Below are 144,179 nucleotides of genomic sequence, written 5' to 3'. Positions count from 1 at the left end.
AGCATAAGTCAATCCAGGTTCGATCTTTTACTACTGTTTTTGGTATTCAACTGACAATTAAAAATAACAACAATGATGACGTCTTAAAACGTGAACGTTCGCGCCGTCGGCGAAAATCACAACATTCTCCCGGCTGAGAAAAATAGCAAAACACATATTAAGTAATATTAACTAACGACAGATAACAAAATAACAAATAAGATATCACAGCATAGTATCCAATGTCTATCGAATCACACCTATGAATTGAATTAAAAAAGATCTATAAAAAGTCGAATGTTACAATTTTCCCTTTGATTTCCTTTCCCTTCTCTTCTTTTTGTTTGTCTTGCTGTTGGGTCGTTGTAAGCGTGCTTTTGTCCTCTACGTCTTTGAGCCGTGTGTCAATTTATGAACAGGACCCGAGAGTAGGTAGCCTAGCTTGGACTTCACAGCTGTAAGACCGTTCCCGCGAATAACAGTGTCTTCAACAAAGTCCCAGTAGTGGTTTGCGCCAATTATAACTGCAATATCTAGCATTGAATCGACTGAGACTGGTCGGGTTAACTTCAACCGTCGGAGATAGGGAAATGTGGCTGCCACTGACATGAGGCTTGTGTCGATGGGTTTCGCTATTGTTGGAACAACCAGGAGGCTCAGTGAAATCATTTTGTTGTCGTCTGTTTTCACATAGATTGTACTGCAATCAACGCGTCGGACTCTCGTTGTGTTTCCACCGAATGACGCAATGGTCAACATTTCCGTACCATCAACCGGAAGTTGTAGTTGGTCTGCCAGCTGCTGCGTAATAAAAGGTTTCTGAGAGCCCTCGTCGAAGAGGATAGCTGCATCGACGGCCGTCGTCTTCTTGATACCTACAGTAGCAATTGCCGTCTCTAGAAGAACACCAGAGTGTGGGTGTTTCATTGAAGAGTGGAAAACAGCAGCGGAGCGGGCGCTTGGTGTGTGAACCGGAAGTGCGGATCGCGGCATCGTCACGACACTGATTGGAGGCTGCCCTCTTTCTCACTCCGTACCGTACGCAACGTGCAAAGTTTGATGTCGATGTACGCGTCGGTGGCCAATAATTCGTCTACAATGCCTTCTGTATTCAGCTTTGATAATATGTCCTCGTTGAGAAACGAATCTTGTGTGACTTTCTTCTCCAGAGCGTCGAGTGTGGCAATGAATTCCGTGAGCGATAGCGTATCGGCGTCTGCGGTCTCCAAATATCGCTTAATTACCCGTTTGGTGCCATCTCGGAGCGTATGTAGTTTTTGCAAAATCATTCTCGTATTCTTTTTCTCACGGCACCAATGTCAGCGATCGTATTGAAAATTCAAATGTACTTCGGTTGTGAGAAAGAAACATAAGTTAATCCAGGTTCGACCTTTTACTACTGTTTTTGGTATTCAACTGACAATTAAAAATAACAACAATTATGAAGTCTTAAAACGTGAACGTTCGCGCCGTCGGCGACGTCGTACGACGTCGCGCAAAAATCACAACAAATATAATTTGTCCTTTTTCACACTGAAACATCATGGCGGTCATCCGGTTACTTCGTTATACGGATGGTTCTTCGATAACAGAGAAAATCAAAAGCTACTCGCGAGAGGTGCGTTTGTAGTTTGCATGTTTGTTGTGTTGAATGTGGTTTCTGACACGGATCATTCTTTGGCCGATCAATGGTAAAGCACTTTGTATTTGCGTAGAAGCAACATAGCGTAAAAAGGCTTGATTTCATTAAAAAAGGAAGAAACAAATTCAACCGAAATTCGGTATGAACAGGATGATCAATACATATTTCAACTATTTAAAACTACTTAGAAATTAGCCAAAAACCTCTTTACTTTTTTATTATGTCTATAATCGTTACAACATGTTAAATTTGTAGTTAACTAACATAATCGAGGAAATGCAAATGTTAAAAAAAGCCGGATGCCACATGTGTATGGACACTTTTTAACGATCATATCGATGATGATGGCACTCCTGTTCCCAAATACCCGACAATGTTTAGCAGGTATAACAAGCTCTTTTTTAGTGATAAATACATGCAGAATTCGCCGTTGAATTATATTATATTAAGCAGGAAATACATGACAATTGCTGTACTGATGTAAAAAAATGTTATTCTTTTTTATATATTTTTCTTTTAAATTGTTCAACTCCACCATGCCCCGTGTATTCAAAACTAATGTTTAGGATATACCGGTGCATTTCAAAACAACTTAGGAACTAACCCCTCGCCCGTGACTATAGCAGAGTAATAGGTGTATGCATACTTTAAAAGAACGTACGTTTAAAATCTAAAAGGAACATTAATTTTGATGAATTGTAACTTATATGTGACGAAAATATAGACGGCCCGCACAGATGTGTGTTGTGTGTTTGTGTAATCAACAAGTACGTGTAAAGTCCATATTCCATGAAAACTCTTGTCTAGTAATTTGGGATAATTAAATATTGTCTGTATAAAATACGAGTAAAAATAAAAATGCTTCGAATAATAGAATTCATGGTCACGTACACCCGATATCTTTAGACGGCATGTGACTATATCCGATTGCCAGGAGCGTATGTACTTAAAAAGAAATTGGTTCATAGTATGAAAACTTTCGTTTGGCTCTTTTGGACACTGAAACATTGGCCCTGCACGTTAAAACAGTTTATACAATGGCTGAACTTGAATAAAAGTCACGTGCTCGTAACGAATACAGACGATACATTTTTATATAGGCGTGTTAGCTGCTTGTGTAATTTACATACACGTTTAGTTCTAAGTTCGGTAAAACTCTTGTTTTGGACATTAGGACACTAAACCGTCGGAAATTAACTTTACTTGTTTGTTACAACGCTAAAATATACTCAAAGGTTTAATCGTATAAATGATCACACGAACGTGTATAATTAAGACGGAACGTGATTATACCGGCTAGGAAGCTTCGTGCTTTCTCTAAAAGGAAGTACGGCTAGCTCCGCGTGGTGTCTGTTTTGTGTATTTGAAAAGTACGTTTTAGTCCCTTATTAAAGAACGCTCTTTTCTGGGACTTTTGAACACCGACAAATGACCGCTAAACGTTAAAATTCATAAAAATGCTAAATCATATTAATGTTAATGTGCACGCGACGAGTTGTGTCGGCACATGGCTTTATCAGTATGGAAGCTGTTTGTGATCTCTGTAAGCACTTTGCATTTGTTTTCGAACATTTGACCACTAACAACATGGTCAATGTACGAAGAAACGTTAATTAAGAAAGCTAAAATGGATCAATGGTCATAAGCAAGTGACGAATTCAGGCGGCGCGTTACTACATCATAGTCGTAGCAGATTATGTTTCATAAAAGATCGTGGTCGTCGGCAGTACGGGAAACTTTTGTTTTGCCTTTTGTTCATTGAACTATGGACACTGGACATTAAAAACATTAGTAACAGCGTATAACTGAATATATGGTCCCACACATTTGATAAATGGTCACATTCATGAGTGGCATTGACGAAACTAATCTGTATTTAAATATGCAAGTGTGTAACTGGAGCTAAATACGGTTTTTGTTATTTGGTATTGTGCATGATTTTTAACGAGAGACAGTTAGCTATTCATTTAGCGCTAAAAATCAAAGGATTAGACGTTGTCGAGTTGTTTCGCCATCCGAGTTGCGTATTTGACGGGGATAAAATATAGAGGAGAAAGAAAGCAAAGAAAGCAGTAAGTGAGTTCCTGGGCGAATCCAGAGTCATTAGACGAGAATTTTTGCTACGTAAGGAAGGATTTTCTACTTAAAAGCAGAAGAGGCAGCTATCAATTAAGAAAAGATCAGATTTGATTTATCTTTTTATTTCAATACGACTAGCAATCACATAAGTTTGACTTCAATACTAAATTTGCGGCATCGTTACCGTGTGTAAAACGTCTAAAATATCAGCATTAAATAATTGCATATGTGAGTTGACACTTAATTCATCCGCAAAGGTTTAAGTCCAACTTAAACAAGGTGAACACGAAAACGTTTCCTGGTGCAGACATCGGCAGTTACCATGACTATGTGCTGACCACCATCAAGCTGAAGTTAAAGAGCAAGCGCATCCCAAAGAACCCTCGCGTTTGATTTGACTTCTGGAAATTGAATGATCCAGTGATAGCAGAGGTATTCCAAGCACAGATATGTGTTTAATTTGCAGCCCTTAGCACCTTGAACAAAGCCATCGATATCGTTGCAATTACAACAAGGATGTGCTACCGTCATCGCCTGAAGAAGTGTTCGGAAAAGAGAAAATGAAGAACAAGCCATGGGTGACGACCGAAATAATGGGCCTATGTGACAAAAGAAGAGAGCTGAGGCATGAGAAGTACACAAGCCTGGACACTAGTGTCAATTACCAAAAATACAGATAAGGATGGAGATGATGCAAAAAATGAATAGATTTAGGAATAACGTATCCTCATCGACAAATAGATAACCACATGTAGCAGTACGAAGGCTTCAGCACAATCATGACCCTCACGAAGACCAGACAGCAAAACCCAGTGTTTATATCAGACGCTGAAGGGAATCTGCTTACCGAGAGTTCCGCAAGCCTAAACAGATGGGGGAATACTGAATGGACCTATACAACTATCGGCTCAAATCGGACTACAGTATCCTTAACAACGATCCCAGGCCAGAAGCGGACGACGAAAGTCCGCTAATACTTAAGGCAGAGGTGGAGGAGGCAGTGCGTAGTCTTAGAGCAGGAAAATTTCCGGGAGTGGATAATGCTCCTTCCAAACTGATTAAACACGGAGGAGAGGAAACGACTGCAGCACTGACGGCACTATGCCAAAAGATCTGGGAAGAGACGTTGCCCAAGAAGTGGACCCAGTCACCGGTCATACTCCTACCGAAAAAGAACAACCTCATGTTGTGCGAGAATTACCGTACCATCGGTTTAATCATCCATCCCATCAAAGTCATGCTACGCATCACCCTTAATCGATTTCAAAGTAAGGCCGAGGAACTGCTGGCCGAGGAGCAGGCTGGATTCAGAGCTAGGCGGGGCACAGTAAAACAGATCTTCAAATGCAGAATAATCATCGAGAAACACTTGCAACACAAACGTGACCTCTTCCTCAACATCACTGACTTTAAGAACACTTTCGACCGCGTGTGGCATGATTGCCTGTGGCTGTGACATGTTATGAGGGAATTACACATTGACGAAGGGTTCTTTCAAGTTATTCAATAACTATACGGAAATACCACCAGCGCAATACTCTTTAACGGACAGAAGGGGGACTTCTTCAGGAAATCAGTAGGCGTCTGTCAGGGATATCTGTGTCCCCCGTTCTGTTCAACCTTTTCCTTGAGCATAACATTCAGGAAAGTCTCTTTGACCACTATACCTCTATCTCCATCGGCGAAAGACCCATCTTCAGCTTCCGATTCGCTGATGATATTGACCTCATAGGTGGCACCAGCAGTGAACTTTAAGATCTCTCCAACAGTCTCTATAAAAGAGAGACAAGCTTCTAGTACTTTGGCTCAACGCAAAGATGAAACCAGCACCGCTGAGGTACCAATAAGAATTACCATGGCGTTGGCAACGATTTCCAGACAGCGCAGGGTGTTGACAAGCAGTTCCGTCACCTTCTCCACCTACACAAGTCATTACAAGTCCCTCTTAGTCTTCATCCAACTCTGCGTCTGCGAGACTTGGACGCTATACGCGGACACAGAACGCAGGTTACAGGCATTTGAACATAATTTTCTGCGATTATTTCTCCGCATCTCCTATACGGAGCACAATACCGATAAGTACGTCCGGAACATGACTACAACACTTGTTTGCCCACAAAAGCCAATACTTGCGACCGCCAAACGACGAATATTGGTTTGGTTTGGACACGTCAGCAGGCACGACTCTCTGTTCAAGACTGTTCTCCAGGGCACGTTAGAGGGAGGTCAACGTCGACGACGTCGAAGATGATATAAAAGAGTGGAAACCCCCTCATGGATGAATTTCTCTCAGTAGCACACAACAGACCTGACTGGAGGAGAATTTCTGTATTATCATCCCACTTTTCTCCCCAACGGCCAAACCGGTCAGGGGATTGATGATGATAATAATGCTGCTGCTGCTGTTGATGATGAATATGATTATGATGAAAAAGATGAAGAATTAGTTGGTGAATATGAATATGAAGAGGAAGAAGAAGAAGAAGAAGATGATGATGATGATGATGATGATGATGATGATGATGATGATGATGATGATGATGATGATGATGATGATGATGATGATGATGATGATGATGACGATGACGATGATGATGATGATGATGATAATGATGATGTTGATGATGTTGATGATGTTGATTATGATGATGATGATGATGATGATGATGATGATGATGATGATGATGATGATGATGATGATGATGATAATGATGATAATGATGATGATGATGATGATGATGATGATGATGATGATGATGATGATGATGATGATGATGATGATGATGATGATGATGATGATGATGATGATGATGATGATGATGATGATGATGAAATGACTTTACAGATAGCGTTTTGAAGAACTACATGCAACACATCAAATCTTCATTGAATACGTTCCGAAAATGGTACAAATATTTTGGACAAATACATGGCGAATTTCTTAAACGAAGATGACTTCAAACTTGAACACGCAGTTCAATTTGTTTGTTTAAACTTATCTAAATCCTTCTAGTTCCCTACCCGAAATAACTAGTTTTTATAATTATATCCCCACGCTTTTGTGTTTATCTCCGCCGTCTGTCCGTCCGTCCTGGACACTATCTCCACCTTCACTAGTACCAATAGAACCTTGAAACTTACACACATGGTAGCTACGTGCATATGTGCGACGATGCACTATTTGGATTTTGATCTGACCCCTTGATCGAAAGTTATGGGTAAATAAATTGATAAATGGATTAAAAAATCATTTTACTAACAACATGCGATGCACATGATAATTTCTTTTGACCCAGAGGTCAGATCAAAATTCCAAATAGTGCACCGTCGCACAAATATTCAAAGCTACCATGTGTGTAAGTTTCACGATTCTAGTGCTAACAGTGCAGAGGGACATGATGGCCGATGGGGTTGTGGTGGGGCCTAAAATTTAGTTTAAACATAACTTCTTCATTTATTCACCAATTGACTTAAAATTAATACTGAACATCTCTAATGACAACACGGTCTATCTCGACCTTCCATGTCCACATTACCCACCACAGGGCTTTTAATAAAGGTACAGACAGCTTGGTTTTCCTCTTTCAAATGTATAGAGAGTCCACAGATACTACTTCCCCGTACCCCCAAATATTTTTTCGTACCCAGAATTTTTCGTTCCCAATTTTTTTCGTATCCATTTTTCATCGTACCAGAATCTTTTTCGTACCCATTTTTTTCGTACCCCAATGTCCCCGAATCCCAAAATTGTTTTCGTACCCACAATTTTTCGTACCCTTTTTTTTCGTAACCATTTTTTTTTCGAACCCAAATTTGTTTCGTACTAATTTTGTTTCGCACCAAAATTTGACCCAACTTTTTTTCGTACACATTTTTGTACCAATTTTTTTCATACCCAACATGTTTCGTACCCAAAGTTTTTCGTACCCAATTTTTGTGTACCTAATTTTTTTTTGTACCAAATTTTTGTTTCGTACCTAAATTTTTGTTTTCGTATCCAATTTTTGTTTTGTACCCAATTAATTTTCGTACCCAAATTTTTTTGTACCCAACTTTTCTTTCGTAACCAAATTTTGTGTTGCATAGTTTTTTCGAACCCCATATTAAATTTCGTACCAAAATTATTTTCGCACCCACATACGCAATTGTGATGATGCATATAAACTTAAATTGATTCTTTTATATCCATTCTCTTCAAAAGCATCGTCACACCAGTATTGTCAGTACTTTGATTCTTATTTGTCATTGATTATCCCCACACAACAAATTGGAGCGCTGAGATTATGTGGTTTTCTCTGAAGTCTGTCCGTCCATCCATCCATCCTGGCCACTATCTCCCCCTACACTATAAGCCATAGAACCTTGAAACTTAAAGACATGGTAGCTATGAGCATATGTGCGATATTGCACTATTTGGAATTTTGATCTGACCCCTTAGTCAAAAGTTATGGGGCTTGGGATGGTTCCGGGTCAGAGATGTTAACTCACTTATTTTAGGTTATTTTAGATAAACTTCATTTCCACACCGATTCACTTCTAATTCCTACTGAACGTCTCTTATGGCAATACGGTCAATCTGAACTATGCATATCCCCATTACCAACTCTGGGGCGCCCCGCCCACATATACCACGTCCACATAACATTTTATTTTAACTTCCTCATTTATTCACCAATTGAATTATTATAAATACTTAACAACTCTTATGACATCACGGTCTATCTCGACCATCCATGTCCACATAACCCACATCGGGGCACCACCACCATAGGCCTTGCCCACCCAAAATTGCCTTTTAAAGTGATATTATGGGCGTCTAACCGTTTATAGGTGTCTATCGCAACCGTTGTTTATTTGTGGTATTTTCACATCATATACACTTGTATTTGTTAATGCAGCATCAACATACTAAAGCAATATCCTGGAGAGATCAAATAATGCATTTGAATATCAGCCGTACTTTCGTTTTGACAACTGACGACAGAAATGATTCGTTATACGATGTGAATCGAAATTTAGTTTTATGCAGATTCGTTCATACGACACAAAGACACTATTTCGTTTTACGGATCATTTCGGCTAAGAGGACTGTCCAGTCATGTAAAATTTCGAATATAATATATATTTTTTATAAACAACTAGTAGCAAGATGAGTTGCAGATAATTGTTCATTTACCACATTTTAACTAACTCTAATGACCTGTTTATTCTTTTCAGCTAAATTCAACATTGATAAATGCCCATAATATTACTTAAATATAACATCCATGCGGCGTGAGGCCTCTGCCGCGCCATTTCTAGTTATTTCTGTCTTGCCGACCCAAAAAAGATTTATTGACTTGTTTGAGCTATTTTTTCTAACGCCATTCATACAAAAGCTGAAACAAGCTTTGAGGGGGTATCAATTTCGATAAATTGGATTTTTGTCGGCGTTTTCAGATTGCACAGTTATTATGTGACAATGAGATGTGCACCTGGGAATAAACCAAGTGCGTATTAACATTCATGAAATATTTTCCACCCAAGCGCTCACGTTCGCAATTAAAAGTCAGGCGATGTTCAAAATAGACAAACGCATATTGTCAGTGCATTTAGTGCCAAATGTTACCGTCAATATATACTAGAATGCAAGCTTTTTCTGGAACGTTTACTGGTATTTGTAAAACATATATAATACTATTTACCTTAATACGTTATTATTCATTTTACCAACTATTTTGTGGGCGAAAATGCAAAAGGTTATTAAAACATCCGGTGAACCAGTTATTTTAACCGGTATATAAACGGGTTAACTGAAAAAAATCAAAATGATTAAGGATAGTTTCAAACATGTAATTGTGCACATGCATGAACTCTTTAAAAAATTATTTACGATCGTAAACACGGTTTACACAAGCGACTGTAGCCTACTCGTAATATTTTTTTTGCTCTAATTTTTATCGCGATTTAAATAAAACGGTCGATTACCCCCTACTCCATCCCCCACTACGATTTTATAGACGGTTCGCTCATTGGCATACTTATATTTCGTCTTTCACAATGTGTTTAATTATGAACAATGTAGACCAGTATACATAAATTAAGATTTTATTTTGACCAATTATATGATGCGGGATTTCCCGATGGAGATACATGTACGAGCGAATTTTTATGAAACAATATAATGAGTGTTAATATTAAACGTAGAAGTACCCTGCCTTTACACATAACTCACGACGAAACTGAAGACGCTCTATACAGAGCTAAATTCTATTTCTTATCAACTACTTTTTAATAGAACATTGACTATAAACATAACATGATCAAATCTGAAAATCGATTCAGAACGGTCAAATCAATCCTTAGCTATCAGTCCCTTTAATATTTATTATTTATCAGTACAACTTAAATCTGACCCAAAATAAAGAACTCAAATATCAAACGTAACTTAAAATATCACAATGTCAAATCCGTGGGAGATATTTTGAAACGCTCAGTTGATATAACAATGCTTATGGTTCACCGACATTCCAGATGCAATGACCATATGCTAATGCTTCGTGCAATGTGCAAATTCTATTGATATGAATTATTTTCTTATCAAAGGCAAATTTACAGTTACTGAGTACTTTGCAATTAACTTTATCCGCGTAAGGTCACTTTGATATCATACAGATTATCTAACATTTAGGAAGTTTGATGAGACAGCACAAATATTTAGTCTTTATACAATAAAGCAAGACAATATGGCGTTTATATCACAAAGCCCTAATGAAAACATTAGTGATTGAGTTACGAGATATTAACATATAATTGCGGTTGGACAATAATCAAGGAATAAACAAATTTTGAACATGATAAAAGCTGTTATTGCGGTTGTAAATGAACAGGATTGCCGCGTGCAGTCATGTATGGGATACTAAAGGGGTCGAAACTTTAACTTCTGCTCGAGCAGAAAAAATGCTGCTCGAGCAGAAAAATCTTGCTCCACCAGCATTTATTTTTAGATTATGGCATTAGCCAATCAGAACTCTTGTTATATTTGCCATTTGCTGCGAAACTGGTTTGTTTAGAAAAAATGGATGCCGCCATGATGGTGCCTTTTTCACATCTTCTGCAAGATTATGTGACGACCTGTTTAAAGTTTAACATTGACACGCGGTAAGTGCTTTATCTTTTGGCTGCAAACTAGTCGATCAAAAAATTGTTGCCATTCGTTAAATAAGAGAATCGATCATAAATGTCTAACGGCTGTTAAAACTTTTGCGAAAATCACGACGATGACTGATAAGAATGGCTCAATGGGTGCGCAAGTGTAGGTTCTCTGTTTCTATCGATTTACTTACTTAATGATTCTTAATAATTGCTTCCGACACAGGTGCCGATTGTCTGTGATTGTGCCTTTCTGGTTAACATTGTTTACGTTTCTCGTTCTCTCCATACATGTATATCTGCTGTCCTAACGTTTACAATTATCCAAAATATCATGTCTGTTAACCAGTTCTCAGTGCCCCAGATAAGCTGCGTATCTGCGTCTTTCACCCTATTAAAATGCTTAAAAATGCAAAGAAATACAATATCATGCGTATTGAAAACGCAACCAATTTGACTTTTACGCAAATTCGTCAAATTAACGATACAAAAGCTTCGATCAAAAATGCTTTGCTCATTTTAGGTATTTTCGCTTTGGAATTATTATCGTATCGCGGTGACGCTTACATTCAGCAAGCTCAGCAAACGGTCATAGTTATTCAAACGCTATGCGTTTTCAATCTGACTTAATTCGTCGCTCATTGTGCATGTATTTGTAAAGCGTCTGTACTTTCAGTTTCTATTACGATGCGAAATAAAAATGAAAGTGACTACATGTACGGATCCGTACCTCTAGAATCTCGTTCTAGGGGTACGGATCTGTGCTTCTAGCCAAAACCAATAGGGTTTTGCTACAGGTACGGACCTCCCGTTTTCATATATTATATGCCCTTTTTCATAGTTCAATTGTTCCACACGTATGTTAGATCAATAACAATAAAGTATTACCTTCATTTTAAATCAAATGCATTTTATCCGCTCGGCAGGACTCGTTTGTTTACATTGTTCAGGTCAGCAATAATAACCGAGGAACACCGGTTATGGTATAATCTATAACTGCTTCTGTACATAGTGAAAGCGTTGTCGTCTCGCGGATGGGAGCATTTTAATTTAATAATTATTTAAAAAAATAAATAATCTTATGATACGACAAAATATAGCACCTTTCTGTATTTCAATACTGAATGTATTATACTTGTTAAATAAAATGCTCTGCCTCGAAATTTATCATTTCAAATTCCATTGAAGTATTTGGAAAATGCTGATTTAAAGAACTTTCATATTATAACTTTAATTATTTGTATTAATTGCTGATTCGATAGAACTTCAAGATATTAAAATAAACAAAGGCAAACTTTACACGCGGTAAGGCTTTACAACTTCGGTAGTTTGCACGTGCGTGTACTCAGCGTGTCAAACTGTGAAACATCTACCGAACTGAAACAATGTCTGTTTTCCACGTGTAAGTAATTGCCTTTATGGAAGTTACTTTCTGCAAACAATTTAAGCTAAGTGTGAACATTTTAATTGTCTTCAATAGGTCCGACAATGTCGTTAATGTGCTTTCTGGCGTGCGTTAGCGCTTTTTTGGAAATGGTTATTACCTTTAATTACAAATTGAGTGCAATATGAGCACATACCAGCATACAGTATTTAACTCCCAGACAATGCGTACACGTTGTCATTTGAGAGTTTTAAAATTTAATTATGGCGGCCGTCTCTTTTCGAGTCGGTGAACAATTTCCCTCTTTTCTAAGTCTGCAAAGTAAAATAGAACAATATCAAAGTGCTAACAAAATTCAAATGTACAGACGCAGTTCGCGTAGTCTTGCAGCTGCTAAAAGTAAGTGTCCAAATAGAGTGTTCAAGGAAGAAATAAAATATTGGGAATTAACATACAGTTGCATAAATGGCGGGAAGCAGTTTAAAGCACGCGGAACCGGTGCTCGCAACCAAAGGTTAGTGTCAAGTGGTATATATATACTGGCATGACATGTGATATGATATGATATATATATATATATATATATATATATATATATATATATATATATATATATATATATATATATATATATATATATATATATCATATAATATCACATGTCATGCCAGTATATATATATACCACTTGACGTGCGACGTGACAAAATCCACCTTATGGTAAAATATTTCGATTTTGAGCTTCATACTTTTTCGAGTAGTTCAATGATTTCTGATTACAACGGTATGTCTATTGACATTATTAATATCTATTGATATTATGTAAACTTATATAAAATACGTTGTTAACGTTTTTGCAAAGCGACGTCGCAAAATTACTGACGTTATTCATAAAATATTTTAAAATATCAACCGACAGGCATGACCGACGCGTTTCTACAAGATCTGAATTATATACTTGTGTTCAATAACTGCAGGTTGGCCTTCCTATACAACACGGGATCATGGGTCATCATGTGAAATAACATCGTCTTTTTGTAAAAAATTTTCGCACAAATATCTACCTTTAAACTAACGCGCTGCCAGCCTGGAGGTACGCCGACGTCAAGTGTTTGAACGTTAACGTTATGTAGCGTCAACCTAATCACACGTTGAATGTAAGATTCGTTGTATTTTCCGCAGGCTAATCATGGGCCAAACTTTCCGCTTTTATGATATATTTCGTTTAAAGAAAGTCTCTTCTTATCAAAAATCCAGTTTAGGCGGAAGAGTCGTCCCTGATGCGGACTTCACGGTCTAATCTGGGAAGACACTTTAAGCCCTTTTAACAGAGCAAGGCTCATATCATAGATGTTTTATAGTTCAGACACGGCATGACTCTGTGCAGAGTAAGAATGTATCATTTACTTGAGATTTTCAATAACAATGTAAGATGCATATTAATAATATATAGTTTTCGTTCAATCGTAGTACACATACATATAATTGAATTTTGTTTAATAACAGAGGTTTGTGATATTAAAAATAGTACGACGTCGTGTCAAAAATAAAAGTATTGACGGTTGAGTGTTGATTTTCCATTAAAATGTAATCAAACTTATGAGTGTTATCATACCGTCACAGTATAATATATAAATAAATGTGATATAAAAATACATATTCGCTCGTGTATTTATTAACTTTGAAGCAAACACACCCAGTGTGCTAATGTTTCTATCCCTACCGAGATGCATGCAAAATGCAAGTTCAAATAAGCCAAGCTTTAAAAAAAGGTTGTAGCTTTTAATTACAACTTCGCTGAAATGGTATATGAAAGAAATGCTTACCTTTAAAATCTGCGCGTATAGACATCAGCCTTAGCTGTATTTATCCACGAAAGTTGGTTAGTCAGTTCGTAAAAACCACTACTATACTATAACAGTTCGTCAAAACCACTACTATACTTTAACACTGTAGATAGCGTCATTTATATAATTATCGCGTAAGTGTCACTAATTGTCCGTCAATAAAGTTTATTATGTATAGAGAAACAATAACAAAGAAACAAGATTTATGCGTTCAGAAAAGAGCCGATGTTTCATTATCTGAAAGATATTTAAGTTGTGTGGCCAATACTAGTCTTATATACACGCATATTGATTGACAGAGCTAGCAAGGCGTAACGATTAATAGGAAATTAAAGAAACATTATCACGAACATTAAGAATAACAAAAGTTTATATATTTCTACCACAAAATGCCAACTGCAATATTTAATAAATCGTTATAATGCAAAAATAGTATTACTAAATACTAGAACATCGTTTTTCTATTTTGTCCTCGATGTTCAAACTGATGTTTTTCATGCGAAATGTCATTGAATCAACTACTTTAAATTAGACGTGCTCTGAGAAAAGGGGGTTTAATGCATGTGCGTCAAGTGTCGTCCCAGGGACGACACTTCCCGCTTGCATTGTATTTTGTTAAAAAGAAGTCTCTTCTTAGTAAAATTCTGGTTTATAAGGAAATTGTCGTCCCTGATAAGCATGTGCGGAATACACAGGCTAATATGGGGTGACATTTTACGCACATGCATTAAACCCCCTTTTCACAGAGCGGGGGTCAAATTAAAAAAGCATAACACTGTAAACTTTTGTATTAAAATGTCACAAACCTAGCGGGAAATATTTGTCTCGTGGGGAAAGTGACGTCATCCCAGGTTGAGAAAATTATATTCATATAAGAAACAAATATATCTGATAAAATTATTATTATTATTATCTGATAAACTTTAATTAAGGTTTTAATGATATGTTATGATGATATGAGGATGATATGTTATGATGGTATGAGGATGATTTCCATGGACAAGAGCGCGTCCACGTGGTGTGGGCTGGATGTAGTCTGACATAAGTGCAATTATTCATTTAACAAATTTACTTGGAATAATTATTATGTTGCACCTCATATGGTCACTATGTCAGACTATAACGCTCTTCATCCGCGAGACGACAACGCTTTCACTATGTACAGAAGCAGTTATAGATTATACCATAACCGATATTCCTCGGTTATTATTGCTGACCTGAACAATGTAAACAAACGAGTCCTGCCGAGCGGATAAATTGCATTTGATTTAAAATTAAGGTAAATACTTTGTTGTTATTAATCTAACATACGTGTGGAACAATTTAACTATGAAAAAGGGCATATAATATGTGAAAACGGGAGGTCCGTACCTGTAGCAAAACCCTAGTGGTGTTGGCTAGAAGTACGGATCCGTACCCCTAGAACGAGAATCTAGAGGTACGGATCCGTACCTGTAGTCACTTCCAATAAAAATAGCTAAGAGAGGTCGAAAGACGTCCGAGATTGTTGCGCCAAAATATCAGCCGATCACAAACTTTTTTCGAATAAAGAAAGCAAGAGCCAGTGCCAAATCATTCGTGTTATCGATTTTGTTAGAAACTGTGTATACAGCAGTTGAGTTGACATCCAAAAATGGAAAGTCTGTGACTGAACAAACCTGTCAAAAGTATAAAAAGGCATGTCCTTGGTTAGAAATTGTCGACATTTTTTTAAGTTTATATCATGGACAGTTTCAAGGATTAAAGATATTACGAAACATCAGTTTATTAAAATTTATGATGATAGTTGAAAGTTCTATTGAATCAATACAAGTGTGCAGCGTCAACAGAAGTAAATCAGCAATTATTTTAAGGTATGCATTTTTATTACTCATTTCACTCTATTTGAAGAATGGAGTCATCCTATTTTTCAAAATCAATGGGTGAAAACCCTATTTCCCAAATAATTATCTGGGGCACTGAGTTCTCGAGGACTTTTCTCAATTTCAATGTAAATTATTGTTCACAGAGGCCAACAGGTAAAATGTGAGTTGTGTCTGAATTACAAATTGTTAATTTTTTTCATAATTGAAATGTTTACAATTTACCATTTATCGAATAACTTGGCAGTGCATAATTAAGTTCTGGGATGTTATTTTCAGCTCTGAACTGCGAAAAAATTGCATAATAATTACACTGGTGGCACTATAATGAGTTACCTTTCATCTGTCCTTCCATTTAAATGTCCCTAAAGCAGACTTCCCCAAACTTTGCAGAAAGAGTTTAGGCATTGTATTACACAATCATTTTAACCATGGCATGCTATTGTACAACATGTCTTGTCGGAAATAATCTTAGATAAAAAATATTTGCAGGAAATAATTTTTTCATTGAAAATTCGTATCTTTTTATCTTTATTCTGAAATGCCCCTCTTAAGAATAATGTCATGTATAGCTGGTTTAGAATTAAGGATGATGATATGTCCTAACAGCATTTGCCATGTCATTTACTGTACTTCTTAACCTACATGTATTTGAATATTCAGTCCCCATATAACTACGCCCATATGTTGTGGACATTTTTATACAAGAATACAAACAGGAATAAGTATTGGAGTTTGCTGTTTAAATTGACAGTCAATCGGAGGGTAACAGGTTTGTTTTTAACCAGATGTGAGGAACTAAACGCAATTTACAGGGGAAAAAATATATCCCTTTATACCACTTAAGTATATTTGCATCACAGGAGCTCTGGTGTCGTGAGGTTGAGGAAACTAGTGTTGAATCTAAAACATTAAGCATCATGGACTCAAAAGTGAGAAGCCAAGTCAGACACCGCTAAATGTAAAATAATCTGTCAGATGTTTGGTCTGACAGGCTAGGAAATTCTGTCAGACGGATAATTTCTGGATTCCACTTATTAGCATACCTGATAATAGCATATTTCTGTTATTAGCATATAGAATGTCAAAGCACAGATTAATTCCTTTAAATTTTAATGTATTTTTCTTCTATTAATAGCATAATTTTTAACCCCAATATTCAGAATTCACTTAAAGTCTTTATAGCATAGTAAATTCTCAGAATGCCAAAAAAATATGCTTTAAATCTGCTAAAATATGCTCAAATGCAAATGCAAATACCTTAGAATACAATTCCATTTGATAAATAGTGATCTTAAACATCAATCATTTACAATGTTGCATTTAAATTTCACTTTGACTATCAATTATTAACAGATTTGACTTATTGTATGCCCCCAGTTGCTATATTTATGCTAAAATGTGTGTTTCTGTTAATAGCATATTCCTGTTATTAGCATAATTTTTGCTGACTTGGTATGCTAAGAACAGGAATCCACTGTAGCAACATATTAATCAGGAATTATGGTTTGAATCCGTGAACTATTATTTTTAATGGTGAAAGAAAATCTCCATGGCGCGTTTTCAAAAATTCCTAATCAAGCTCGGTCAAAGAGCACTCAGAATAGCAAATTTATTACAGCGCCAATTTCCGGGTAAAAAATGATTGATTTTTTTATATTCCGTAAAGACTAATGCCGCATCATATCATATGGGTGATTTAGAAAATAATGAAGCCTAAATAAAACATGCATTTATTTTCTTACCATTAAGCATGTTTGAGTTTTGTTTCTATCTTACAGAAGTTTTTCAATGTGATTAACTTAAATGTGAAAGTTCTTCTCAATAACTTGCTTCATTAACAAAATATATTGAAAAATATCCTTAAAATTGCCCCAAGTGTACTGGTTTTGCGTGACATTTTATGTAAAAGGAAAATTTCAATTCTATACTTAAATAAAACTTTCAGAAATATAAGGTATTGCCAGATTTGTTTGTTTTGGATTAAGCTTCCACACCTTATTTCGGAGGCATTTTTTCTGTATTATATATGACTAAGTTACACAAAGTTAAAGCAGGTTTTCATCCGGGGACTCGAGAAAATATCATAACACATTCTATTTCAAAGGTCGATTCTAATTAGTTTGTATTATACATCAGCGGCTTGACTAGAGCCAATCAAAAGACTTGCTGGAGTCTTCGAGCCTCATTCGGTTAAACTCAGCGTTCATTGCAACACTTTTGACTCGTACACAAGATGGTTCGTGCTTATCGTGATTCGCGTATGCGGTAATGGATACAGTTCAGCAATGCGTCCAAGTGGATGCACATATTTCAAAACGATGCGTCTATTTCGATATTTGGGCGTCATAGACGCGGGACGCACATGTAGATTATACCCTGGAAAAACTAAATCAACAAAAGGTTACCAGACAACAACTTTTGAATGACCCACGTACATTTGTTCCCTTTTAAAACACATTAAAATAAAATTTAATATTTATTATAATGTGATACATTGTAATGGTTTAATTATACTCTTAGCATTGAAGTGCAATTTTATGCCTGGGACTTCCAAAATTTAATGCTGACAAATGGCTAACATGAGGAGGCTGAACTCAAAGGTCAAGGTCGCATTTACAGGTCAATAGTCAAATATGGCTTTTAACAGGTTGTGTTTGACATAAGCGTAGTTTTGAGACAAAAGTGAAATGTGGGGGCAACTGTGCCTTATGAACACGTCTTTTTTTTAGGTCTATCATATTTTTCTTTTTCTAAGTTCATGACTTCTATCAGGTAAATTTGTGTCCGTGAACTCATATGAGCTCTTAAGGGCCATCATGGCCCGCTTGTTATGTTAAATAGCTACTTTATTTCAAAAAATCTGTAAAATTGATATTTTATATGTATGAAAACAACACAGACTTCAATTGGTATTAGTCTAATTAAGTCTACAACAAACATTTGACATTTTGCAATACATGTACATGTATAGCAAAACCATAATTTATATTTAATGAAATTTTATGTAATACAGTTTAGAAAATGTCAATATGTGTGTCACACAAATAATAGAACATACATTATGCAACAGTGGATGATTGGTGTTTGAGACGCAGTTCGTAGTTCGGAAGTCGCGCAAAAGCAACTCACAAAGTGTTGATTATTTTAGTGTTTATTTTCATAAAGTACTCAATTAACAGCAATAATAACAATTATCTTTAGATAACACAGTTCTGACACACAGTATTAATTGTTTAGTTAAATTAATGTTTGTTTAGAAGAAATTTTTTCTCGTTACGTTTAATGCAATTTATATCACAGAATAACACAAAGTCAAGTAAACAAGGACTTGACACATTTTTATCCCCCGCCAAAGGCGGAGGGATATAGTTTTGGTGTTGTCCGTCAGTCTGTCAGTCTGTCGTCTGTTAGTCTGTCCATCACAAACTTTTCAGGTCTATATCTCAGAAATTATAATTATAAGATTGCATCATGAAACTTAATGAATTTATAGATATCAATGAGGAGAAGTGCCGTGCAGAAGAACCATAACCCTACACTTTCTTAAATAAGGGTTATTGCTCTTTGTTGTTTTTGTATGATGTAACTTTTCAGGGCTATATCTCAGATACGATACAAGATTTCAACATGAAACTTAATGGATGTAAAGGTATTAATGAAGAGAAGTGCCATTCACAAGAACCATAACCCTTTACTTTCTTAAATGAGAGTTATTGCAATTTGTTGTTTTTGTATGATGTAACTTTTCAGGGCTATATCTCAGATATGATACAAGATTTCAACATGAAACTTCATGGGCGTATAGATATTAATAAGGAGAAGCTCCATGCACAAGAACCATACCCCTACACTTTCTTAAATAAGAGATATTCACCTTTGTTTTTTGTATGATGTAACTCCAAAATAAGTAAGAAAAGGCACAACCCTACAAATAAGCTTTCTTTTAGTTATTCACCCATAAATAAACACAATTTATTTGGTGGGGGATTTCAAATAAACGAATTTTCTTGTTGTTTTATTACAATAGTGAGGACTTCATATAAAATTTATTTATCAAAATGAAGACTTGTCCTAAATTAGTTGTTTGCAAAAAAGAATTTCTCCCAAAAATCTTTATATAATTTAAAGTGAGGACTTAAGACACACAATGCATTTGATGAAAATAAAGACTTGTCCTACAATCATTTTTTTTGAAAATAATAATTTTCTCAAATAAATGTGAGAATTTGATACACAATTCATTTGATCAAAATAATACTTTTCCTTCAATTACAATGTAGTTTTTTTTAAATAAGATTTTTCTCAAAAACATTCTAATCAATCAAAATGAGGACTTTACACAGAACTTATTTTATTATAAAAGTGAGGACTTGACACACAGATTGATTTATCATAAAAGTTAGGACTTAATACACACTTCATTTTATCAAAATGATGATTTTCCCTTTAATTAGTTTTTTTCAAAATAAGATCTTTCTTAAAAAAATTATTTGCAATCACAATGAGGACTTTACACAAAACTTATTTCATTATAAAAGTGAGGACTTGACACACATATTGATTTATCATAAAAGTGAGGACTTAATGCACACTTCTTTTTTATCAAAATGATTACTTGCCCTTCAATTAGGTTTTCTGAAAATAAGAACTTTCTCAAAAAATTATTTGCAATCAAAATGAGGACTTTACACAAAACTTATTTTATTATAAAAGTGAGGACTTGACATACAATTGATTTATCATAAAGTGAGGACTTGATACACACTTCATTTTATCAAAATGATGACTCCAGTTTTTTAAAATAAGATTTTTCTCAAAAACATTCTAATCAATCAAAATGAGGACTTTACACAGAACTTATTTTATTATAAAAGTGAGGACTTGACACACAGATTGATTTATCATAAAAGTTAGGACTTAATACACACTTCATTTTATCAAAATGATGATTTTCCCTTTAATTAGTTTTTTTCAAAATAAGATCTTTCTTAAAAAAATTATTTGCAATCACAATGAGGACTTTACACAAAACTTATTTCATTATAAAAGTGAGGACTTGACACACATATTGATTTATCATAAAAGTGAGGACTTAATGCACACTTCTTTTTATCAAAATGATTACTTGCCCTTCAATTAGGTTTTTTGAAAATAAGAACTTTCTCAAAAAATTATTTGCAATCAAAATGAGGACTTTACACAAAACTTATTTTATTATAAAGTGAGGACTTGACATACAATTGATTTATCATAAAGTGAGGACTTGATACACACTTCATTTTATCCAAATGATTACTCCAGTTTTTTAAAATAAGAATTTTCTCAAAAAAATTCTTATCAATCAAAATGAGGACTTTACACAAAACTTATTTTATTATAAAAGTGAGGACTTGATATACAATTGATTTATCATAAAAGTGAGGACTTGATACACAATTCATTTTATCAATATGATGACTTGCCCTTCAATTAGGTTTTTTGAAAATAAGAATTAACCTCGAAAAACACTTTACTTCATCAAATTTAGGACTTAACATACAATTCTTGGCAAGCATGTCTTATGCATCATTTCCTGAATACAATAATTAGATGGACACTGGACAGTTATGTAGATTGATGTTGTGATTAAACATGGCTTTCGATTTTGTGATGCAGGAGAAGATGCCAATGATTCACCATTAGAAGACATGACGGTAACAGTGGTCCAGAACTTGGCTCAACCAGAGTTCCACCAACATTCCGACATGCACACAACCAGCAAAACATACCAAGGTACTTGGGAGAGAAAATATTTGGTGCTCATATTCAACCATTCTTGTAAAACATTCTGGTAAGGCTGGTGATGCCCCAGATGCACTAGAAGACATTAATTTTTAGCTTGACTATTGTATATGAAATATATATAGTGGAGCTATCCTACTCACCCCGGGATCGGCTTCCCGTAAGCGTTAGCGTGCAAATGTTAAAGTTTGCGTACTACCCCAAATATTTCCTATGTCCCTTGACAAATTTCTTAAATATTTTGCATACTTCTTTACCAACATTACCCCAACTTACAAACAAGAGCAGACAACTGTATCAAGCATTTTGTGAGAATAATGGTCTTTTTTCCACTAAGAATATGCATATTATTAATAACTCTATGTTAAAGTTTGCGTACCACCCCAAATATGTCCTATGTACCTTGACATATTGCTTTAATATTGTGCATACTTCGTTACCAACATGACTCAAATTTGACCCTGCCTTGGAGGTCAAAAAATTAACAATTTGCTTATAACAGTATCCAGATTAAGTTTGCAAATCCAGATTATTTGCAAACTTATTTTTTTTATTTATTGAACAATTGTTATGAAATTTTGCATATTTGTAGGGGACAATGAGTACATACATATATTTGAAAAAAAAGAGTTAAAATGTTTTTGGAAAAAAGAGTTATTTGATGATAAAGTTGCCATCCCCCGTGGAATTTCAACGGGGTTTTGGCTCCCCCGTTAAGAATTGCAATTCTCCCACGGATGATTTTTCCAGACGGGAGAATTTTACCTATATTTTACCAAAAAAATAATTTAAATATAATGCTTTGTTTTCTGGTCCAATGTTTACAAATACACATGCTCAAGTCATAATTGTAAGAAATATGTACTTAAATTAGAAAATAAAGTGTTTGTAGATTTTCTTCCCCCGTGGGTTTTTACGGAAGCTCCCGCCAAACTCCCATTTCCATTAAACTCCAGTGGGAGGTTAGACGGGTCCCCCGTGGGAGGTTTGACGGGGGACCCAGTCAAACTCCCATTTTCAATGAACCCCAATGGGGGTTTTACGGGGCTCCCCGCCCATTAACAAAGAACCTCCCGTGGGTGTTTAATGGGGCTTTCCATATAACTTTAATACAAAAAAACACCTCTTTGAGTAATCATATATGTATGTTAAATTCAAAATACAGTAAACATCAGTGTAATCAATCAAATACAATATCAATTTTAGACATTCTCCAGCTTCCTTTATTCAAGATTTTACTGTCTAGCGCTACTGTGTGTAAGTTATTAAGTTCGCCTATTACATTGTATATTTTTTCAAATAATTGATTTTCAATAATAATTTCTATATAATATACAATATTATGTATATTGACTCATATCATGGCCGTCAAATCTGAAATAAAACAAAAATTTGTCCATATAGAATTACATTGTTGTTCAACAATACTTTTGAGCTAATGCTATATGGTAGCCATATGCCTTCTGTAATTAACAGTAACAAGCTTATGTTAAAATATGTTTATCTAGGGAAATCATAAGCTTGCAATATATTGAATATTTTAAGGACACGAAAATAGTTGACAACCAGATTGATTTTTAACAAGATCGTTTCACCACCCTCATGCAACTACCAATAAGTACAGAACAGAACAGAACAGAACAGAAGTTTATTACGACTTGTACATAGTACATCGTCAGTCTTAACCTTGTAATTATACATACATCAACAGGTGATGTGAATAGGAAGTGATCATACAGTTATAAGTAATATACATTCAATCTAACGTAATGCATGCAAGTAGTTTGAGGAAAAAGAAAATAGCATTTTTGCAAACTATTTATGTGGCAGGGTGGCTATCTAGTTATCAACATTTACGGAAATATACTAAATTGGAATTTGATTATCTTGCGCATAAAATGTGTATTATTATGTTAATAATAATAGTAAGACATAACACACATATTTTGCATATATTACATAGTTTCCATAAGGCAGCAAATTAAACAATCAGACACGTCTGTTTTACATCTGTATGTAAAAAAAGAAAGAAAAAAGTAATACTTTTTTGTATTGAACAAATGTTGGGCATGTAACATATAACATATGATTCAGTATGCTCACAGTAATACTATTAAGTAACGAATAGCTATCTGATTGATAGGATAACATACATACACATACATACACAAAAAACAAACAATCACATAAACAATCAAAGAAGCGAACCCGCGGAACAGAAAAAAAATAAAATCAGCTGGTCGTATTATGTACAACATTCAATAAGGACTTTCTGGTAAAAAGAGCTTCTTTCACAAAAACGGATGACTTAATAACGTCTTTTTTAGAACATGTTCTCATAAGGCTTAGGAATTTATATACTGATGGTCGCTGGTAATAATATGATTTTATATATTTTTTCCTGATATCGTTATAACAAGGGCAGATTAACATAAAGTGGTATTCATCTTCTATATCACGTGAGTTACAACAACTGCAATACCTTTCTTCCCTTGCTATGCGATTATTAATGTACCGACCCGTTTGAATTCTTAATGGATGGCATGACATTCTTAATCTACAGAAATAAAATCTGAGGCTTTTAGGTAAGACATCTAAATATTTTTCATACTCGAACGATAATTTAAATTCTTTGTACAATATTAAAACTGGACTGTCAAGTGTTTGAAGCCAGTGTTGTTTAAAGCAATCTATGACTCTACATTTAAATTCAGTTAGAAATGTGTTTGTGTTAACATAGTGACCATTTTCAAACACGTAAGCGAACCCGTAATCGTTGAGCAGCTTTTTCACATTTGATACCCAATTTTTCTTGCCATTAATGCAATCTTTAAGAGCCTCATTATAAACAACACTTAGTATAATATTATCACTGTCTTTAATTTTAAACCAATATTTAATTATTCTAATGTATCTGTGTATATATAGAGGATATCTGCCCAGTTCACCATATACTGCAGCAGAACACGAATTGCTTTTTACTCTTAGTAATCTTTTACAAAATTTAAGGTGAATCCGTTCTAGTTCCTTAGATTTAGTGTGACCCCAAACTTCGCACGAATAGTTAAGTATTGGTGTTACAAATGCATCAAATAGTTGACAAAGGGTTTTTGGCGAAAGATCAAAGTCGTCGCATTTGCAAAATAGAACATTTAAAGCTTTCAAGGCCTTTCCATTGAGATGTTCAATGTTTTTACAGAAGTTTCCTGTGTAATTCAAAACAGTACCAAGGTAGTTAAAATCATCGACTACTTCTATTGGTTGGCTATTATAGGTCCATTTTTCGTTTGCTAATAACGCCCCACGTTTTCGGAAAACCATTATTTTAGTTTTTGATGTATTTACAGTAAGACCCCATGTGTTACAATATGAAAACAAAAGATCTAAATGTCGCTGGGTTTCCTCAGGAGTTTTACCTATAATAGCCATATCATCAGCAAACAACAACAAAATCAAAGTTAAATCATCAATACTTAAGCCGGCATCAATGTCGCACTGCAAATATAACTCTAGATCTTCAACAAATAGTGAAAACAAAAGAGGTGACATCACCTCGCCTTGTCGTAAGCCAACAGCATAATTGAAATATTCAGAATAAGAAGAGCATACCTTAACACACGATTTAACTTTTTGGTACATATCTTTAACAATTCTAAGTAATTTTCCATCAATACCAGTTTTAAACATTTTTAACCACAGTGCATTTCTATAAATGGAATCAAAACACTTCATCATGTCAACGTAAATGACATAGAGCCTCTTATTTTCATTGAGGTATTTCTGAACAAGAGAATGTAAAATAAAAATTGGATCTACTGTGGAACGCCCTTTACGAAATCCGAACTGCGCATCCGAAATACTGTTATTGTCCGTACAAAACTTTTCAATGCGTTTATTTAGGACTGTAGTAAATAGTTTTGACAAACAGCTTAAAAGTGTAATACCACGATAATTATTAACCTCGCTTTTGTCGCCTTTTTTATGTAATGGTATTACTAAGTGCTGCTCTGACAAATGTTTGTCCAAGATTCATGTTAAAATTCACCATGTGTGTGGACGAACATGTTGTCATAGTTCATAAATATCCACACATAACACTGACAATTACACTGTAAATTACAGGAAACAGTTTGGATTGAATGGCAATAATCCACTTGTATAATCGATTTTTTTTTGTATTTTATGTATGTACTAAAATAAACATTTTGTTGGTCAAATGTTAAAAAAAATAATCCATTAATTGAACGATCATGAAATTATTCACATACTTAAGTGCAATTCAGTGTCGTTACAGTATTGTAGATCTAGTCACAGGCAGCAGTATCATAAATTTGCTCTGCCACCCCCCGGACCCTACACCCCCCTCGAGCTTACCCCGGGGGTTCCAGATTTTTAAATGTACACGTTTTGTGTCTGGTTTGACTTTTCAACAATGAATATTGACAAAAAACACAATTTGAAAAAAATACGTCCCGTATAGGCATTATATATACACTATATTATACATATACGAGGGGTATTTTTGTCAGTATTTGTTGTTGAAAAGTCAAACCAGACACAATACGTTTACTTTTAACAATCTGGAACCCCTGGGGTAAGTGCTGGGGGGCAAATTTATGATACTGCTGCCTGTGGATCTATTCTGGGGCAATTGCACTTTACCGGCACAAAAAAAGAACGGAAAAGCGAACCATAACCTGCAAAACCTAACTAATAATCCTAAAACCTAATAATCCTTTTTATCCTATACATTTCCTAAATATCGGGGGCTACCGCGCGTTCATATCGTATGCGTTTTTCAACGATATATATATATTGTATGCGTTTTACCCTATGCGTTTTAGGAACCGCCGTAAACACAACTGCGTACCGGTAAAGTGCAATCTAGCCCTAGTCTGTGTGGTAAATCAAGTGTACTGAAGATTATTTTTAATTTCTTGAACATCAATTTTTCACAACAGGTTTACTTCTGCTGCATTTTTAGGGTTGAAAAGCCACAGGTTGTGAACAATTGTGTACATGTATTATATTTCTTAGTTCCTTCCTCACCTGAATAATTTGACAGTGTGTGATGATGAATATGCATTATCGTGCATATCACAATGTGTGGACCTGGAGCTCCTGCAGTTTAGACTCAAAAGGTGGGAGAATTATTATTATTAAGAGCTTAATTCTATGCGTTAATCTCTGACTCACTGAAAAACATATTTTAAAGTTAACATGGTCTTGTGCCATGTGGGTCAACCAGAGTACCTTTTAAGCCCCACCTATAATATCACCACAAAAAACAATTAGATCTATCGTTAAAGTACCTATTCTCGAACGTCACCTTTTTTTCGAACCCTTCATTTGTTTACATTTCATACACATGCGCGCACACGCACTTTGTCACCTTTTTTATGTATCGTCAAGTTACCATTACTGGATCATTACCCATAGCGGATCACTTTGATGTTCAAGTCTACATAAAGAGATAAATAGTTGACATTTTTAGAAGATTATTTGCACACAGCATCTTCAAGGCTTGTTCTTAAAAACGCATTGACTGAATCGTTATCTGAGCTACTCTTTGTCAAACATTTCGGTATGTTTTGCTGACATGTATATACAACTTAGTTGACTTCCGTCTCATTTCCAAATCGAGGTTGAACATTTTTTGCGACCACATGCTATAACTCTGTTGGAAAGTAAGAAGTTTACGCATTAATTTATAAACCATTGAATAGTCTTTGTGCTTGCAAAAGTCCATTTCAGTTTTGATTCGTGTTTAAAATTTTGCAACACCTTAGATAAAATGAAGAATTAAGGCAATAACGGATCAAGCGTGATAATATGCGTATTGATAATATATTATATTAAAATATATGCAAATCTTGTTGATTCTTTCAATAAATGATCTCAATCTGAATGTTTCATTTATGCTCCATGTTCAATATCGATGAATAGATATGATTCAAACAATTTACATATTTAGAATTTTCAACAAATAATTCACACGTCATGCCTAAAGTGTAGATACAAGATAACATATAGAAAACAATTAATAACAAAAACAATGAATATAATTTATAACTGGCAATGATAGGAGGTCATTGTAAACGACACAGTTCATGTTTCAACAGTTCAAATAGGGTGTTAGGTGCCCTCCTGAATGGTTTCAATTGCGTGATCTGTTATGGCTACAACTGATCCGGTAATGCATGAATTCTGACGCGAAAAAAGGTATCACAAATACATTTTGTCTGCGCTTAGAAATAAGACTATGTGCTAAAACAGTTAACCAAGGTCATATTTAATCTTACTGCACCCGATTGTATAAACAGTTATATCGGCGGTTAACCACATACCGGCGGTTAAAAGTCGGTACCATGTTGGTTACTGGTCGGTAAGCGTTTGTATAAAATTTCGTGAGTTATACCGATCGGTTAAAACCCCGTTAAAACATACACTGCTTCCCTAGGTGGGTAATTACAAGTTACCGAGAGGTAACTTACACAAAATGGCCGCGGCGTGCGACATTATAAAAGCTAACCATCAACGACCTTCACAATTTCGAAGAGTAAACAACAAATTGCAGCGACTGACACTTTATCTGACTTAATTTACAGGGCAATACGATTTCCGGACGACAAATTTAAGGACGCACTTAACGTGTTTCTTATATTCTGTTATGGGTATGCCGTGTGTGATCCGATGCATCAAATAATCAATTTAATTGTGGAAATGTTTTGGTTAAAGTTACCGGTGGTTAAATTCCACTATGCGCGGTTAGGTTACTTTGCGGTTAATATCGTGTTTATACAATGGAGTTACCTTGAAGGTTACTTTACCTGAATAACCGCAAACTTACCATGGTTTGAATGTAACCGAGCGGTTACTTTAACCAGCGTTTATACAATCGGGTGCTGGTGTAAAAGAAGTCTCAAACCATTTATTGCTTTTCACCAGAACAACTGTATTACTCTACTGATCAGGTAATGGTAACTTGACTGTATATGTAATTTGTTTATGCCGACTTGCACCTAGCGGCATACCATTGAAAATGCATAAAAAATATGTCGAATTTATAGAGTAATCATAAAACACTTAAATATTGTAGTATTCCTTAATGCTTTTTACATATGTTATGATTTTCATTATAACAACTTATAAAAACATGGTCTTATTCTCGTTCTCAACTTTGCTTGACAAGTCACGTGACCATGGTCAAATCATGGGGTGAATTAATTTTTAATGATGTACACTGAAGGGTTCCAAAGCAGGTACTCGTTGTTTGGGCGGCATTGACAGTTTTACATGATATGGTGGTGCTGGAAACTTGCAAAAAATCTGTAATCAAAAGAGGATTAACATAACAATTAAAGTTGACAGCCATGTAGAGTTCTATGTCAAAAAGAGTTCCTATTAATATGTTTCACCATTTTCAATCTTAATCGTCACTATATTTGACGTGTCAAAAATTCAGAGGTTTCCTCCCCAGACAATTTCTTCCTGGAAGTTTCACTCCATGACCATTTTCCAATTAAATAGATCTAATTATAATTGTTGTTATAAGTGCCTGAAATTTTTCTTTTATTAATTGAGATCATTGAAAAATTGAGTAAAAGCACAGCTTTGATGTTCTTTGATGGTCATTTTTAAGTGAAATAGTATGTTACAAATTAAACTATTATTGTATTAATGAATTGAGTAAAAGTACACTTTTTATGTTCTTTGATGATCATTTTTATTTGGAATAATATGTAACAAAGTAAATAATTATAATTATTGAACTAATGAATTCATTTTGGTACAAACTAATTCAATTATACCTGTATATACTTAAAACATTTTACACTGATTCATTCTGTTATTAGAATTTACTGCAATACTATAATATTATACATACATATCATAGTGATAGACATTTTCGGAGTTTGTGAATTGGATATAATATTCATATTCCATTTTGATGTCTATATATCCCTTCAAACATTATTATTTTCCATCAATTTTTTTACATATTGATTCAGTCTGTCATCAAGGTTATCATACAGTATAATAAAAAGTTGGACACTTATATGTTTAGTTATGCAGAATATTTACTATTGACTATTACTATTTACAATCCCAGTTAAAAAAATAAAAAATTGATTTAATCTGTTGCCATAAAAAAGTGACAGCATTTTAATGTTTTCGCTAATATTAAAGTTACAACACACACCTTACATTATACAATGAATCAGGCACTTATGGTGCAATATACAAGCATTGATTAGATTAGCAAGTGTATTATTCAAGATAACAGCTATTGTATAACAGGTACATTTGGTGCAATATACAGGCCCTTTAATTAATCACCATTGATGAGATTAGGTGACATCTTTAAAGAGGGATAGTCATTCATAAGATTAGATTAGCAGTTTAGCACTTTATCATACAAAAACATTTTTGAATAGTTTATCACTCACTGTATTAATTATTATAAATGAATTGATTTGAATTTACTTTATTAATAGTATTATATAAGGTAGTCATAGATGCATCTGTTGTATTTAACAGGGATGGTTTCAAAAGATATGTTACACTTTCAACATCTTTTTCATTTGTTAATACAAATGGATCTTTCATATATCTTCATGACTAGAATGAAACATGTTGTCAAGTCAAAAGTCAAAATCCTCTTTTTTCACTCTCATATCATAAGATTTATAAAAATTTGTCATTTTGCTTCATTTTAAGTTTGGTATGTTCATTTTGAGATTAAATGTCAGCTTGTGTATGCTAATTATGCCCCCCTTCGAAGAAGAGGGGGTATATTGCTTTGCTCATGTCGGTCGGTATGTCGGTCTGTCGGTCCGTCCACCAGGTGGTTGTCAGACGATAACTCAAGAACGCTTGGGCCTAGGATCATGAAACTTCATAGGTACATTGATCATGACTCGCAGATGACCCCTATTGATTTTGAGGTCACTAGGTCAAAGGTCAAGGTCACGGTGACCCGAAATAGTAAAATGGTTTTTGAATGATAACTCAAGAACGCATATGCCTAGGATCATGAAACTTCATGGGTAGATTGATCATGACTCGCAGATGACCCCTATTGATTTTGAGGTCACTAGGTCAAAGGTCAATGTCACAGTGACAAAAAACGTATTCACACAATGGCTGCCACTACAATGGACAGCCCATATAGGGGGCATGCATGTTTTACAAACAGCCCTTGTTTCAAATAAAATAGTTCACAAAAATCTAGGTTTATTGATATTGTGTTCTGTAAAACTTATATATTTCATATTTTTGCATTTAAAACCATTTTTGTTAATTCGTAAAGTTATTAATTTTTATTTAAATACACAAATTCATTAAAAAAAATAATTTTTTTTTTTGCTTATAAATATTATTAATATCATTTAAATTAGTAAAATATGATTAAGTTTTGATTACATTTGGTAAATATACTATTAATAATGAAATATTGTGCTAGGAAAGTGCAATTCTGTTTTAATTAGTCTATATTAGTTATAATTACAAATTAAAATATCAGTGACATCCAATAATTTGATTATAATACATATGAATGCATGAACAAAATACAAGTTTTGACAGTAACATAGTTTATTTATTTATCATATTTAACTGTAACAAGAAAAACAGTTGTGAAATTGATATAAATGTGATCTAACCTTTTTACAATTCACCAATTTACCCTATTTAATTGGATTAAAAACAACAAACAAGTTCCACAACCCTGCACAGGTTTACTCAAACGAAATAAGGTGTTAATTGTGTATTCAAAATTGGTCTGGATTACACATTATTCCAATCTTGTTTGCATTTGTGCTCCCAAATGAGCAACATGTATAAGATACTTAGTAAGATTTTGAGAATATCTAGTACACCAACATGCACTTATTAATGATTTACGTACATTCCTTACACAGTTTAACAAATGAACCAAAAAAAAACAAAACAGGCTGCTTCATAGATAATGTTACTTTCAGCTGCACTTAAACTAAAATGGGGGGAAGGAAACTTCTTGGGGGAAACGTCTGAAAAAGGTCCCAGAATGGGAATCGAATACTGGTTGCTGGTGTGACTGCACCAAATTGACCTTTATTATCAGGCGATCAATTACTTGTTAATGGAAATCTATGGTGTAAACTTTTTCGCATTATAATTAACATATATTATTTTAATTATGTGTATTGTTTGATTGTGTGCTGAACATCATACACATAGCCAGGGGGGGGGGTGGGGGGGCATTCAAACCCAAATTTTTTAGATCAGTCACTGAGTATGGTCAATGAAAGTGAAAGTTCATATAATAATGCTCTATAGCTCCAGTCTCTTTTAAAAGACAGATACAAAGGCACCAGAATGCAGGATTTTAAGTATCATTGTTTAGGGGTGGACCTTCAACCCCCCCCCCCCCCCCCCCCCCCCCCCCTCCCGAATGCAAGATGTGGCAGCCTCTCCCGCACCTATCCTCTTCGCCACTTTGTTGCTCAATTAACTATCATTAATGGGAAAATACGCATCCCTCTTTTCAAAACCCTGGCTATGGGCCTGATCATAATGAATTGAAACTAAAACATTATAATAATGTATTTATATTTCAGCACTTAAAAAATCTTATCAGATGAAGATCAGTACCATATATTATTGGATGGTTGTACAATACCTGTGATAAACGCTACACAGTGGTGAGTAATTTTCAAATAAAAGGGGACTTGCTCACATACTACCATTTGAACTGTGTCAAAACTAAATGTCTACTGTGCTGTTTTGGGGAATAAAAAGCAACCAAACACCAGGGCTCGCGCTAGTGGGCGACGTGAGCGACTAAGTCGCTTTCTTAAGCCAAACGTCGCTTAAAATTTAAGAAATTGTAGATAAAAAGCGACTTCCAGTCTCCCTCTTATCGAAATGTGTTTACATCCGGTTTTCTAATGTCAAGCTGGTCTGACTCAATTTTCCAATACACACTGTCGCAGCCCGGAGCGTGTCGCAATTGAGCGACAGGTAATTTGAGGTAAACCCCGCCCCGATTCTCCCAACCTCCGAACTTATCGAATTGGCGATCGATATAGACAATTCCAGATTCGATAATATGGGCGCCGCCATATTGGCTATTACGTAACCCGCGATTGAAAACGGTACTGAAGAATTTGACAGATTACAATGTTATCATAGTGTACACCCGCTTTATTCCAATAAACAGTACCGGTACTTTATGACTTCGCACATTAGGATTAAAAACAAGTGAAACATGAAACCAAGTGTTGATATGTATCACATCGTAAATCAATATAATTTGAATTAAAAATATACACGATAGATTCATAAAATATGTGTCTCTGCAACAATATTCAGTGACAACACGTACTGTTTAAAACCGAGTTGGCATTTTCAGCATACCTTTCAGCATAATGCCTTTGTATAAAATTTAATTATTTCTTTATGGAATAAAATTATTCAAGCATAATTATAAAGGTATAGAAATATCTAAAGTGTGAAGTAAACGTTGTGATTTTAGCGTAAATAGTGCCGGAGATATTAACAAAGATCTATCAATATATAAAGATTGGAAACATACATTCAGACCATATTTTTTGGATAGATCTTTGATATTAATAAGATAGATTTAAGATCGATGTAGACAATTAAATTGATATCTGCCTTTGTTTAAGCCTATATTATTTCTTATTAAATGTCGTACTTTCTATACTTTCCGGAGATATTCATTAAGAAACGTTGTAAGATTAAAGACTTAGGACGACTTCTTTAATTGAATAATACATCTCTTTGTTTGTCTAAACAGTTACCATTTCGCTATTAATATTTCCCTTGTAAGTGTCATTTTAAAGGTATTATATACAAATCTAAAGCCGAAATGAAGTTAGTGATTCTAAAATTGTTTCGTAAATCTTTGTTATCGTAACTCTGTAAGATTTTCAGGTAGAGATTTTTTTTTTATTAAAATAATGTATCTAGTTTAGTCTAAAACTAAAGTGGTTTTTAGCAATCTTTTATTTAAAAATCGCTCTCAAGCTAATTAAAAAATAACTAGCCGGAAATGAATTTTGTGATTTAAATGAACAAGTATCGGAGTTATTCGCTTGCAAAACTGTGTAAGATGTCACGATATGTCATACTTTTTTATTGAAAAGGACATATCAGCTTTTGTCTACGACTTTCTTATATTATTATTTAAATAACGTTTTACATGTTGCCTGAAATATTATTAAATTTTCTTAATAACATCTTAATTTACGATTGAAATGTTCAACATGAAAAATAATGAGCCTTAAATAAACTTAAATAGTTCCAATTGTGTTCTCTGGATTTCCTAAACGTATGTCTTTATTAAATGTTCGTAAAACGGTCTTAATTTACGCTTAAAAAATAAAAACACGCACAAAATAAGTGATTTATTTTTCTTTAATTACAGATTATAAATGACAGCAACATACATCTCTTGAAAAAAACATCAGCGATACAGACGCGAACGAATTTTCAATGGGAGGCGATGTTCCAAGTGTGGATCAAAAGCGTTTATGGGTTTGCCCGTGACACCACATGTCTGCACATGTGTTGATACCGAAATTTAGATAAGATATCACGCGTCACCTTTAAATAACATGTTAAATGACAATCAAGACCTTATTCATGCCAGGGACCTACACCTGTTTTGTGTAGGGACCTATGCAGGTTACAATACACTAAATGATCGCTTCATGTAGGCTGTACTCTCTAAAAAAAATATCATAGTTGACAGGAAGGCATGTTTTACACATTTTACCATTATTCGGGTGTTATCTTGCGGAGATAATGGTAGGGCATGAATAGGTGTTCACTACTGAATCCCTGAAATATGATACACGTGAAGACTATAGTAAACCATTGCACTAGAAAAGGTTACATTCCACTAAGAAACGGTCGAAAAAAAAAGTTGCAAAAACAGTCGATTTTGATTTGTGTCAAGTTCTTTCTTGCTTTGTACATGACATATCTTTTTTATTGCATAAATAGATTCCGCTTAGAATGGCCTTTAAGAAAAGGTATGGTTATGGGGGTCTCTTTATAATGTGCAAAATGTTGCATTTATTTTCGCTCAAAGTTGTCGCTTTTACATTGAATTATATAGGGAAACTATTTAGTGTATTATGACCTGCACACATATATAGGTCCATGTTTATTTTTTCAGTACCGTTTTGGAGGCGTGCGAGAGTATTCAGGGGCGGGTATTCCGGGAGGTATCGATTTCTGGGATTGTCTATTGGTCAAGTCAGCATTCAAGTCACATGGTAGCTGGCCAATCAACATTGAGTTTGCGCACACATAATTATGCATGCGCAGACACTGTATACTTGGAAATACACAGTTGATATTGTCGTCTGCCAACACTACATAGCGGCCGATGGCAAACGACGTATTTAAAGATAAACAAATAAAAAGGAGGCTTACAATAAAAAAAATATTTCTAAGTTGATCAAATTACATTTCTACCGACTATCGATCTGAATTAACAAAAGGATGATAATTAAATAATTAGATCTATATCGATGATGTTACACCTTTTTGCCGATTATCGTTTAAAATTAAAAGGTGATAATTAAGTTTTTTTAACCACAAACTATGCTATTGTCAAGTTATATGTCATTTAAATTGTATTTTAATTACGTATTTGCTAGGTTTCCGGTTTTCATTATTTTCCTGTCAAACGATATGCTCAATTTGTTTCATGTGCGTAACGCGTACAATTTTTCGGACTGTAGTTTTTGGATACATTATTTTTCGTCGATTATAATTTAATTTCGAAGTTCTTTAAAGAAAAAATAGAATGAAGAATACAGATGGGGTGATGCAGACGGTGTGGTTTATCATATTTCGAATTGTATTCAGATGAAATTGCGATTGGAAAGACTATTAAAAAAACAAATATTTATTAAGAAAGCATATGCTAAATGTCATTTTTCAAACATAAATATTTATCTGGTCTGACAATTTTATTAAGCTTATGTTATCTACTGCTTCATAAACATATTATCTTCGAAATACTTTAGTCCTATAATATGATATTTACATCAAAATGGATTGAATATAGAGCTAGTAAAATTTAAGCTATTTATCTGTGGTGTCTATTATTACTTGGTTAATAAGAACAGCTGGAAAAATTAAGATACACAAAAGAAATATACAGTGGTATACTTCAATAATGTGATACACATATATGTGTGTTGTAATGCCCTACATGCAAATCCTTGTGTCTGAGTCTCTCCACTACTCCCTAGAGACTCCTCACTTCTCCCTAAATCAGTGTCCAGAGTGGTCACTTCTCCCTAAAATTTGAGCCCAGAGTGAGCCCTGCTTGATACTGTATTTTGGTATGCATTATGTGGTTATGTGTTCTAGATAGTAAAATTATTGTATTTATTTCATCGTTGACCTATGATCCTTAAATGACGGGCATAATTTGATATCAGCACAGAGTGTCATAAGATTTGGTATGTGGCATCCATCAACAATGTTTATTTATTATAAATGACACTGAACTGCGAAGTATCCGTCTACGGTATGCGACAGGCTCAACAGTGCTCGACAAGCTCCGTGAATGGGCCTTAGCACCCATAGCTGCTGCAATGAAACACTGCTAACATGGGCATTGGTGCAACCAACCAAAACATTTTTAAAAAGTCGTCTGTCTTATCATCGTAATGTATACCAGTTTCACCTATTTATATCACCTGCTGGTACTCAAAAGGTTGTATAACATTAAATGATTAAAAGAAATAATATAAAAAAAGTTACGTGGGGACTGTTTTTAGCAAAAAGTTTTTAGTGGTTCGAAAAAGTTTTTTCGAAGGATTCGAGAATTTATTGAAATTTAAATTTTTTCTGCAGGGTGGGGAGTTTATGTCTGGATTAAAATGGGATTGTAAATAGATACCTTGGATGTTATGTTTGGGCGTAAAGCGAGGCGTGTAATCAGACCATCTAATATTTCTATTGAAGATGTTAAATAAGACTAGATAGTGAATTGTTGAAGAATGTCATCTTCTTTTTTGCACCTCAATTTCTTCAAGGTGTGACATTTATCATTGCTTAGTCTCATGTTCATGTGAAATTTGGTAATAAATAAAATATTTTCGTGTCTCAGTACAATTAAAGTGGAAACTATTTGACAAAAAATGTATTTTTCTAATATTTATTTGATTGACGTGCTGTAGTAATTTCCCCAAGTTATGCTTGCTATTTGGTTTTATTGTGTTTATGAAATTTACAACATGTTTATTTTTTTGCATTTATCCAAGAAACCTTTGATGAGATTGTTGAAAATTTGATGATAAAAAATATAGGTCAATATATTTAAAATGCCATAGCAACCATAAACATAATATATGGCTGTATATTTTGCAAATATGTTATGTTTAAATTATTCAGAACTTGATTTAAGATTTGTGGAATGTTTATTAGATATTTTTATATAAGGTATTACTTTATTGGTATTTTTATCACTGTTAGACTCGAGCATGACTATTTATAAACATGATACTAAGCTATTAAATTCGTTTTAATGCCCATTACACATAGTTAACATGTGGAAACACTATGAAATTAAATTGACAGTGTTTTTTTTTCATTTTTACTAATGATCCAAACATTGATAATGTTCACTAAAACAAAAAAATCATATTATGTTTACCTTAATTGATGACCCCTTTAAAAGTAGTGGGTAAACTATAAACCAATTTTAGGAAACCTTTCAAAATGGTGTTGAGATGTTTTTAATTGGAAAGTATTATGTTATTGTTTGTGACGGCAGTCTGGCGTATTAATCAATAAAACATGCTTGAAATTAAAGTATTGAATTTTAAAGCATTGTTAAACAACACTTAAAAGGGTACTTAAATATACAGAGTTAAAAGTTTATCATTGTAGAGTTAGACATCATGATCCATTAATTATAAACTTCACTGAAGAATATATGAGTTGTTTTAGCTGTGAAACTCATTTAATTATAATAAATGAACAGGTATCATGCACTCAGGTATATAACATACACAGTAGATTTGCTTGTAAACAGGCCAATATTGTATTAAGTTCAGTATTTAAGAACAAATACTTGATTATCACATTGTATTCAAAGTAAGGTTGTCTGATAATAAATGTTAAATGAAATGAAATGAAATAATACATTTTTAAATTGATTGAGGTACATTACCCTAGTTGCTCTCTGGGATGGCATGCTCAATGATGCTGAATCTTTAATAAAGTGTTTGCTTGAGTTACAATTTAGTATTGGATTGTAGGTTACAATCTAGTATTGGATTGTAGGCTTATTTGAGCATTGCTATGGGAAAACAGGGTTAAATGCATATGCTTAAGGTGTCGTCCCAGATCACCTTGTGCAATCCACACAGGCTAATCAGGGACAACACTTTCTGCTTTTATGGTATTTTTCATTTAAAGGAAGTCCCTTCTAAGCAAAAATCCAGATTTGGCAGAAAGTGTCGTCCCTGATTAGCCTATACAGACTGCACAGGCTAATCTGGGACTGCATTTAATGTACATGCATTTTATTATTAAGCCCTGTTTTCCCAGAGCACGGTTAATTTATTTGTTGAATTTGATTTGTCTCCCTTTAAACCTAACATTGAACATAATAAAGAGTTGAAGTAAGAACACGACTTTTTATGCCCCCAACGGGCGGAATATAGTTTTCGCATTGTCTGTCTGTCTGTTTGTCTGTCTGTCTGTATGTCTGTCCGCTCTCTGTTTCAAGTAGTTCTCATCCAATCTTCACTAAACAGAAGTTGAACTAGATAATGTCTAGGCCAAGTTCAAACATGGGTCGTGGCGGGCCAAAAACTAGGACACGGGGTCACTTAGTGCGTTTCAAACATTCATTATGGTATCCGCTCTCTTATTTAAGTAGTTTTCATCCAATCTTCCCCAAACTTGGTCAGAAGTTGTATCTAGGTAATGTCTATGCCAGTTCGAATATGGGCCATGCTGGGCCAAAAACTACGTCACAGGGTCACTTAGTGTGTTTTAAACATTCAGCATGGTGTACGCTCTCTAATTCAAGTAGTTTTCATCCGATCTTCACCAAACTTGGTCATAAGTTTTATCTAGATGATCTTTAGGCCAAGTTCGACATGGGCCATGCCAGGCCAAAAACTAGTAAGTATAAGAAAAAAAAAATTCTACAGTTGACAAGAAGATATGTGCATTCCTGTTATTTGCATGCAAAGAATTGGCAGAAAAAACCATCTACAAACTGCAGCAGATAACATATGTAACAAACAACAAAATTTAATTATTGAACATCTGTTATGCAGCAATTAATAGTTTAATAAAATAAAGGCGATGTATATCTCAAAAACATATACACAGTTATGCTTTTATGTAGTGACAAAGTTACAGTTGGGGCATCCGTGTCGTGGGGACACATTTTTTGTTGTTTTAATATTTTGTTAAATGGTTTTTGGTTGTATAAAATAAAGATTGTCTCTGATGATGCATTACTTGTTTGATTCATCAATATAAATCATATTATGTTAACAGCTTGGCTTTGTTAATGATTGCGAAGTAAGTAGTTAGGCCATAAAAGCTTTCTTTTAATCATCAATCTCAATAAGTGATCATTTCTTCAAAACATCATGATTGGTGTTGTCTGTTGTACAAATTATTTATTAATCACTCACATTTATACACATGTATGTGGACATTTTATTCATATATAGATACTACTCTCTTGCATCACTTTCATTCAGCTATTAATTATAATTTATTCGAGTGGAATTCATTTTATAAGGGTAACTGTAGAAGGTGCGGAATATGCATGTATTCATGGATAATAAAATTGCATATACCAATAATGAAAATTGAGAATTATGTTTTTCAATAAATAATTACAATGGTGAGGGGGGAGGGGGGTTGAAGGAGGATGACAACTTTTTTTTGTCATTGATAAATAGAACAATAAATGATAGTTACCATAATTGTGTGATTTTGTAACTTCCAAGAATACTTAAATACAAATTAAATGACCAAGAAGCAATATGATGACATCATGATCATCAACAACAATGACAATTATAATAATAATAATTGCAAAATCTCATGGTAATAGCTTGCATGTAGAAAACTAAAGAAAAAATGTTTTGTAAGTGATATGTATGTGAGGTCTAACTCTTTCAGTGCTGGAACCGAAATTTGAAGACGCCTTTGCGAACAGTTTTGATCCAGATGAGACGCCACAGAACATGGCGTCTCATCAGGATCCAACTGTTTGCTATTCTGATAGTATTCTTTGAAAAAAACTAAGAAAATGCTAGTTTTAGAAATTCAGCAGACGGCATTTTAGCAGACGACAAGTTTCCCAGCATGCAAAGGGCTAAAGTAATAGAGGACAGAAATAATTTCATGTTGAATTGCAGCTTTGCAAAAATTGGTCCCTGCAAATGTCACAGATTACTATTATCTGGGGACTCACATTTCAATCTGCCCATTAACAATCCTGTGTATGAAGTTTCCGATGTCACGCCAGGCGGGTTTCCCCCTATGGCCCACGGCTTGAATATTAATTATTTGTAAACTGTTGCAACAAGGGTCAATATTTTGAGAAAAATAAACTTACTGGAAATCGTTCAATGTAATCCTGATCCGGCGACATATGTTTCAATTATTGTTGTTAATGCTTTTGACACCAAATGAACTTGATATTGGAAAGGGTTTTACATGAAATAAGTATCATACCTTGCTTGCTAAACAGTTGGTTATGATAATTTTCAAGTGTAAGATTTCTTAATCAATTAGAGAACTCTAAAAAAAATTTGCGTTGATATTTGGGACAATTAAGTGTCATTAATCTTAGTAAAAAATTTGTCATTAATGATGAAAGTAACAAAATGGATGTACATGTATGATGATCCAGTTAATTAAACTCAAATGTCAATACTATAGATCTCAGCAAAAACTGCTTGAAACAAGGGCTGTTTGTAAAACATGCATGCCCCCCATATGGGCTGTCCGTTGTAGTGGCAGCCATTGTGTGAATACGATTTTTGTCACTGTGACCTTGACCTTTGACCTAGTGACCTGAAAATCAATAGGGGTCATCTGCGAGTCACGATCAATGTACCTATGAAGTGTCATGATCCTAGGCAAAAGCGTTCTTGATTTATCATCTGAAAATCATTTTACTATTTCGGGTCACCGTGACCTTGACCTTTGACCTTGTGACCTCAAAATCAATAGGGGTCATCTGCGAGTCATGATCAATCTACCTATGAAGTTTCATGATCCTAGGCGTATGCGTTCTTGAGTTATCATCCTAAAACCATTTTACTATTTCGGGTCACCTTGACCTTTGACCTAGTGACCTCAAAATCAATAGGGGTCATCTGGGAGTCATGATCAATCTACCCATGAAGTTTTATGATCCTAGGCGTATGCGTTCTTGAGTTATCATCAGGAAACCATTTTACTATTTCGGGTCACCGTGACCTTGACCTTTGACCTAGTGACCTCAAAATCGATAGGGGTCATCTGCGAGTCATGATCAATCTACCCATGAAGTTTATGATCCTAGGCGTATGCATTCTTGAGTTATCATCCGGAAACCATTTTACTATTTCGGGTCACCGTGACCTTGACCTTTGACCTAGTGACCTCAAAATCAATAGGGGTCATCTGCAAGTCATGATCAATCTACCCATGAAGTTTCATGATCCTAGGCGTATGCGTTCTTGAGTTATTATCTGAAAACCATTTTACTATTTCGGGTCACCGTTACCTTGACCTTTGACCTAGTGACCTCAAAATCAATAGGGGTCATCTGCAAGTCATGATCAATGTACTTATGAAGTTTCATGATCCTAGCCCCAAGCGTTCTTGAGTTATCATCCGGAAACCACCTGGTGGACGGACCGACCAACCGACAGACCGACATGTGCAAAGCAATATACCCCCTCTTCTTCGAAGGGGGGCAGAAAAATGTATGATGGTTTGAATATTCCCCTGTCTTACTTATATAAGTATTACACAAATATACATTAATTCCACAATTCAGGGCATTCTACATGGAAGATTGATGTTAAAAACAAGGGCTGTTTGTAAAACATGCATGCCCCCCATATGGGCTCTCAGTTGTAGTGACAGCCATTTTGTAAATATGTTTTTTGTCACTGTGACCTTGACCTTTGACCTAGTGACCTGAAAATTAATAGGGGTCATCTGCGAGTCATGATCAATGTACCTATGAAGTTTCATGATCCTAGCCATAAGCTTTCTTGAGTTATCATCGGGAAACCATTTTACTATTTCGGGTCACTGTGACCTTGACCTTTGACCTAGTGACCTGAAAATCAATAGGGGTCATCTGTCAGTCATGATCAATGTACCTATCAAGTTTCATGATCCTAGGCATAAGTGTTCTAGAGTTATTATCCGGAAACCATTTTACTATTTCTGGTCACCGTGACCTTTGACCTAGTGACCTGAAAATCAATAGGGGTCATCTGCTAGTCATGAACAATCTACCCTTCAAATTTCATGATCCTAGGCATAAGCGTTCTTGAATTATCATCCGGAAACCATTTTACTATTTCAGGTCACAGTGACCTTGACCTTTGACCTAGTGACCTCAAAATCAATAGGGGTCATCTGCGAGTCATGATCAATGTACCTATGAAGTTTCATGATCCTAGACCTAAGCGTTCTTGAGTTATCATCCGGAAACCACCTGGTGGACCGACCGACAGACCGACATGTGCAAAGCAATATACCCCCTCTTCTTCGAAGGGGGGCATAATAAGCCTAAAGTATTTGGCTACTGTAACGTATTTGACTACAATATATTCACTCTTACAATGAAAAGAGTTTATCTTGATCAACATTTAATGAACAATACTGAAATCTTACGCTGGTGGATGTAACAATATACGCTTAGGTCCATTAAACATTTCCCATCATTTGAATAGGAGAAATTCATTACCCCTAGGGCATTTTGAGTTACGTGCTTTCTTCTCAAATAACGGTAATGAATAATGGAATGTATAACACAAGTTGGCTGTTTTTTTACGCCCATGGTGATGTCAAAATGGTGTGGTTTATCATATTTCGAATTGTATTCACATGAAATTGCAATTGGAAAGACTATAATAACAAATAATGATTAAGAAAGCATATGCTAAATGTCATATTTCAAACATAAATATATATCTGATCTGACAGTTTTATTAAGCTTATATTACCTACTGCTTCATAAACATATTATCTAGAAATACTTTAGTCTATATAATATGATATTTACATCAAAATGGATTGAATATAGAGCTAGTAAAATTTTAGTTATTTATCTGTGGTGTATATTATTACTTGGTTAATTAGAACTGCTGGAAAAATTAAATTAATTATGTGTACTACAGTGGTATACTTCAGTAATGTGATACACATATATTTGTGTTGTAATGCCCTGCATGCAAACCCATGTGTCCGAGTTTCTCCACTTCTCCCTAGAGTCTCCTCACTTCTCCCTAAATCAGTATCCAGGGAGAAGTCACTTCTCCTAAAAATTTGAGCCCAGCGTGAGCCCTGAACACACGCGTATTTTCAGTTTGGTTTGCAATAATTTATTGGATTAATTGACAAAAGTATATAGCCTGTTTATAAAAATTAGTGTGAACCCATAAAAAGAGTTTTTTTGTTTTTAAAATAAGCAATATAAAAAGCATTAGTTATGTTTAGTATAGAACACTGCAAGATAAGAACAATTAACTATTGCTTTTAATAAATTGTATTAACTGAAAGATTTAGCTATGTCTAAGAGTTTAATATCATATAATAACGAGTAAGAGTGTACATTAATGACAACAAAAACCTATTTATACACCACAGTGGGAAATCTTTGCCTTGCTTTGGGGAAAACTCCAAAAACTCTAAAAGTTGGGGAATGTGGCTGAATATCTCCTAATATTTTGCTAAAAAAAACTTCAGGTGATGTGTTCCACAATATCTTATTTATTTTCTAAAACAGTTAAGAAACTAAGAAGGACTATGGTTTAAATGTATAGACTTAAAAATCTAAAATCACTGTTTATTAAATCATTACATTATTACTGTTTAGATGGAGTATATTTTCTGGGGAAGGTATTTTGAGAAATTCATTTTGTAAATTGAGTTTTGTTTGTTAAGTCCTTATCTTTATTTAATTTTGTTCTTATTGTTACAGCTGACTTCAAAATTATGTGAATGCAGTCTTCGAAATTAGCTTTGAAAAGTCACATGCCAGTCGGGCCAGTTACTTAAGAATTTTTACATGCCCAACATATTTTTTACATGCCCAAACTTTTTTAACCAAAATTATAACAAATCACAACATTTTAACACTTACATGCTACACATAGTAAAGCAGAACATTTGTTTCAATAGTAGTGAATACAACTACATCTTATCAGTCACTAGAATTAAGACGGTCGATCGTTACACCAGTGCTCTTGAAAAGAGAGTTCTCTGGTGTCCTCGCACCATTTCTTGGCTTCCTTTTTCTCTAAATCATTGTCAATTTTCTATTTTGGAAGTGCTTTATCGGGCTTAGCCCCATCAACATACCTAAGATACTGCATAGCCTCTATGTCGACAATGACATTTGTTAACATTGACAAAAACGGAAGCGTATTACTTGATTGAAACGATCGGTTCAAAAAGCATCTTCTCGATTAATGTCAATAGAAACCGTCGATAAGGACCGAATGTGACCGAACTGCATCGGTCAAAAACAATAACGATGACGTGTGCAAGCAGGTGTGTGTTGTTAAACCAATCGAATTTCATTTCAACTTACGGCAAGGTGTTTGTTCGCAAAATTGAAAAATAGATCTGCAAATATCAAGAACCGCTTACGATATTTTTTTATAAACTGTCAATTGGCTTCAATAATTTACATGCCCGGCGGGCCACAAACGTGAATTTTTGTATGTGCCCGGCAGTAATTTTACTCGCCACGGGCGATCGGGCGTGTGCTAATTTCGAAGACTGTGAATGTTCAATGTCATGGTAATTAAGACACTTAAAATCATGTTATATCCATAATGACCTTCCAGCCATTAGTTAGGACTCAGTAACATGTTCCTTTTTTGCCAATTTCTCATTGTGTCTTGTATATTTTATGTCATTTATTGAATAATGATAAAATAACATCACATTTACTATTTATGAGATATTTTCGATTAAAAAAGTCATTTTTGTTGCCATAGTTTCAATGAGGCATGCAATAGTTTTTGGTATTTTTTATGCCCCGGATGGTTGGCATATAGTTATCACACTGTGCATCTGTCTGTCACACTTTAATAAATATGCTCATAAGTCTATGTCGCTTCAGATGTAACCTTCATTTTTGGTATGAATGTGTACATGGACAAGGCCTTTCCATACCCACACAAATTTCGACCTCATTGACCTTGACCTTGAACTTAAGGTCTGCGTAAAGGTTTAAAATCTGCATTTATGTTTCCAAAAATGCTCATAACTTCTATGTCGCTTCAGATGTAACCTTCATATTTGGTATGCATGTGTATGTGGACAAGGCCTTTCTATGAGCACACAAATTTTGATCCCTGTGGCCATGACCTTGAAGTTAGGGTCAGTATTTAGGTTTTGAAATCTGCGTTTAGGTTTCATAGTATAACCTAAATGGAAAAGACCTTTCCAGACACACACACATCTTGATTCCTATGACCATGACCTTGAAGTTAGAGTCAGCATTTAGGTTTCGAAAATTTGTTCTGTAATTTAACAGTCTAACATAACTTTCAACTATCAAAGCGTTTTTTGGGGGTATATGTCATTCTATGGAGACAGCGCTTGTTTTTAATTCAGTTACATGTAAGTTGTGTCGATACCATAAGTGAATTCGTAGAAATATTGGATATTACATAACAAAATGCATTCATGGTGTGAACATCACAATTTCAGCAAGAAAAGATTTTTTGGTTACCAAATAGACAATTTTATGTGTTAAGTTTCTCTTTAAAAATGTTGTTTTTTTAGGAACAAAATTATTTCATTATTATTGAATGCCCACAATCTCTGAGCTGTTAGTTAGTTAAAAATAGAGAACATTCTTGCACTTGTTTCCATTTTTATACGCCCGTCTATGACGGGACGTATTATGGTATACCCCACGTCTGTCCGTCCGTCCGTCTGTCCGTCCGTCCGTCTGTCCGTCCGTCCGTCTGTTAATGTCGTACGCTACGTCAAATATCCTTTGACAGATTTTCTTCAAATTTTAACACAATCTTAATATTGATAAACCCTGATCCCCTTTCGTTTTTGACGGAATTCTGAATTGTCGTTCCAGAGTTATGGGACTTTGTTCGTCAAAACTTCGTGATTTCATTGAATGTCCTACTGTAGCTCAAATATCCTTCGATGGATTTTTTTCAAATTTCAACACAATCTTAATATTGATAAACCCTGATCCCCTTTCGTTTTTGACGGAATTCTGAATTGTCGTTCCAGAGTTATGGGACTTTGTTCGTCAAAATTTCGTGATTTCATTGAATGTCCTACCGTAGCCGTCCGTCCGTCCGTCTGTTAATGTCGTACGCTACGTCAAATATCCTTTGACAGATTTTCTTCAAATTTTAACACAATCTTAATATTGATAAACCCTGATCCCCTTTCGTTTTTGACGGAATTCTGAATTGTCGTTCCAGAGTTATGGGACTTTGTTCGTCAAAATTTCGTGATTTCATTGAATGTCCTACTGTAGCTCAAATATCCTTCGATGGTTTTTTTTTTTTTTTTTTTAGTATCCCTGAAAAATTGAACAAGGTGAGCTTTTTTCTATTCCGATTGTACACTACCACTTACCCATCTACATTTCTCTTTTATTATTGGTCAAAATATCTATAACAGGTTTACTTCAACTCCATATCCTCTAAAGAAATGCATACATATACTCAAAAAAAGATATGGTATGAATGTCAAGGAGACGGCGCTCCATGCTCATGTACTTATAAAATAAACCATGTATTCAAATACAAATAAACTGAAGTAAAAAAATGATTCAAAGGGTTATTTATTACCTTACTACTTCATTGGCGAACGACGGGCGTATCATGCGCTCATGGCGCAGCTCCTCAGTTATTTAATGCCATTTATAAATAAATGCCTTGTGCCCTCTTAAATACATGCATCCAGTCTTATCTGATTGTGTCACCTTAGACCCCTATAGAGCACAGTCATCCAAGGTTTGTTATATGGGATACCAAAGGGGTCGAAACTTTAACTTCTGCTTGAGCAGAAAAAATGCTGCTCGAGCAGCATTTAAATGCTGCTCGACCAGCAAAATGCTGCTTGAGCAGCAAATTTACTGCTCGACCAGCATTTTTTCTGCTCGTGCAGAAAAATCCTGCTCGACCCGCATTTATTTTAAGATTATGGCATTTGCCAATCAGAACTCTTGTTATATTTGCCTTTTGGTGCGAAACTGGTTTGTTTGGAAAAAATGGCTGCTGCCATGATGGTGCCTTTTTCACATCTTCTGCAAGTTTATGTGACGACCTGTTTAAAGTTTAACATTGACACGCGGTAAGTGCTTTATATTTTGGCTGCAAACTAGTCGATCAAAAAATTGTTGCCATTCGCTTAATAAGAAAATCGATCATAAATGTCTAACGGCTGTTAAAACTTTTGCGAAAATCACGACGATGACTGATAAGAATTGCTCAATGGGTGCGCAAGTGTAGGTTCTCTGTTTCTATCGATTTATTTTCTTAATGATTCTTAATAATTGCTTCCGTCACAGGTGCCGATTGCCTGTGATTGTGCCTTTCTGGTTAACATTGTTTACGTTTCTCGTTCTCCCCATACATGTCCTAACTTTTACAATTATCCAAATATGATGTCTGTTAACCAGTTCTCAGTGCCCCAGATAAGCTGCGTATCTGCGTCTTTCACCCTATTAAAATGTTTAAAAATGCAAAGAAATACAATATCATGAGTATTGAAAACGCAACAAATTTGACTTATACGCAAATTCGTCAAATTAACGATACAAAACTTCGATTAAAAATGATTTGCTCATTTTAGGTATTTTCTCTTTGGAATTATTATCGTAACGCGGTGACGCTTACATTCAGCAAGCTCAGCAAACGGTCATAGTTATTCAAACGCTATGCGTTTTCAATCTGACCTAATTCGTCGCCCATTGTGCATGTATTTGTAAAGCGTCTGTACTTTCAGTTTCTATTACAATGCGAAATAAAAATAGCTAAGAGAGGTCGAAAGACGTCTGAGAATGTTGCGCCAAAATATCAGCCGATCGCAAACTTTTTTGAATCAAGAAAGCAAGAGCCAATAAGTGCCGAATCATTCGTGTTATCGATTTTGTTAGAAACTGTGTATACAGCAGTTGAGTTGACATCCAAAAAACATGATGGAAAGTCTGTGACTTAACAAACATGTCAAAAGTATAAAAAGGCATGTCATTGGTTAGAAATTGTCGACATTTTTTAAAGTTTATATCATGGACAGTTTCAAGGATTAAAGATATTAGGAAACATCAGTTTATTAAAATTTATGATGATAGTTTACAGTTCTATTGAATCAATACAAGTGTGCAGAGTCAACGGAAGTAAATCAGCAATTATTTTAAGGTATGCATTTTTATTACTCATTTCTCTCTATATGAAGAATGAAATCACCCTATTTTTCAAAATCAATGGTTGAAAACCCTATTTCCCAAATAATTATCTGGGGCACTGAGTTCTCGAGGACTTTTCTCAATTTCAATGTAAATTATTTTTCACCGAGGCCAATTAGCTTGTTCAAAGCTAACAACAGGTAAAATGTGAGTTGTGTCTGAATTACAAGTTGTTTAATTTTTCATAATTGAAATGTTTACAATTTACTATTTATTGAATAACTTGGCAGTGGATAATTAAGTTCTGGGATGTTATTTTCAGCTCTGAACTGCGAAAAAAATGCATAATAATAACATTGGTGGCACTATAATGAGTTACCTTTCATCTGTCCTTCCATTTAAATGTCCCTAAAGCAGACTTCCCAAACTTTGCAGAAAGAGTTTAGGCATTGTTTTACACACTCATTTTAACCATGGCATGCTATTGTACAACATGTCTTGACGGAAATAATTTCGATAAAAAATATTTGCAGGAAATAATTTTTCCATTGCGAATCGTTTGTATCTTTTTATCTTTATTCTGAAATGCCCCTCTTAAGAATAATGTCATGTATAGCTGGTTTAGAATTAAGGATGATGATATGTCCTAACAGCATTTTGTCATGTCATTTACTGTACTTTTTAACCTACATGTATTTGAATATTCAGTCCCCATATAACTACGCCCATATGTTGTGGACATTTTCATACAAGAATACAAACAGGAATATGTATTGGAGTTTGCTGTATAAATTGACAGTCAATCGGAGGGTAACAGGTTTATTTTTAACCAGATGTGAGGAACTAAACGCAATTTGCAGGGAAAAAAATATATCCCTTTATACCACTTAAGTATATTTGCATCACAGGAGCTCTGGTGTCGTGAGGTTGAGGAAACTAGTGTTGAATCTAAAACATTAAGCATCATGAACTCAAAAGTGAGAAGCCAAGTCAGACACCGCTAAATGTAAAAAAATCTGTCAGATGTTTGGTCTGACAGGCTAGGAAATTCTGTCAGACTGAAGGATAATTTTTGGATTCTACTTATTAGCATACCTGATAATAGCATATTTATGTTATTAGCATATAGAATGTCAAAGCACAGATTAATTCTCATATTTTAATGTATTTTTCTTCTATTAATAGCATAATTTTTAACCCCAATATTCAGAATTCACTTAAAGTCTTTATAGCATATAGAACATTCTCAGAATGCCAAGAAAATATGCTTTAAATCTGCTAAAAAATGCTCAAATGCAAATGCAAATACCTAAGAATACAATTCCATTTGATAAATAGTTATCTTAAACATCAATCATATACAATGTTGCATTTACATTTCACTTTGACGATCAATTATTAACAGATTTGACTTATTGTATGCCCCCAGTTGCTATATTTATGCTAAAATGTGTGTTCCTGTTAATAGCATATTCCTGTTATTAGCATAATTTTTGCTGACATGGTATGCTAAGAACAGGAATCCACTGTAGCAACATATTAATCAGGTATTATGGTTTGAATCCGTGAACTATTATTTTTAATGGTGAAAGAAAATCTCCATTGCGCGTTTTCAAAAATTCCTAATCAAGCTTGGTAAAAGAACACACAGAATAGCATATTTATTACACCGCCAAGTTCCGGGTAAAAATGATTGATATTTTTTATATTCCGTAAAGACTAATGCCGCATCATATCCTATGGGTGATTTAAAAAATAATGAAGCCTAAATAAAACATGCATTTATTTTCATACCATTAAGCATGTTTGAGTTCTTTTTCTATCTTACAGAAGTGTTTCCATGTGATTAACTTAAATGTGAAAATTCTTCTCAATAACTTGCTTCATTAACAAAATATATTGAACAATATCCTTAAAATTGCCCCAAGTGTACTGGTTTTGCGTGATATTTTTTGTAAAAGGCAATTTTCAATTTTATACTTCAATAAAACTTTCAGAAATATAAGGTATTGCCAGATTTGTTTGTTTTGGATTAAGCTTCAACACCTTGTTTCGGAGGCATTTTTTCTGTATTATATATGACTAAGTTACACAAAGTTAAAGCAGGTTTTCATCCGGGGATTCGAGAAAATATCATAACACATTCTATTTAAAAGGTAGATTCTAATTAGTTTGTATTATACATCAGCGGCTCGACTAGAGCCAATCAAAAGACTTGCTGGAGTCTTCAAGCCTCATTTGGTTAATTTAACTCAGCGTTCATTGCTACACTTTTGACTCATACACAAGATGGTTTGTGCTTATCGTGATTCGCGTATGCGGTAATGGATACAGTTCAGCAATGCGTCCGAGTGGACGCACATATTTCAAAACGATGCGTCTATTTCGATATTTGTGCGTCATAGACGCGAGACGCACATGTAGATTATACCCTGGAATAACTAAATCAACAAAAGGTTACCAGACAACAACTTTTGAATGACCCACGTTCATTTGTTCAAAACACATTAAATTAAAAATTTATATTTATTATAATGTGATACATTGTAATGGTTTAATTATGCTCTTAGCATTGAAGTGCAATTTTATGCCTGGGACTTCCAAAATTTAATGCTTACAAATGGCTAACATGAGAAGGCTGAACTCCAAGGTCAAAGTCGCACTTACAGGTCAATAGTCAAATATGGCTAACAGGTTGTGTTTGACATAAGCGTAGTTTTGCGACAAAAGCGGAATGTGGGGGCAACTGTGCCTTATGAACACGTCTTTTTTTTTTAGGTCTATCATATTTTTCTTTTACTAAGTTCATGCCTTCTATCAGGTAAATTTGTGTCCGTGAACTCATATGAGCTCTTAAGGGCCATCATGGCCCGCTTGTTATGTTAAATAGCTAATTTATTTCAAAAATCTGTAAAATTGATATTTTATATGTATGAAAACAACACAGACTTCAATTGGTATTAGTCTAATTAAGTCTACAACAAACATTTGACATTTTGCAATACATGTATAGCAAAACCATAATTTATATTTAATGAAATTTTATATAATACAGTTTAGAAAATGTCAATATGTGTGTCACACAAATAATAGAACATACATTATGCCACAGTGGATGATTGGTGTTTGAGACGCAGTTCGTAGTTCGGAAGACGCGCAAAAGCAACTCACAAAGTGTTGATTATTTTAGTGTTTATTTTCATAAAGTACTCAATTAACAGCAATAATAACAATTATCTTTAGATAACACAGTTCTGACACACAGTATTAATTGTTTAGTTAAATTAATGTTTGTTTAGAAGCAATGTTTTCTTGTTACGTTTAATGCAATTTATATATGTATCACAGAATAACACAAAGTCAAGTAAACAAGGACTTGACACATTTTTATCCCCCGCCAAAGGCGGAGGGATATAGTTTTGGTGTTGTCCGTCAGTCTGTCATCTGTTAGTCCGTCCATCACAAACTTTTCAGGTCTATATCTCAGAAACTATAATTATAAGAATTTGCATCATGAAACTCAATGAATTTATAGATATCAATGAGGAGAAGTGCCGTGCAGAAGAACCATAACCCTACACTTTCTTAAATAAGGGTTATTGCTCTTTGTTGTTTTTGTATGATGTAACTTTTCAGGGCTATATCTCAGACACGATACAAGATTTCAACATGAAACTTCATGGGCGTATAGATATTAATAAGGAGAAGCTCCATGCACAAGAACCATAACCCTTTACTTTCTTAAATGAGAGTTATTGCCATTTGTTGTTTTTGTATGATGTAACTTTTCAGGGCTATATCTCAGATATGATACAAGTTTTCAACATGAAACTTCATGGGCGTATAGATATTAATAAGGAGAAGCTCCATGCACAAGAACCATACCCCTACACTTTTTTAAATAAGAGATATTGCCCTTTGTTTTTTTGTATGATGTAACTACAAAAAAGTAAGAAAAGGCACAACCCTACAAATAAGCTTTAATTAAGTTATTCACCCATCAATAAACAAAATTTATTTGGTGGGGGATATCAATTAAACGAATTTTCTTGTTGTTTATATTATACAAGTGAGGACTTCATATAAAATGTATTTATCAAAATGAAGACTTGCCCTAAATTAGTTGTTTGCAAATAAGAATTTTCCCCAAAAATCTTTATATAATTTAAAGTGAGGACTTAAGACACACAATTCATTTGAAGAAAATAAAGACTTGTCCTACAATTTTTTTTTTTGGAAAATAATAATTTTCTCAAATAAATGTGAGAACTTGATACACAATTCATTTAATCAAAATAATACTTTTCCTTCAATTACAATGTAGTTTTTTTTGTTAAATAAGATTTTTCTCAAAAACATTATAATCAATCAAAATGAGGACTTTACACAGAACTTATTTTATTATAAAAGTGAGGACTTGACACACAGATTGATTTATCATAAAAGTGAGGACTTAATGCACACTTCATTTTATCAAAATGATGATTTCCCCTTTAATTAGTTTTTTTCAAAATAAGATCTTTCTTAAAAAAAGTATTTGCAATCAAAATGAGGACTTTACACAAAACTTATTTTATTATAAAAGTAAGGACTTGACACACATATTGATTTATCATAAAAGTGAGGACTTAATGCACACTTCTTTTTATCAAAATGATGACTTGCCCTTCAATTAGGTTTTTTGAAAATAAGAACTTTCTCAAAAAAATTATTTGCAATCAAAATGAGGACTTTACACAAAACTTATTTTATTATAAAAGTGAGGACTTGACATACAATTGATTTATCATAAAAGTGAGGACTTGATACACACTTCATTTTATCAAAATGATGACTCCAGTTTTTTAAAATAAGAACTTTCTCAAAAAAATTCTTATCAATCAAAATGAGGACTTTACACAAAACTTATTTTATTATAAAAGTGAGGACTTGACATACAATTGATTTATCATAAAAGTGAGGACTTGATACACAATTCATTTTATCAAAATGATGACTTGCCCTTCAATTAGGGTTTTTGAAAATAAGAATTAACCTCCAAAAACTCTTTATTTCATCAAAATGAGTTCTTAACATACAATTCTTGGCAAGCATGTCTTATGAATCATTTCCTGAATACAATAATTAGATGGACACTGGACAGTTATGTAGATTGATGTTGTGATTAAGCTTTCGATTTTGTGATGCAGGAGATGATGCCAAGGATTCACCATTAGAAGATATGACTGTAACAGTGGTCCAGAACTTGGCTCAACCAGAGTTCCACCAACATTGCAACATGCACACAACCAGCAAAACATACCAAGGTACTTGGGAGAGAAAATATTTGGTGCTCATATTCAACCATTCTTGTAAAACTTCAACGCGGACAAGTTTATGGAAGTTGTGACAAAGGATTGCTCTCTTTCTTGTGAAACAGCTGGTAAGGCTGGTGATGCCCCAGATGCACTAGAAGACATTAATTTTTAGCTTGACTATTGTATATGAAATATATATAGTGGAGCTATCCTACTCAACCCGGGATCGGCTTCCCGTAAGCGTAAGCGTGCAAATGTTAAAGTTTGCGTACTACCCCAAATATTTCCTATGTCCCTTGACAAATTTCTTAAATATTTTGCATACTTCTTTACCAACATGACCCCAACTTACAAACAAGAGCAGACAACTGTATCAATCATTTTATAAGAATAATGGCCTTTTTTCCACTTAGAATATGCATATTATTAATAACTCTATGTAAAAGTTTGCGAACCACCCCAAATATTTCCTATGTCCCTTGACATAATGCTTTAATATTGTGCATACTTCTTTACCAACATGACTCAAATTTGACCCTGCCTTGGGGGGTCAAAAAATTGAAAATTTGCTTATTATATAAGGCCTATTTTGTGAAAACTTTAAAAATCTTTACATGCATAACCATTGGGCCTAGGGCTACCAAATTTGGTATGTAGTGACATCTAATAGTCCTCTACCAAGTTTGCTCAAATTATGCCCCTGGGGTCAAATTTGACCCTGCCCTGGGGGTGTCAAAAATCGAAAATTTGCTTATATAAGGCCTATTTTGTGCAAACTTTAAAAATCTTCTTGTCCTAACCGTATGGCATAGGGCTACCAAATTTGGTATGTAATGACATCTTATGGTCCTCTACCAAGTTTGTTCAAATTAAGCCCCTGGGATCAAATTTGACCGTTCCCCAGGGGTCACAAAATTGAACATATGCTTATATTGGGCCCATTTTGTGCAAACTATAAAAATCTTCATGTCCATAACCATTGGACCTATTTCTACTAAATTCGGTAGGTAGTGACATATAATAGTTCTCTACCTAGTTTGTTCAAATTATGCCCCTGGGAACAAATTTGACCTTGCTCCAGGGGTCACAAAAATGAACATATGCTTAAATAAGGCCTATTGTGTGCAAACTTTAAAAATCTTCTTGTTCTTAATTATAGAGCCTAGGGCTACTAAATTTGGTATGTAGTGATATCTAATAGTCCTCTACCAAATTTGTTCAAATTATTTCCCTGGGCTCAAATTTGACCCGGCCCCGGGGGTCACAAAACTGAACATATGACGTTTACCAGTGGAGATTACTGCGGCCGTTTGGCTGTGACCAACAACAACATCAACATCTTATAAACATGAGATAAAACCCTGTAATTTAGTGCCATTTTAGGTCAGATGGTGACTGCTTACAAAGGCATTGAAGTAAGAACATGTGTTATGAATGTTTTTCTTACAAACTGAAAAAAGTCGCGTTTTATTTAAATATGTTGAAAGTGACCATATATCTGGATGAAAATATTTTGGATGACATGTTAATTTCATGTCTTTTTTTGTAGTGTTAAAACCAGTTTAATAATATATTATTGATTTTAAAAACACAACTTCCATGAACATAATTATTTCAAGAAAAGTCAATATATGATACTGCAAGGTAAACTCAAACTTTGTATCCAAGAGAAGGTGTTGAAATTAATGAAGTGCAATGTTCTTAACTATCCTATATGCTGCTTTTTAATAACTAATGATTCATTGTTCCATTTGTGAATCGTGACTCATGAATTGTGAATATAATTGTCAATTGCTCAACAATCCATATATATTTCTGACCATTTTATAATTTTCTTAATATAAGTTATGAATTGATCTTAGAAGTCAAATGTATTACTTAATTAAAAACATTTATAAATATAAAGAAATAATCTTTAGATTATCATAATATTCTCAGGCCTGTTGGTCTAAGGGATGTGTGGGTTGATGAGCAATTTCTCCTTTTATCACAATTATTTCTACCCTACCTGATCATTTCCTTCATATTCCATTTTAATTTAATTGACATCTGCAACCTCTTTCAAATTGGGAAAGTCCAAAATGTGTCGTTTGGTAAAGGTTTAAGGCATTTTGATTCCTATGGGTCTTGAGAATCTGTTTCAAATCAAATGCATAGATTTGATCGTCAGCGTCTAAAAATATGTGAAATAGAAAGAACGACAATATCTTTTGGAGAGATAAATGTACCTACGTTATAAGCAAAGGACCTGTGCAACAATTCCCGGGCTTTTAAGTCTGTTTAGAAATAAAAATGCTCACCCTTCCAACTTTAAATCCCCAGTGGGACGAGGGATAGAAAGAGAAAGTCAAATGCTTGAGTACATTTCAACCCATGCGCATTGCACGTTTTTTTTCGCAAAGAAAAAACAGTGGAGCGATACAGGGTTATCATGGCCCTCTTGTTTTGAATATACAGTTATTATATATGACTTATTACTTATTAAAGATCTTTGCTAAAAGAATATACAAACAAGACTTAATATCTCGGCTATCAAAACTGATTTATATAGTTATCATTATAGTATTCAGATATTACATACTGATATCCATACACAAATTCTGGCATTCATTTATTTTCCTTGTCTTGACACTTTCTTCCAACAAATAACCACTTACTGTTAGATCAGCAATATTCGGACAGGTAAACTCTATCTAAAACCATGGTAAAGTCTAACCCCATTATTGCAGTTTATGGTTTATGTATAAATATGTGAAGTACATGTATGATTATAAAATTAAGAAATTTAGAAGCACAAGATAATGTATCACTTGTGACCAACCAATAGCTTTACAATAATTTTGCAAAACAGAAATGTACATGGAGTATAAAATTTAACTTAGATTTTTTGGAATGTGAAATACATTTTTAAAACCTGAATAACAGATCTATTAACATATTTCTCTCTGACAATACTAATGGCACAAACTTGACATTGCTTATTTGATGACTTGAATTGATAACACTCTTAAATAATTATAATGGACATGCTATGCCTTAAAAATGTTCTTTGGTCCAATTATGACATTTAAAAATTATTCAGTACCCATGCTTCAATAGCTCGTATAATCAGATTACCCTACCCATTGAATACCTGAACATTGTAATATATTTATAAGATATAATCGCTCCGCAAATTTCTTTGTGTGAGTGTAGTGTCAGGCAATTTGAAAAAGATCTACAATAAATTGAATTTCTTTCATATCATACCTGCCAAATCACTCGAAGCCTTTGACTAGTAATGGCTGCAATATGAGAACCATAGCTGAAACTTTCAATCTAAAATCCACTGGTGATCAGCAATTTAACGAACTTGTTCGAACATTTGGCCATTATTGAGGAGGGCATATATTAGTCACACCTTACCTCTAATTCTGAGTTCTTGTGTGTGTATGTGTGTGAGTATTCTGTATGAAATTAGTATCATCTCTGTAATTTGTGCATTCCTAGAAGGATTTCAATGTCATTTCATATTTATGCCCCCTTTCGAAGAAGAGGAGGTATATTGCTTTGCACATGTCGGTCGGTCTGTCGGTCCGTCGGTCCGTCCACCAGGTGGTTTCCGGATGATAACTCAAGAATGCTTAGGCCTAGGATCATGAAACTTCCCTTCTCAAAAAAGTGTGTGAAATGTACGTTTTACGTACGTTTTGCGTGCGTTAAACGTGGCGGTATTGGCACTGCGTTTTTTGTGCGCTTTTTCTTACCGAGTGAGTTTTTAACAAAAACAAACAAACAAGAAAATGTGCCCTTTTTGTGGATAAATGTGCGCTTTATTTGCGTTAAACGTGTGCTTTTTATAAGTGTGTTCAATGTGCGCTTTTATGTGCGTTAAATGTGCGTTAAACATGCGCTTTTTATATAAGTGCGTTTTTGACTACCATTTATGTGTGTAAAATGTGCGCTTTTAAGTGCGTTAAATGTGTGCTTTTTGTGAGTTAAATGTGTGCTTTTTTTATTTAAAAAGCGCACATTTAACTCACAAAAAGCGCAGTTATAACCCACATAAAAGCGCACATGTGTGTTAAAGTGCGCTTTTTTGTGCGTTAAATGTGCGTTAAACGTGCGCTTTTTATAAGTGCGTTTTTGCCTGCCATTTATGTGTGTAAAATGTGCGCTTTTAAGTGCATTAAATGTGCGCTTTTTGTTAGTTAAATGTGCGCTTTTTTATTTAAAAAGCGCACATTTAACTCACGAAAAGCGCTGTTATAACCCACATAAAAGCGCACATGTGTGTTAAATGTGCGCTTTTATGTGCGTTAAATGTGCGCTTTTTAAATAAAAAAGCGCACATTTAACTCACAAAAAGCGCACATTTAACGCACGTTAAGCGCAGTTATAACCCACACAAAACGCACAATTTACGCAAATGAATGGCAGCAAAAAACGCACTCACAAAAAGCACACATGTGCGTTAAAGGTGCATCTTTTGCCTTAACAGTTGATTCAATTATATGCTGTTAAAAGTTTTTTTTAATTCAGATATGCAATAAAAACCAATAATTATATAAACATATATATTTGTGTATTTTAATAATTACAAGATAATTCAATTTTATACTTTAACGTACACCAACATTTTTTAACATACATGAGTAATTAAATATCAATGGCAATTTGATGAAATAAATATAAACATAATTTGATTATAAATAAACAAAAAATAATAGCATACTATAATAACATGTACAGTATATACACACGAACAGCTATATACATAAGAAAGATGCATATCAATCAAGGCCTTTCAGCATTTCTTTGAGGCAGCGGAGTGCAGCTCTCATCTTTCTCTCCAAGTCTGCCACTAGCCGGTCAAACTTCTTTGAAACAATTATACTGTCATGGCCTTTGCGCGATGCGTCTCGTGCATGATCTCATTTGATCAGGTCCTGAAAGATATTTTATAATGTAAGTGTTGAATATTGCTGTTATGGTAATCTTGTTGCTATAAAAATTATAAATTTAAATCAAAACTAGTTTGTTTGCTTGTTGTTTTTGGTTGTTTATTTTGCAATTTTAATCCCCTGATCACATGTGACTTAACGCTTTTCATAAATAAATACGTTTGATAGAAAATACTGTTCGAAAATGTACCAAGATACGTGGTCTCATTTTGCTGTGTGGACTGGTCGGAAGTGTGACACCTTTAAAATGCAATAACCAGTACCCTGTATAGTTTTACCTCTAAACAAATCCAGCTTTTCTTGGTCAAGGAGAGGGCGCGGTTTTCCCACTCCTGTTCTCCTCATGTCGGCCAGCTTGTGCAGAGTAAAACCTGGTATTCAAGTCCATACATCAGGTAGTCTCTTTTTTGCTCCCTTTTTTGGCAGGCGATGCGATGATGCACATTCTTTCCATGGGGTTTAACCTATAAATTTAAAAGTTCTCATTTAATATGGGGGAAAAATCTGTTCATTAATGACCAAAAATAGGTATAAATAACTTTAAGATGACATAAAATACAGCCATAATAATTCAAATGGTGTTGTTTTTCTTTAAAATTGCATTACATTTACTCATCCATTTACATTTCCCAGTGACAATACATAAATATGATAATGATCATTATTAATTCAATAAACTAAATAAAAAAGGGATGCAGAATTGAAAATACGAACCTGTTACAACAGACTGTTCTTCAGTATTCCAAAAATACAGGCAGTTGTTGAACTATACCATATCACTTTATATGTCTTTAACCACCCACTTTTAATCTCCTTTATTGTTGATTTACACATTGTAGTAAATACACATTTTTTTCATCACACAATACTTCATGCTGAAAGTATTTCAAGACATTTTACACTAAAATAATAAGTCTTAATTCTAGCTTAAAGTCAGTTGCTGATGCTGCTTGTTTTCAAAAAATAACTTCCTATCTGTGGTTCTCAAATAGATGGTGCCTGAACAAATCAAAAGTATATCAACACCCCTTAGTTAGGCTTAGATGGAGGACTGATAGGGACTGGCTATTCTCTTATCTGATACCATGCTGTGTCTAAGCCAAAAATTGCATAATTTGAGAAATACTGATAAGGCAGTCATTTCAACACCAAAATATTTATTGAATAATACACAGCACCCTTAACACATTATATTCAATTGTAAATATTTAAATATAACATGCTGAATGGTTTTAGCAAATAATATTAATAGTATAAATATTATTTTAATTGCCTTTTAAAATGTATGTTTATGGTCAATGTGGTAGACATTAATTGTATTAGGGTATAAATATCAGTATAAGAAAGTTCAAATACTTATTTATGTTGAGGAAATATAATTGATACTATCAAGGCCACATAATACTTTTGACACTTTCAATATTTTTAATTAGTTATACACAGTCTGATTTAGGTGGAAATTTTTAGAAATGTTTGAGATTAAAACGTAAGCAATAGGGTATGCATTGAAATTGTATGATAAAGTATGTAAACATTAAACAGGTTAATATGGACAACCAGTAATTATTCAAACTGCCCCTTATATTATTACAGGTTACTGAGATATATGTCTATGTTTAATCATTTGATGTAAATAAATTGTTAGAGCCTGCAACAATTTTGTTTCTTGTTCAATTTCTGTACAACATTTGCTAAACGGTTGTTAAAGACGCACTTTTTAAGAAGTGTGTTAAACATGTGTCTTTTTAGATACATCCTTTTAAAACAGATCATATGATAAAAACGCACTTATGAAATAAAAGACTAACTTATGCTTAAAAAAGACGCACATCAAAATAGAAAAACGCACTTTTGTGAGAAAAAACCCACATCTGTAAACCTTAAAACACACTTCTTAGATAAAAGACGCACTTCCTAAATAAAAGACGCACTTCTTAGATAAAAAACACACATTTTGCTCACATCTACACTCAAAAGCGCACTTACAGATGAAGAAAACTTACAAAATACGCACTTCCTAAATAAAAGACGCACTTCTTAGATAAAAAACACACATTTTGCTCACATCTACACTCAAAAGCGCACTTACAGATGAAGAAAACACACAAAAAACGCACTTTTTCACTAAAATAACGCACTTGAAAAGCAAAAACGCACAAAAAGCGCACTTAAATGCACTTTTGATCACTGAAAACGCACATATTAACAAAAAACACACAATTAACGCACTTTTAAGTGCGCTAAATGTGTGTTTTGGTAAAAAGTGCGTTTTTATTTGACAAGGGTTCATAGGTACATTGATCATGACTTGCAGATGACCCCTATTGATTTTGAGGTCACTAGGTCAAAGGTCAAGGTCACTGTGACCCGAAATAGTAAAATGGTTTCCGGATGATAATTCAAGAACGCTTATGCCTAGGATCATGAAACTTGATAGGTAGATTGATCATGACTCGCAAATGACCCCTATTGATTTTCAGGTCACTAGGTCAAAGGTCAAGGTCACAGTGTCCCGAAATAGTCAAATGATTTCCGGATGATAACTCAAGAATGCTTATGCCTAGGATTATGAAACTTGATAGGTACATTGATAGTGACTCGCAGATGACCCCTATTGATTTTGAGATCACTGGGTCAAAGGTCAAGGTCACTGTGACCCGAAATAGTAAAATGGTTTCCGGATGATAACGCAAGAACGCTTATGCCTAGGATCATAAAACTTGATAGGTAGATTGATCATGACTCGCAGATGACCCCTATTGATTTTGAGGTCACTAGGTCAAAGGTCAAGGTCACAGTGACTCGAAATAGTAAAGTGGTTTCCCAATGATCACTCAAGAAAGCTTATGGCTAGGATCATGAAACTTCATAGGTATATTGATCATGACTCGCAGATGACCCCTATTGATTTTCAGGTCACTAGGTCAAAGGTCAAGGTCAAAGTGACAAAAAACATTTTTACAAAATGGCTGTCACTACAACTGAGAGCCCATATTTTATATTTGCCTGACTACAGTACAGACACAGTGTACTTAAACAAAAAGCCCGTCAGCAGTGTTCTTTTTTCTCGATGGGTGACACTTCCCGGGGGATGGACACGCTACTTACCGCGTTGTTTGGCCGTCATTCACCTTGTTTCACGATGAAAAGGAGTCGGCAACATGGGAATTGGAAATATGCATTCCGCAAACTAGGATACATTGTAAATAACCGAAATAATAAATATTCGGCCGATGGGGAAATGGCAAAAAATGACTTCGCAAACTGACAATCTGAAATTCAAAATTCAGCAATCCGGTACAAAGATAGCGACGATCACAGCTTCATTGCTTTATTTGTCCGTTTCACCAATTTTAGATTTTTAACTGTGTAGAGGTTAAACCACTTTCGACAGCTAATTGGTGTTTATCTGTTGTGTAATGTCAATAAAGTTGTGAAAAACTAAAGAGTCAGTGTTTATTACATGTATTCCCTATCAGAGCTGTATGTGTAAGAAAAATAAATGAAATTATGAAGATGATTTATATACATGCTAACGCAGTGTAACTGTTAACAGATATTCATTTTCATTTTTACCCGTTACGGTTATCAGAAAGTCCCCAGGAAGCACATTTTTTCATAATTTGTATGACACAATAAAACATTATTTGTACATGATTGTATTGCATTTAATCTAAATAAAATTTGCTCGTCCAATGAAAGTTGTGTCCCATAATGCATTGTACTCTTTACACTTCTGATGAATGGTGTAGGCCTCAGATTTTGGCTCTTTGAGAAAAAAACTGTTGAAAACATGCCCCCGGGGTAAATTTTGGCCATGCCCCATTACCCAGGTGAGTGATAAAGGGCATTTTTTCAATCTTGTCTAAAAAAAATTCATAAATATAACAATGTTTCATTATAAATTTCTGCTTGAAAAGAGAGAATATGTATTGCTTAAATAAGGTTTATAGTAAATTAAAAACAGCGTTAATACATGTATACCCCTTTAAGCTACTGTAATCCTTTAGTTCAGAAACATTTCAAACAGCTTTATGGGGAACAAAATAATGTTCTATGGTCCAACCAGTTTGTATAATGTTTTAAAACTATTCAATATTCCCCACAGGATTTTGAATAGCTCAACAAATGAGATATTTTACACCTAAAGAAGATTCCTTTGTGTGAAATAGACATGCTCAAATATCCACAAACATTTTTTATGCTCCCCCAAAATTTATTTTGGGGGGAGCATATTGTCGCCGCTTCTTCTGTTCCTCTGTGTGTCCGTCCGTGCACAATTTTTGTCCCGGCTATTTCTCAGCAACTCATGACTGGAATTCAATGAAACTTTATGGGAAGTTTCACTACCAAGAGGAGATGTGCATATTATCAGCGGGTTCTGGTCGGATGATTTTTCACAGAGTTATGGCCCTTTGAAATTTTCCATTAACTGTACATATAGTGCAATTCTTGTCCGGGCTATTTCTCAGCAACTAATGACCGTAATTCAATGAAACTTTATGGGAAGCTTCACTACCAAGAAGAGATGTGCGTATTATTAGCGGGGTCTGGTCGGATGTATATTCACAGAGTTATCGCCCTTTGAAATTTTCTATAAAGCAATTATTGTCCCCCCAACTACTGTGCCCTCAAGACGTTTCCTTTTATCTGAATATATAGTGCAATATTGTGACAAAAAAAACCTTTGGGGAGCATTGATCACCGGTCTCCGACGGTTTCTTGTTTTATTATGTTTCCTTTAAGCTGAATAATGTTCAATATGATATTTAAGCAAATTAGCCAATGGTTTATTTAACCCATTCCAATAAGAATTGGAAACTTGTCAACATTTTATTTGTATAACTTTATGTGCAATTTGCATGTCAGATTTTTGTGAATTAGTAGCTTTGATATTGCAATTGTTTAATTACTGTAATTTAAATCATACTTACAAAACCTTTAAAATCAATGCTATTAAGTTTCTATATATGAAGAAGACGACACAGAAGAAGAGGACAAGGATGCATTCTACGACGCCTTCAAAGTGTTTCAAAGGACATCCCCCAACACGACATGCTGATGTTGCTCGGCGACTTCAATGCTAAGGTTTGCTGCGACAACAAAGACAAAAGAGGACCATGGGAAGACATGGAGGGGATGTGATCACCAACAACGGGGAGAGACTAGTCAATTCTGCCAACAGAACGACTTGGTCATAGGAGGGACCCTGTTCGGGCACAAGGAGATCCACAAACTTACATGGACATCACCAGACAGCAGGACCCAGAACCAGATCGACCACATCATCATCACCTACACAAGGTCGATATATCGTATTAAATATATCATGCGTCGCCGCGACTGTCAAGAAAAATATTGTGCGTCGCCGCGACTTTTAAGAAAAATATCGTGGGTCGCCGCGACTGTCAAGAAGGACATCCCCCAACACGACATGCTGATGTTGCTCGGCGACTTCAATGCTAAGGTTTGCTGCGACAACAAAGACAAAAAGAGGACCATGGGAAGACATGGAGTGGATGTGATCACCAACAACGGGGAGAGACTAGTCAATTCTGCCAACAGAACGACTTGGTCATAGGAGGGACCCTGTTCGCGCACAAGGAGATCCACAAACTTACATGGACATCACCAGACAGTAGGACCCAGAACCAGATCGACCACATCATCATCACCTACACAAGGTCGATATATCGAATTAAATATATCATGCGTCGCCGCGACTGTCAAGAAAAATATTGTGCGTCGCCGCGACTTTTACGAAAAATATCGTGGGTCGCCGCAACTGTCAAGAAAAATATCAAGTATCGCTTCGTGTTTCTAGTTTCGCCCTTGATGAAAGAAGTGCAAGATTATATATGGCACTATCAGGATTCCGTATGTTTTAGTATTTGCTCCTCGTTGTCCTGGGTATTGAACCCTCAGGGCAGGCAAGTCTACATGGCGTATAGTGGTTATGTTTTAGTATTTGCTTCTTTTTGTCCTGGGTTTTGAACCCCCAGTGCAATTTTTGTTTGTATGCCCCCAGTAGGGTGGAATATGGCAGTTTTACTGTTCATCCAATTGTCTGTGAAGTGAACTATTTCTAAATTTGTTAAGTGCTTGATTTAAAATATGTAATTACCACTAAATGTAGATGTAAAATGACACAATTTTCAATCGAAGTTATGTAAATGTTCCTGAATTATTTGCACATGCACTAAACCATGGCAGATTTGCAAAGCCTCTGACAAAGCAATAGAAGGTTTACGTGGGTAATGTCTTTGACATATCTTTCTTTTCTTTTTTATTTGAGACATCTTCAGAAACAACGATAATTATTTGTAAAAATGGTTGAGTGTATGAGTGCACATTTGTGTGTCTGTTATTGTATGTATGTGTGTGTTCGGGTTTGTACAGACAGTAACTACATCATTCAGTATGCAATTTTAAAATTAATAATTACAAAAGACCATCATTAGGAGGCGGTGTTTAACATGTAACACCTGTCTACCTTACTTAAAGGTCAAGGGCACACTTACAGGTCGAAGGTAAAATTTGTCCAAACTGTTACTTTGTCATTAATGGAGCAATAACTGACAACAAATGTTCACCAGTTTGTGTTAAGACCCATGTTCCCGGCTCAAAGTCAGACTAAAAGGTCAATGGTCAATCCAAACTGATACTTCAATAGTAATTATGCACTTCTTAAATAACTTGCCAAATGTGTTTAACAGTTACATGTAGAAACCTCTTTCATGTTCCCTTAAAGGTTAAGGTAACACTTAGATGTCAGTTGTCATATTTGAGCATTATACAGCTTGGCGAAACTTAAAAATGGTCACGCATAAGGCATGTCTCCCTAATAATAATTACGGCGTATTATTTTCAGGTTTGCAGAAATGATATATTTTGATGTCAGATAGATCATGTGTTATTGCTAATTTAAACAAATTCATTTCAACATGCAATTTCAGCTAAGTAACCAGTTTATGTGATTTGCATAATAATAGCGTGTTCATGTCAACTTGTCAGTGTTATAGTTTATTGTCCACCAAAAATGGACTTAATACAATTTTACATTTATGCTAACTTAATGGCAGTAATAAAAAGCTTGATGGGACAGTCAAGGTCACAAAGATGGCTTGGGACAGCTCTGGTTTGTTTACAACCCTTTTCAGTGTTTACATCCTGTATGCCAAGTAATAATTACTCTACCTTATTAGTGCACATAGCTTTTTAAAGGGGTTTATGGAAAGGGGTTTTATCCTCTGTATAACATTTGCTTTTTTCTTAATATTTTGTTATGTATTTCATTTTCATTTTATGTGATTCAATTGAAAGATGGAATTAACAAATTCCAAAGCAGGGTATTTATCATACAAAGAAACATGATATTCCCGTGGTAACTAAATTTACATTTATAATGATATGAAAATTTAACATTTCGTAACCATATCAGCTATAATCTCTTTTCAGTTGAATAAAACTGTACTGCCATGTCATGTGGTGAATTAAAAAATAACATTTTTTTGGTGTTAATATGATACCATTAACAACTCTGTCATATAATTTTGATATCACATACCACATCAATTATGTTAATTCGTTTAGGATAGGTGGATTTATTTCAGTTGGATAGCATATATTCAGGTGTTCAGTAGCCTGGTAGGCGCCTTGTATATCATTAAAAGCGGGATAGCATCTTAAAATGTCACATTCAAATGAAATATCACTTTTCACATAGTTTATAGTCACAATGAAACATGTTTGTCTATATTTGTGTATTTGGTATTGCAGGGTATGTTTGTATCACCTGTAGTGATAGCTCTATTCTGTTTACCCTCTGTATACAAAAAACGATCTTGATGAGAAAAGACAGAAACAAACATGTACCGGTATTATTTCTGTAATGCCTTTCTATAATGGACAAAGAAATCTTGATATAATACTCTTAATTTTCTTTTTTGTTTGTATTCAGTGTACTTATTGCAAATGCTAAACCAGGAAATATGAATAAAAGTATGTTTTCATATAACCTTGAAACCTGTGTTGAAAAAGCGAATGTTTTTTTTTAATTTAGGACAATTTTTTGGTCTGTGTAGCCCTTATTTCACTAAAATGGACATGTTTTATTTTCTATAATCAGATTTTTCTTGTGATCAGATGGCATCGAAGAGTCGAAAAATTGTTAATAGGTCAAACTAAGGATATCTGAGCTGAGATTCAATTTGTTAACTTATAATATGATTTGAAAAAATCTCAACAAGATGCTATGCAAACTATGTGTAATTTACTGATATTTTAGTCATAAAGCACAGTGTATTAGAATTTATCATACCACCACATTGATATCTGCCTGATAAAACGTTGCATGATATATTTTTAGCTCACTTGAGACTAGACGCACATGAGGACGCTCCAACCCAACCCTCAAACCATAATCTGGGACAAGACTATACGCACATGAGGACGCTCCAACCCAACCCTCAAACCATAATCTGGGACAAGACTAGACGCACATGAGGACGCTCCAACCCAACCCTCAAACCATAATCTGGGACAAGACTATACTCACATGAGGACGCTCCAACCCGACCCTCAAACCATAATCTGGGACAAGACTAGACACACATGAGAACGCTCCAACCCGACCCTCAAACCATAATCTGGGACAAGACTATACTCACATGAGGACGCTCCAACCCAACCCTCAAACCATAATCTGGGACAAGACTATATGCACATGAGGACGCTCCAACCCAACCCTCAAACCATAATCTGGGACAAGACTATACGCACATGAGGACGCTCCAACCCAACACTCAAACCATAATCTGGGACAAGACTATATGCACATGAGGACGCTCCAACCCAACCCTCAAACCATAATCTGGGACAAGACTATACGCACATGAGGAGGCTCCAACCCAACCCTCAAACCATAATCTGGGACAAGACTATACGCACATGCTCTGGGACAAGACTATATGCACATGCTCAAAGCCCAGTTTTCCCAAAACGCAACTCAAATTTTAATGCTTCTCTTACTACATAGAAACCATACAGTGTGAACTTCATTTCAATTTGTAACCCTGATATAGTGATCAGTTATCTCAGCAGTCTCAAACATCTCACTTTTCATTATTCCCCTCAAAATCAGCATTCATATTGGCCGTAAAGAATGTCATAGTGGTATAAAATTGCATAAGCTAAAATTCACCAATCCATACAACTCCATCATCAGACATTCAGTTGTAACCATCCGTTATATATATGAAATTTATTCAACTTTTAATTTATTCAACGTTTTCAAATAAATGAAATTCTTAACATATCATATCTTATTATCCATTCATTTGTAGCCGACCGTCAAATATATATCATACATCAAAACATGATACAAGATATATCAAATTTAAAACGCATTTCTACCGAACAAATGTTAAAACATATTCTAGGTCAATCACACTAAATTAAATATATACCCTACAAACACATAACTTTTGTTTATTATAATTTCTCAAATATCAAACATATTTTTTATAGGTCAATGACACAAAATTTTAACCCATTTATGCCTAGCGTCCTGAAAAAAAGGATATGCAAACAGCGTAGACCCAGATGAGACGCCGCATGATGCGGCATCTCATCTGGGTCTGCGCTGTTTGCTTTAAGGAATGCCTGTAAGAAATATTCTAAATATAGAAATAAATATACTAGACATCCCTAATTTTGGAAATAAATTGATCCAATCTAGAAGGATGGGAGAGTCCACTTGGCAAAAATGGGTTAATGATTGAGAACATTACATCAACAAATAGCCTTCATCAGCTAACCAAACTGATGCGCTACCCTGTCTAATTGGGGATTAGCATGTGAGAGCATCATATGTCAGCACTAATTAGATAATTAATCTATTTCCAACCGTAATTAATTTATGTATGAAAGGTCTTGTATTAGCAAGGTGTCCCATCAAGCAAATGACACACTTAAGATCAACCCTTTGCATGCTGGGAAATTTGTCGTCTGCTAAAATGTTGTCTGCTTAATTTCTTAAATTAGCATTTTCTTCGATTTTTTTTCAAAAAATACTATCAAAATAGCAAACAGTTTGGATCCTGGTGAGACGCCACATTCTGTGTCGTCTCATCTGGATCCAAACTGTTTGCAAAGGCCTTCAAAATTTGGTTCCAGCACTGAAAGAGTCAAACAAACCATCAACCACCTTTTCAAAGGTGTATCATGACCCAGCAGAGGTTTGTATAACCCAGCTATGCAGGTTTATGACAATAATACAATGACCCTGTCACAATTTCCATTGAAGTATTGCATTATTGACTCTATCATTACTTTGTATAATGATGGGGTTATGATAGTATAGGTATTGATGTTTGTGTTAATTTGTATGGTATGCCGGTAGTGTAAATGTTGTAGTTTACATTAATCCTTTGCCAGTTTGTTTTCTGTTTTCTTTGGTTGGATTCTTATTGAATGACACTTAATTGTGTGTATTCTTTTACTTGATTTCTCATTATTTGGCAAGATTGTATTTCTTATTCTGTGACTGGATTCTTTATTCTTTGACTTGATTTCTCATACAATTTAGCAATTTTGACTGTATTCTGTATTTCATATTCTGTGACTCCTAGCTGGTTTTATTATTCTTTGACTTGATTTCTTATTAAGTGGATTCATGGATTGGATTCCCTATTCTTTCAATGGAATCTAAAATCCGTCCTTTTTGTCTGAATTCCCATATTATTTGACTGGATTATGTATTATTATATGTTTTTTTACTGTCTTACTGAATTTCTTGTTTATGCTATATTCTTTATTAATGTACATAGCCGGATTCCTCATTTGTTTTCTTAAATCTGTAAGCTTAGTAGTCTTTGGCTTCATTTCTTATCCTTTGGGTTAATTCTTAGATCATTTTGCTAATTTTATTCTTTGGATTAATTACAATTTGTTTGTCTGGATTCTGTGTTGGCTTCATTTATCTATCACCTTCCATTCTTTGACTTGATAGGTTTCTATGTCTATACTGCACTCTTGGGATGTATTGATATGGCTTGGTTATGTCATCAGCAAACTTAAGATTTGTTTGAACTGGGGTAACATAAACATTTAGTGCCTGTTGATGTTAAAGAAGGATGTCTAATGCTTTATCCTGGCAACTATCAACCAACCACATGCTGTTGTTTCAATCGCTTACTTTCATTTTATGAAAGTCCAATGTTTACTTCATGCATTTACTTCATGTGTGTTGTAAAGTACATTTTTAAAGTACATTTCTTTTAGGATGGAGATAAATTATTTTACCGTTTCCCACTCAGAAGCAAAGTGAAAATGGCTGTGTGCAAACAGCATAAACCAGAACAGCTTGCGAGTAACTCGAGTCACTTGCGGACTGTTCAGGTTTTATGCTGTTTGCTGCTCATCAGTATCTAAGGGATGGAAATGAAGCCTTTAAAACATGAATTCAAAGGTAAAAAATGGCCATAAATGAGCTTGTCCGGGCCATAACTATGTTGTTCATTGTGAGATTTTAAAATCATTTGGCACATTTGTTCACCATTATTGGACGGTGTGTCGCGCGAAAGAATTACGTCGATATCTGCAACGTCAAGTTCACACTGTGAGTTCAAAGGTCAAAAATGGCCATAAATGATCTTGTCCGGGCCATTACTATATCATTTATTGTGAGATTTTAAAAAAACCTGGTACATTTGTTCACAGTCATTGGACGATGTGTCATGCGAAAGAATTATGTCGATAACTCCAAGGTCTAGGTCACACTTGGAGTTCACAAGTAAAAAAATGGCCATAAATTTGGACGGCATGTCATGCGAAAGAATTCAAGATTTCAAAAGTCGAAATGGCCATAAATGATAATGGAATTATAATTCTAAAAAATCGCCATAAATTTAATTCTCTTGTTTTGTAAAGACAGCATGCAAAATAGTCTGTGTCAATGCGGCACGTGGGGGTATACATCACGTCTGTGACAAAGCTCTAGTTTGCTTAGTAAAGATCTTCATTAACTTTTATTCAACAAAATAATGGGAGAATGTAGAATATAATCATTGTACCTTTCTGTTGGTGCATTGGTTTTTAGAGCCTTGCATTTTCCTTTAATTTATAAAGGTCATGATATTTCAAACTGTGTTATAGAGTCCCACTTTTGTCAAATAACCCTGAAAATTAGGTTAAACAAGAAGCTAACTCATATTTTAATTTATTAATGTGTCATATAATGAAATACAGCATTCTCTTTGCTCCATTATATTATTTTGTATAAAAAGTTGTTTTTTTGTGTCTTAATGTGATTGTATATTTATGATGCATAAAACATGAATACTTTTCACTGTCAAACTATCGTTCTTGCAATTTTATTTTCAGAAATAGTATTTTTTGTGAACACTTAATCTAGTGAATATAATGCTTTTCTTATTGCAAACAAATGTTGTTGTTTTTTACGTTATGTATGAATGACTTTTACTTTATTTCCAGACTGCCGAATGTTTGGTCAGGAAAAAGCATCCCACAATGTTGCGACAGGCCCATGTTTCAGTTTATCGAGACTAGTCGTGAAACACAGACTTCTGATTCATGGAGTGCGGCAAACATATCTGTGCAACTTGTTCACTCCACTGTAAAGACCCGCACGGCATTAAAATGGATATCATCCGACGTTTGCAAACGATGGCTGCATGAGGTCTGCGTCTCACAACCTACATCCCAAGATAGCTTTGTGTGTGATGTTTGTATTGCACAATATAGTTGATGTATTGAAACCAGGCTTTAAAAATAAATCAAGGTCAACTACAATTTAAAATTAAAACTAGAAATGGCGCTGCAGAGGCCGACGAGTATCCCCACGCCGCATGTTTGACCCAGGGGCGCCCTAGGTTTGGTAATGGGGCCATGCATAGTCGAAGCTTTGTTGATTCTGGTGGCGGTGAAAATGTTAAAATCGAAGTCCTTAATACAAGAGTAAAATTCACTTGGATTTAGGTCCTCATCCTGCTCTCCTAACAAATCTAATACTGAATCAACTTCACTGACGTCCATTATGTACATATCATCCTCATTGGAATGAGATGGCTGAACTTGCTCTGTTATAGCCAATCTTCATGCTTCTGCTTTGGAAAAGTTATGTTTTGAGGTTAAATGGTTGACTAAATAGTAGTGTCTCAGAAATTTTATATCGCAATCTTGTACACAACAATGAAAATGTTAAATTTCATGTCTGTCATTGATGTGCCTGTTCAAGAGTCCTTTTTGCTTTAAATTGTTTGTCACATTTTTCACACTTGAACATTTTGAAAGATTTTCATAATGAGTCTAAAAGTGTGATTGAACAAATTGAAAGTTTCAGCCCTTTTATAGATTCTTGAGGCGCTATTCCATGAGTTTCTCATGCTTTTTATGCTTGACTGCATTCTATCTCTTCTCTAAAATACAGGTGTCCCTTTGCACCAATATTTTATAATCCCTTGTATACACATTAGATGGATGAGCTAAACCATTTCACAGATGAATAAACACAAATAATTGACTACTAAATACATCTCTGCGCCACTACTGTGTAACTCTATATATGTTTTCAATACACAAGCTTCATTGTTGAATAATTCCTTTGTCTGATGAAAATGCTTGAACTTCTTCTGATTGGGTAGATAACCACTTAATAGATTTCGAAATTTAAACGCGGACCTTAAGTTCAAGGTCAAGGTCACAGGGGTCAAAACTTTTTAATGCGCATGGAAAGGTCTTGTCCAGATACACATGCATACCAAATATGAAAGCAATATCTGAAGGTACACAGTAGGTATGAGCCTTTTTCGAATCGTGTTTGCAGATTTCGAAACCTAAACGCTGGCCTAAAGTTCAAGGTCAAGGTCACAGGGGTCAAAAATTGTATGCGCATGGTAAGGTGTTGTTCAGATACACATGCATACCAAATATTATACCAATATCTGAAGGGACACAGTAGTTATGAGCCTTTTTCGAATCGCGGTCGCAGATTCAGAAACCTGAATGCTGACCTCAAGTTCAAGGTCAAGGTAGCATGTACAAAATTGTATGCGCATGAAAAGATGTTGTCTAGATACACATACATACCAAATATGACAGCAATATCTGAAGGGACACAGTAGTTATGAGCCTTTTTCGAATCGCGGTCACAGATTTCAAAACCTTAAAACTGGCCCAAAGTTCAAAGTCAAGGTCACAGGGATAAAAAAAATTTCATGCGCATGGAAAGGTGTTGTCCAGATACACATGCATACCAAATATAAAAGCAATATCTGAAGGGACACAGTAGTTATGAGCCTTTTTCTTAATCGCGGTCGCAGATTTCGAAACCTGAAAACTGACCCCAAGTTCAAGGTCATAGGGGTAAAAAAATTGTGTGCGCATGGATAGGTGTTGTCTAGATATACATGCATACCAAATATGAAAGCAATATCTGAAGGGACACAGTAGTTATGAGCCTTTTTCGAATCGCGGTCACAGATTTCGAAACCTTAAAACTGACCCAAAGTTGAAGGTCAAGGGTAAAAAATTGTATGCGAATGGATAGGTGGTGTCTAGATACACATGCATACCAAATATGAAAGCAATATCTGAAGGGACACAGTAGTTATGAGCCTTTTTCGAATCGGGGTCGCAGGAAAATCACTGACCCGGCCCCACCCTGACCCCAATAACTTTTGGCCAAGGGGTCAGATCAAAATTCCGTCGCTGTCACCGTCGTATATATGCTCATAGCTACCATGTGTGTAAGTTTCAAGGTTCTAGTGCTAATAGTGTATGTAGGAGATAATAGTGTCCAGGACGGACAGATAGACAGACGGCGGAGCTAAACACAATATTCCCACGCTTTTAAAAAAACATGGGGATAAAAAAAAGACTAATAATAAGCAAATTCGTTAAATTAATATCCCCCGCCTAATAAATTTTGATTATTGATGGGTGCAGAACTAACAGAAAAGTTTATTTGAAGGGTTGTACCCTTATCCCACTTATTTAAAAGTTACAGCATAAAAAAAAACAATTGGCAATAACTCTTATTTAAGACAGTGTAGGGTTATAGATTTTGTGCATGACACCTCTCCTTATGATATCTTAACATCCAGTTAATTTCATCTTAAAATTGTGTATAGTATCTGTGATATAGTCCTGAAAAGTAACGTCAGACTGTTCATGTCACTTATTCTCATTGACAATTATACACCCATGAAATTTCATGTTGAAATCTTGTATTAATAGTTTCTGGGATATAGCCCTGAAAAGTTACATCATACAAAAACAACAAAGGGCAATAACTCTTATTTAAGAAAGTGAAGGGTTATGGTTCTTATGCATGGTTCTATAAATGAGATATAGCCCTGAAAAGTTACATCATAAAAAAAACAATAACAAGAAAAGGTAGTAACCGTTATGTAAGAAAGTATACGGTTATGGTTCTTGTGCATTGATAATTATACACCCATGAAGTTTCATGTTAAAATCTTGTATAGTATCTGAGATATAGCACTAGTTACATCATACAAAAACAACAAAGTGCAATAACTCTTATTTCAGAAAGCGACGGGTTAGGGTTCTTGTGCATGGTACCTCTCTTCAGCTATATTTATACACCCATAAAGTTTCATGTTGAAAACTTATATTGAGTTTCTGAGATAAAGCCCTGAAAAGTTTGTGAGTGACTGCACTGACAGACACACCGACGGAACGTTTAAGTATATTTAGCGTACCAGGGGTACATTAAAGTATACTTAAGAGTACACGGGGTACTTTAAAGCATTACCCGAGCCGAACCGACAATTACCAATCAAGCTTATTGACAAATAAATAAATGATGATAGTGGTAATTATGATTGTGTGAAATATAATACAATAGTTTTCCTGAATTGAGTGTACATGTGAATTAGCTAAAATAATGATAAAAACACTGATTGGGATTATACATTTCTGGAATATATATATATAATCTGAAAATATTTTCTTAAATCAATGTTATATCTTTGTATTAAAACACTTAAACACTCATGACTGTAAATTAGGCATTACCATATTTCTTTACAACGTAATGCATGTACATCATCGATATATATAACATTTAAAACGAAAATCGTTTTAAAATTCAAATGTTTGCAAAACTACTGTTTTGATATCTTTGTTGTGAACAACGTGTTTAGGTTCAACGTCCGAAAAAAAGATGTCCGAAAATAACTGCAAGCTGTTAAAACGCGAAATTAAGTTGAATTGAAACAACGTTGCGTTAAATATTATTTTTCATCAATCTGACATTTTTCACTGCGACTGACCGGAGCAATCTCACGGGGTACTGTGAAAATCGTCAGATTTCCGATTTATGTGACAGATCTCACGATCAAACAATATTCACGCTACACCGGTCTATTTCATTTCCGTAGAGATGGCTTATGTCGTCCGTTTGAAAGCTTAAATTTGATTGGCTGACGGGTTCAATGGCTTATTCTAAAAATAAATGCTTCTCGAGCAGCATATTGCTGCTCGAGCAGGGATTTTGCTGCTCGAGCAGCATTTAAATGCTGCTCGACCAGTAAATTGCTGCTCGAGCAGCAATATGCTGCTCGAGCAGCATTAAATGCTGCTCGAGCAGCATTTTTTTCTGCTCGAGCAGAAGTTAAAGTTTCGACCCCTTTGGTGCGCCATATTGTTAGATAACAATCAGTAACACAGCAACTGATAAGCTGAAAGACAAACTCTGCACAAATATCTTATTATCTCCAGGTTATATTCAGATTTGAGTTTTTTTTATTAATTTTAAATGAATACAAAATAAAGAAAAAAAGTTTTATAATCATTGTTTAAAACAATGTGTTGGCATGGTAAATCTATCAGTTGTAATTGATTTAGTTATTGAGAATGATGGGCTTATACATCTGCAGATTAATTTCACAAAGACAATATTATCAGTTTCAGATACATAGTTTTATTTGTGTGTAATACTACTGGCAATCTCCTAAGGTTTTGTTTTTTTTACAAATCCTTACTTATTATTTATACAAGTATTATATTTTTGTTATGAGTTTACCCAAGAGTTAAAATATTTGTGCATATGGGGTGTCAATGGGCCAATTGTTATACTGCTCATGTTACACTTTCCAGTAAAACTTGTTTTCAATGTCATATGTTGGCTGTCATTTAGTCTAGCCCAAAAAAGGGACCTTTTACACAATTCAATATTCAGACTCGTAATTTAAGATTCAATGTGACAGACTTACAATTGTTATAAGGGCTTCAAAATGCTCATGTGTGCTCACGTAATAGATGATAAACAGTCTCTGGAAAAACCACAATAAGATTTCAATCTGGCAACATTCATTTTAATTTGTTCCCATTATTTCATAAGCCCTTTTTATATATATCATTACATTTTTCATCATCACCCATAAATATTTTAGCATTTTAAATGTATTTACATTTTCTTTTGAACATTCACTAAAAATGCTGTGTGACACTATTTCCAATATGACACTATTTCCAATATTCTATCAGAAAATAAATTGTTTTTGTTTTGTCTCTTTTTAATTCACCCTAGGGTGTAATGAAAATACAAAAAATAATTATGTTAAGGGAAGCTCTGCTTTTCTCATTAAAATTTAAGATAAGAGAGTTGTACATTTCCATTGCCCAGATAATTATTTGGGAAATATAGTTTTTACCCATTGATTTTGAAAATCAAAGTGCTGATGGCACTGAATTTGTTTGCTGTTGTATAATCTTAGACATAACTCAGTTTTTAAAATTATGTTATAGCTTTTTATATCGCAAGTTTGAAATGATCACAACCCATTCAAATTTATAAAGAGTGTGTCTTAACACACAGGTCGAGATGTGTGTTTCTTCCAAATCATTGATACAGCTAATCAGTGTGCACGGGCTAATCTTATTTGACATTCATTAAGCCCTGTTTTTTCATGAAAGCAGCCAATATGTACAGATTTCAATTATAAACTCTAGACTGGCCAACCTTGTCTTGCCACAAGGTGTTAAATACACTCTATGTACTGTGCCAGTGAGAATAGGTAGATGCGGATATTAAAGCAGAAGCATTATCGTCTGCTAAAGTTTACTGGAGTTATCCACACAGGCAGCCACAGGTTACGATTGCTGCCGTACCTAAGCCCATACTGATCCAAACTGATCTGCAAAATTGTGTCTGCATTATTTGTGAGCTTTGCTCACAAATAAATAGGGTGATTTCATTCTTGAAATAGGGTAAATTGAGTTATAAAAATACATACATTAAAATCATTCTGTTTTACTTCTGTTGCTGCACACTTGTATTGATTCAATAAAACTGTAAACTATCATTATTAACTTTAAAAACTTATGTTTCATAACATCTTTAATCCTTGAAACTGTCCATAATATAAACTTTAAACTTAAAAAAAAACTGACGTTAACTGACATCTTTGTAACTGTCAAACATATCGACTGATTTTTTGGGGCAACAATTGCGGACGTCTTTCTACCTCTCTTTGACATTTTTATTTTGCATCGTAATAGAAACTGAAAGTTCAGACGCTTTACAAATGCATGCTTAATGAGCGACAAATTAAGTCAGATTGAAAAAGCATGAATGTCGTCATAAATAATTTGGTCAAACGCTATAATTAAATATGAAATCTAGTTCACAGAACATTTGAGTAGCTTTGACTGTTGACCTGCTCCATCATCCAGGCGCTTGCTGAATGAAACCGTCGCCACGTTACAATAATAATTATAAAGAGAAAATACCGAAAATGAGCAAAGGTTGAAGCTATTTATCATACACATTAAATTTGATGAATTTGTGTAAAAGTTAAGTTGGTTGCGTTTTCAATACGCATAATATTGTATTTCTTAACGTTTTTATACGCCCGTCTATGACGGGACGTATTATGGTATACCCCGCGTCTGTCCGTCCGTCCGTCCGTCTGTCCGTCCGTCCGTCTGTCCGTCTGTCCGTCCGTCTGTTAATGTCGTACGCTACGTCAAATATCCTTTGACAGATTTTCTTCAAATTTTAACACAATCTTAATATTGATAAACCCTGATCCCCTTTCGTTTTTGACGGAATTCTGAATTGTCGTTCCAGAGTTATGGGACTTTGTTCGTCAAAATTTTGTGATTTCATTGAATGTCCTACTGTAGCTCAAATATCCTTCGATGGATTTTTTTTCAAATTTCAACACAATCTTAATATTGATAAACCCTGATCCCCTTTCGTTTTTGACGGAATTCTGAATTGTCGTTCCAGAGTTATGGGACTTTGTTCGTCAAAATTTCGTGATTTCATTGAATGTCCTACCGTAGCCGTCCGTCCGTCCGTCTGTTAATGTCGTACGCTACGTCAAATATCCTTTGACAGATTTTCTTCAAATTTTAACACAATCTTAATATTGATAAACCCTGATCCCCTTTCGTTTTTGACGGAATTCTGAATTGTCGTTCCAGAGTTATGGGACTTTGTTCGTCAAAATTTCGTGATTTCATTGAATGTCCTACTGTAGCTCAAATATCCTTCGATGGATTTTTTTTTTTTTTTTTTAGTATCCCTGAAAAATTGAACAAGGTGAGCTTTTTTCTATTCCGATTGTACACTACCACTTACCCATCTACATTTCTCTTTTATTATTGGTCAAAATATCTATAACAGGTTTACTTCAACTCCATATCCTCTAAAGAAATGCATACATATACTCAAAAAAAGATATGGTATGAATGTCAAGGAGACGGCGCTCCATGCTCATGTACTTATAAAATAAACCATGTATTCAAATACAAATAAACTGAAGTAAAAAAATGATTCAAAGGGTTATTTATTACCTTACTACTTCATTGGCGAACGACGGGCGTATCATGCGCTCATGGCGCAGCTCCTCAGTTAAACAATGTATTAGGGTGAAAGACGCAGATACGCAGCTTATGTGGGGCACTGCATTTCATGCAAAATATGATTCAAAACATTAAGGGTATTGCACATGCTTTCAGATAATATTATCTTTGTGTCTCACATCACTGAAGCACAAGTTGCCATCTATTGTAGTGCAAATGTTAAATTTTAAATCTAACTTTCATTTTTACCTGAAGTATTTAGTACAAATAACATTTCATAATTATTTGATAAGTTGTTAACACTTTTTACCTGAGAAATGGGGTTATATTTTCAATAAGTTGCTAAGTTGCAAGTTGCAGACATGGGGTAATCACAATTGTTAATCTGTTATCATCATGCTTATTAATTGATTCCTTTTTCCATTAATCATGGATTGATCATTAATTATAGCTTTTGTATAACTTAAATAATAATAATATAGATTACTGCATGCTATGTGCAAGAGGTCATAACTCATTATTATTTTATGATTACTATTATGATTACTTTTGACCAAAAAGCAAATTCAATTTCAGTTCATGAAGACACATGACACATTTCAATCAACATCAGATAACTTGCCAACTTATCATGTACTCTCTTTCAGTGCTGGAACCGAATTTTGAAGGCCTTTGCAAATAGTTTGGATCCAGATGAGATGCGACAGAATGAGGCATCTCATCAGGATCCAAACTGTTGCTATTCTGATAGTATTCTTTGAAAAATAAAACCAAGAATATGGTAATTTTAGAAATTCAGCAGACAACATTTTAGCAGACAACAAATTTCCCAGCATGCAAAGGGTTAATTACTCAAGTGGTGTAGATCTCTAATTGCCCTTCGCCCTAGGGTTATTTCAAGGGATTAAGTCTGAACAATAGTTATTATTCCGAACTTGCCTACAACTGGTTTTCCACTAATTTACATGAGGTACAAATAAAATTGACCTAGATCCACGGGGTTGTGTATTGTTCTTCCCTCCTACTGGTGAAACTGGAGGGGACTTAGGGTTTTTGCTCTGTCTGTCTGTCAGTCGGTCATTCTGTAACACTTTTCTGGATCCTGCGATAACTAAAAGTTCTTCATATTTTTGCATGAAACTTGAAACATGGATAGATGGCAAAAGGGAGTTTATGCACGTCATTTCATTTTGTTCCTACGTCAAGAATTATGGTTGCTATAGCAACAAATAGACTAGAAATATTGCTGAAAATAGTGGATCCTGCGATAACTTTAAAAGTTCTACATATTTTTTCATGGAACTTGAAACATGGATAGATGGCAATATGGAGATTATGCACGTCATTTCATTTTGTTCCAACAACAAGAATTCTGATTGCTATGGCAACAAATAGGCTAGAAATATTGCTGAAAATGGTGGACTTTTACCGGTAGGGGACTTATATTGCATGGCAATAGTTTTGTTAAAACTCAGTAACAGTGTAATAATTTTTTTTTTTTAGTCATCATTTTTGTATAATTTAATTTCAATCATCTTCAGATATATTTGACTATTCGAGTGCTTGACAGACTATAACGTAAGCCATCATGGAGATGGGGGAATTGGGGGGGTATAACGTGGCTGTGTGATCATTAAATAGATGATCTTTCAAAAATAAGAAAAGTGGGGGGTGGAGCATGGGGCGGGGGGGGGGGGGGGGACTTCTGGGGTGGGGCGTGGGGGATGGTTTTGGCATTGTGGTTTGTCAAGTAAGTGTTGTTTTGTCAAACTTTAACATAGATTTATCAATAATATGCATATTCTAAGAATGAAAGGGGCCATAATTCTGTCAAAATGCTTGATACAGTTGTCTGCTCTTTTTATAGATTGGGGTCATGTTGGTTAAGAAGTATGCACAATATGAAAGCAATATGTCAAGGGACATAGGAAATATTTGGGGTAGTACGCAAACTTTAACATAGATTTATCAATAATATGCATATTCTTAGTATAAAAGGGGCCATAATTCGTCAAAATGCTTGAAACAGTTGTCTGTCTTGTTCATAGGTTGGGGTCATGTTGGTAAAGAAGTATGCAAAATATGAAAGCAATATGTCAAGGGACATAGGAAATATTTGGGGTAGTACGCAAACTTTAACATTTGCACGCTAACGCCAACGCAAACGCCGACGCTGAGGTGAGTAAAATAGCTCCACTTTATATATTTGATATTTAATAGTTGAGCTAAAAAATCAAGTTTATCACATTCTTTCAGTTATGATTGCCATTTGCCCTTATTCATGCACCTGCAAATTAAGATAAAAAGTCTGTAGTACATTTCTTATGTTATATAGGAATTTCACTAAGCAAATGTGAGCAAAATAAAACAAAATTCGCACATTAGAGAAAAAAGTTATGATGATTCAAGCACCATTTGTATGGCTTTAATCAGTCAAAATTTGGAAGTTTTTTTCGAAAGAAAAAATGGCTGATAGCAAGTATGTGAAAAATGTGGTAAATAAAATCTTGTATAATTTGATGGTTTCAAGGAACATCATAATGAAAATATGGGAAAACCATAAACTCAATCAGCACATCAAATCATCCATGGTATATGTTTTCATTTTTAGTCGCTACAACAATGAGGAGTTTGATTAAAAACAAACCAATCAACAGAACAACCAACAGACAGGGCAAAAACAATATGTCCCCCACTATAGTGGTGGGGGACATAAAAAGATATACGGCGTTTATTGTGGTTGGAGTTGCTGAAAAGTAAAGAGTTCAATGAATGAGATCAAAGATAGGGAATGTCTTTTTCGGTGCAGTTCTTAGCTATATCACATGCGGTACAAGATGTTACGCGGAGTTTTTGCGGCTTATTTAACAGTATTACATATTGCTGGTCATAAATCTATAATACAAAACAGGAGCCAAAAGAAGAATGGAAGTGAAATTAAAACATATAAGTCAACCAGCCACATCCGAAGTATCCGTACATATTTAAAATATTAATACGCGTGTTCTTCGAACAAACCCGTTTTAGCGGTTTGTTGGGCATTTCTATTTGATTTGATTATTTACAGTATCGTGAATCGTCGTGCACATGCATAAGTCAATATGGTGGAATAATTCTTGTTAAATTTATCAAAAATAATATTTATCATGGTATTGTTGGAAACACAATAAGATTCTTTTATTGACATACCATAATTACATCGCTCAAATCAGCCAATGGAATTAATAAGGTGTCTATTGGTGTCTAGCCGCGGGATATTTTTTATTTGAATTATATTGATTTTTTCCAAAGCTCACTGCAAAGCTCACGTATGGTGAAAAGCTGGCTTAAAAAGCTTCACAGCAAAAGTACAATTGAAACATATAACTGTTAAGCGGGTGCTTATTATAGCACAAAACCAAACCTGCATATTTAATTGGCTTTGGAGATAATCTGTGTACTGGGGCAGGTGTTGTCCCCCAATAGCTTATCTTATCAGTTTTTTTATAACTGCAGTGTGATTGCTCTATAAAGAATGAAGTGAAGCAAAATGTCAATATCACAAAACAGTGTTACTCTCAGTTGCAACTGGGCAGACATGTGGTCAATTACTCGAAAAAGTAATAAATTAAATTAATGTTTTTAACTTATTTTTCAAACATGATTAATGGTTTTTGTTCATTTAACAATTATTAATTGGTAATCTGAACTAAAGTGATCAAATTGTTTATTAATGAATCTATTCATGCATTTAATAATATTTGGGCTTCTATACACTTTATCAAACACTGTTTATCTAAAAAAATATATATCCTATTCTTATCCTATTAATTTGCACACAATAAAAGAAAGATGTAGCATAGCATACTGCATGATAATTGCATTTGATGTTTATGGGCATTTGAAAAGTGTGGTCACTCATAAGACTTCTATCAGGATGGATAGAAAATGCCAGAGTCTCTCCACTGGTGCAGAAGTTGCATCAATTGCTTTTTCACAAAGTAACTTTTATACCTAGCTCCAACACTTATTTTTTGCATAAATGCAGATCATCAATGCATTAGACTGTATTCAGAACTTCGCTAATCGTTAGGTACAATCAACTTTTTACCGTTATGACCCTAGTGTCACATGAATATTCTGGGCTCAAGCTGGCAATACAAGGAGGGAGATTATGGGAGATTACAGTTGACAAGGGTTATGGCTAGTATTTCAATGGAATTAAAGCTCAAATTCAACCTGTGCATGTTAATTACAGTAAAGTAATTTTAAGTATAATATGATACTGGTTCATAAGTATTGATTTCTTAAACAATGAACAATTGAGCATTTCTCAATATCTGGATTCAATTTAAACGCACACAGAGATGGATTTTCTTTCCTCCTTTTTTAACTTTTATAAATATCCATAAAAACCACCCAACTAAAGATGTCAACTTGATGCCAGTTACTAATGTTGTGTAATATTTCATACAGAAATGCCAATTAATTTTGTCATCTAGTCAATGGCTATATGGGTGATGAAAAGTAATATCAGTTGATATATCTGATTCTCAAATTTATTATTGCAGACACAGTATGATACCAGATTTCGGTAGCTCTCCCCAATTAAATCAACTTTTTATAATAATCTTAACATTTATTATTTGACTTTATCCTCATTCACAATCTTACTTTGTGTAAATTAGACTAAATTATGGTTTGTTTATTTTGTTCAGTTAAAACCATCAATAATGTGCTTGATTAAAAAGTGCTTCAGTTTTATAAGTTAAGGAAGTTTTTAATAAATTGAGCATTTAATATATGATTTAATTTATAAATTTAGTTTTGATACAATAGTCATTTAATAATTAATATAAGAATTTAATTAATAATTTAGATTTAATCCATTAATCAAGGAATATTAAATCTTAAGAATTTAATTTAAAACAGGTGCTTGTTGATCAATTTATAATATAGGAAGGAAATTTAATAAGGTGTCTTAGCTCAGGTAATATTTAATACCACACAATACCTGGAAATAAAATTTTGTCTTATTACCAGGTATTGTGTGGTGTAAATGGTGGATTGGTTGTTTATTGTCTTTCGGTGTTCATTTGCTGAAATATAACAATGAATTTATAAAAATGAAGCTCATTCTATTACAAGAAAAGGAATTTTGTATTATGGAAGTGTTTTTAAGTTACAATGTAATATAATTTCATGTAACACACATAAATCCCTATTTTAAAGGTAACTGGCTTTTGGGGACGTCAACTGCAGAAGTCTGTTATATCTTATAGAGAAATTGCCATTATTGTCCCCTACCGTTTTTGCTCTGTCTGTCTGTCAGTCAGTCACACTTTTCTGGATCCTGCAATAACTTTAAAAGTTCTTCATATGTTGTCATGAAACTTGAAACATGGATAGATGGCTATATGGACATAATGCAAGTCATTTCTTTTGTTCCTACGTCAAAACTTCTGGTTGATATACCAACAGTAAAAAAAATATTCCGACAATGGTTGCATTTTTGACAATGGTGGAGCCGGTTTGGGACATTTATTGCTTGGCAATAGTCTTGTTACAATATGCAGTAACAAGTCAACTGAACAGCCTGAATGTTGTCAGGCTAAAATGCTGATAGAAAGAAAAAATAATTCACCTATGAAACATTATAACTTGCAAACTTATATGCCTTCTTTATAAATTCCATGAGGCCTTTATATTTTTTATCTAAATTTAGAATAATATATAATACATATCATATGATTTGGTGTTCATCTGATATGCTCATTTGTATTTTCAGTTTGGCCATGCTCAGGAGGGAGTGACTGAGTTATGGGGTGCAGAAGAAGCACAAGCCATCTTGACATGATGAGTCATCCCCAACAGCGCTTGACGATGGTTTCCTTCTCGATGAGGATGAATCCATAACTGAGCACTGAGGATGATACTTCTCTCAACACTGCATTGTATGAAGACAAAGCAATGCAGTGTGGTTAGTCATCGTCAACAACAGAACCAGACTCAGCTGACGTTGGAGACTGTCAAGTTGAGATCACTGTGCCTATCAGGGTTGAGTGTTACATACTGAACGAAGTGATTCAAAGAAATTTATTGTCAATATGCACGCTAAAGACCTTGGCATTCTCTGTTTACATTCAGATCAAAGCAATGGCAAGACATATTTAAGAATGAAAGTATGTTTTAATGAAGCAGGACACACTACTGTGTATGTTCATGTAAAGGAAGTTGCACAGGAACATTTTTTGTGGAAACAAATTTCTAGTGATTATCTGTTTGCTCTTAAGCTCACCTGAGCACAATGTTCTAATGGTCCGTCATGCGATATGTGTTGTGGGGCGTAAACATTTACCTAGTAAACAATCTAGAGGCCACATTAACTGTCCATACATCATGGAATTTGGTCAGAACAATTTTCCCAATGATATCTTGGACAAGTTCAAAAATTGTTCCGGTGTACTGTCCATCATCATGAAACTTGGTCAGATGATTTGTCCCAATGATATCTTGGGCAAGTTCAAAAATGGTTCCGGTTGGTTCAAAAACATGGGCACGAGGGGGCGGGGCATTTTTCCGTATAAGTCTATATACATAGCTATCAAAAAAACCTTTTTAACACTCTAGAGGCCACATTTATTGTCCGGTCTTCATGAAACTTGGTCATACAATGTGTCACAATGATATCATGGTTTAAAAACATGGCCTCCAGGGGGGGCAAAGCTTTTTCCTTACATGGCTATGGTAAAAACATGTTAACACTCTAAGTCACATGTGAGAATGATTTTTCTTCAGCAACATTAATACCCTGCCTTATACGATAATGGCTCTTATGCTTAAATGTTTGTTGCCTGCATAACTGCAGAATATTAGCTGTTTTCTTCCAATATGTTATTTGTAATATCAACAACTTGCTTAATATGTGTAATGTTTGATAAATTGCTTATTTTTTTAAGCCAGGTGTATTGATATTTGTTCATGAATTATGAAGTTTAGATGAAATATCATTAAACTGTAAAAACTGTGTTCATGCATTCTTTTATGCACATACTAAAATTGTTACTACAGAGGTTTATTAAGAGACTGTATCACATAAATGGTTGCATAGGTTCCTCTGTAGAAGCCGGGACACATTTCATTTAGTTATTGTTTTGGCGTTGTCCGTCCGTCCGTCCGGCTGTCCGTCCGTCCGGCACTTTTGTATCCGGAGCCATATCTTGGAAGTGCTTTGGCGGATTTCATTGAAACTTCGTATGAGTATATATATGCATAAAAGGATGATGCACGCCAAATGGCATTGTACACCATCTGTTAAAAACAGAGTTATGGCCCTTTGTATCTTGAAAAAATGCTTTTTACTATAGTCACTTTTGTGTCCTGAGCCATATCTTGGAATTGCTTTGGCGGATTTCATTGAAACTTGGTATGAGTATATATATGCATGAGAGGATGATGCACCCCAAATGGCATTGTATACCATTTGTTAAAAACAGAGTTATGGCCCTTTGTATCTTGACAAAATGCTTTTTACTATAGCCACTTTTGTGTCCGGAGCCATATCTTGGAAGTGCTTTGGCGAATTTCATTGAAACTTGGTATGAGTATATATCCCTCGCCAGAGGCGGAGGGATATTGTTTTGGCGTTGTCCGGCTGTCCGTCCGTCTGTCCGTCCGTCTGTCACTTTTGTGTCTGGAGCCATATCTTGGAAGTGCTTTGGCGTATTTCATTGAAACTTCTTGTGAGTATATATATGCATAAGAGGATGATTCACGCCAAATGGCATTGTACACCATCTGTTAAAACCAGAGTTATGGCCCTTTGTATCTTGAAAAAATGCTTTTTGCTATCTGCACTTTTGTGTCGGGAGCCATATCTTGGAAGTGCTTTGGCGGATTTAATTGAAACTTGGTATGAGTATATATCCCCCGCCAGAGGCGGAGGGATATTGTTTTGGCGTTGTCCTGCTGTCCGTCCGTCACTTTTGTGTCCAGAGCCATATCTTGGAAGTGCTTTGGCGGATTTCATTGAATCTTGGTATGAGTATATATATATGGATATGAGGATGATGCACGCCAAATGGAATTGTACACCATCTGGAAATAACGGAGTTATGGCCCTTGGTTATATCCGTCCGATTTGCACCCATCCTCGAACAAAGCATATGTTGCAGGGATATCAATTCTACGAATTCGCTTGTTTATCATTATGTACATAAGGGGACATACTTACCAATTTTGGATTATGCTTTTTATACGCCCGTTTTTTAAAACGGGACGTATTATAATTTCACCCTTTGCGGTCGGGCGGCGTCCACAGCAGTTTCCGCTGTCTATTTCAAATAGTTTTTATCCGATCTTCACCAATCTTGGTCAGAAGTTGTGTCTAGACAATATCTAGGTCAAGTTTGAATATGGGTCATGCCTGGTCTAAAACTAGGTCACGGGGTCACTTAGTGCATTTCAAGGATAAAGCACGGTGTCCGCCCTCTAATTGAAGTAGTTTTCACCCGATCTTTCCAAATTTGGTCAGAAGTTGTGTCTAGATGATATGTAGGTCAAGTTCAAATATGGGTCATACTGGGTAAATAACTTGGTCTGGAGGTCACTTAGTGCATTGCAAGCATTGAGCATGGTGTCAAAAACCTTCGAACGGGGGTGTCTTGTGACAGTTTGGCACTCTTGTTAACAATAAATAGAATCCATATATTCTTTTCATTAACTTTTTGCATTCTGGGCACTCATACACAACTGACTGATTAATTTGCTGAACAAATTCACTATCACAGTGCTCATCATCATCGGTATACCTAGAAGTAAATCCAGATTTAAATCCTCGTCATCCTATGACACAAAATCCGTCGAAGACATAGTGAAGAAACACAGAAAAGTGACTAAATAACTTGATCGATATGGTAAATATCGGAGAATGGCACAGTATACGGGTCTGACGATTTCTAGATGGTAATGTTATTTATAATTGGTAAAATTGTGCATTGAATTTAGTGGTAATTAAAGAGAACAAAGACCATATACAGCCGATTATATACAGATCATATACAGACCGAGAATAGATTCTCTCCATAAGAAAAAAAAAATTCAGAGCTTTATTCAAATTATACTACAGGTTAATGGCATTCAGATTGATCAAATTTAAACACTGCAATAAAAATGAAAAACAAAAATCTAATTAAAACAACCTATAATTAGTTGTTTGTTGTAAGATTCTGATCGCTCCTTTATCTTATTACAAAGGCCAACTTTAAATACCGGAAATAAAACAATGCGGCATGTGATGACTTGTCCCCTACCAGTGAAACCGGAGGGGACTTTTGGTTTGCGCTCTGTCCGTCAGTCAGTCTGTCAGTCCGTCACACTTTTTTGGATCATGCGATAACTTTTAAAGTTTTGTATATTTTTACATGAAACTTGAAACATGGATAGATGGCAAAAGTGAGATTATGCACGTCATTTCATTTTGTTCCTACCTTAAGAATTGTGGTTGCTATGGCAACAAATAAAAAATGAAAATGGTGGAGTTTCACCTGTAGGGGAACATATTGCTTGGCAATCTCTTGTTTTAATTGACACATTACAATTGAGTGATAATACTACATACATTCTCATTTTAATAATAAATGATAGTATATTTGTTTCATATAAAAAATGGAATGCAAAAGCGTGTTTTAGAAATGTTGATAAGCATGTTATCTACCGTTGCAACCAACAAACAGTTGCGCTTAGACTTGTCTCGCCAAAACCATTTGACATGCGATAGCTATCCGATATTTGGCGAGCTGCCTATCTCTGTTATTTGTCTCTGATAAAACTAATTACTGCTTTTTTTTCATCCTTTCCATTTGTCTTTTATATACGTCCGTCTAATAAAGGGCATATTAAGGGGTTATCTATGTCATGCCAGGGGTCAGGCAGCTTCCAGTCTTTGTCCGGACTATAACTCGTTAACTATAACACCTATTCACATGAAACTTAATATATGGATATATCTTATTGATGAGAAGATTAGTGTAAAGAATTATAGCTATAGCCCCTGAATTACTATATTTATCTCGCTTTTGTATTGTCCGGGTCATAACGTAATTACATTAAGGCCTAATGGCATCAAACTTCGAACAAAGATAGGTTGTGGTGTATAGAAGTGCAGGGCACAACAATCGTAACTCGAGAACTCTGGCTTGCATAATTCACAATTCTACGCATTTGTTGGTTCCACCTTTTTTCTTGGTTTCCTGTTTTCTTGAAATATCAAGTTCATGATTGAAATTAAGTTTTTGTTACATTTAGAAAAGAAATCATGCTGCTGATAAGGTTATATCAAATATGTTTCAGTTTTGTGTGGTATTTTGTATTTTATACACAATAATTAAAAGTGATCAAAGTCCTTGAGGTAAAATGTTTGTTTGTTTAGAGAAAAAAAAGCACAGGCACTAACGTCTGGGATATCATACAATGTATCCTCATTAGAAACCCCACCCCAGTAAATAACTGAAACTGCATATATAATTCAAATGTATTTCAACATCATCGATTCTATTGGAGAAGTGATGCTGTGTCCCATAATTGAAACTGCTTGTATTGGTTATGTTGTAATGTACTGTAGCCAGTACAGTTTGTTGCAAGAAGACTCCCTCATTTCTCTGATAATAACGCCACCAGTGCACGGTGTTATTAATGATAAAAAACAAACAACTACAGTAACAAAACAATGAACCTAACACACTGCCATATTCAGGCATTTTGTGTAAAAACTTGTGGAATGTAACCGGTACACTAAGGTACGACATTGCTCCGAACATGGTTCCAAGCAAAGTTTCGAGCAAAAAACTTCCAAAACTTTTACACGGGAATAGACAACAAAAGAAATACAAGTCCGAATGACAATAAGTATGTTTCCAATGTTATTGTCTTTCTGAATTGTATTTATCATCACAGTAATGGATAAAAGCAACGTTTGGATTATCAAAAGGTAAATGTAATATATTTTCGAGACAAGTCACTTTCAAAATTATTGAACGTTTTAAATTTATCTTTACAGAAATATCGATATGTGGGTCTAATCTCTTACCAAAAAGACATTGTATTTAACATACATGTTGGTACTGATTTAAGAAAATTCAATCATTATAAATTGATTTTGACACCTTAAAAAGAAAACATAAATTATTTAATTAAGTTTGGTGTCTTTATACAATGGAATATATTGCAATGGGTATTAAATGTTTATTGAAGTCTGAATCACCCCCCCCCCCCCTGTCAAACTTCCACGAGGAGTTCTTTGTAAATTGGCGGGGGGCCCCGTCAAACCTCCCACGGGGACCCGTCTAACCTCCCACTGGAGTTTAATGGAAATGGGAGTTTGGCGGGAGCTCCCGTAAAAACCCACGGGGGAAGAAAATCTACAAACACTTTATTTTCTTATTTAAGTACATATTTCTTACAATTATGACTTGAGCATGTGTATTTGTAAACATTGGAACAGAAAACAAAGCATTATATTTAAATTATTTTTTTTGTAAAATATAGGTAAAATTCTCCCGTCTGGAAAAATCACCCGTGGGAGAATTGCAATTCTTAACGGGGGAGCCAAAACCCCGTTGAAATTCCACGGGGGATGGCAACTTTATCATCAAATAACTCTTTTTTCCAAAAACGTTTTAACTCTTTTTTTTCAAATATATGTATGTACTCATTGTCCCCTACAAATATGCAAAATTTCATAACAATTGTTCAATAAATAAAAAAAATAAGTTTGCAAATAATCTGTATTTGCAAACTTAATCTGTATACTGTTTTATATAAGGCCTATTTTGTGAAAACTTTAAAAATCTTTACGTCCATAACCATTGGGCCTAGAGCTACCAAATTTGGTATGTAGTGACATCTAATAGTCCTACCACGTTTGTTCAAATTATGCCCTTGGGGTCAAATTTGACCCTGCCCTCGGGGTGTCAAAAAATCGAAATTTGCTTATATAAGGCCTATTTTGTGCAAACTTAAAAAATCTTCTTGTCCTAAACCGTATGGCATAGGGCTACCAAATTTGGTATGTTATGAAATCGTATAGTCCTCTACCAAGTTTGTTCAAATTAAGTCCCTGGGATCAAATTTGACCGTTCCCCAGGGGTCACAAAATTGAACATATGCTTATATTGGGCCCATAGTGTGCAAACTATAAAAATCTTCTTGTCCATAATCATTGGGCCTATTTCTACTAAATTCGGTAGGTAGTGACATATAATAGTTCTCTACTTAGTTTGTTCAAATTATGCCCCTGGGAACAAATTTGACCTTGCCCCAGGCGTCACAAAAATGAACATATGCTTAAATAAGGCCTATTGTGTGCACACTTTAAAAATCTTCTAGTTCTTAATTATAGAGCATAGGGCTACTAAATTTGGTATGTAGTGATATCTAATAGTCCTCTACCAAATTTGTTCAAATTATTCCCCTGGGCTCAAATTTGATCCGGTCCCGGGGGTCACAAAACTGAACATATGACGTTTACCAGTGGAGATTACTGCGGCCGTTTGGCTGTGACCAACAACAACATCAACATCTTGTAAACATAAGATAAAACCCTGTCATTTAGTGCCATTTTAGGTCAGATGGTGACTGCTTACAAAGGCATTGAAGTAAGAACATGTGTTATGAATGTTTTTCTTATAAACTGAAAAAAGTCGAGTTTTATTTAAATATGTCGAAAGTGACCATATATCCGGATGAAAATAATTTGGATGACATGTTAATTTCATGTCTTTTTTGTAGTGTTTAAACCAGTTTAATAATATATTATTGATTTTAAAAACACAACTTCCATGAACATAATTATTTCAAGAAAAGTCTATATATGATACTGCACGGTAAACTCAAACTTTGTATCCAAGAGAAGGTGTTGAAATTAATGAAGTGCAATGTTCTTAACTATCGTATATGCTGCTTTTTAATAACTAATGATTCATTGTTCCATTTGTGAATCGTGACTCATGAATTGTGGATATGATTGTCAATTGCTCAACAATCCATATATATTTCTGATAATTTACCATCACGTTATAAGCAAAGGACCTGTGCAACAATTCCCGGGCTTTTAAGTCTGTTTAGTTAACACGGTAGTAACTTTTTCCATTCATAAACATGCTCACCCTTCCAACTTTAAACCCCCAGTGGGACGAGGGATAGAAAGAGAAAGTCATATGCTTGAGTACATCTCAACGCAAAAAAAAACAGTGGAGCGATACAGGACCATCATGGCCCTCTTGTTTTGAATATACAGTTATTATATATGACTTATTACTTATAAAAGATCTTTGCTAAAAGAATATACAAACAAGACTTAATATCTTGGCCATCATAACTGATTTATATAGTTATCATTATAGTTTTCAGATATTACATACTGGTATCCATATACAAATTCTGGCATTCATTTATTTTCATTGTCTTGACACTTTCTTCCAACAAATAACCACTTACTGTTAGATCAGCAATATTCAGACTGGTAAAGTCTATCTAAAACCATGGAAAAGCCTAATCCCATTATTGCAGTTTATGGTTTATGTATAAATATGTGAAGTACATGTATGATTATAAAATTAAGAAATTTAGAAGCACACGATATTGTATCACTTGTGACCAACTCAATAGCTTTACAATAATTTTGCAATAATTTTGCAAAACAGAAATGAACATGGAGTATAAAATTTAACTTAGATTTATTGGAATGTGAAATACATTTTTAAAAGCTGAATAACAGATCTTTTAACATATTTCTCTTTGACAATCTCAATGGCACAAAATTGACATTGCTTATTTGATGATTTGAATTGATAACACTCTTAAATAATTATAATGGACATGGCTCACTTCTGATAAATGGTGTAGGCCTAAGATTTTGGTCCTTGAGAAAAAAACTGTTCAAAATATGCCCCCGGGGTAAATTTTGGCCATGCCCCATTACCCTGGTGAGTGATAAAGGGCATTTTTTCAATCTTGTCTAAAAAAAATTCATAAATATAACAATTATTCTTTATAAATTTCTGCTTGAAAAGAGAGAATATGTATTGCTTAAATAAGGTTTATAGTAAATTAAAAACAGCGTTATTACATGTATACCCCTTTAAGCTACTGTAATCCTTTAGTTCAGAAACATTTCAAACAGCTTTATGGGGAACAAAATAATGTTCTATGGTCCAACCAGTTTGTATAATGTTTTAAAACTATTCAATATTCCCCACAGGATTTTGAATAGCTCAGCAAATGAGATATTTGATACCTAAAGAAGATTCCTTTGTGTGAAATAGACATGCTCAAATATCCACAAACATTTTTTATGTTTTTTGGGGGGAGCATATTGTCGCCGCTTCGTCAGTCCGTCCTTGTGCCCGTCCGTGCACAATTTTTGTCCGGGCTATTTCTCAGCTACTAATGACCGGAATTCAATGAAACTTTATGGGAAGCTTCACAACTAAGAGGAGATGTGCATATTATCAGCGGATTCTGGTCGGATGATTTTTCACAGAGTTATGGCCCATTGAAATTTTCCATTAACTGTACATATAGTGCAATTCTTGTCCGGGCTATTTCTCAGCAACTAATGACCAGAATTCAATGAAACTTTATGGGAAGCTTCACTACTAAGAAGAGATGTGCATATTATCAGCGGGTTCTGGTCCGATGATTTTTCACAGAGTTATGGCCCTTTGAAATTTTCCATTAACTGTATATATAGTGCAATTCTTGTCCGGGCTATTTCTCAGCAACTAATGACCGGAATTCAATGAAACTTTATGGGAAGCTTCACTACCAAAAGGAGATGTGCATATTATCAGCGGGTTCTGGTCCGATGATTTTTCACAGAGTTATGGCCCTTTGAAATTTTCCATTAACTTTACATATAATGCAATTCTTGTCCGGGCTATTTCTCAGCAACTAATGACCGGAATTCAATGAAACTTTATGGGAAGCTTCACTACCAAGAAGAGATGTGCTTATTATTAGCGGGTTTTTGTCGGATGACTTTTCACAGAGTTATGGCCCTTTGAAATTTTCTATAAAACAATTATTGTCCCCCCAACTACTGTGCCCTCAAGACGTTACCTTTTATCTGAATATATAGTGCAATATTGTGACAAAAAAACTTTGGGGAGCATTGATCACCGGTCTCCGACGGTTTCTTGTTTTATTATGTTTCCTTTAAGCTGAATAATGTTCAATATGATATTTAAGAAAACTAGCCAATGGTTTATTTAACCCATTCCAATAAGAATTGGAAACTTATCAACATTTTATTTGTATAACTTTATGTGCAATGTGCATGTCAGATTTGTGTGAATTAGTAGCTTTGATATTGCAATTGTTTAATTACTGTAATTTAAATCATACTTACAAAACTTTTAAAATCAATGCTATTCAGTTTCTATATATGAAGAAGACGACGCAGAAGAAGAGGACAAGGATGCATTCTACGACGCCCTTCAAAGTGTTTAAAAGGACATCCGCCAAAACGACGTGCTGATGTTGCTCGGCGACTTCAATGCTAAGGTGTGCTGCGACAACAAAGACAAAAGGAGGACCATGGGAAGACATGGAGTGGATGTGATCACCAAAAACGGGGAGAGACTAGTCAACTTCTGCCGACAGAACGACTTGGTCATAGGAGGGACCCTGTTCGCGCACAAGGAGATCCACAAACTTACATAGACATCACCAGACGGCAGGACCCAGAACCAGATCAACCACATCATCATCACCTACACAAGGTCGATATATCGTATTAAATATATCATGCGTCGCCGCGACTGTCAAGAAAAATATTGTGCGTCGCCGCGACTTTTAAGAAAAATATCGTGGGTCGCCGCGACTGTCAAGAAAAATATCAAGTATCGCTTCGTGTGTCTAGTTTCGCCCTTGATGAAAAAAGTGGAAGAATATATATGGCATTATCAGGATTCCGTATGTTTTAGTATTTGCTCCTCGTTGTCCTGGGTATTGAACCCTCAGGGCAGGCAAGTCTACATGGCGTATAGTGGTTATGTTTTAGTATTTGCTTCTTTTTGTCCTGGGTTTTGAACCCCCGGTGCAATTTTTGTTTGTATGCCCCCAGTAGGGTGGAATATGGCAGTTTTACTGTTCATCCAATTGTCTGTGAAGCGAACTATTTCTAAATTTGTTAAGTGCTTGATTTAAAATATTTAATTACCACTAAGTGTAGATGTAAAATGACACAATTTTCAATCGGAGTTATGTAAATGTTCCTGAATTATTTGCACATGCACCAAACCATGGCAGATTTGCAAAGCATCTGACAAAGCATTAGATGGTTTACGTGGGAGATGTCTTTGACATATCTTTCTTTTCTTTTTTATTTGAGAAATCTTCAGAAACAACGATAATTATTTGTAAAAATGGTTGAGAGTATGAGTGCGCATTTGTGTGTCTGTTATTGTATGTGTGTGTGTGTGTGTTCGGGTTTGTACAGACAGTAACTACAGCATTCAGCATGCAATTTTAAAATTAATAATTACAAAAGACCATCATTAGGAGGCGGTGTTTAACATGTAACACCTGTCTACCTTACTTAAAGGTCAAGGGCACACTTACAGGTCGAAGGTAAAATTTGTCCAAACTGTTACTTTGTCATTAATGGAGCAATAACTGACAACAAATGTTCACCAGTTTTTGTTAAGACCCATGTTCCCAGCTCAAAGTCAGACTAAGAGGTCAATGGTCAACCCAACTGATACTTCAATAGTAATTATGCACTTCTTAAATAACTTGCCAAATATGTTTAACAGTTACATGTAGAAACCTCTTTCATGTTCCCTTAAAGGTTAAGGTAACACTTAGATGTCAGTTGTCATATTTGAGCATTATACAGCTTGGCGAAACTTAAAAATGGTCACGCATAAGGCATGTCTCCCTAATAATAATTACAGCGTATTATTTTCAGGTTTGCAGAAATGATATATTTTGATGTCAGATAGATCATGTGTAATTGCTAATTTAAACAAAGTTATTTCAACATGCAATTTCAGCTCAGTAACCAGTTTATGTGATTTGCATAATATTAGCGTGTTCATGTCAACTTGTCAGTGTTATAGTTTATTGTACGTGTATTTCATACTCCTTTTTATTCACTTGTTTGAGAAATGGCTGAAATAAGGAAACATCAGACTCATAAAGTTGTCCACCAAAAATGGACTGAATACAATTTTACATTTATGCTTACTTGGCAGCTTGATGGGACAGTCAAGGTCACAAAGATGGCTTGGGACAGCTCTGGTTTGTTTACACCCCTTTTCAGTGTTTACATCCTGTACGCCAAGTAATAATTACTCTACCTTATTATTGCACATAGCTTTTTAAAGGAGTTTATGGAAAGGGGTTTTATCCTCTGTATAACACTTGCTTTTTTCTTAATATTTTGATATGTCTTTCATTTTCATTTTATGTGATTCAATTGATAGATGGAATTAACAAATTCCAAAGCAGGGTATTTATCATACAAAGAAACATGATATTCCAGTGGTAACTAAATTTACATTTATAATGATATAAAAATTTAACATTTCGTAACCATATCAGCTATAATCTCTTTTCAGCCGAATAAAACTTTACTGCCATGTCATGTGGTGAATAAAAAAATAACATTTTTGTGTTAATATGATACCATTAACAACTCTGTAATATAATTTTGATATCACATACCACATCAATTATGTTAATTCGTTTAGGATAGGTGGGTTTATTTCAGTTGGATAGCATATATTCAGGTGTTCAGTAGCCAGGTAGGCGCCTTGCATATTATTAAAAGCGACATAGCATCTTAAAATGTCACATACAAATGAAATATTACTTTTCACATAGTTTATAGTCACAATGAAACATGTTTGTCTATATGTGTGTATTTGGTATTGCAGGGTATGTTTGTATCACCTGTAGTGATAGCTCTATTCTGTTTACCCTCTGTATACAAGAAACGATCTTAATGAGAAAAGACAGAAACAAACATGTACCGGTATTATTTCTGTAATGCCTTTCTATAATGGACAAAGAAATCTTGATATAATACTCTTAATTTTCTTTTTTGTTTGTATTCAGTGTACTTATTGCAAATGCTAAACCAGGAAATATGAATAAAAGTATGTTTTCATATAACCTTGAAACCAGTGTTGAAAAAGCGAATTTTTTTTTTAATTTAGGACAATTTTTAAGTCTGTGAAGCCCTTATTTCACTAAAATAGACATGTTTTATTTTCAATAATCAGATTTTTCTTGTGATCAGATCGCATCAAAGAGTCAAAAAGTTGTCAAAAGGTCAAACTAAGGATATCTGAGCTGAGATTCAATTTGTTAACTTATAATACGAGTTGAAAGAATCTCAACAAGATGCTATGCAAACTATGTGTAATTTACTGATATTTTAGTCATATAGCACAGTGTATTAGAATTTATCATACCACCACATTGATATCTGCCTGATATAACATTGCCTGATATATTTTTAGCTCACCTGAGCACAACGTGCTCATGGTGAGCTATTGTGATCACCTTTTGTCCGTATTGCGTCCGTCGTCAACATTTGCCTTGTGAACACTAAAGAGGCCACATTTATTTCCGATCTTCATGAAACTTGATGAGAACATTTGTCCCAATGATACCTCGATCGAGTTCGAAACTGGGTCATGCTGGGTCAAAAACTAGGTCACTAGGTCAAAAAAAAGAAAACCCTTGTGAACACTGTAGAAGTCACATTTGATGCCCAATCTTCATGTTACTTTGTCAAAATGTTTGTCATAATGATATGTTGGTTGAGTTCAAAAATGGTTCCGGACCATTGAAAAATATGGCCGCCAGGGGGCGGGGCAGTATTCCTAATATGGCTATATAGAAACCTTGTGAACACTCTAGAAGTCACATTTTTAGCCCAATCATCATGAAACTTGGTCAAAACATTAGTTTCATTGATATCTCGAACAAGTTTGAAAATGGTCCAGATCGGTGAAAAAACATGGCCGCCAGGGGGCGGGGCAGTTTTCTCTCTATGTATATAGTGAAAACATATGAACGCTCTAGAGTCACATTTTTGGTCCAATCTTCATGAAATTTGGTCAGAACATTTATTTCTTGGATCCGACAGTTGAGTTAGAAAATAGTTAGGATCAGTAAAAAAACATGGCCGCCAGGGGGCAGGACAGTTTTGCTTATATGGCTATATATAGTTAAACCATGTTAACACTCTAGGAGTCACATAAATAGTCCAATCTTCATGAAACTTGGTCTGAACATTTCTTTTTATGATAGCTAGGCTGAGTTTGAAAATGATTTCGGTCTGTTGAAAAATATGGCCGCCAGGGGGCGGGGCAGCTTTGCTTATATGGCTATAGTGAAGCCTTGTTAACACTCTAGAAGTAACATTTATAGCCCAATCTTCATGGAACTTGGTCCGAAGATTTGTTGTATTGATAGCTTGGCTGAGTTCAAAAATGATTACGGTTTGTTGAAAAACATGGCCGCCAGGGTAGCAGCAGTTTTCATAATATGACTATATTAAAACCATGTTAACACTCTAGTTGTAATGCGGATGTTGGTGCACAATGATGATGATGATGATGATGATGATGATGATGATGATGATGATGATGATGATGATGATGATGATGATGATGATGGTGGTGGTGATTATGATGATGATGATGATGATGATGATGATGATGATGATGATGATGATGATTCTGATGATTCTGATGATGATTCTGATGATGATTCTGATGATGATTCTGATGATGATTCTGATTATGATGATACTGGTAATGGATTCAGAAACATTAATGTCAAACCCAAATATCTAATTATAATTATTGCATTACTCAAATTAATTATTGCCATTACATATGAGTGTTATCTATATCTTTACAGAAATTTTACATATTGGTAAAACCAATTAAACAACAAGAAGTGTTACATATGAATCTTATTTGACTTTTCATTCACTTATCCTAGGCTACTCTCTATAAAACTCATTTATACCTGTGCCTGCATTGTTGCCAGGTGGTAATTGTTAAACACTCCTGGAAATTGACCCACATTAACTGGTCACTTTCATCAAAGACCTTTGTGTTGATGTCAGATGGAAACCATTCATAAGATACATAAGACATTACAACTTGAAATGTTTTACCCCTACAATTTTCAGTTAGTCAGTAGTTTGTGTGTGATAATGAAATATTTTTTATTTTAGCAGGTTTTATTGTTGTTTCAATTGGAAATATCAATGCAAGGTGAGTCCTAAATTGTTCCAGTTGTTTAAAAACACTTTGTCAAAAATGTGAACAATTTGGTAATAAAAAAACAACAACTTATCACATCTTTTAAGAAGCACAAACAACTGTTTGAAGAAATGTTGATTTGCATTTGTTTTTGCAAAAATAATATATTTATGCTACAGATTTTTTTTGCATTTAAATTACAAATAGTTTGATAGTTGTTTTGATATGATACGTTTTCAAATGTCTTGTGTGTGTTTACTTCTTTATTTGCACTCTTTTATAACTATAAGAAAGATCAAGTGATGTGTTGTACTATAAAAGAAGATCAGTATTGAATTTCTAGTAGCTGTACATATTCTCATACTCATTTATTTTTTTATAACTGACTTTGATATATGAAAACAATTCAACATATTTTATTTAATTATGCAAAAACTATTTTATAAAAACACAATACATTTGTGTTCAGTATCTAAGTGTTCTTGCTAAATAAATTGTAAACAGTCATCCCCTAAAAGATGTTAAGATGCTTATCTCATGATCTCAAATTTGGACAACAATTTGTTTAAAAATGAACTTCCATTTTCTTTTGCTGATGTTCATTATTAAATAACTGTCCTCATATTACTTTAATCCAAAATAATTTAAGCTTTGTCGCAACGGGTAACAAATGTCTATTTCAAAACATTTAAACACACACACACAAAACTACTGAAAATGCATATATGTATATATCTGCCGAAACAGCAAACCTCTTCTTTTCACAAAACAACGTTAAAAACCCTTGTTTCCTGGATACGACGGTTGAGTTCAAAAACGGTTTTGATCCATCTAGTAACATGACCGACAGTGGGGGGGGGGTCATTTTCCTTATATTTATATACTGAAAGAGCCTGTGAACACTCTAAAAGTCACATGTTTTGGCCAATCATCATGAAACTTGGTCAAAACATTGGTTTTATTGATAGGTCGGATGAGTTTGAAAAGGGTCGTGATCAGTGGAAAAACATTGCCGCCAGGGGATGGGGCAGTTTTCTCTATATGTTTGTAAGAAGCATTTTCCTTATATATATATATATATATATATATATATATAATTAAATCTGGGTATTAAAAACATGGCTGCCAGGGTGGGTGGGGTAATTTTCTATATAGGCCTATTGTGAATACTATGGAACACCTAATGTTTAAAGTCAGTCTTGTCATACTAATAATTTGAAATATTTGCTGAAGAGTTTTAATCTTTGTTTCTTTCTATCTAAGTCTCTCAGGTGAGCGACCCAGGGCCCTGTGGGGCCTCTTGTTTAATATCATGGTCAACAGGAAGTTCTTATATCAGTCAAGTGTGGAGGATTGTCATATTACTAGGAATCAACTACAAAGAAATCATTTTTAGTAAACTCAAATCAGATTTAACAAAAACAACAATTTGATACCAAAATGTTATATATTTTAAACCCAAAATGCAACACAAACAGCAAAAACATTTTTTAAGAATATTAAGCGCGCGTGCTAATGATGTCATTATTAACACGTCAAACGACAAAAGTCATATTTTTTCCAGCTAAGTAAACTGCAGCTTTCTAGCGTTGTTTCATTATTTCTTTAAAATCGGTGACGTAGAGGAATGATAAACAGTAAAACAGGTCTTAAACTCTTAGCTTAATGTTCAACAGAAAAAAAGCTCTTACAGTCTTAGTGTTAGTCCAATCTCCATGAAACTTGGTCAGAACATTAATTGTGTTCTATTTATATTTCAGCTGAGTTTCAAAAAGGTTCCGGTTGATTGAAAAACATGGCCCCAGCGTACGGGGCCTTTTTCCTTATATGGCTATAGTGAAAACTATGTTAACACTCTAGAAGTCATGTTTATAGTCAAATCTTCATGAAATTTGGTCAGAACAATTGTACTTATGATATTATGGAGGATTTCAAAAATGGTTCTGGTCTGTTTAAAAACATGGCCGCCAGGGGGCGGGGCATTTTTCACTTATAGTTAAAGTTGTTCTAATGAAAACTCGGCTGAGTTAAAAAAAAATGGTTCGTCGAAAACTATGGCCGCCAGGGGGCAGGGCTTTTTTCCTTATATGGCTATAGTAAAACTTTGTTAGCACTCTTAAAGTCAAATGTTTAGTCCAATCTTCAAAATAAAAATAAACATTTTAAAGCGGCGTTCCCATGAAGCTGCACATTGTGAGTGGTGGAAGTTCAAGGTCAAGGTCATCTGTCAAGGTCATCCTTCAAGGTCAAAGGTCAAAAAAAAATTCAAAGCAGCGTCCTAATGAAGCTGCACATTGTGAGTGGTAAAAGGTCAATGTCATCCATCAAGGTCAAGGTCATCCTTCAAGGTAAAAGGTAAAAAAAATAAATTCAAAGCGGCGTTCTCATGAAGCTGCACTTTTGAGTGGTGGAAGTTCAAGGTCAAGGTCATCCTTCAATGTCAAAGGTAAAAAAAAATTTATTTCAAAGCGGCGCAATAGGGGGCATACTGAGTTTTCTGACGAACACATTTCTTGTTTATGTTGTTATCTCTAAATAAAAGAACATGTCGAGAGCTCTTGTAAATTTTTCCCTATTAATATGCATTAACAATTAACAGTAATAGATTTTTGATTATATGAGCCTTGTTCTGCGAAAACTGGGCTAAATGCATAAGCCTAAAGTGTCATCTCAGATTAGCCTGTGCAGTCCGCACAGGCTAATCAGGGACAACACTTTTCGTCAAAACTTGATTTTCGGTAAGGAGGGACTACCTTGAAACTAAACATACCAAAAAAGCGGAAAGTGTCGTCCTAGACTGCACAGGCTAATCTGGGACGACACTTTACACACATGCATTAAGCCCAGTTTTCTCAGAACAAGGCCCATATTATTGTTTATGAAGCATACAGTAGAAAATGTAAGTCTCTGTGAAACGTTGTCAAGCATACATAAATAAATGACAGTTTGTAGTTTTTGTAATTTGTTCTTGCTTTAACTTGGCTACTGTGAAAAAAATGACATGGAGTTATTAATAAACTAACCACCGTATTTTCGTGTTTATTTTTGTACTGATTGACTTTTGATACTCAGTCTCATGTACAAACTATCATACGCCAGATTGTGGCTCTGACTCAAATCACTGCTGCTTATCAATTTATTTTGAGCTTAAAAACAAAGATATTGTTAAAATGAATTACTTTTACATGATGTATTGCGAAAATAATAGGTCGAGTCGCAACAAAGGGTACCACAGCACAGTTTGCCAAAGAGCGTTAGCCTTACAAATGGCAAGCTCGGTTTTAGTGGTTACTCAATACGCAATACGGTTATGCAACAAGGATAAGCGCACCCGACTCGAAATTGCTCCCAAGTTTTGTCATTTTTGATGACGCGTGTCTTTAACATAAACGTAATTAGTTTTATGACGGGATATGAAAGCGCTTAAATTTTCAGCGTTGTGATGTTATTTTCTCATTAAATTAATTTAAAAGCGTTAACATGGTCCAATCAGTTCCTTTGAAAATACATATTTACAAACGTAGGTTCATACTGAGACAGGTTCAAGGACAGACGAGACAAGGAAACATATTCTTTCACTAGCGGCCAATATTACATGACTTCTGCCATTGGGCCTAGCACCATCACTGTTAAATCATGAGGCTGTAATGAAGCCTCATTCTCTCCACTAGCAAATTTTTGGCTCATAGCCCTATTGCGCAGCCGTAAAATAAGCCAAATACAATGCAAAAACCACCCACATCTGCAGCGTTCGGACAACACATCACGGTTCGGCTTCACCGCGCTCACGGACAGCGGTCTGCGTCGATTTCTTTGAATGTTTAAAGTGATCGCTCTGATGGACGTTAGAGGCGATAGCATGGCGCACCCACAGCGTTGCTAAAGACTACATGGCGCGCACATCGGCGTTCTGCTTTTTTGGACGCCATAGAAGCGCCCGTTCCGGTGTTACTTGGGTTTAACAAGTCACTACTTATAAATTCGTCGCACTTGACTGAAGAAACAAATCGTATCGGTTATAAGTATATGAACCAAGTGGATTCATTTCTAACATTGCTAACTGTAACTACTTATTTTTAAGTAGCCACATCAACGAAACATTTCAACGCATTTATTGAGGTACGATCAGCGCATTTTGCAATCGTTGCTTTAGTATTTAACGCAAAAGCAACAGTCGCATTTTTATATTACCAGTAAATTGCGATTTTACGCATTAAGACAATCCTTATTTCGCGTTTGCAGTTATGTAATCAAACTTAAATTTGACATATCTAATGAGGAACATTAACTATGACTGCTCACTGCAGTAATGTAAAAATATACTACATAGCGCTATTGATGAAATAGTGGATTTGAACTGGGTCGATTCTACGAAGAGTTATATCGCTGAAAATAACCATACATTACATTTTTTTCTCAATTCGTTTTCAATTTTTTCTTTGCATCGAACGTGATATCACAAAACTAGTATACGGTTTACACCTAGAGAACTCTATTTTAAGGATGTTCGATCTTAGCAACTACGTCTAGAAACGCACTTTCGGAATTACATATTTAGTGCGTAAACTTATGCATTGTACCAGAAACGGCTTCCTGGTGCAAATAGTGTGCTGCTTAGAAATTTATCAAGAGCTTAAAAATGAACAGTATTTTGATGAAAGTAACTATTTTTAATTTGTATTGCCAAACACCGGAGTCATACAAAGGGTACCACAGCTTGGTCTGCCAAAAGCGACTTGAGGGTAAGATGTTCGCTTTAAAAATGATAGTTACACTTAAATTTTCAGTTTTAAACGTTACTAAATATGGTAATGCTATAAGGATTCTTTATGTGTAGAGCTAGTATAAAAAAGAGTACCTGAGGCAAACTCGTAAAAATAATTAACAACGTAATAAACTTGGTCAGAAGATTAGTCTCAATGATATTTTTATTTAGTTCGTAAATGGTTTTGGTTGCGTTAAAAACATGGCCACCAGGGGGCGGGGCATTTTTCCTTATATGGCTTTATTATGGCTATAGTAAAATCTTGTTAACATTCTAGAGGCGACATTTATTCTCCAATCTTCATGAAATTTAGTCAGAAAATTGGTCTGAATGATATATTTGATGAGTTCGAAAATAATTATGTTTGCTTGAAAAACATGGCTTCCAGGGGGAGGGGCATTTTTCCTTATATGTCTATAGTAAAATCTTGTTAACACTCTAGAGGCCACATTTACTGTCCGATCTTCATGAAACGTGGTAAGAAGTATCATCCCGATAATATCTTGGACGATTTCAAAAATGATGCCGGTTGGTTGAAAAACATGGCTGCCAGGGGGCGGGGCATTTTTCCTAATATGGCTATAGTTAAACCTTGTTAACACTCTACAGGCCACATTTATTATCCGATCATCATGAAACTTGGTCAATAGATTTGTCCCAATAATACCTTGTTATCTCAGGTGAGCGACTTTGGGCCTTTCAGGCCCGCTTGTCTTATTTTTAGTTCGACTATTATATATAAAATATATATAGTGGAGCAATCCTACTCACCACGGCGTCGGCGTTAGTGTTCCCGTTAGCGTTAGCGTGAGCGTGCAAATGTTAAAGTTTGCGTACCACCCCAAATATATTTTCAATGTCCCTTGACATATTGCTTTCATATTATGCATACTTCTTTACCAACATGACCCCAACCTACAAACAAGAGCAGACAACTCTTTCAAGCATTTTGTAATAATTATGGCCCTTTTTCCATTTAGAATATGCATATTATTGATAAATCTATGTTAAAGTTTGCGTACCTCCCAAAATATTTTCAATGTCCCTTGACATATTGCTTTCATATTTTGCATACTTCTTTACCAACATGGACCCAACCTATAAGCAAGGGCAGATAACTGTATCAAGCATTTTGTAAGAATTATGGCCCTTTTTTCACTTAGAATATGCATATTATTGATAAATCTATGTTAAAGTTTGCGTACCATTTCAAATATGTTCAATGTCCCTTGACATATTGCTTTCATATTTTGCAAACTTCTTTACAAACATGACCCCAATCTATAAACAAGAGCAGACAACTGTATCAAGCATTTTGTAAGAATTATGGCCCTTTTTTGTCTAAGTAACTGAATATTTTTGTTAAATTTTGTGTTAAGATCCACTTGACTTCTATAGTATCAAAGCTATAGCTTTCAAACTTGAAATATTTTCTTATTATCATGAGGGTACTGTACCTGCCAAGTTCAATTTGACCTTGACCTTTGAATGACCTTGACTTTGAAGGTCAAGAGTAAATTTTTGTTTAATTGCCATAACATCTTTATTTAGGATCAGATTTTATTAATACTTTGACAAAACAACACTTACCTGAATACCGCAACGGATTCCACCCAAAAAATACCCCACGCCCCAACCCAGAATCCTTGCCCCTCCCCCCCCCCCCTCCCGCCCCCCCCCCCCAAAAAAAATGTGTTTTTTCCTTTTTTTATTTTTAAAAGATTATGTAATAAATAACCACACCCCACATTATACTCCCCTCACAACCCCCCCTTCCAATCCCCCCCCATTTGTTTTTCCTTTTTTTATTTTTGAAAGATCGTCTTATAAGTTACCCCACCCGACATTAAACCCCCCTCTCAATCCCCCCCAGACTCTTATCTTTCTCTTGATTACATGATTATAAGTGCCTGTGAGATTTGTCAGACCAACTCTCTGTGTGCAATAATGATTATGATGAAGGTGGTAGTGGCGGTTACTTGCCTTTTTCATGAATACATTGCTAATTACATCCCGTGAGATTTGTCCGACCAACTCTATGTATGCAATAATGATGATGATAAAGGTGGTGTAGGTGGTGACTTGTCTTTCTCCTGATAACATGATTATAAGTGCCTGTGAGATTTGTCAGAACAACTCTATGTGTCCAATAATTATGTTGATGAAGGTGGCAGTGGTAATGACTTGATATGTCTGTGAGATATGAATGCCAAAGTCTTCGTTTTACATAACATGAATTTTTATGTAAAAGTGGTGGTTCTTCATAAATTCTACATGTTCTTTGCAAATGATGACCTCTACAAAGTTGTTCCAGGAGTACCATATTGCCTGACAATCTTTTGTTTTATTGTTAACTTAAACTGTACTTAATTCTAGCATGCCACTATACTTCTTTGAAGTAATTTGAGCAAATTTCTCACTGTTTAGAAATGTATACATTGTTTAAGGTACATTATAATTTCACATTTTGTAGGTTGACTTCAATATGTATGATCTACTTATGCTGCCACAATGTAAAGGCAACAATCACTGGGTTTTGCTGGTTGCAAGTGTTAAGTCCAGGACTGTAACCATTTACCAGTCGTTGGGTGGTAACAACAAGGCCTTGTTCGATTTGTTCTGGTAAGGTTCAAAGCTGTAATTAATTTTTTGTCTTACCTGCTTGATATAGCAGTCACAGTAGCAGTTGGTGTATGTTTATTTTTATATGTGTCTCTGAGCTTATCGAAACTGTGATTCGATAATTGAATATGCCATTTTTAATATAGCTTACCACATATGTTCTCCATGTAGAGAAGCTGCAGCGCATGCGTTAACAAGAGATCAAAGGTCACATTTAGGTATGATTGAGCTTTTTTGGCCAGTTCAAGTTATCATTCATCAGGCAATATACCAAACAAGAAATTCAAAAAACTTTGTAAATCTTATTTGTTTTCTATATTTGGATCTTTATCTTAAATATTAACTTGTAATGACCACCAACACTTATTGTGTCCTATCTCTCACACTTATGTGTGTCAAATAATGTGTTAATAGATTCACATATTTATATGCTTTAAAACTGATTACCAAAACAATTTGCTATAGATAAAGTACCGCTTAAGTATATAGGCACATGATTTTCGTTGATTTTAACCAACAAAATATTTGATGCAGCCAGTTCATGTGTCAATGAGCGCAAATTGTGAAAGATGGCTTGGAAAAATGGGAGTTCAAAGCGTCACCTTGCAACAAACAGTGCGATGGAAACAGCTGTGGAGTGTTTGCATTGATGGTAATAAATTAGCTTTATATGATTAGTAAATATATAGGAGTCACTTTGTCTGTCCGTCGGTCTGTCCCGAAATTTCATCCGATCTTCACCAAACTTGGTCACAAGTTGTATCTTGATGATGTATAGGCCAAGTTTGAATATGGGTCATGCCGGGTCAAAAACTAGGTCACGGGGTCACTTAGTGTGTTTTAAACTGAAAGTTTGACCATAACTATTTCATTTATCGTTAGATTTGAAAATAACTTGGTACATTTGTTCACCATCATGGTACGGTGTGTCGCGTGAAAAAAGTACGTCGATATCTCTAAGGTCAAGGTCTAATTTGGAGTTCAAGGGTCAAATGCTTGTCCGGGCCATAACTTTATCATTTATTGTGAGATTTTAAAATCATTTGGCAAATTTGTTCATCATCATGGGACGGTGTGTCGAGCGAAAGAATTACTTCAATATCTCGAAGGTCAAGGTCACACTTTAAGTTCAAAGATTAAAAATGGCCATAAATGAGCTTGTCTGGGCAATAACTATGTCATTCATTGTGAGATTTTAAAATCATTCGGCACATTTGTTCACCATCATTGGACGGTGTGTCGCGCGAAAGAATAACGTCGATAACTCCAAGGTCACACTTTGAGTTCAAATGTCAAAAATGGCTATAAATGAGCTTGTCTGGGCCAAAACTATGTCATTCATTGTGAGATTTTAAAATCATTTGGCATATTTGTTCACCATCATTGGACGGTGTGTCTAGGGAGAGAATTACGTTGATAACTTCAAGGTCAATGTCACACTTTGAGTTCAAAGGTAAAAAATGGCCTTAAATGAGCTTGACCGGGCCATAACTATGTTGTTCATTGTGAGATTTAAAAATCATTTGGCACATTTGTTCACCATTATTGGACGTTGTGTTGCGCGAAAGAATTACGTCGATATATGCAACGTCAAGCTCAAACTGTCAGTTCAAAGGTCAAAAATGGCTATGTCATTTGTTGTGAGATTTTAAAAATACCTGGTACATTTGTTCACAGTCATTGGACAATGTGTCATGCGAAAGAATTATGTCGATAACAACAAGGTCTAGGTCACACTTGGAGTTCAAAAGTAAAAAAATGGCCATAAATTTGGACGGCATGTGATGCGAGAGAATTCAAGATTTCAAAGGTCGAAATGGCCGTACATGATAATGGCATTATAATTCTAAAAAATCGCCATAAATTTAATTCTCTTGTTTTGTAAAGACAGCATGCAAAATAGTGTGTGTCAATGCGGCACGTGGGGGTATACGTCACGTCTGTGACAAAGCTCTAATTTGCTTAGTAAAGATCTGCATTAACTTTTATACAACAAAATAATAGGAGAATGTAGAATATAATCATCGTACCTTTCTGTTGGTGCATTGGTTTTTAGAGCCTTGCATTTTCTTTTAATTTATAAAGATCATGATATTTCAAACTGTGTAATAGAGTCCCACTTTTGTCAAATAACCCTGAAAATTAGGTTAAACAAGAAGATTACTCATATTTTAATTTATTAATGTGTCATATAATGAAATAAAGCATTCTCTTTGCTCCATTATATTATTTTGTATGAAAAGTTGTTTTTCAGTGTCTTAATGTGATTGTATATTTATGATGCATACAACATAAATACTTTTCACTGTCAAACAATCGTTCTTGCAATTTTATTTTCAGAAATAGTATTTTTTGTGAACACTTAATCTAGTGAATATATGTTTTTTATTGCAAACAAATATTGTTGTTTTTTAAGTTATGTATGAATGGCTTTTACTTTATTTCCAGACTGTCGAATGTTTGGTCAAGAAAAAGCATCCCGAGACTAGTCGTGAGACGCAGACTTCTGATTCATGGAGTGCGGCAAACATATCTGTGCGACTCGATCACTCCACTGTAAAGACCCGCACGGCATTAAAATGGATATCATGCGACGTTTGCAAACGATGGCTGCATGAGGTCTGCGTCTCACAACTTACATCCCAAGATAGCTTTGCGTGTGATGTTTGTATTGCACAATATAGTTGATGTATTGAAACCAGGCTTTAAAAATAAAACAAGGTCAACTACAATTTAACATTAAAACTAGAAATGGCGCGGCAGAGGCCGACGAGTATCCCCACGCCGCATGTTTGACCCAGGGGCGCCCTAGGGTTGGTAATGGGGCCATGCGTAGTCGAGGCTTTGTTGATTCTGGTGGCGGTGAAAATGTTAAAATCGAAGTCTTTAATACAAGAGTAAAACTCACTTGGATTTAGGTACCCTTATTTCTCCTCCTCATCCTGCTCTCCTAACAAATCTCATACTGAATCAACTTCACTGACGTCCATTATGTACATATCATCCTCATTGGAATGAGATGGCTGAACATGCTCTGTTATTGCCAATCTTCTTGCTTCTGCTTTGGAAAAGTTATGTTTTGATGTTAAATGGTTGACTAAATAGTAGCGTCTCAGAAATTTTCTATCGCAATCTTGTACGCACCAATGAAAATGTTAAATTTCATGTCTGTCTTTGATGTGCCTGTTCAAGAGTCCTTTTTGCTTTAAATTGTTTGTCACATTTTCACACTTGAGCATTTTGAAAGATTTTCAGTAATGAGTCTAAAAGTGTGATTGAACAAATTGAAAGTTTCAGTCCGTTTATAGATTCTTGAGGCTCTATTCCATGAGTTTCTCATGCTTTTTATGCTTGACTGCATTCTATATCTTCTCTCAAATACAGGTGTCCCTTTGCACCAATATTTTATAATCCCTTGTTTAAACATTAGATGGATAAGCTAAACCATTTCACAGATGAGTAAACACATAATTGACTACTTAATACATCTCTGCGCCACTACTGTGTATCTCTATATATGTTTTCAATACACAAGCTTCATTGTTGAATCATTCCTTTGTCTGATGAAAATGCTTGCACTTCTTCTGATTGGGTAGATAACCACTTCATAGATTTCGAAATCTAAACGCGGAGCTTAAGTTCAAGGTCAAGGTCACAGGGGTCAAAACTTTTTTAAGCGCATGGAAAGGTCTTGTCTAGATACACATGCATACCAAATATGAAAGCAATATCTGAAGGGACACAGTAGGTATGAGCCTTTTTCGAATCGTGTTTGCAGATTTCGAAACCTAAACCTGGCCTAAAATTCAAGGTCAAGGTCACAGGGGTCAAAAATTGTATGCGCATGGTAAGGTGTTGTCCAGATACACATGCATACCAAATATTAAACCAATATCTGAAGGGACACAGTAGTTATGAGCCTTTTTCGAATCGCGGTCGCAGATTTAGAAACCTGAACGCTTACCTCAAGTTCAAGGTCAAGGTAGCTTGTACAAAATTGTATGCGCATGGAAAGCTGTTGTCTAGATACACATACATACCAAATATGACAGCACTATCTGAAGGGACACAGTAGTTATGAACCTTTTTCGAATCGCGGTCACAGATTTCAAAACCTGAAAACTGGCTCAAAGTTCAAGGTCAAGGTCACAGGGATAAAAAAAAGTATGCGCATGGAAAGGTGGTGTCTAGATACACATGCATACCAAATATATAAGCAATATCTGAAGGGACACAGTAGTTATGAGCCTTTTTCGAATCGCGGTCACAGACTTCGAAACCTGAAAACTGACCCCAAGTTCAAGGTCATAGGGGTAAAAAATTGTGTGCGCATGGATAGGTGTTGTCTAGATACACATACATACCAAATATGAAAGCAATATCTGAAGGGACACAGTAGTTATGAGCCTTTTTCGAATCGCGGTCACAGATTTCGAAACCTTAAAACTGACACAAAGTTCAAGGTCAAGGGGTAAAAAATTGTATGCGCATGGATAGGTGGTGTCTAGATACACATGCATACCAAATATGAAAGCAATATCTGAAGGGACACAGTAGTTATGAGCCTTTTTCGAATCGCGGTCGCAGGAAAATCTCTGACCCGGCCCCACCCTGACCCCCACAACCTTTAGCCCAGGGGTCAGATCAAACTTCCGTCGCTATCACCGTCGCATATATGCTCATAGCACAGGTACTTAAAAAAATGTGGTCCTTATATATATAATAAGAGTAAACGTACCCAACGATGATTTCACAGGTGTATTGAATAACACAATGCAACAGCATAAAAGATCAAACAATGCACACATATGTCGTTGTGGTTGCCAGCAGGAAGCGTCCATCTATGATAAAACACCTTTTATTTGATGAAAATCGTCCAAGTATCTCCAAAACAGCCAAAAGTTTCACAAATAGCACCCCAAAATCAAAGTGTGTAATTCCTGTCGCCCAGCTGTCAGTAATGAATGAAAGCGATTTTCGGTCGATTGTTCACAATTAAACATGAACATTGCTATAAAGTCCACAAATGTTTTTCATTTACTAAGTTTGTCTTCGAACTACGGCGTTCTTAAGTCCCAGTTGAACGGTAAAAAGTCGGAAATTCAGAAGAAACAACAAATTTAGTGTACTTTCACTATCACGACCATCATTTTGAGGCAGAAATCGGTGTTACGGACAGGAGACGTTTTCATTGGTTGAAAATAAAATTGGTAAACTTGTTCTATAATTTACGACTTATTCAACCAATCGATAACAAGATAATAATTTACCGCGTTCCATCAATAAAATGGATTCAGTTTGAACATAAAATATAATATTTGGTGTATTTTCTACTTTTTCTGAGTATTTTTGTTGTGCCGTTACCAAAGAACGACGTAGTTCGATGGCAAACTGAGTAAATGACAAACGCACGTGGAGTTTATAGCAAAGTTCTTGTTTAATTGTGAACAATCGACCGAAAATCGCCTTCATTCATTACTGACAGCTGGACGTCAGGAATTACACACTTTGATTTTGGGGTACTATTTGTGAAACTTTTGGCTGTTTTGGACATACTTGGACGATTTTCATCAAATAAAAGGTGTTTTATCATAGATGGACGCTTCCTGCTATCAACCACAACGACATATGTGTGCATTGTTTGATTTTTTATGCTGTTGCATTGTGTTATTCAATACACCTGTGAAATCATCGTTGGGTACCTTTACTCTTATTATATATATAAGGACCAAATTTTTTTTCAAGTACCTGTGGCTCATAGCTACCATGTGTGTAAGTTTCAAGGTTCTAGTGCTAATAGTGTAGGAGATAATAGTGTCCAGGACGGACAGATAGACAGACGGCGGAGCTAAACACAATATCCCCACGCTTTTAAAAAAAAACGTGTGGATAAAAAAAAGTAAAGATGAGCACTAAAATTGTGTTTGTACATGGTTTACCTGCATAAATAGTTTGAAATTGCATATATATTTAAATTTTAGAACAACAAAGTAAATGTTGAAAATGGTTCATGATTTTTCTATGTATATTGTTAAATTACTCATTTTTAGGGCAATTATAATTTTTTGTTTAAAAAGGCAATCTGACTCAACATCTGCGGATTTAAGGTGATACATGTATTGATACTGATTTTAAGTTGATGCCATGTTTTATACAGATAACTTGAATGTACCGATAGTTTTCAATTCATTGCTTTGTAACTGAAATAATGAATTTTTTACCACCTTCCTGTTACTTTTAATTTTGTGTTTTGTGAAAAATGAGATTTTCATGTTAAAAAGTATGCATTATTCAAGATAGATTAAATCAAAGACAACTGTTGATACCTGCACATTGATAATATTTCATTCCTTATGTGTGTAATTTCCTATTCTTGACATGCATAAGTAATCATTTAAGAAACAATTTGTTTGCAGCTGGTTGTTACTGCATGTGTAATTTCTATTGAAAATGATGGTTTTAATAACATGTGATTCAATGAGAAATGCATTTCTCAACTGTAAAATTTCTTAATTTATATATGAATCATATTTACAATATGTGCTCATGCATACATGTTGCTTATTGTTGTATTTCTTTTGACCTTGCGGTCAAGGATAACCCATGAAAGTGCAAGCACTTATTTCCAATGGGGTCCTTTGGTTTTTGCTTAAGAGACAGCAAGCAGAAGAGACAGTATTGAGATACAAGGAATCCGGGTGCGATACCCTAGCTCTTTGCGAATAGATCCCTTGGTTCTTTTACGTGCTCAGTGTATAGCACCGATACACGCGAGAATTACCTGGGTTTCATACCAGTACATCTCTAGTTGGGTGGGAAACACCTGAAGCATTTCTGAAATTTCCAGTGCCCCCGCCAGGAATTGAACCAAGGACCTCTGGAATGGTAGACCAGTGTGTTACCACTAGACCACCGCACCACCCTGTTGATGTCTTAATAAACCAAGAGTATATTATCAATATGTGTTGTTGCTCGAAAATATGTTTTGTAGCAGGAAGTGCTTTGGGCTCGATTAATCTGAGAACTCAACAAAATATTAATAAAATCATTCTGTGCCTTTTAGTTCTGAAAACAGAAGTAGCCAGTTGGTATTACACATTGCCTAAACAAGTACAGCACAATGAAACTTAAGGTTCTTTAATCCTAAATTTTTATATCCACACAAAAATATTAATGATTGTGGTGCTCAGATTGCAAAACCACCTGTTTGGCAAAAATAATGCAGATGGTTAGATTATGATAAGTGCAAGAAAAAAAGAATAACTCTGAAGATAATAATTGATATGATAATTATTGCTTGACAGAATCACAATTGACCTAGATATTTATTTATGTAGTGATGTATTTTTAAATGAGTGCCTTAAGATTCCAAAAACATATTGACTTAAAATAAATAAGCGCGATGGCGGAAATGACTTATCATTTCATGTTCATGAACCGGTTTTAAAATACTTTGTAGACTTATCTGCTAGGCGGTGAGGACTTTTAGACCACCTGATAAACTTCAACTATATTTGCCCTAGTTCAGTAACCGACTAATGATATGCTAACATAATACTGATGACTGATGAGTCTGTTGTGTCTTATATTCTCAATGCTACTTAAAATATTAAGTCCATTTTAACGTTTAAACTAATAATAAGCAAATTCGTTAAATTGATATCCCCCGCCAAATAAATTTTGATTATTGATGGGTGCAAAACTAACAGAAAAGTTTATTTGAAGGGTTGTACCCTTATCCCACTTATTTAAAAGTGACAACATAAAAAAACAACAATTGGCAATAACTCTTATTTAAGAAAGTGTAGGGTTATAGATTTTGTGCATGACACCTCTCCTCTTTGATATCTTAACATCCATTAAATTTCATCTTTAAATTGTGTATAGTATCTGTGATATAGTCCTGAAAAGTAACATCAGACTGTGCATGGCACTTATTCTCATTGACAATTATACACCCATGAAATTTCATGTTGAAATCTTGTATTTATAGTTTCTGAGATATAGCCCTGAAAAGTTACATCATACAAAAACAACAAAGGGCAATAACTCTTATTTAAGAAAGCGAAGGGTTATGGTTCTTATGCATGGTTCTATAAATGAGATATAGCCCTGAAAAGTTACATCATAAAATAACAATAACAAGAAGGGGCAATAACCGTTATGTAAGAAAGTATACGGTTATGGTTCTTGTGCATTGATAATTATACACTCATGAAGTTTCATGTTAAAATCTTGTATAGTATCTGAGATATAGCCCTAGTTACATCATACAAAAACAACAAAGCGCAATAACTCTTATTTCAGAAAGCGACGGGTTATCGTTCTTGTTCATGGCACCTCTCTTCAGCTATATTTATACACCCATAAAGTTTCATGTTGAAGACTTATATTGAGTTTCTGAGATAAAGCCTTGAAAAGTTTGTGAGTGACAACACTGACATACAGACCGACGTAGGTTTAAGTATATTTAGCGTACCCGGGGTACATTAAAGTATACTTAAGAGTACACGAGGTACTTTAAAGCATTACCCGAGCCGAACCGACAATTACCAATCGAGTTTATTGACAGATTAAATAAATGATGATAGTGGTAACTATGATTGTGTGAAATATAATACAATAGTTTTCCTGGATTGAGTGTACAATTAGCTAAAATAATGAAAAAAACGCCGATTGGGATTATACATTTCTGGAACTGAATTTGGTTAATTATCAGTTTTTAACTTTAAAATATATATATATATATAAAATATATATATATATATATATATATATATATATATATATATATATATATATATATATATATATATATATATATATATATATATATATATATTGATAGTTTTAAGTATATCAATAAATACTAAGTACCCAATACAATTTTCATTTTTACATCCGTGGGATAACTTTATATATCATGAAGGTCTCCGTTTACGGCACAGACGATCTGAACATATGACATTGACAACCTTACCAAGTATTACAATTATCTGAAGGGATAGAATATATATATATATATAATCTGAAAATATATTGATAGAATCAGCCCGCGATATAGGTACGTTTTCGGTTTACTAAACACATTAACTGTTAACTACAAAATTATACAGGTACATGTGATTGCGGTGCACGAAATTTGTGATTTGAAGGTCTTATTTAACCGACAGCTTTAGTCACATTAATCGAAAAATCAAACTTATTCTACTCGATCCCCACTATTTGAAGAAAAGCATATTTAGCGGTAATAAGAAAATGTTATTTGAATAAGATGTAGAAAAAATATACGCGGAATGTTCCAGTGACGTAACTTATGAAAAAATCGCACACTCGCATGTTTTCGTTTGTGACTATTGGAAAATACACTTTAAATATGGTTTATGTTTTGTGCATTTATTCCATATGAATACTTGAACAATTTCCGAAAAACTAATGTTTCATTTAAGCAAGACGATTTACAAATTTTCTTGCAATACAGGAGTCTTTTTATGTTGAAATACTGTAACCCTTAAAGTATCAGCAGTAGCTTTGTATTGCTCGTTATATGTGTACATGGGTCAAGTCCATAATCGACTATTATATAAAGCCATCAAAGAAGTAAAGTATTTAAATATTCCAAAGACGTCCGCCCTCTATTCAAGAAAGAAAAGTGTATACTTCACGCATGCCCAATCAACAACTTTAAAGCAAAGCCGCGCAAAAAACCTTACTTTCGATCTCTTGGAGGAAAATAATTTCAATTTAGAATTTCAAACAAAAACTTTAAATCCGTAAAGTATGTGTTCCCCTTACTGTTTCAATTTTCAATGAGACGATAGGTTTCGAAATAATTTGTGTTCTATTGAGTATATTGTTATTGCAATTGTTTAACAATTAAAATAACAAAATAGGTTTACTTTAAAAGTTAGACATTATCTACATACAAACACAGTCGTATGCTCTTTATCTTTTTTTTAACTTGTGTTATTAATTCCGCATTATTTAATTAAACTAGTGGTGTTGTTTTCCACTCAGTCTGTTTTTGTTATTTTCTTACATTGGTCCCACTAACGTTGTTAACAAATATGAAGAACGTCTCATGTCTTTAGCTAACCGGGTTAAAAGTAGTATTTGGAAGAGATGTAATGAAAAATACATTTTTCTCATGCCAATAGTGTGCCTAATATAAGACATAAACCCTTATTTAAATATGAATTCTTGGTATTGAGATTTTCTTTGTTGCATGATATTTTACTACGGCCTAAATTTTGGAGACATCCTGCTGATATAATTTCATTCCACGAACAGCGGTAGTAAATTAAAACTAAGGTCATACATTCGATATGTTTTCGCATATTTAAGACTTATGAAGTTCAAGGTAGTTTATTTTAAACGAATTGTATTGTGGACTACGTGATTTTACGATTGACCACGTGACAAACTGTTGATACATCCTGCTCACGTAATCACATTCCACGAACAGCTCTCAAACTTTTTTCTGACCGAAATTCAGTTTTTACAATAATAAAAAATACTGATGTAATAAGTAAAACCGGTTGTAACAAGGAAGAGAATAAGCATTGTCATGTAAACATATTTTGAGAAATTTGATCATACCAGTTTTACAAGTGAATAGAATTGCCGTATATGGTGCGTTTTTCTACAATTTAATTTACAAGTTACTATGTAAATTTACGAATTGGGGTTGTGGGAGGTATAATGGGTTGCTTGAATCAGTTTAAATGGAAGATTGAAATAAATAGACCAAAGCGCCAAGTTTCGTGACACTATGTAATGCACGTTTTTAAGCTGTTGGCATTTACTCAGTTTTGCTTTTGTATTATTTACTGTGAATTTTACCTCAACCATCGGTATAAATCAATGACGAATAATTTCACGATGTATACCAAGTTTCAACAAAGCGACTTGAATACGTATTTATATATAACTGGATAATGGACGAACTGGCAAACATACATTACAGATGGAGGGCACATTTTTAGTCGTCCACGATAAACAAATTACAAAAAAGAATATACAACGTGTGTGGTATTTAGGATTGAGTGTTTGGGTAAATAGGCCTGTCTCAGATTTGACCTTGCGAACTGATTTTGTTACTCAACATGACTCAGATTCAAACACAAGTTTCACAAGCACATGTGGGCTCTGGAGTGGTAACAAGCTTAACGTTTGCGAAGCACGATGCTGAGCGCTGGACATATATATTTATATCAACAGATCACCTTGATTTCTTTGTATTCAATCAGCCTTAAACGAGTGATTATTTATAATTAACAATTTATTCTATTTATCGCATTCATCAATTGAATAATCAATATCCAGCACAAAACATATATTGAAAGGACCTACCTTTCCTGTGGATTGTTTTATTGATTCCGACATAAGTTGATAGCACGCAACCGTATGTTAATGTTAGTCAAATTATGTGCGTAATCTTTAGAATTGCGTACGTGGCCTAATAAAACTGGTCCTAGGCTAATGTGCGAATGATTCAGCTGTCTCATTTTAAGGAGAAAGTCGAATGTCAATTACGCACACACGTGTGTGTTTCTGCTCTGTAAGTTTAACATGCCATGGAGGATTTTTCTATAAATCCTCCATGATCAGATATTGTCTTATACAAATCAATTGCTCATCGGTTTAAGTCGAGGCCACACTTCAAAGTCAACGGTAATACATTTTGGTTCCTATGTTTAGCTTTGAGTATTAAACTATAATTTCGAAATAGTTTTCCACACGAAAAGACAATGTGTAGCGTGCTTCTGTAAATCTCCTCGATGAAAGTCAAGGTCGCAGTACAAGGTGAAGCAAACTTGATTGTTTTCTCTTTCTTTGTAATGTCCCAGAGGACGTAAATTTTACTTCGTATTTGTTATGACAAATACAAGATGTCTGTAATGAAACTCGTATCACACTGTGACAAGTGGTATTTAAACAAGGATACCAGGTAATGTATATGACATTTGGTGAATATTGTACCCATGTGAATGCTTCGGGGACATTATGGCCTTCTTTTATGTACTGAACACTCAAACGGAAAAATAATATAAATGATATGAAACAGGTTTTAATCGACCATCATTACCTGGTTTATATTGGCAGCCGATTTTTGATAACGAATATCTATACTAGGTGATTGGATAAGCTTCTTCGGAAATCGGGTTAATCACAAATCGCCATTTTTAAATGTGATATGTTCATTGTAACTTATAGTTATACTTATATAAGGTATACCTTCAGTTTCTATGCTGGAATATTAATAACCTAGCAGGCCGTTAAAGTTTATGAGCTTCACATCTGTTAACAAATGTTGAAATGCCGGATGTAACCGTTGTGAGGGGTTTGCTTAATGAGTTGTTGTACACGGGTAGACTAGTATAGCTCTAGGGTCAACATGTATCATGTTCAAATGTTTCACATTCACGCGAAACAATCCTTCTATAAAAGTTTAAATGCATACCTGCCATAAAATTAGTGTTGGCTAATGGCTGTTTTGTAAAGATGTTTAGGCATGTCTCAAAACACCCTGATTATGTATTCATCATTTCAACGATCTTCTAAATATATATCTTACCAACAACATTGTCTCACATATGATCTTTAACAAGTGTAAGGGAATAATAATCTCATCAGTCAAATTGGTTACAATTTAATATAAAACTTTGACATTAGTCGTTTCAGTATGAAATAAAAGTCTACAACCCAGTTTATGGAATTTGCAATTAAAACATATTGTTATGTCCACGTTTTGTATCCCTATTAGTTTCAAAGTATCATATTAATTATTTGAACGTTGGTGAATAGGGTTTCAAAGAGTCCTATATAATGTATTTTATTGACATTTAAAAATATACGAAAACTCAGCTTATTATCTTTGTTCACAAACTTATTTATCAAGCAACACTGATCGTTATTAAATCACATGTATTGTCAACCAATATAATATGTACACTGTCCAGTACAAGCGAGATATAACGGAGGAGTTTATTCAGATGTATAATTTATCTGTATTTTCGTAATTGTTGAGTTTGTTATAGTCAATATTTATAAAAGGGTTTCAATTTGGAAAGTGTTATGCAATTAATGTGTTTGTGCGTATGTTCTGCAACATTATCGGTACTGACATTTCATCTAAGAGAGCTTTTACAATACCGTGTTGTCCTTATCCGTCATCCGTTACATTTAAATTGTACTAATACTGTCTCATGCCTCTCTCTCTGGCCACATAAAGTATTTGTCATACACAATTAAATTGAAGAAAACAACGCAACGCAAATATCAACAAATATATTCATAGCAGGAGGATAGTTTCTACATATCTTAGGTAAAGAATATGATATTTTTTAAGGTTACACTCGCATAAAAAGTCACAATCATACCGGGAATCAATTCGTGACAATACACACATTAATAAAGCAACGAACGAGCACCTTTGTTGTTACAGACAGGGATTAAGTTTCGATAATTGGTACCATTCTTATGGTGGTATGTGAAGCATAAAATAAACTTATCACGCAAACAAAGAGCGTGTTGTACGCACCTGCCTTTCAGGTGTATGCGTCTTCAGTTTGTATTTAAACCATTTGTTTAGGTACGTTCTACTCAGATTTCATGCTTCAATACCAGGCATGTCTAAATTTCTGTGCTGAAATGTAAATATTTGTAATACGATCGACAACCCTGTTTTTATTTAGCACTTTGGTAACCAATAAGGATGTTTATTCAGTATTAAATTGAAATTAGTCAAATGTCAAAGGCAGGTTAAAGAATACTTATTTTTTAATAACAATGCACATATGGTGAGCATGTAAATATTTATGATGAACCGTACTTTCCCATACCAGTTTTTGAGGGATTATATATCTAATGTTGGCTTTTAATGACACACAGGTGTTCAGTAGATCTTAAGGCGCCGTGCAGGTCATTTCAATAGTGATGACATTAACATGCCTACTCAAGAGGAAACAATATAATTAAACCAGTCACAGTTTAAGATCACAGGGGAATTGTAAATAAAAATCATAAGATAGCATTTAAACCTAAGCTTATACAAAGTTGTACTTATAACTCTCAGTAATGATTAGCATGATCAGTATGATGAGACGGAGTGTCGCCCACACAGCCATGTTCTATTTTTAGGTCACAATTCCATGTAAAAAGTAAAATGTAAACACAAATATGTTATTTGTCCGGAGCAAAACTTTATGCAGCATGTGTGGGTGTTCATATACCTAACCGATGTGGCAATCATGATACGAAGAAATGTCTCGGACAACAACCTGGTTACTAGGTCCATCTCAGAATTCAAGTTCACTGGTAACATTAAGGAAACAAATAATGACATGTTGTCCGCAGAACGACTTAGCATGGGTTTTCAAATAGTTTAATAAAAATAATCAGATTGATGAGGTAAAGTTTTGATGAAAATAAACGAGTAAACTAGGTTTGAAGTTAACTTCAGAAATCAACGTCATTTTTATTGTTACAAGTGAACAATAATCAAGTTTCTGGGTTAATGTCCTGGTCATATGAAAATCAAATGTCGCTAACATTTACCTCCTGAACATTCAAGAACCCACATTTATTTAAAAGCTTCAATGAACTTGGACACCGCATACTTCCCCATGATATCTACGCCTCTGAAACTAAATCATGTGAGGTCAAAAACAAGGTCCCTGACTTGGTCTAAACATCAACTTCGCAAATTGTTCCAAACATATTGTTGATAAACATGACCGCTAGACGACGGGATAGTTTTCCTTACATGGGTAGGGCAAATCCTGGTATGTCCTCTGTTTATTACCATGTGACAACATCGGTAAGTTTTAAATGCTTTGAGTGCATTATAATGCATGGCTGCCAGGCTTGCGCGGTATCTTGCATTTACTGGCTATGATGAATCGTTGTGAACACTAGAAGTCACAATGGTTTATCCAATTTTCATAACACAGTGTAAGAACATTTTCTCTTATGATGTCTCAACTTAGTTCGAAAAAATAAATCCGTTCAACTGAAAACATGGCCGCAGGAGAGGCTTAAGTTCAATTAACTGAACCTTAGAAGTCACAATTGTATACACCTTAAGATTTGTCCCAATAATTAATATGACAACCGATTTTGAAAATGGTTCCGTTCAAAAGCATTGCCGCTATTTGGCGGGCCAATTTTGCATGTATGGTTTAAGTATAAGCTTCCGAACACTTATGAGGAACTTGAGTGATTTTTGCCAATGATGGAGGGAGTTTATAAGAGTCCCTATTTAAGTGAGTCACTTTATGCATATTTCCGCTCACTGACCCGTCCTTAGTGATTGTTGCTACAGTACAGCTCACGCAAAACCAACAAAGTCCGCGGCTATGCCGCGGATAGATTCTTCTGTTAACGTATTTTCGCCGCGTATTTACTCGGCATGATGCCGAGGCACTCGGCGAAATTTCACGGAGGGACGCCGCGTCTGTTTTTGCCTCGGCATCAATTCGCGGAGTAACGCCGCGTAGATGCGGCGATTCGCCGAGTATAACTATTTACAAATATTGATTGTATACTAATCTACAACACATGTTATCGAAATATAGAAACATACACAGAAAATACGCTGTGCGATTGTTAACATTTCTCTATATCTGCATACATTTAATTAAATTATCAATCGGATGTCATCTGTCAAAACAATTATTGTGTCTGTCGATAACTAGATCTATATTGAGTTAAAGATTACACAGTTAAATCCCGTAGATTATTTCGGAAACGAGACTTGCTTTAAACGTCTGTCATGTCGCCAAAATTGTTGCTCAATAATTTAAAGAAAATAAATGTAGTATTAGATACACATTTTACAACACGTACATGATTCTAGGCTTGTTATTCTTTAGCAAGGCAACCAAAATTCTAAAGATGGCTGCCAGTGCAGCAACCATCTGCGAAAAAAGAGAGACATATTGTTGTTGCTTTGTCTAAGTTATCACTATAACATTAATATGAGGATAAACAGTGCACCTACATCTCAACCTGTGCTTTGCGACACACTCTTTATAAATTTGAATGGGTTGTGTGCATTTCAAACTTGCGGTATAAAAAGCTATAACATAATTTTGAAAACTAAGATTATGCAATAGCGAACAACTTCAGTGCCTTCAGCGATTTGATATAATGTTTTATTTGACCGTACGATTATCAAACCTTTAACATAACATATTTTTATAAATCTTAAACTTGTAAAAATTCCAAAGTGTGTATGTTATGTTCAATACCCGTTATAATATAAAAATAAGGCTTGCACTCTGGTATATATTGTTGGGACGCATTGGCCATGGCATGTATTACTAGTATGTATTTGTCTATTGTTGAAGATCGTGTACCTTAAACATGATGAACGGGAGGGCTTGTGCGCTTGATATTTCGTTTATGTTAATACACCCAATATTTATAAGACCCATGGCGAACGCCTCATAAGTTTAAATTGTACTTGTGAAATCTGATACGGCTTTGGAAAATCCCGGTCTGTTGCAATCGATACCCCTGCAAAGCTTGTTTTTGTATATGATAAAATAGGTTTTCAAGTACGTCCTTTAATTTTTGGGCTTGCTGTTTTAAGATTTTGTGAAATGGGAAGAACATATTTGCAATGCCAATTATTTTCAATGAATAACTTAAGTCGGGCAGACATAGCTGATATCTTATTAACTACTTTTATGTATAAAACTTCCGTGTGTAACGCAAATGCTTGATATATATTTGTTATTCCAATTTTCGGAACTGGACATACCGATCGTTAAACTGATACTATATTTGCACACTCTTAAATAAAGAAAAGAAAATTCCCCTACAAGCTGGCCATTATTTACGTTATTGATAATACACTTAAAGTTTTTAGATGTGTATTTATATTCTTTTCCTACGAGACATGGTTTACTGGGATATACACGTAATAGGATGAGTTGTTTTATTAAGTGCGATCAGTTATCATTTTCTGTTTGAAACAAGCATCATAAAATCGATTAATTGTATAATAGAAACACATAGCCTATTTTTATTATATATATTTATGGTTTTGAATTCATGTTGCATTTTATTATGTTTGTTTTTTTAATTAAAAAAGTGTATATCCTATGTACTGCAAATGACATTAAGTCTCGTCTTATTATCTACCATGTTGTACTTTATATAATCGTCTTTTTCATAAAAAGTATTATGGATATGTGAATAATAAAGCACAAAAATATAGTACCACATATAAATGGGGGACACACCTTCATATATTGGCAATACACCTCATTCGTGTTCTTATTTCATTCAAAAGTGTAAGCTCCCTGTAACAGGCCTACTTTTATTCCCGCATCATATTACAAGCTTAATGTTTACAGCACACAGCGGTAACATGTTACGAAACTGCAACTAAATTGCATGTTAAAACCCTCTTAAAAATGCAATAATTTATGTCAAGGCCTCAATTTCATTGTGGAAAAGTATACCGTACTTAAAGGGGCCTTTTCACAGATTTTGGCATTTTTTTAACTTATTCATTAAATGCTTTATATTGATAAATGTAAACATTGGGTCGTAAAAGCTCCAGTAAAAAATCAAGAATAAAATTAAAAAAAGGAAAAGAACATTGCCCGGAGCAGGTTTCGAACCAGTGACCCCTGGAGTCCTGCCAGAGTCCTGAAGTAAAAACGCTTTAGCCTACTGAGCTATTCCGCCGAGTACACATACTTGACGTATTTTATACCTTATATAAGCAATCTTCGTAGTTTCACAAAATTTAACGACAAAAACAGAACTCTCCAAATTATTCAATCGTTTCGCGTTGCAACGCTTTATAATTTTTAGGTTTTAAAATCGTCAAAAGATGCATATAATGGCTAAATTAGACCATGGTAAATGTTCAGTATTACTGTTTTCTCACAAATATCATAACTAAAACGAAAATTTGCGAATTTGAAACAACTTTTTTCAATTTTGTCAATTTACCAAAGCGTGAAAAGATCCCTTTAAGCATGGCCTACGTGCATGTTAGCGCTGAAAACATGACAGTGCGCCGTTAGTTTTCAAACAAACATTTGAATACGTATTGTATCTTTGCAATCTGATACAACGCCCGCGAATGGCGGTCTGATAAAATCGATATCCCAGCCAAGCCTGCTCTACGTTAATATATTTTGCATACCAGCAGGCTGAATATAGTTTCTTAATTGTCCATGACAACAGGAAGATAAGTATCGAATGTGTAGAATTTCCAACGACTAACCAAGAGAGTATTAACACTTAAGAACAATTAAACAGGTGCATGCCATGGTGGTCTGGTGTGTCATTATGCAAGGATATTTAATACGTGTTTCTTCCGATCATATTATTATCCTGCCATTGTAAATGTTTTGCAATATGCATTGTTTTATACATCAAGCCTTTTCAGACAACTATTTGTATGATCAAGAATAAGGAACATTCATGAACAACACGCTTTACATTGTAGTTAAGATCTTTAATCCTGTTACTTGCAAACGCCTATGCGCCATTAGTTATGTGAATCACATTATATTACATGTTAACTTGTATAAACAGCCATTGTATTTAAGTAGGTCATGGTTGTTTTGATTGCTGAATATTTGCTTGGATAGGCTTCTTAAGTTACAGGCGCGATTATGTAAATTGATTATTTAAGCCTAAAATAGTGTTCAGGTGATCATTTTCGTCGTAATTTTAAAGCTTTTTGGTAATGCGATCATTTTAAGTGTGGCAGTTAGAGAAGGTATAAATACCAAATGTTTCAATGCATATTTTGCCAAAAATCATGATAAAGGTTTACCACTGAAAACTTCACGTATCATTGCCTTCGATACGTATATGTAAGGCAAACGTATAATGGTGCTACGATTACAACCTTTTGGTAATTCATGACACGCAAGGAATTTTGTAAGAATAATGTAATGACAGTGTTCTTATTTTCTTAACGTTATGTTCAACACATGAATTTGCGGGGTACAGAATTCGCGCTATTTCGATTGCCAATGTGCTCCTGTGGTCTTTATCTTTAATACCCAGTCCATGTGAAGAAAAGCTACTTATTTTAAATCAGAACACTCGTTTAACCATTTCCCTATCAGCAAAGTGGAAATGGCTATGTGCAAACAGCATAAAACCAGAACAGCCTGCGAGTAACTCGCAGTCTGTTCAGGTTTAATGCTGTTTGCTGCTCATCAGTATCTAATGTTTGTAGATGAAGGCTTAAGAACTAGAATCGAGTAAGAAAGGTCTTAAATTAAATATAACTTTCCAAGGGACTACAAATGCGTGAAAATACGTATCTAAGTGGTAAAGGGTTAAATAGAAGCCTATTATGCTTGTTCGATGTACATGTATACACGTCAGTTCTAATGTTTAGCGGTCCACTTCTACATCTATGTTCAAATGCGGTCGTGATATTGAACATAATCAGCATCATCATCAGCAGCATCGGCGGCGGTGGCGGGGCGGCGGCGGCGTCGTGGTCGTCATTTTCATCACCATCATCATCATCATTTGCATATGATACTTCACGTGTCTGAGATATATGTGGTTCCATTAGCTGAAATACAATAATGTTCTGTGAACAGCAGTATTTGGCATACGTACGTGTTTTTTTATGACCCCCGAAGAGTGGCATGAAGTTTTTGAACTGTCCGTCAAGCCGTCCGTCTGTCTGTCTGTCCGTCAGTCCGTCCGTCCGTCCGAACACTTTATAATTGGTCATAACTTTTTCAATATTGAAGATAGAAACTTGATATTTGGCATGCATGTGTATCTCATGGAGCTGCACATTTTGTGTGGTCAAAGGTCAAGGTCATCCTTCAAGGTCAAAGATCAAATATATGGCTTCAAAGCGGCGCAGAAGGGGGCATTGTGTTTCTGACAAACACCTCTCTTGTTAGTTGTTCGCTTGCGAACAATTAAGGTTAAGAGCTAGTTTTGCATGTCGGTCTGCTCTTAACTACCCTAAGAACGATGACCACCGCATCTGCTTGTGCACACTGATTAGCCTGTTTATGCTTCACCACTGGTACACTGCAGACAGTGAGTGTGTGTATGTAATCAATAGTGTTTAACAGCCTGTGCGACGACATTGGCCAGTTTGTCATTGAAATCTGTACATATTGGCTGCGTTCAGGGAAAACGGGGCCTTATGTATGTCCAATAAGTTGTGTCCTGTGCACACTGATTAGCCAGTGCAGTTCGCACAAGCTAATCAAGGACGACACTTTCTGATTATATGGTGTTTTTCGTTTAAAGACAGTCTCTGGTACTGGGTTGACAATTTATGCATATGCATTAAGCCCTGTTTTCCCAAGAGGCTGCAGTCAGTATACAATACACTAATTGTTTCAGTAATGAAGGAACTGAAACAGCGTAACGGTAACGATACAGTGTGTTTAAATTATATTTTATTTAGAGGAATTGTCCGAACGTAGTTAATCTACATTTAATAAACATAATGATTTCGGAACTTGTAATCAGTTTCTATCCCAGGTAAATTATAGTTTATAAGATTTTTCGCCGAGTGACTCAGCGTTATAGCACCAACAATTTCCTCGGCATCATGCCGAGACGTGCCGCGGCGTGTCTCGGCGAACAGACACGGCGACTCGGCGACCAGATGGTCGATGCCGAGTCGACTCCGCGAACAATTGATGTCGTCAAACTCCGCGGATCGCGGAATTTGTTGGTTTTGCGTGAGCTGTACATCCAAAATGGCGTCCGCCGTTGCTGAAGCATCGGATACGCTTGTTAATATTTCTGACAACATTTCAATTAAATTCCTACCAAATTATGATAAACTAGCTGATAGAATTTTAAAATGAGGTCTTAATTATTACACTCAAGGATACATTCATAATATAAAGATTTTTAATGAAGAAAACCGTGTGCGTGTGCGTGTTGTTTTATGTAAATTGCACAATGCAGAATATTTACATTATTTCAGACTGACTGGGCACTGCTAACACATCATAGGGTTGCTAAGAACACTACAGGGATTTAAACTGCATAACATGTCCGCAGTTCCTAGCTTACTTAGCTGTACAAGTATTCCACAACAATGGAAGAGGAGAAAAGATCAAGCCTGTTCCAATAAATAACGTTGTTGTTGCCATTACAGATTTAAATGTACTTGCCGACAATTCGCAAAATGAATCCAATGAGACAAAGATATATACCCGAAAATATATTTTAAGATATTGATTCGAATTAAATAAACACAAATCACAGATTTGTATATTCCAACGGATTGGATGAGATCAACAATAATCACAGATTATCAATATACATTACAATTAAAGCGATATTATGGGCATTTTCACTTTTGAATTTAGCTGAAAAGAATTAACAAGTCAAAAAAGTTAGTTAATATGTAGTAACTTACCAGTTATCTACAACTCATCTTGCTACCAGTTGTTTATAAAAAAGAATATATTATATTTGATATTTTTCATGACTCACCAAGTCCTCTTAGTCGAAATGATCCGTAAAACAAAATTGTGTCTTTGTGTCGTATGAACTAATTGGCATGAAAACTACACTTAGATTCACAACGTATCATTTCTGTCGTCAGTTGCCAAAACGAAATTACGGTTGATATTCAAATGCATTAGTTTTCTATTTCCGAGATATTGTTTAATATATCGATGCTGCATTAACAAAATAAGTGTGTATGAAGTGAAAACACCAACAAAATAAATAAACAAGGGTTGCGATAGACACCTATAAACATAGCATATACTGTTACATGCCCATAATATCACTTTAAAATCGGTTGAGATCAACATTTATCACAGATGAGCAATAATGAACACAATAATTTGTATGATATCAACCATTATCATAATCAATTTAAAACATAATAATGAATATAACACCAATAATCATATTAAAAAAAGGAATAGCAAACAAAACACCACAAGATAACCGATAAGAAACATAATGTTTTGGGTGCAAACTCGCACGTAATACTATATATTATTGTATTCAAGTCTGTATTATCACTAATAAAGAAAATAATCGCGGTACAGTTGTTACAAATATTCAAGAAAAGGGTTAAATATAATTCTTGGTGATACCATCGTCAGATAACAGATAACTAGACAAGGTGATTTTCAGATCTGTGCTTTGATAGACTACTGCGGTGACTGTACAGTTTGCAATTATTTGATTAATACTTTCGTTAGCAACACTTTTCACTTCTGATTTAACGAATGGCGTGTGAAGCGTAGCAACAAGCTGTCTGGCAGCGAATACAGTACCGCTATTTGATTGGTTGAAAATACTACTGTAGGAACAATGCATTGGCAGTTGTGTCCACATGTTTTCAGAAGAGAACTGCTTTAATAAGTCTAACTTAATCGAAAGTGACCGAATCAAAAGTTCGATTATGTCATCAAAGTAAAATTAAGATTAAGACGCGCAAGACACTTATTTCATGACATGTGATTCACACTTTTCCGAGTTATGTGTCCTTGAACTTAACCCTTTTATGTCAGAACTGTAAGTTTGTAAAGCACACTTATTGATACATTTAAAAAATCATCACCATTTTTGGTCTAATAGACGCGCTTTGAAGATACTACTGGAATATATTTGATATTCCCGAATACTTGAAAAGTATTAAAATGGGATTGTACAATTATGATCAGTATATTATTTTATCGGATACATTTTTTGAATAACTTTTAAAGAACTATACCCTATTAAAAAGCCCAAAATACATTCTAAAACTTTAACTGCATACATAATTTCAAACGTACATCCAACTGAATCAAACAATAATACAGGCATTGAATTAGGTAACATAATAACACTTGTTATTTATAAGCATTTGTGTACTATTTATTTACATTATTTTGTATACATGGTCATTAAGCTAAATGTTGTATCAATCTTACTTTAGTTTGAGTGTTTGATTTAGGGAAGTGAACACAAAGTATATGCCCTTCTACTTTCTTAAAGCTTCCGTTACAAAGTGAAAGTAGGTATACTGGATTAACTTAAAGCTTGTGAACACCATGGTAATGTAAATGTGTTGTCCAATCTGCATTAAAACAAGGTCAAGATCCTTTGTTGAGATATCTGAGATGATTTCGAAAATGGTGTCTGCTCCTTTAAAAATATGGCAGCCAGTGAGTGTTGCAAGTTTCCTTGCAAGGCTTGTGAACGCTCTAAATGTCACGTCTTTAGTCTAGTCTTCATGAAACTGGGCCAACACTTTAAATTTGCACGTAATGATATATCGGCCGAGTTTTAAACTTCCTCATTTAAAGGGCTATATGAGGTAAACTAATAGGTCACTTGTTCATATTAGAGTAAAAGCTGTTTTAATTATTTAGAAGTCACATTTAAAGTAGATTCTTACTAAGATATATCAGCCGAGTTCGACAACAAAATGTATCAATGTATGTTATATATATTGTTCATAAATTAATTTTTTCGAACTATTCCTTCTGTTACAACAATGATCTTCCAACGTGTCTAAGATGAGCCCATTAGGGCTGTAGCCCTCGCGTGATGAATTTTAGTTTGGGTTATTTGTTTGTTCTAGTTTTTAAATATGTTCAATTTCATAATACCGTAATTACTCTATGTTTACGGACACTTAAAAATAATTAATTTTTTTCGTGTCCGAAAACATAGATACGAAAAATATTCACAAAATGCAGGTGTCCGAAAACTTAGAGTCAAAAATTGAAGTGTCCGAAAATAGCGTCAATTGTATCAACGACTACCGGTAATAGCATGCGCTTGTAAAATACCATGCCGTATAGTATAAATTACAGTTATATATATTTGCACTGCATTTTAAATAATTTTAAATGCTTAATTTATTTGACAGAAAGTTACTACAAGGTTGTACTTTGACCAACGAGATCAAAGATGAAAATGTGACGTACCGATACTCGCTAGAATGAACCTGTAATTAACGCAAAAAAGGCAAACTAAAAATTCTTTGTTTATTCATTTCAGATAGTTGTTTTCTAACACCTTCCATTGTTAGTAAAACTTGCAATAGGGTGCATCACACTTTGAAGCGTTTAGTTTTTGTCACAGTTATTTTACTTACAAGGGGTAGGACCATTGCGGTAGATAATTGAACTGTTAATTGAAACTGCCCCTGGTAAGTGTCATAACGCTTATGCTATCGGGCGAAACCATTGTTTTATACCGGTTTACAAGGTTATTTACCCAATAACGCAATGTAATGGTCCGTTGCCCTCAGGCATGCACCTTCCATGTTTTATGATGTTAATCTGGTTGTAAAACCCCATGATCGAAGTGTCATTAGATATCGAAAACACGACCGAAATTTGGTAAAATAGCGCTGTAAAATATTCTGTCCGAAAACTTAGAGACATAAATAATGGACAAAAAATCGTGTGTCCGAAAATTAAGAGTCATGAAAAATAATTATTTTTGCTAAAAAAGGGGGTGTCCGAAAACTTAGAGTGTCCGAAAACATAGAGTTATTACGGTATATTTCATACTATAAGAGCTTATTTTATATATTACATTATTTAACAATTTATCCGTATAACAAGACGAGCTCTCTTTAGCAAAGACTATTAGTGCAAAACATTTTGCAAATGTCAAATAATTAATACCCGATTAAATAAGCCAGTGTGATAATTAAAAATGATTGTAAATAACAATTTAAATACACTAAACGACTAATTTAAATATTTAAGTACGTGCATACTTCTTTGCTTCTTTTGTATATGGGTATTTTATAGCGAGTCATCATATGGTGATGTGAAGCTGATGCACTTCTGTCACACTTACTGTAGTACCGCACTTTTGTGTTTAACCAACGCCGCTGTTTAAAACCAAAGTATTCGATTTTCGTCAACATTCTTATATTATTTGTACATGCATACATCTTGATACTGCTTATGACATCCTTTATTTGACAACAATCACCATCATCTTATGTTAATATCATCACCGGTATTATTTACATCAATTAGCTCACGATGCAGATTTTTGGTCATAACCAAATTATCGAAATTGCAATCATCGATCAATATAACTTGGACTTAATCCACAAAAATATAACGGATATTCCTTGTAATTTCATATACGATGAATACACACATATGTTTTGGAAATAACGTAAGATAATGTTGTTGTTGTTGATTACAAAAGGAGACATGAGTTACACGCAAAGAAATTCGTCTTGTGATTGTGTTCATTCGTAGCACGTTATGCCAAATATCCATCAATACATCGTTAAGTTATGACTGAGGCTGAACACAATTATTAAACCTACTGACAGACAAATATACATAGGGACGGACTATCTGACCGATGTCGAACAGTGTAACTGCTTTATTGAACCATCTCCAAAGAGGGTAGAGGAATTGGCCAACAATACTACAGTTAGTTTATTTAAAACGCGACTAAACTAAATAAAGTATATCTTCATGTCTCTAATTGATAAGCAACGAAGTGCCAAGTAGTGAATAATAAAATGTATGGTTGCCTTTTACACATATTAAATCTTAAGAAGTGTAAATTTTACTATAACAAGTGTCGTATACACTGTATTTGTAATCCTCTTAGATTCTCCTTAAAAGGAAAATGTAATAATTTGTTAAATTTTTGTGACATAAGCACACTCTGAATACTCGTCATAACACCTTTTATTATATACCTGTTGAATGCTTTTAACAAAATACAGGTTGTATCAATCGTTGAAATAAAAAATCCCGTATTACGCTACTCGCTGTTTCCAATTCCGTATTACCATACTACTAGTTTTAGAAGCCGGACTACTTTTTTGACCCATTTAATGACGTCACATTATGCGCACCGAATATAGGAAACCCCCCTTGTTAAATCTTCGACCCATTTAATGACGTCACACTACGCGTAGCGAAAATAGGAAAGCCCCCTGTGTAGTATTATTAGATACGTCGTCTGCGGTTTGACCAGAGAGTAAATATGGCCGAATTTTCGACCATGGACATAGCGGAATGGTCATCGATCGGTTTATTTGACTTAATTGACGATAGTTTTTTTGAAAATGAACTATTTGAAACGGCTGTTCATAATTCTGGAGAGAATGAAAATGTCAGTAGCACTGAAAATACTGAAACAAGTGCAGTGTCCACTCTTTTAGAAGCAGGTGTCCAGCTGCCCAATGAAAGTAAGTCTGATCTGCATCAAAATATAGATTTAAGTTCACAAGACCAAAGAAATCAAATGGAACAGATGAATTTAAATAGTCATAATCAAGGTGAAATACGTAAACAACCAACATTTGTACATGTAACAGAAGATGTAAAGACAAATATTGTTCAAAGTATGAAAAATGTGAACACTAGCCGCAAAACTGAATTATGTATGCGCCATTTCCAACGCTGGCTATCAGAACCACCACGCAATGAAACAAGATCTATCTGTGACATCATGACCACTGAACTTGACAACTACACAGGTTCATTCCTCCTGTCCATTCGTAAAGCCGACGGGTCTGAGTATGAGCCTGACACACTCACAAGCTACCATCGAGGCATTGACCGGTTTGTAAAAGAAATTCATATTTATACACCAAAAACATAGTAGAATAAAGTGCTCAGTGTATAAACAATCAACATTGAATCGAAATAGTATTTCAGTGATGATCATGCAATGTTGTTGTAGTACTGTATTACTCACTGCTGTAGAGATAGTTTTAACCTATATATTTAAGCTTGAGTCCATCGAAAGCCTAAGGCTTATATAAACACTCTCGAGTCCATTTTCTGGGCTTAGAACCATTACTATGTGTCTTTGTGAGAGATCTTAAGAACGCTTGCACGATGGTGATCGAACCCATCACCTCCCAGTGGCTAGACGGACACCCTATCCATAAAACATTAAAACATGTCGACCTTGCTGTTGAGTTAATTTACTACATCCAACATAAAGTGATTAAATTAAAATATTTAAACAGCATGAAATGTTATAGCTGTGTAATTATGCTTTATAGTTGTTACGTTAACCTGATTGGTTATTGCACACATCTATGAAAATAAAATTTAATTAAGTGGCAAATAAATGTATAAAAGTTATTAAACAAAACAATATGTAAATTGAATATTAACCGCACAATGATATTAACGGTTTAAAAAAATAATATCTCGAACAAAATGTAAATAATGCCCATAATTTTCAAATTATATCCAGTTAAAAAAATTAAATAATTCTGTACATGGGTCAAGTTTAAAAAATAAAAGAATGAAAATCAATTGTTTAAATGTGATTTTTTCCAGATATTTAAGGGAAAATAAATATTCCCACAGCATTTTGGATGACAGAGAGTTTGAAACTTCTCGAAAGGTTTTGGCTTCCAAAAGAAAGGAACTGAAGCAAAAAGGAAAAGGAAACAGGCCCCATGCTGCTGAAGCCATTACCTCTGAAGAAAGAGGGATTTTAAAACAAAAAGCAGTAATTGGACTTCAAAGCCCAAGACAGCTGTTGAATCAAGTTTGGCTAAATAATTCAACATTGTTCGGCATTCGAGGTGGAACCGAAAGTCACAACCTTAGATGGGGCGACATCAAACTGAAAAAAACTGATCAAGGAAGAGAATACCTTGAATACAATGAACGGTTGACCAAAACACGTACATCGGAAACCAAGTCGGATCAAAGGGCCTTTCCACCTAAGCAGTTTGCTCATACCAACAAAGATTCATGCCCTGTTGAAGCGTACAAGGAGTTTGCTCATCACAGACCGAAAGAAGCTCTGCGTGATGATGCCCCTTTCTACTTGTGTATAAACTATAGTCGACATGATGGGTCCAACAAGTGGTATAAATGTCAGCCCATGGGTGAAAACTCCTTGAGGTCAATAATGAGAACGATGGCCGAGAGGGGCGATCTCACAGGTCGGAAGACAAATCACAGTGCCCGAAAAACAACCTGTACGACTCTCTTGCATAATGGGGTTGCTCCAACAACAATTCAACAGCTAACTGGACACAAAAATGTGCAAAGTGTTAACAATTACGCAAAGGCTTCTCTCGAAATGCAAGCAGCCATGTCCGACATATTATCAGAAAATCCTGACCAACAACAAATTATGCAACTTAACCCTAGGCCTACCTATGGTTCTGTCATCCCGGCATCGGTGCGAAACACATCTATGTCAAGCAGCAACAAAAACACATCCAACGCCGCCATTGATGATTCCCACGATAACACAAATCTCCAAGGTGCACAATTATTCCGGTGTAACCTAACCATCAACAACTACTATGCACACTCTCCATCGAAGAAACGCAAGAGAATATGCATAGTAGAAAGTGACAGCGATTAACTGTTGGTGAATTATAAATCCAGCTGGTAAATCCAACAACATGTGCTTTCAACACGCGAAGATTAAAACCTGTGTGTCCCCTGTTCAAATGTGTACACGTTAGACTAATTTGCATAAACTGTATTCATGCGCGTGTTATATAAACTACGGCGTTCCGTTTGTATCATTGTGTTGTATGTTTTGTTAAAGCAAAAAATACAATTGTTAACTGTTTTCGTTAGTTGCTGTATATAATAAATGGAATATTACGCTAGTCAATTGTTCCAAGAGTTTGTATTCAGTCTCGTGGCTTTTGCTATTTCGCATCACACTCGAGGCTCCGCCTCTCGTGTGATACGTCATCACACAAGCCACTCGACTGAATACAAACTCTTGGAACAATTGACTAGCGTAATATTCCGTATATCTGAGTAAAGTCTAAAGGTTAATTCCTGTATTAACTTTTGACGTTAAAAATACTGCAGACGTATGTGTCATTCAGACTCTAACGTCAACAATCCAAGGGACTTATATATCCCCTGAGATATTTTTGTGATCTTGAAGTGCTGACCATGCGTTTTTGGCTCATGTCTTCTGCACATTGTCTCAATGACTGACATTTGATGAAAAGCCTTCGATGTTTAAAGGAACATTGGGTCAGACACAAAAAGGAAGTTCACATTTTTTATATTTACGTATAATATTTATCTTGAGTAAATGTGACTGAATCATGACTTCTGCACATTGGATGAATGGCGTAAATTCTGTAGCCAAGGTTTATAAAAAATCCTTTCATGAGAGACGTGATTTTGACTGGACACAAACAAGAGGAAACAACATTTGAACTTTAAATATCATATAAGCCTTTTGCAGGTGTGTGACCTTTGAGTTAACGTTGATCTTCAAAGGGTGTTACTGACTCATGTATTCTATAGAGCGGATACAATAAGGAGGTTCAAACCTCGGACCTCGAAAAACTACATTTATTAACTTGAGTCGGCATGATTTTCTCATACATTCCACTCCTTACATTTAAATCTGAGACATGTTTCATGGAAACAGGAAATACTGAGCGGACATAAATATTGAAGCTCAAACCTGTGAATATTTCATAAACTTATATCAGTTGTGAATGACTCATGAGTTTCTGCTTTTCGTTTCAACATGCTATGAAACTCCTTGTAGGTGATAGATATTATAGAACGGACACGAAAATGGAACGGAGGCATACATTTTTTTACATTGATCTCGACCTTGGTCTTGAGCCTCAATCTTTTTAAGTTGACCATGTAATCACGTTGCGTGAAATCCCGGCAAGGGTTTTGATCATACGGAGCTGGCAAATGGACCTATGGACTGACGGACGGACGAAATGGAGCTGTATGGCGTCAACGGTAACATCAACCTCTGGCTCGAGGACTTCCATACAGACAGGAGCATGGACATTGTTGTGGAAGGAGAAATTGAATCCGGCAAGAGTTGACTCCAGTGTACCACATGGCACAGTCCTTGGCCCCCTGCTATTCCTCTGCCACATCAACAATCTACCAGCCTCAGTCCGCTTATTCGCAGATTTGGGTAGATTTGTGTAATTCGTGCCGCCGATATTGACCCTCCGGGTCGCTGGGAGCTGCAATAATACAACTCCCAGCTATATTAACCCTCCGGGTCGCTGAGCTGTAGGTATGTACTCAAAAAAGCTCAGAGCATTCAAGAAGAACTACGTATGTACTCATAAAAGCTCAGATCATTCAAGAAGAACTAAATCATGTGGTAGATCTAAATCGGGCTTTTTCACGTTTTGTACAATGACATATTAGCAAATTTTTGTTGTCTTCTACTTCTACCACCTGATGGCATTTATCAACTAAAAAATATGCTGTTATTGATTTTCATTTCTATGTGTTTTATGTGAAAAGAAAATTGTTTATGTCACTTATTCTCTACAACCACCCGACTTTACAGCGTTACATCGAATAGAAAGCTGTGTTGGAATCTTGCTGTTAATACAAAGTCAACCATTCATAATGAATAATTATTATCACCTACACAAATCTGGCCCGTTCACACAGTTTCTCAAGTATGTGTATGGCTTCAAACAAAGGATGAAAAACAGCCACTCAAGTAGTGAGTGACATGGTCACCGATGACAGCTTCCAAGCACCAAAATCTGTCAGACAAGTTCAAGACAAAATATATAATGAAAAAAAGAAAATAAAAACATCCCGAAAAGATCAGATAATGTAGCCGACCAAGTTTTAAGTGTAATATCAGATTTAAATAACAATGAGTTCGTACAAGAAATTATATTGACCAAAAAAAAGACCCTGTTATAAAACTTTATCATGAAAATCAAATTTTAGATCTTAAGCGAAATTGTGAAGGAAACAGCGGAAGTGTTATCGGAATCGACAGGACATATTTAACATCGGCAGATTTTATGTTACAGTGTTGTCTTTTAAAAATCAGTCAGTCACAAGAAGAAAAAACAACCAATTTCCAATCACAATGGGCCCTATATGTTTACAATTTAATGGACAGGAACACGCATATCAAACCTTCTTTGATCATATTCGAACTAAATTGGGTACTGAAAACTTCACGTTTGGAACGGACGACGAAACAGCTATGAGAAATGCACTTCAGAAAAGCTTCCCGAAGTCGACTGTGATTCTATGTACAAAACATTTAAAGGATAACATAATACATCGGATGCAAAAGGAGGGCATGAGTGAACCAACACGAAAACAAGTGATTAATTCCATTTTCCATCCTTCATGAGGATTATTATTTAGTGCCGACGACGTTCAATTTAGCCAGCGAGCAGATGACGTAAAACAGATAATACGTGATAATGCCAATTTCTCCAAATACTAGTACTTTGAACGACATTTGATACCAAAATTGAAAAAAATGTGTATATATTCCATTAAAACAAAAACAAATAACACAACTATGGACAAATAACAATGCCGAATCCACCAACAACAGACATAAACAAGAAACTCAACACAAAATCTTATCAATCCAAAGTACAATCGAGTGTATTTCGAACATTATTACAGCTCACATAAACAACTTACGCAGGGCACTTTATGGATCCGGAAACTACTTATTATTTGGTGGATACAGAAAACACTTAATGAACGAAGCTGCTTGGAGAAATAAATACCTGATGAAAAAAACGCAATTTTCAACAGGTTTCTGACGCCATCGTATCTTAAACCAATTAGCACAGGCTTTACTTTATCGCGTAATGGAACTCTGAAATTGCGAACTCCACGTCACAATTCAGGCAAGAAAAACCTGGTCAGCGAAAACGTCCGACTGCAGAACGAACGACCACAATCAAATTTAAATAATGTTCAAGGTATTGTTCATGGATAGACGGTCGAAAGGACGGACGTTGCACCGGCACCATTAGTACGATTTGTGACTGCTCCCGCCCCTGACCTGGCACTAACTTCGTCGATTTCAGTCCCAGCAGAACCTTACTTGCCCTACTCTACAAAGCACTACAGGAAGAGGAAGCTGGAGGCTGAGCAGGCAGGGGAATTCCAGAGACAGTACAACAAGAAGCTTAATCATCCGATTCTGTGCTTTGGACTATAAATATCAACTGTGAAAGTAACAATGAGAAAAAAACCTTAATGCTGCCTAGCCTTTATTGAGCATTACACAGTGATTAATTATTTTGTGTTTTGCTTATATAAAAGCTAGAAGGTCCCAAGCCCTTATGGTACATGTCATAAGTAGTGACATATGCCTTGAAAAGCAGAGTGAGAATCAATTGTGTTAGATGAAGCATTAAAAAAAAACAATAGTGCCCATCACACAAACATGATGTCAACTAATTACTTTTACAAGATGTGTGTATATTATGGGCGATTTTGGAGGATTTTGGTAGATTTAGGTAGTTGAATAGGCAGGCAGTTCGAGTTGATTTTTGAAATTGGATAGTATGGCAACAAACAAATAAACATAACAAGTGTAAATCAAGTTTGATCTTAAGGACAATAACATATACTACAACGATAGCATGCATGACCACAAGTTATTCAGTAGCAGAATAGTCAGAAAATAAATCAACTTGTACGTGGTGTGTAACCAATATTTATTCAAGTAATTTCTTATTAGGAAATTACATATTGTCACGAGTTAAGATGAAGCATTTAGAAATAAAAGTGCCCGTCACACAAACATGATTTTTTTAGCTTTGTGTAGATTTATGTCAAACTTGGGTAGATTTTGGTAAGATTTGGGTAGATTTCGGTAGTTGAATGGGCAGGCAGTTTGAGTTGATTGTAAAACTGTTGAATACGGCAACAAACAAATAAACATAAAAATGTAAAACACGTTTGATCTAAAGGACAATAACTTATACTACAGCGACAACATGTATGACCACGATGTACTGTGAAACCATTAATTTTCGACAGCACAAAATTTCGTCATTTTTATAAAAATGACGATTTCGTCAGCACTTAAATTCGCCGATTTCTGATTTTGAATTTTAAAAAAATGCGTCAGTCAATATCCGATTTGTGTGTAATACGTATTCGCGATCAATCGCAGTTGCGAAAATTCGTGGTACGAATGCGGGAACACACTTGAGAGTCACTGCAGGAGGTGGGGCCTGTTTGTCACATGCCAATTAACTAGTCTTTTGTTATATAGGGACAGTAATGGACCCTCTTAATGTATGCCATTCACACGTTCATTGTTATGATTAGCGGACAAGTGGGATCGAATAACCGTTAACGAGTGTTTGTAACAGCGAAGCCACTTACCAATTAGTCTTATTCTATTATTATAATTGCCATACTGATAACAATCGTATGGGTATGTGTTCTAGTTGGTATGATTTTTATTAAAATGCTGTCAATACCGTTTTAAAACTGTTTGTGTTATACGAAAGAGGTTCCAGTTTGTTAAGTGTTGTTTTTTTTCTCAAATAAAAAGCTTTTTTTATTCTGATATCAACATTAAAATTATAAACTCTATGTGTGTGTTTGTTCATAAAAAGTAAACTACCGGTATATAAATCAATAATGTCGATAATTTAAAAATAAATAAATTGATACATATAAAATAGTAATAAGTGTGGTTAAACGCAAACAATCAAACAACAAACAGCAATTAAAATATTCTTTATTAATTTGTGATAAATACGCATGTTGATCACACATCGTCATTTTTTCATTTGGTTTATTGTCTTTTATCGGCATTCGCTGCGTGATGGCTAATATGCAACACCCCTGAAAAACACAATGCACCTAATGGGTAATAAAGTTATAAACAATTAGCGCTAATTCATTACCATTCTACATAAACGAAGTCAACGCATTCGATACAGCTGTACTGCACACGCGTTTTAAAGTAGTGTAACGTGTCAGTTAAGTACCTTGTGTAATCTACATCCCTTTGTGTCAAAACCGGATTAATCTTGATTACGAACCAGCAGTGAATGTGTGCATGGATTATGTTGGAATTTGATGCCTCATGTCTACGGTAAAGTTTTAAAATATTGTTCAACTTAGTGTTTGTTTTTGTTCAAACATAGAGCATGATTGTTCGTTAGGATCTTAAAATCGCCGATCGGTCGACTGACGAAATTTATGAAAATTAATGCCTGACGATTAATAATGGTTTCACAGTATTGGGTAGCCAGAACAGATATCAATTAGCAAAGTGGTGTGTAACCTATATTTGATGTTTATTGGGGAATTACACAGGTGGATAGCGTGTGGCTATGCAATTAATGAGTGAAAACATCATTTTGAATGATAAATAATCAAATTATAACAAACAATTAACTTTTCTGAAAAAAATATTATAAAATATATATGTAACAAGGTATCATAGAAACACGCTAACCATCTGCATGTGGAAAATTACATATCGTGCCGAGTAAAGATGAAGAATTAAAAAAACAATAGTGCCCATCTCACAAACGTGATGTAAAATAATTATTTGTATAAATTTTGTGTAGATTTGGGTCAATGACGGGAAGATATTGTAAGATTTTGGTAGACTCGGGTAGTTGAATACATCCCAGCAAACATGAGACGTCTTTTAGACGTCTTTATTTTGTTGTTTTACGGTCGCGACGTCGCCGCCAAATAAACAACGTCTTTTCAACGTCTTTTTAGCGATATGATAATAACGTCTTTTTAAAGACGTCGAAAAGACGTCTTTTTGGTGCCTAAAATAATGACGTCTTTTAAAATACGTCGAAAAGACGTCTTTTTACCGAGTTAATAATGGCGTCTTGTAAAAGACGTAAAAAAGACGTCGCTATAACGTAACTTTGTAAAGACGTCTTTTTAAAGACGTCGACAAGACGTCTTTCTGGCGAGATAGTAATGACGTCTTTTAAAATACGTCGAAAAGACGTCTTTTTACCGAGATAATAACGACGTCTTTTAAAAAACGTAAAAAAGACGTCTTTTCAACGTCTTTTTAGCGATATGATAATAACGTCTTTTTAAAGACGTCGAAAAGACGTCTTTTTACCGAGTTAATAATGACGTCTTTTAAAAGACGTATAAAAGACGTCGTTATAACGTAACTCTGTAAAGACGTCTGAGTTTAATTGTAAAATAAACGTCTTTTTAACGTCTTTTTAACAACATGATAATAACGTCTTTTTAAAGACGTCGACAAGACGTCTTTTTGGCGCCTAAAATAATGACGTCTTTTAAAATACGTTGAAAAGACGTCTTTTTACCTAGTTAATAATGACGTCTTTTAAAAGACGTAAAAGAGACGTCGTTATAACGTAACTCTGTAAAGACGTCTTTTTAAAGACGTCGACAAGACGTCTTTTTTGCGAGATAGTAATGGCGTCTTTTAGAAAACGTCGAAAAGACGTCTTTTTACCGAGATAATAACGACGTCTTTTAAAAGACGTAAAAAAGACGTCTTTTCAACGTCTTTTTAGCGATATGATAATAACGTCTTTTTAAAGACGTCGACATGACGTCTTTTTACCGAGTTATTGATGACGTCTTTTAAAAGACGTAAAAAAGACGTCGTTATAACGTAACTCTGTAAAGACGTCTGAGTTTAATTGTAAAGTAAACGTCTTTTGAATGTCTTTTTAACAACATGATAATATGATTATAGGTGCTACCTAATTTACGGGCAAAAGCATTTTAAGTTTTTTTGATAACCATGTATTTGTAATAAATATATGGACATGATTGTGTTCAAAATATGATAATTGTTGCAATAATTGAGTAATGCATCCAAAAAAATCAATCTTAAAACGAGTTACATGTTCCAAGCTTAAAGATCTAGCATCTTATATATTTTTTTTTCTAGCCACAGGAATTTATAGCTGGTTCGGTGTCTGTGGTATAGTGGATGGGGTGTCTGCTAACTGGCTTAGTCACTGGGAGGTCTCTGTATTGATCCTTTAAGTGGGAGCATTTTTTAAATAACCCTAAAGACATACTATGGCGTACCATTTGGGTTGAAAGTCAATAAGACCTACACGTTAAAAAGAGAAATGTACGTCCAAGTACAATAATTGTACGTCGACATGAATATAAAATACACTTCGAAGTATATATTTGTACGTCAAAGTACAATTTGCACTTCGACATACATGTTTGTACTTCTACGTACACATTTTCTGAACAGCCAATCAAAACACTAGTCTCTTGAGCCGCTTTTCCTTCAGATTTATTCATAATAAATGTTTAAAATCTCTTTTTTAGTTGAGGACAAAATGAATAAAAATATCAGAATGGAAAAAAAAAACATATAGAAGTTTCAAGTATTTAATGCATTGAAATAGATTATATACAAATTTGAGGAAGATTCAATTGTTACCTTTTTAAAATTGAAATTATTCAGCATATTTTGTGTATGAAATGATCATGCGGGGCGGAGTATCACGACCGTCCAGCGCATTACTGTGTAGGAAATTCCCAACGGTAACCAGTTACCAAGCATTAATGGGATAAATAATTTATTATAAACTCCCCGTTGGTCGTATTTTGTGATAACCATAACTAGCATAAGTCAGAGGTTAATTCCGCCACGCCAGGTCAATAAATACGCACAATATCTATGAGTTAGCGGTCGATAGTCGCATACTTTGGTATAAATTATAATAATACTAATGTTTAATAAATACGCACAATATCTATGAGTAAGCGGTCGATAGTCGCATAATTCAGTATAAATAATAATAACAATAATGTTCAATGTCAAAAATCTCTAATAGCAACAGACGTAAGGTGTCCTCTGATTGGCTAACACTCAAGGGTCGGTGAAAATTGTACGTCGAAGTACATTTCTCGTTCTACTTAGTAGGTCTTGTACTCTTTCGACGTCATGGTACGTCATATAGACACTAAGTACTGGTCCTACCCAGAAAACAGTTTGTTTCATCAAATGTCTCAATTCAACTTGACAGCTTGCTAAAGCAGTTGCATTTAGCATACAGTACACTGATTTAACATAATCAAAATCATGTGATGTGTCAAATCAATTTTGATTGACAAATTTGACAGGATTTTTTTTTAATCCAATAAGTTTTAGACTGTCAAATAACACACACTACGTATTGAAAGCCATACCTGGAGCTTTCGTCTGTATATCACTGACTTCATCAGAAGAATGATTTCTACTGTTGGGAAACGTTAACACCACTAATTGTCTTCTTATTTATTATCAATGTATAATTATGTGTAACAGCATAACAACATACTTGATTCGCAATTAAAATATTTAATAAAAACAGGTATCTTGCAGGTTTCTAATTTTCTTTCGCAAACTATTGTTGAATAGCTTAAATTTTGTCGCCACTAAAAAAATAGCCATTTTGTAGCAATTCTAAAATCACAGTCTAAACTGCATACACTTAGCTCTATAGTTACAATTTGAATGCAAATATTAGAATGCATCATGTTATATCATCCATATTTTTTTTATTTAAACATTCAAATAACACATAACACAGTACATATATAAAAAGGTATGTGGTATTGTGTGGAGATACAAAAGACTTCACATCATTTATTTGCACATAAAATAATAGTTACAAAATAAGTAAAACTAAAACACTGTCATCAACCTACATTTCAAGAATATTTACGTATATGAAATTACAAAGTGGTGTTATTGTATTACCTTTTACTAAATTAACATTGCTGGTTTTGTACTAGCCATAAAACATTTATCATGGATTAACAAGTAACAACCAATTTATTAATTACACAATAGAACGGAAATCATATTAATTGCATTATGCATTTACTAAACAAGCTATTTGCTACTGTTTAGAATTACACTATCTTACTAAAACTGATCACAGGTACTTAGTGCTTTTACATACTTGTGGTAAGTTTTGTATTACTAGTTTGACAATTATCGGCAGACACTTGTTGATATACAGACAAAATTTGCATGGGAACTCTATTTTTTCAGCATAATTGCCTTCAATTTGTTAATTTAACAACCATTTGACATTGTTTGCACATCTGATCTTATTATACAATAGGTGATTTTTGTTTATAGATAGACATATATAGACTTTTCAAAGTTCTATAAAAGTTCACAAATGTTCCATCCAAGTAAATGCCCAGCTCTTGCATTCGCAGAACAGCTTCTAAAAACGGAAAACCAACAAATATCTTAAAATTTGATCAATAATGCAGGCAATTTATAAATGTCTTGTTTTTTGTTGATTTCGAATCTGGGAGATTTTTTACGTAAGATTGTGGTACGAACATCCAACGGTATCGGATTTTGTGGTTTTAGACAT

The 144,179-nt window shown here is 34.8% G+C and overlaps 1 protein-coding gene and 1 long non-coding RNA gene across 2 annotated transcripts; both read left to right on the top strand.

The window, feature by feature from the left end:
* The first annotated feature begins 26,218 nt into the window (after positions 1-26,218).
* LOC127836444 (uncharacterized) lies at positions 26,219-85,451 on the top strand. The gene is made up of 3 exons (XR_008028766.1): positions 26,219-26,848; positions 32,309-32,392; positions 84,213-85,451. It is a non-coding gene; the product is annotated as an uncharacterized LOC127836444 (long non-coding RNA).
* Positions 85,452-132,529: 47,078 nt separating this feature from the next.
* On the top strand, positions 132,530-134,699 carry LOC127835669 (uncharacterized protein KIAA1958-like). The gene is made up of 2 exons (XM_052362108.1): positions 132,530-132,642; positions 133,375-134,699. Exons 1-2 carry the CDS (start codon positions 132,530-132,532, stop codon positions 134,420-134,422), a joined length of 1,161 nt encoding a protein of 386 aa, XP_052218068.1. The 3' UTR covers positions 134,423-134,699.
* The last annotated feature ends 9,480 nt before the right edge of the window (positions 134,700-144,179 follow it).

This window comes from Dreissena polymorpha, chromosome 6 (assembly GCF_020536995.1).
Source record: "Dreissena polymorpha isolate Duluth1 chromosome 6, UMN_Dpol_1.0, whole genome shotgun sequence".
NCBI lineage: Eukaryota > Metazoa > Mollusca > Bivalvia > Myida > Dreissenidae > Dreissena > Dreissena polymorpha.
Note: the sequence above shows the minus strand (reverse complement) of the source record. Positions and strands in the feature narration are given on the sequence as shown.

Excerpts from the sequence above, each read along its gene's own strand:
- LOC127835669 (XM_052362108.1), top strand. The coding sequence starts at position 132,530 with ATGACCACTGAACTTGACAACTACACAGGTTCATTCCTCCTGTCCATT. Across the intron at positions 132,643-133,374 it reads TACCATCGAGGCATTGACCG|ATATTTAAGGGAAAATAAAT; the intron begins GTTTGTAAAAGA and ends GATTTTTTCCAG.